This window comes from Triturus cristatus, chromosome 7, assembly GCF_964204655.1.
Source record: "Triturus cristatus chromosome 7, aTriCri1.1, whole genome shotgun sequence".
Lineage (NCBI taxonomy): Eukaryota > Metazoa > Chordata > Amphibia > Caudata > Salamandridae > Triturus > Triturus cristatus.
The window spans coordinates 1,089,377,421-1,089,521,599 of NC_140590.1; positions in this window are offsets into that span (position 1 = coordinate 1,089,377,421).

Sequence of the window (144,179 nt, forward strand, 5' to 3'; positions counted from 1 at the left end):
CACAGACACATGTTGGTTGCAGCAACTGCTGATGCATTTGAGGGAACACCAACAGCAAGCTAATGGGAACACACCACACATACATGACATAGTCACATCGTGCAACGCGGGTACTCACATGTCAGGTGTGGTAACCCATGTAGCGGGCATCAGGGGACAGTTGCGTGTGTTGTTGACTCTGCCATGCCAGTGATGCTTATCTCAAGTGTTCTGTACGACATGCACACATGTCAAATGAGTGAAGGGCATGTCTGGCACATAGTGCACCATCACACATGACATCTGAACACATCTCATCATACATCTATTGCCTTCACAACTCAGGAGCAATGTGCCACATCACAGCCTTTCACACCTGTGCGCCACACATGTAGTACTGCACAGACAATGCCTTGATGTCCAGCCTTGGACAAGTATGTCAGCTCTATTCCTTTCTGTGTGCTGCCTGTCACCACTGTCACATGTGAAAGGCACCGTACATACGCTCTGAGGGCGTGTGTACGTTCCCTATCACTATGGGAGTGCTGCCATAGGCCTACCCATAGTGATAGGGAGCGTACACACGTGTGTACGGTCCGTATCACTCTGGGTACACATACGCGAGCAAACCCATAGTGATAGGGAGCGTACACGCGTGTGTACGGTCCGTATCACTATGGGTACGTATACGCGAGCAAACCCATAGTGATAGGGAGTGTACACGCGTGTGTACGGTCCGTATCACAATGGGTACGCATACGCGAACAAACCCATAGTGATAGGGAGCGTACACGCGTGTGTACGGTCCGTATCACTATGGGTTTGCTCGCGTATGCGTACCCATAGTATTGTATTTAAACTTTATTTCGACACAAAGACATGTCATAAAAGTAATACATAACATCAATAAAAAAAGGAAGAAAAAACAGTTTGACAAAACACAGTATAAAAGCCTACAGAATCAACCATTGGATTTTTAACAAACATAAAATAATAGCCAAGTTTTAAAAACCAATACAAGCCGAAACACATTACTGTAACAACGGTTTCTTTGCAGTTCTTATCCTCCAAGCCCAGCCCAGAAATTTTGCTATACAGCAGGCAAAGAAAGGACGGGCATCTGAGCGCAATATGCGTAAAGCTTCCAAATATGATCTTGTGCCCAGAATCCTACATAAAGGCTTCAACCATCTCAACCTGGGCGCGACATAAGCATGACACTCAAACAACAAATGAGCTATGGACTCAACCCTTGAGTCACAAAAAGGGCAATAGGGTATAGTTTGGAATGGAGGTTTCCAGGTAGAAGTTAAAAATCCTAAGGGAAGTACACCCACCCTAAATTTAAAGTATAATGCTCTATCACCCGGGTTATGGATTGAGTCCAAGTAGGGTTCTCTAAAAGGGAGTTCCTTAACTAGCAGAAACTGGGCAACTGATTTGCAATGATTAGGGTTGCACAATCTCTCGTTATCCACCCAAAACCAATAGGCCTTCTTTAGCATTTGTTTAGAAGGTGCTGTTCTGTTGACCCAAGCATCTCCTAAACCCAACTCATAGAGAAGTCGCTTAACCTCCCTGAGCCAGGTTACCTTATACCAGCCTGATAAGGATAAGATTTCGCTTAGGGCATCTGCATAGCTACTCAATTCAGGGACATTCCATATCCTGGCCCATAATAAAAGGGGACGTAGCCTAGCTTGCTCGCAAATTGGGCGTGTGCCTGCATCTAGCAAGAGGGGAATTGTAGGGGTGCTGTGGGGTAACTTCATAAGATCTTTATGGAAATTATTTTCGAGGTGGGTCAAGATATCAACTCTCTGTGTGCCCCACAATTCCGCACCATACAATGCTGCACTCACCACCCTTGCCCTATAAATGTCTAGTAGTGGCCCAATAGGTTTTAAAAATGAGGCACGTTGTTCTTTGAGCAGGGCCCCTGTGACCCTCTTATGGGTCAGAAACACCTTTTGGTGGTGCGCCTTCCAACTCATATTGACACAGAGTCGAATGCCTAGGTAGTCGAATTCATTGACTCTTTCAAGAGGAACAGAGTCCAAGGTGGGAGGGACAACAGATTTCCTGGGGGGGTTGAGAACAAGGAATTTGGTCTTGCTTATGTTTATAGATGGGCCCTTGATATCACAAAAGGCCTTGAAACTAGAAAGCAACTTTTGGATAACTGCTGGTGATTTGGAGATTAGGAGGGTGTCGTCCGCAAATAGGAGTGTAGGAACTTTCCTACCAGCCAGGGATGGTGCATCTGACGGATGTTGCAGCAGATGCTCCACCACTCCGTTAACATAGAGAGAAAACAGAGTGGGGGCAAGCACACACCCCTGGCGTACGCCCCTATCTACGGAAATACGAGATGTTTTTTCCCCCTGGGTACCCCATCTAATCTGGGCAAAGTTGCTTTCATGAAACTTTATGAGCAAGGCCAACAAATAGGGAGGTATGCCCAACCTATCGAGGACATTCCACAATTGGACTCGTGGGACCAGGTCGAAGGCAGTTCGCAAGTCTATAAAGACTAAATACAAGCTGCCCCCACCCAGCACAACCACTTTCCAATATATCATTAAAAGGCGAAACGTCTGCTCGATGGTACCCATCCCTGTTCTAAAACCTGCCTGGAAATCCGACAAAACCTGGTTTTCTTCCACCCACTGCAAGATCCTGCCTAGTACCAATTTGCCCGCGACCTTTTGTGTAGAGTCGAGCAGGCTAATAGGGCGATAGTTAGCTGGGTCGTCCCGACAGCCTTTTTTAAAAATAGGGACGACCTCAGCGCCCCTCCATGAGTCAGGGAGAGAGCCTCCCAACAAAGCCTCATTCAAAAGAGAGGCAATTAGTCGGCTCCACAATGATGGATATTTCTTCAACAGGTCACCCGGAATTCCATCAGGTCCTGCAGCCTTATTAGGTACGATACAGCTGATTGCCCTTTCAACTTCCTCAGTGCTGAAGGGGCAGTCGTTGAAGGAAATCTCGGCTGGGAAACTGGCGAGATGACCCGTATTAAGAAGGGGTGCCCCACATTGGACAGAGTACAGTTTGGAAAAGTGGGCAAACCAGACATCACCAGGGATATTGCAGGTAAACTGGAGATCAAGAGGTTTGTCCCTAGCTCTCAGCAGATCCCAGAACCCCTTGGAATCTTTCCTGGAGCTTGCCTCCACTAGATCCACCAAAAACTGTATTCATGAGCCTCCTTGGCCTCTGCTACAAATTGTTTGTAGAGTTTCCTCGCCAATCTAATATTGCCTGGATCCTTGTTTTTCACTGCGTACCCATAGTGATACGGACCGTACAAACGCGTGTACGGCCCGTTGCTATGCATTTGGAGTGCCCTAGGGCCCCGGAACGCACCGTACCTGTGTGTGAATATCCACATTACATAGGGGACACATGAGGGACAAGTATAAAGCCATAGATGCATGCTGGTTGCCATGGAGACCGAGTTTAAAATTTAAATGTTTTGCATCAGGTGGCCTGCAAAAGTCGGTTTGAAAGAATCTACTTTGTTGCAATGTGGTTGTTGACTTGACATCATGCTCAGTTGTAAAAAAATGCTAACCCCCTCACTGGGGTAGGTTTAAAGGAATTGGAGGAAACATAGGATGCAAATGTGAGTGACCAATCACTCTGTACTCCTGTGAATGAAACAGGCCAGCAAGGCAGATATAAGGCAGCCAGGTCCCATGAGAGAGCACTTGCCTGCACATCTTTTGATTCCACAACACTGCTGCTGCTCGTGATTCCCGTTACAACAAACAAATGATGGACGGAATGCTGACAATGCAGACATTCTCCCCTAGTCAAGAGATCTGGGTTAAATCCATCGTTCTTTTGCCCACTACACCACCCCAGTTTAGACATGGCCATATGCAAATCAGTCTTGACCCTGTGCCTCATGGGAACAGTCCAGCCCGAACTGCCAAGCCATGTCTTCCCTGGACCGGAATCAAGCATCCTAGGACCGGTTTCTGGCTATCAGCCGTCATCAGCCAGGATAGCTTGACTCCAGTGGCGTAGTGAGCACGGGTCCCACGTCTGGGAATACCCATCCCACTTAGGGGGAAAAGCGTTACAACAAACAAATGATGGACGGAATGCTGACAATGCAGACATTCTCCCCCAGTCAAGAGATCTGGGTTAAATCCATCGTTCTTTTGCCCACTACACCACCCCAGTTTAGACATGGCCATATGCAAATCAGTCTTGACCCTGTGCCTCATGGGAACAGTCCAGCCCGAACTGCCAAGCCATGTCTTCCCTGGACCGGAATCAAGCATCCTAGGACCGGTTTCTGGCTATCAGCCGTCATCAGCCAGGATAGCTTGACTCCAGTGGCGTAGTGAGCACGGGTCCCACGTCTGGGAATACCCATCCCACTTAGGGCGAAAAGCGTTACAACAAACAAATGATGGACGGAATGCTGACAATGCAGACATTCTCCCCCAGTCAAGAGATCTGGGTTAAATCCATCGTTCTTTTGCCCACTACACCACCCCAGTTTAGACATGGCCATATGCAAATCAGTCTTGACCCTGTGCCTCATGGGAACAGTCCAGCCCGAACTGCCAAGCCATGTCTTCCCTGGACCGGAATCAAGCATCCTAGGACCGGTTTCTGGCTATCAGCCGTCATCAGCCAGGATAGCTTGACTCCAGTGGCGTAGTGAGCACGGGTCCCACGTCTGGGAATACCCATCCCACTTAGGGCGAAAAGCGTTACAACAAACAAATGATGGACGGAATGCTGACAATGCAGACATTCTCCCCCAGTCAAGAGATCTGGGTTAAATCCATCGTTCTTTTGCCCACTACACCACCCCAGTTTAGACATGGCCATATGCAAATCAGTCTTTACCCTGTGCCTCATGGGAACAGTCCAGCCCGAACTGCTGGCACCATGTCAAGGTCTGTGGAGAGGGCCCAGCCATTCACCCTGGAGGAGAATCTGGCATTGCTGGATGTGATCCTCCCACAATACCCCATGCTGTATGGGCGATCAGGGTTTCAGGTGAGTGCTGAGTCCACTAGAAAAGATTGTGCCCCTTTTTTGTGACTGTGACTTCTGCCATTGTGTCCAGGTGTGACACACCTGCAATGTACTGTAGAGTGAGTCCCAGGGGGGGGAATGCCTAATGTCTCCCAACCAGAGCATGCTGTGGTGCATGTCTGCTCTCCTCACTTGCATTGTGTTTACTGTGACAATCACTGCATGGTGCATGCCACATTATGCCTGTCTAATCCTCCTGAGAATGTGGTTTCTACAGTCCTCATGTGATTCTGTGGTACCCCCAGTGTGACAGGTGACTGTACCCACAGATGTGTGTTTGTTTATTGTACATGTGCTGAGAGTGTCCACATGATGTGTTTGTGCCCTGGACATCGGTGTGTGTGTGTAAGTCCCCCGTCATGTGTGTGGGTGCATATGTGGAGTGTAGCACCCCAGCTGCATGAGGGATGGATATACACTGCCCATCTGATGTGAGCAGGGAACAGTGATGTGTGTCTGCGGTGATGAGCCAGTCCCACACCTGTTACACCACCCAGTCTAGTGGCACATGTGTAGAGTGAGGTTTGTAGCTGATGTTGGCAATGGCAGGTGAATGTCCTGTGCCTGTGTGTGTCTGTGTACTCTGCTGAGGTGGCGTCCGTGGCCTGTGGCATGTGACTGCTTTGAGGTGCTGCACATAATCCTGGTGTAGCTTGTGATGCACAGTCTGAGTCTGGATCATTTATTGTGTCGTACCCCTCATGCCACCTGTGTACTTTCAATGGCACATAGAGCATTTGGCCTTCCACAGAGAAAAATGTCCCTATGACAAATGTGCAATGATTTGGCTGCATACTATGCCTTGTTGAAACCAGCAAAATTGGTCTAATGTGTGTCTCTGTGACATGTGGCAGGTGTATTGATGTAGTCTCACTTTTTCATCCTCACAGGTAGGCTCCTCTGCCAAGGAGCAGATCTGGAGGAACGCCGTCAGTGCCGTGAGGAGGACGGATGGTCGCAAGCGGCGCCTGGCCCAGGTGAGAAAACGCTGGCAGGATATCCGCTGCTGGACGCGGAGGATCGCACGGGTCCTGCCGGGGGACTCACCTGAGACACATAAGAACCATGGGTGCCGCCGTCTGACCCACATCCACAAGCGTGTGCTGGCAGTGGTCTTCCCTGACATTGACAGGCGCTTACGGGAGAAGCAGCAGCAGGAAGGGGGTAGGTACATGTGTGTTTGTTGTGTGTCACCAGCATTTGTAAGTGCGCAGTTGCATGGATACACTGCCAGGGTTTAAATGTGCAGTGCAGATCCTGTTACCCACAGTATAGCGGTGCTGTCCTTCCTCTCTTCCCCTCCTTGCCATGTGTTCCCTGGTCTGTGTGTAGTCACTCTTTCACAAGGTTATCTAGGCTGGCAGTTCATCCACGTGCCCAATGCTTGCAGTATCATGTGTGGGGGTGCTGTGTAACATGTTTTGGGACCTTGACTGTGCCCTGTCCAGTTCAGTACTTGTGGGGTCCATGTCAGTTGGCACTGATGCTGAGTCCAGACATAGGAGTGTGTCTCTAAAGTGTAATGCCTTACAGCAAGCATGTCCTATTTTGTGGCCTGTGACATGATGTGCATGAGTGTGAGATATGCAGAGTGCAGGGAAGGTGGCCTGTGTTGCAGTCATTACCATTCAGGAACATGGAGTAGTGTGGCCACTACTGTCCCCTGGTGAATCTTTTCCTGTGTTTCATGTGTGTAATCACAAAATGGGGGCAATCTCAGTGTATACAGCATAGGTTGTGCTCTGTGCCATTGTACCCTGGCCCCATTTATATTTACGTTAAGTGTACTACATGTGTCCACTGTACAGGCTGGCCTAATTTTCATTGTTCATACTCACGGGTGCCAGTGCCTGTGTGTCTTGGTACAATTATCAGATGGTGGGCATTTGTAAATGATAAATGTGTACAGGCGCACCAGGGGTATTTTGTGTCCAATCTGGATTTCTTGCAGGCCATGTGTATTTCTCCCAGACTAAGAGATGTAAGTGCTTCCTCTGTGTCAACAAATTGTCTCTTGTAGGGGGTGGTTGGTGCGGGCAAGGCCTACATGTCAACACCAGAAGTCTCCTTGCTAGGTCTGGCCAGTGTGTGATGTTTGTCTGGACATACACTCAAGGTGCAGTGACCCATTCATGTTGGGCATGTGTTTAAGTATTACCTTTGCAGCCTGTGCCTCAAGTTCATGTAGATGGTCCCTGCTCATCCCTTTTTTACGGCAACGATGTGTGGTGCAGATACTGTGCTGCATTGTCCCCAGAGCCTGGCTCCTCTGTCCAAATCCATATCATGTTATTTGCTATTGTGTCATGCTCTCCATAGTTTCTCACTGGCATGGTGGGTCAACCAACTGTGTGTTGCAGGGCCTACATATGTACCTTGTATTGTAGATGTTACTCATCTTTCTTTTCAGGCTATGCACTGTGACCTATGTAGATTTGACTCATGTGACATATGTATACAGGAGTCTGATTAATTCCTGTCTCTTCACCTTGCCCACAGCATCGTCGGGGGACACGGATGGAGACACCGGCACGGACCGTGAGGAGGGACCGAGCACCAGTGCCAGCAGTGACATCTTGGCTGGCACATCGAGTGGAACGGAGGCCCAGGGGAGTGAGCCGGAGGACCTGTCCAGTGCCACCACAGATTATGAAGCTGACGGGTCCGAGGCTGAGCTCTCCGAGGGGGCGGAGGCTGCTCCAACAGCTGAAAGCAGCACAACATCTCTTCCCGCCCCCTCCATTGCCATCACCGGCCTCCCACTTGCTCGTGGCCCTCCCCGGCGTGCTAGGTCACCACGTGTCTCCTTCCTGCCAGGCACCGCACCCCCTGCCCCTGTCTCCACTGCTGCCGCCAATGCCGAGTCTGTGGACATCCTGCGGCAGTTGCAGGTTGGTCAGACTGCGATGCTTAATGTCCTCCATGACCACAGCCGAGTGCTCAACAACATGAAGGCATACATGGAGGGCATTTCAGCATCGCAGGCTGACCAACGCAACTTGCTGAGGTCCATTGACTCGACACTGACTGCAGCAGTGGGTCTCCTGCAGCGCTTCGTCCCACCCCCTACCCCTGCCCCATCCACACTTCCCACTCCCATGCCTGTCCCACGTACACCCAGACGTCAGCATGCACACACCACACCAGACACAGGCACCACACCAGCAGGGAAGGGCAAGCGCACACCTCCTGGCACGCACACACAGGGTGAAGTAGGCACACCCACTGGGTCGGGGGCCAAACGTAAAACACGCAGCCAGAGTGGGAGTCCGCATTCCACAATAACCACTCCCTCCAAAACCACTCCCCTCAGCTCTCCTGGCCAAGATTTGGATACAGGGTCAGTCCTGCCCAGTCTGTCCATCAGCCCCAGTGTGGCACCACCCCGCAAGCAGTGGAGGGAGGACACCGGCAGGGGAGTTGAGTCCCACCCCCTGTCCATACCCTCCCCCAGTGGCGCTGCGACCCATCCCTCTGACCCCCCCTCTTTGGGGCCTGTGGTTCCTTTGGGTGCAGGGGAGACGCTGGGGGACCTTGCTAACGTGTGCAGCGCCATCCTGACCTCCACCTTTGGCGCTGCCCCACCTCCTGTGGTAGAGTCCTCCGTCCCTGCACCCACGACACCTACCCTTGCCCCTCCTGTCCCTGCGGTGCCTGGTCCTTCCCCCCCACATGATGCCCCCCCTGTGGAAGACAAAGGAGTCTGACTGTGCAGGCAAGCTAGGAGACACGCGTCCCAATGTGTCCCCCACCTGGATTGGAACTTTGGATTGCCCTATGGGCATTGTACATTTTGAACTTTCAAAAGACAAACATATTTTTGGATGCTGAATAAAGCAATTAATTTTTCCTTAGCACACTACTGTTTTTCTGGTATTGCTGTTGGTGGACCTGCTCCAGGATTTTGGGTGGTGATAATGTGTTGGGTGTGTGGGAAATGTAGTCTTGTGCTGGTCATAGGGTGGACCCTGGCATCTGTGTGCCATCACAAGCTGTTGGCTAAATTACTTTGTTCATGTAAGCAGTTACTGCATGGTGACATCGTCCCAAGGTGTGTTCCTTCCTCTGTGTAACCTGACATCTTCCCTGCAGGGTGTTTCCAATATGCAGTGCTGAGCTGTGTCTACAATGACATTAGCTGGGTGTGTGACGGACTCATTCAACTTTGCACATGCATGCTGAGCGATGTCTCCACCTGCATAATTCGTGGCATCCTTGGTGGTCACTGTACTTGTGTATGTAGACTGTTGACATGACTTCATGTGGACATGTTCTCTTTTAGGCACTGTGCATGTGTGTACTTCCAGCCTCGCACGCATGTGGTACATGTACTGCAGAGTCTTTGTGCACCTGACTGACATTTGTGGCCATTGGATCTGTGGGTACTCCACCCTTTTTGTTCCATGGGCACTGCTGGGGGTACTCTGCACCCACCCCTCCTATGTCTGGGCACTGCTGGGAGGACTCTGCACCCACCCCTCCTGTGTCTGGGCACTGCTGGGAGGACTCGGCACCCACCCCTCCTGTGTCTGGGCACTGCTGGGAGTGATAGGCACCCACCCCTCCTATGTCTGGGCACTGCTGGGAGGACTCTGCACCCACCCCTCCTATGTCTGGGCACTGCTGGGAGGACTCTGCACCCACCCCTCCTGTGTCTGGGCACTGTTGGGTGTGATAGGAGTGACCTCTGACCCTCTTGGCCGGTCACACCACGCACCGCGCACACTCCCCGTGAGTGAGCCCAGGCTGCCCCGATCCCGCCGCTGCCCGCAACTGTGCTCCTGACCACTGGTGTGGTATCCGCCTCCGTAGCGCAGCGCTGCTCTTCACCTGCTGACTGTCGTTTTCTCCCCTGTTGCCCGCATCGTGACCAGCCACTGTCTCCTGTGATTTCCAGTTTGTTTCCCCGCTGACTGTTGTTTTATCCTCCGTTGACCGTATCGTGCCCAGCCACTGTCTCCTGTTATATTTAGTTTGTTCCCTTGTTGCCCTTACTGTGCCCAGCCATTGTTTATTTGTTGTCCGCTGTTTTCCTCTTGCTGTGCCCCCGCCGCGTTTCCCGCCACCTCCCCGCTCCCCGCCGCTGCTCCCCTGCGGCCCCGCCCCCGTCCACCTGGGACCCTTCCCATTCGCCGCCCCGCTCCCGCCTACCAGCTGCTCCTCCCTTGCTCCGCCCCCCCACTCTCCTCATATGGCAGAGGGGCGAACGCGCAGCGCTGACACGCAGCGAGCGCGCCCTAAGCGCGCCGAAGGTGCACCAAAGGCAAGCCCGTGTGCGCCCGTCCGCGCCTGGCCCGCGCCCAGCACCAGAACCCCTAGCCCCCGCAGACACCAACCCCCCCGCCGGACCTACAACACCACTGAACTCAACGCACTCAACTCCGGCCGGATCCAGGGATGCTACCGAGCCACCCCGAGACGAACCCACGGACCCTTCAGCTGCCACTCCTGCAAGTTCACCTGCATCCGGACCCGCACCGCACCCGCCAAGCCGAGCACCAGCAGCAACCACCTGAAGTGCATCCTGCTCAACACCCGCTCCGTCCACAGACACGCCGTGGAACTCTGGAACCTGCTCGACACCACACCTCCAGACGTCGCCTTCCTCACGGAAACCTGGATGAATGCCTCCTCAGCTCCCGACATCGCCATCGCCATCCCGGACGGATACAAGATCACCCGGAGGGACCGCGGCAACCAGACAGGAGGAGGCATCGCCATCATCCACAGGAACATCATCCGCATCACGACCAACACCGAAGACACCCTGACCACCGCCGAACACCTGCACTTCCAGATCCACACCGACCCCAAGACCACCCTCAGAGGCACCCTCATCTACAGACCCCCGGGACCACGCACACAATTCAGCGAAGACATCGCCGACTTAATCAGCCCGCACGCCCTCCCCTCCGCTGACTACATCCTCCTCGGGGACCTCAACTTCCACCTGGAGAACAACAACGACCGCAACACCACCACCCTGCTGGACAACCTCGCCAACCTCGGTCTCAAGCAGCTGGTGACCACCCCCACCCACTACGCCGGACACACACTTGACCCCGTTTTCTCATCCAGCAAGGACATCGTCTTCAGCCACGCCACCGGACTCCACTGGACGGACCACAGCTGCATCCACTTCAGCTTCAGAAGAACAACTGTCCACCACCACCAGCAACAAGTCGCACGCAGAAGCTGGAACAAGATCACAGCCGACCAGCTCGCCGCATCCCTGAGCCAGCACCCCCCCACCAGCTCTGCGGACCCCAGCCAAGCCGCCGACATCCTCACGAAATGGATCGGCAGCTGCGCAGATGACCTCGCCCCACTGAGGACCCCGCCTAGCAGACCCGGCAGTAAAAAAGCACCTTGGTTCACCGACGAACTCAAGAGCTCCAAGAAGAACTGACGAGCCCTCGAGAGAGCCTGGCGCAGAGACCCAACACCAGACAACATGACCACCCTCAAGCTCGCCACCCGAAAACACCACCAACTGATCCACGCCACCAAGAAAACTGCATTTAAGGAACGACTGGACAACAATGCACACAACAGCAAGGAACTCTTCAACATCGTCAAAGAGCTCTCCAACCCCAACGCCGGAAACAACGACATCAGCCCATCTCAAGACCTCTGCAACTCCCTCGCCTCCTACTTCCACAACAAGATCGCTGACATTCACAACAGCTTCAGCACACAACCAACGCTCCCCACGACTGCATCTACGCCCCCCACCACCACACTCCGCGTCTGGACCCCGATCAGCACCGTCGCGTACAGGTGCTCCTTGTGCGCGTCATCCTGATTTCCCGGCAGTTTTTGGATGCCGGAAAATATTCGCCGTGCGGGAGGACGTCGGTACGAATCGTACTTCCTGGTTCGTGAAACGCAGCCTGAATGCGTCCTGACGTCACGTCGGCGCTTTCCCGGATGACATTTGTCTGTTTATTTCCGTCGGTGGGTTTTTTGTACGATTCGTACGGAAATAGTATTTCCGTGCGAATCGTACTTTGCTATTTGTAATGTATTTTAACCGGGTACGAGTCGGACGGAGAAAACGCTCCGACCGACGGTTCATACCCGGTTTTTCCAGGATTGGAATCGGCCCCTTAGTTGGAGATCACCTAAGCTATTAATCTTTGAAATGTGGGTTAAAAAACAGAATGTTCTACACATCCAATAAACATGGTTTATAATTCCAAGTTCTTTTAAAAGACAAACAATGAAATTCAAAAGCTCGGGAAAGTAAATAGTCGCACACGGTGTGAAGCACCAGCATGAGAAATTATTTGTACTGGAATGTTTCCTGGGGTAGGACAAGTACTTCAGTTTTGAATCACAGATGTTGTGCCTGTCACTGTAGAAAACAATGTCCCACAGACAAATTATCTTCAGGCTTAATACCTTCATGGATTTTTATTACTGCTAAAAACACCCACTCACATGTGTAATTTGGTGAAAATTAGCCAAAGTAATATCATAAAAGGGGAAAACCAGTTATGGGAACAGGGAGGAGGAGTTCTTACAGCAACTTTGGTATAAATGATAAAATTGCAATTATTTTTATAGGAATTAGCCTGCCTTTAAAGCTATTAGTGACAATAGTAGATATCAAATCATGCATTTTAGATTGTATTGGGAGGTTCACATAAAACAGAAGCTAATCAAAAGCTTTATTGAAAATACCAAATCTGATAAAAGCGAAAACAAGAACGAGGCATTTCCTGTCACACTTTCGCATTTTACAGCTCTTTCCAGGAGACATAAAGCTGCCACAAGACAAGAAATTGCATCTAACCATTTCTTTGAAGTTTCAATGGAAAATGTGAAAGCAACATTTTCAGGAGATTTACCTTCTACCTAAGTTAAGTGTGCCGAGTCGAGGGTGAGTATGTATTGATGAATTTAGGCATGTTTGGAATTTCCCTTTTTGTAACCAATTGTTTTGATTTTTGAGCAAATTGTACAAAATGCCAGTTTTTTAGTATAACGTGTACAGAAAGAGATCACATTTTCACAATGGGTCAGAGTAGCATATACAGCAATGAGAGTTGTGACAAGAGATATTAGTTCCTGTTCTTATGTGCAACAAGCAACATATGCAACACAAGTAACTAGAAGGACACAAACAGATTTCAAGAGCTATGTGTCCAAAAGAGCAGATGTCTGTGACACAGGCTAGGAAGCATCCATAGCACCACTCTGCTTGCAGACAGCATATGAGGGCACACCGCTTCAGCATCAAGTCAGGCGAGGGCACCCTACAGTAAAAATGAAATTATTGTCTCAGGGCCATAATAAAAACGGAAAGGGGATGAAAAGAAAAGAGAGGGAAACGAGGAGCAGGGGCAATGAGGAAGGGAAAGTGGATGGGGGGACAGTATGGGGTAAATGTGTGAGCAATCAAACTCCTCCTTTACCTCAGGCCCCTCGCAGACGACCTACAGGTTGTGTGAGAGGCATCCCATTCCAATGCCATGGGAACCCTGCACAACCCTCAGGCCTCCTCCCTGCAGAGTGCCACAGATTCGTCCCTACTCCACTTCAGCATTGCTCTTTATCAATAGAGCATGCCCGGAAGGCAAGTAACCTTGCAGTTCATGGCTATAGTTCTCTTGGTTATAATCAGGGGTAAGTCACTAAACCAAATAGTGATACCTCCCTTCATCCTGTTCCCATGCAGCACCAACAGGGCTGCCTCTATAGTGTGTAGGTCTCCTCTTACTGTGACTGCCAGCAAGGCATCCACCCCAGACAGTAACTGCACCAGCAGGTAGTTCCAACACATATACGCTGTATCCGCAGCATTGGCGCCACATCTATGGTATGCAGACTCACTTCCATATATCTGCCATATTCACGCTTGTGTAAGGTACGCTCTGTGTACAATGCTGTGTTGAATGTATTGGATTCTTGTGTAGCAGGAAAGTCAGTGTGAATACATGAGTACCCTCTCCCACCCTTTCTGCCTGAGTTCGCGGCTGATTTCCCATTACCAGTGCTGCATAATGGATTGCATCAGCTTCTGCAGGGCAGAGGCCATCGCGTGTGTGAAGCATGTAATAAGATGTGTACGACCACCCATCACGTGGATTGCATGTAATAGTGTCTGGGTGTCCTGCTCCATGTCTGTGATATACCAAAGTTGTTGTAGTTCGGCCATCAGCGTACAGTGTGCTAGGAAATGACCCACGGGCAGGCCACAATCTTTGCAGAGTTGCTCCACCCACTCCCTCCCGCGGAGTTCCCTGAATGATCAAATGGATCTAATTCAGATCTCCAGCATGTAAGGTATCAGGGTCTGGGCCAGTCGGAGACTCTTAATGTAGCTGTTGTAGGCAATGGTCAGAAGATATTAGCAATTGGATGCAGTTTACCGGATGTTAGTAGTAACCCATGAATCCCTTGTGCAGCTCAATCCTTTGCAGGAGGGCCAAGTACGACCAGGTGTCAACCAGCCAGCCAGAGTGACAGCCACTGTAACTAAGCTGCCAGATAGCAATATTCAAAATCGGGGGCTCTCAGACTGCCCTTATCAACCGGGAGCTCAAGCTTCTGTAAGGCAACTCATCTGCGTCCCATATTCCAAAGCACCCCAGCATGCCATGTGCAGTCGCAGAGAGGCAATTGCCCTAGTTAGATTATCATCTATTAAGTCTCTTGTGTTGTGGTGATTCTGGTCCCTCCATGAGGCACTGAGTGAAGGCACGCTGGGCTCACAGGGAACATGCTGGTCTTGGCCTAATTCACTCCCAGGCCTCAAGCTCTCCAGAACGCCTTCAGTATTAGCTCTTCAAGCCCTTGCCGGATGTTACGCAAGTAAATGAGGACTTCATCTGTATATAGAAAACCTGCATGCCATTCATCTCCCAGTAGGATACCCCACTTCACCCCACCTAACCGCAGCCGTTGGACAAACGGTTTTACTGCAAATTCAAAGAGGGGGGGCAACAGCCGAATGCCCTTGTGTGTTGCTCAGCTGATCTCAAAGGGGGGAAGAAGAGTTGACCTGTCCTGACCCTGGCAGTGGGGACCATATAAAATATGCGCCCAAATCATGAAAGCGCCGCAAATAGGTGTGCCCAGTCCACTGTAGCAAATGCACATTCAAGTTCTATTACCAATCAAGCAGCAATGGGCCGGCGCGACAGGGTCCGCTCTAGTACTCTGTGGAGTCCATGTATAATGAGAGTGGTTAAGCGATTGGGAATAAAGCCATTCTGATTTTACTGAGAATCTTGTAATCCATGGGTAACATCGTTCAGGGGTGATATGATGTCACCTCAAGCAGATGTTTGTAAGGTTTCAGAAATGAGATTATAAGGGACTCACAGGTGTGGAATTTCCCTTAATTCTCTCCTGTTGACGTATGGATGGCTTAAGAATGGTCCATATATGCAGTGGAAAAGCTTTCTAACATTTTATGGGATAGAGTGTAGAAATTAAAAAAATATAAATGCCTTTTAGTACATACATGAAAAGGCAGGGTATAAGTACGGGTGGTTGATGATTGTGGAGTTGCACTACACGGAATTTCGTGGAGCTGCATGAAAACTCTGTGGAATTCTCTGGAGTTCTGCGAGCAAGCAGAGTTGCTCCACTCACCCACCCCTGCTGCTAATGCCCCATTAAGCCCAGAAAGCATTGTTTTGTGATTCTGTCCCCTTTCCTGTACAATAAACAACCCAAGTGACAGCCTGGGTCTACCCCGGTTCACTGCCAGCAGACATGACAGGGTAACACCACCTACCCTGGATGCATGACTTGTTAAACATATTGATCAAATTGTAAATATGGAGGGCCCATTTTACATTCACAGAGGGCATTAAAATGACCAACAGTAGAAAAATGCAGATTTCACCTTTTCATGGCTATACAACTACTTAGAAATAGTATTTTTTTTTTTCACCCCAAAAATAACATTCTGGCTACCCAATAAGCAGTGGCGGCCGGGACAGGTGAGAATGGTGGACAGAGGGGCAAGGACGGGGTGGTGGGGGTCGGGGATATTGACAAACAATGAAATAAGAAAAAATAAATTTAAAAATAAATAAAACCACTTACCCTGTGCTTGCCGCATCGCTGAGCTGGTGATGCAGCGAGCACAAGGTAAGAGGTTTTATTATTTTTTTATTTAATTTTACTTATCCCGTCGTCTGCTGACTTCCCCGACCCACACCCCACCCTGCCCCCATGCCACCGCCCCACAGCTCTTAACTGTGCCAGCCCCCACTACCAACAAGTGGGACTGTGTGTGCTTCTGTCTAATCCCATGGCAAGTGGACCCTCATTTCCTGGACTTAGCTGCTGTGCTTGCCATTGCTGTTCGCCGGAGCCGCTTCGCGGGTCCTGCTTCACGGAAGGAGCGGCGGAGTGCCTGTGGTTAATGCGGCGGCTGGGGAGGTCAGTGGCAGCAGCAGGGCTGCGAGCGTTACTGCAGGGACTCCATCTCCCAGGAGTCCCTGCCTGGCCAGTAGTTCACACCTGGTCCGCTCTCCCTGCAAGCCATGCCCCCAGCCTACACGTACTTAACTACGCGTACGACCGCGCACGTGGGACGCGCACGGGTCGAAGCACGGGGCGAAGCCCGGGCAAAGGGCGGGCAGTCTGTGGCAGTCCGGAGCTGTCCAGGGCCGGGTCGGGCAATCCCCCTGATGATCTCATTGGTACGTCGAGACGTATAGGGGTGTTTCTACTATTACTATCATTTGGTTACTGTTATAGCCTGTGTTAATGTCCACCCGCTCAGGGAAGAGCCTCAGGAGAGGAGGTGAGGGTGGAGCCAGTTGTATTACAGGCACTATGGACCAGGTCATCACACGGGTGGCCGCTGTCATAGAGAAGGAGATTGTAATGACAGAGCGGCGTCTCTCCCTAGAACTTCCTTTGTCGAAACGGTCCTCTTTGGGTTCTCTGGCATTGGTTACTTCGCCTGTATGTAGTTCAGATCCCCCTGTAATGACATCCCCTCCACCGGAGCTGTTACGGGTTGTATCTTTGAGGGCCAGCATAGATAGGTTGGAGAGTTTGGCAGCCATATCCATTCCCCCTCCTATCGACAGCAGTAGTGCTGACCCATGCTCCAGTGAATTCCCTGTTCTACCAATTTGCACAACTATTCCAACTACCCAAGTTAATATTCCCCAGCCACCTGTGGTACCTTTAGCAGTTTCTACGAATATAACTGATACTAAAAGGAAAAGGAGTGCCAGCCCACGTAAAGGCAGCTTCCCTAAACTTCATAAGAGACTAAGGAAACATGGTGTAAGGGGAATAGGAACTAAAGCGTGTGAGGGGGTGGCAATGAAAAATATTGGGTTGGGAAAGGGGGGGATTCATTCAGGTTTTATGACTGAGGATGCATGCGTAGATCCAACATCAGACTGCCTTTTAGTTCCATCTAATGACTCTGTGACAATTTCACAACTTGAAGATCTGATGAAAACTTTATTGTCCCCGATTGTGGAAAGAGTAAACGAGTTGGTAGAGCGGCTGGATAGATTTGAACAGGCAACTTTGGATAATTTTTTCTCTCTGAAAACCCTTATCAAACTGCATTCTAAAAATAAGGAGGGTGGTCAGGGAGGGGATAGTGGCACCCGGATGCTCGCTGTACCTACACAGGATATATCTACCGCCTCTAATACAGCAAACACTGCAAATTTGTCGGCTGTGGCTAATGTACCTCCTACTCAGGTTACGGATACTTTAGGTGGTATTAGTCAATTGGGCCTAGTACAATCGAGTGTGCCGAAGCCTCTTAATGTCCCGGTACAGAAGCCTATTCGGGCTGAAATGCCGGGTAGGAAGGGACCTTCTAAATATAAGGAAACCTCGAATGGGATTGCTAAGCGCATTGGTCCTGACCAAGCTTACTCGTTCAGAATTTGCACTAACCCCCCCAGAGAAACCCAGCCTAAGGAATCTCTCCTATAAGCGTCTCCTACTTTTCCACCTGTAAATTTGCCCCCCGAGTGCCACCCGTATGTTGCCATACTTACCAACATACCCACCTTGAAGGAAGATCAATATGAATCCTATCAGGCTTTAATAAATAAAACCATGCACTGGTTAAAGTCTAATTGACCTCTTCCTAGAGGTTTAGATGGGTTGATCCTAGGAGTGAGAAGGGTAGGGTGGGTAGGTTATGGCCGTAAGCACCTAGAAGGAGATTGTGTGGTGGTAAACTTTAAAGACACTAGGGTTGCCCAAACTATTTGCAATCTAGAGTAAGCAATAGGAGGGGCAAATATTGGTGTAGTAGACCTAACCTATTTTTACCCTAGGTCCGCAGCAAATTATAATGGTGTACATTCTGGTGGGGGTTGGAGCAACGATCCTATCTATCCCGTGAATCCTGCTATCCCTCATTTACCTCAACCGGCATTTTGGCCCAGGTATTATGTGGGGCCGTCGGGATATTGATCTGACACGTGCCATGGGGTGGTCTGTAGGGACCATTGCCCAGGTGTTGCTCCTGTGCCTAATGTGCCGAATAAAAGCAATGTTTCTTTTCCCTCTCAGTTGAATGAAGCCACTAATTTGCCACAGGACTTTAACTGTAGGGAGTCGGTTGTGGCGGATCCATATATTAAGATTCTTTGCTGGAACATCGCAGGTCTTTCAAGGAAGCTGGGACTTCAGGACTGGAACGGGCTTGTGGAGGGCTACTCCATTTGCATTTTTCAGGAAACATGGTGCAGGGAACCCTGCCACAAGGTAGGTTACTCGACTTATTTTGTTCCTGCTGTCCCCCCAGTTTCAGGGAAGGGACGCCCTTCGGGCGGTCTAAATATGGGTTGATGTTGCTCTTGATTGTCAGGTGGTTCAGCATCCTACCAATTCTCCCGACCTCCTCAATATTAGTTTAAAGGGCGCACGGGGTGGTCTCCTCCTGGACATTTTTAACGTCTATGCCAGAGGCACGAAGGGTGGTATACTATCGGCCACAATATCCTCATTAGAAGGTCTGCTTATGCAGCGCCCTAATAAATCACGTATCTTGGTGGTAGGAGATCTGAATTGCACGTTTGAGCCCTTGGGCCTGGACGATATATTGGGAAGTGGTGAGGAGGACTCCAGGAGGGGTATTCCCGCCTTAGCGCTGCCTCCCATTAAGAGGTGGACCCAAGTGGCAGTACAGATCAACTCACTTAACATGGAATTTGATCTTAGGGCTGTTAATGGGAGGTCAAAGTCTGACCTAGTGGGTGCCCATACTTATAACAGGCCAAATCATACGTCTAGAATAGATTACATTCTTCTTGACGCAAGTTTATGGAGCATCCTGAAGGATATGGAGATCATACCCACCATTGAGAGTGACCATAATCTCCTCTCACTCACTCTCTTTTCCCAGTGGTTAACTGACAAGGGGGGATTATCGTCCCATACAGCATCTATTTCCCACGAAGTTTTCCCATCTAATTGTGGTAGACGGCTGAAGTGGGCAAAGCTTATTTTGTCCGAAGAGAAAGTGGCGAATATAGGGGCACTCCTGGTTGCAGCATTGTGCAAGTCGGAGTCGCTGATCCGATCACCCGAGGAGATTACGCTGACCTTCTGCGACTTAACTAGAGCATTGAGTAACCTATTTATTCTCCCTAGCATGGCTTCCCGTGCTAACAACAGGAAGTTGCTGCCGAAATCGCAGGGTTGGTTTACAAAAAAATGCAGAGTCAAGAAAAAAGCACTGGTAGGGGCTGTTAAATCTAAATCCCAGGTAGCTATCAGGCTTGCAAGGAAAGATTACTCCCAGACTTTAAAGGCAGCAAAAAGAGAGGGAGAGGAGAAGTTCTGGGCGGACCTCTTGGCTGCAAGCCTGGAAAGGAATGCGAGGGGATTTTGGAGTTTGGTAAGATCTAGGGATAGACCTGTTGACACTTTGCTGACATGTAATATCCCAGCTCAGAACTGGTTTAGCCATTTTTTGTCCCTTTACACCCCTGTTGAGGGGGTCCTTAACGACTCCTTTACTCTGATGGTTGAGGCAGTGGACACTGAGGCGTATCCCTTTACCGACAGAGAGGTGGAGCTCGTAATCAAGTCCCTGGTCCCCCTAAAAGCTGCTGGGCCTGATGGGATACCCGGTGACTTGTTACGTGCTAATCCTAAGCAATGGGGGAAGTTGGTTTCCACCCTATTGAATGCAATCATGGGGGGAGCATCTGTACCGGAATCTTGGAAAGGGGCAGAGGTTGTCCCGATATTCAAGAAGGGATGTCGGGACAACCCCGACCAACTATAGGCCCATAAGCCTTATTGATTCATCCCAAAAGGTGGTAGGGAAGGTGATTCTGGGGAGAATCCTCCAATGGGTGGATGACAATAAGATTTTATCTGATTTCCAGGCTGGTTTTCGCTCTGGAACCGGGACTATCGAGCAAGTCTTTAGACTGGCGCTCCTGTATTGGAAGGTGGTGGTGCTGGGCAAGGGCAGTCTTTATTTGGCCTTCATTGACCTCAAGACTGCCTTTGACCTGGTACCTAGGGAGGAACTGTGGAGGGTCTTGCAGGGTTTGGGGGTGCCGTCCTATATCCTATCACTCCTGATAAAACTACATACAGACAATTATGCACAGGTGCGGTGGGGTAAGAATGGGGAGAAAACTGATAGAATTCCCGTAAGTAGGGGTGTCCGCCAGGGATGTGTGTTAGCTTCCACCCTATTCTCGCTTTATGTGAATGGGGTGGTTGAGCATTTGCTACAAGAACCTGCTGATGCACCGTCCCTGGCGGGCACTCGGATCCCTACACTGCTTTTTGCAGATGATACCCTCCTTATTGCAAAGACCCCCCAGGGCCTCCAAAAACTTCTTAATCGCTTCCAGGAGTTTTGTACCCTTAGGGGATTGGTGATCAATGTTGATAAGACCAAATATTTGATCATGATTTCCCCTGGGAAACTGGGGCGCCCTCCCGTGTTGAACTCTGCTTACCTGGAGAGGGTATCAGAGTTTGATTACTTGGGAATCCGCCTTAGCGACTCTATGTGTTGGACTCAGCACATCAATAAGATGCTTCTTAACCACAAAAGGGTGGGTGGTGCCTTGCTCAGGAAACATCGTACTTCCACAAAACAGTTTATTGCCCCAGTTGTGGAGATCTATAAAGCTAGAGCGGTTAGTGCTGCCTTGTATGGGGCAGAGTTGTGGGGCATAGGCAATCTTGACGTGCTTGCAAAATCGGAGAGCAAATTTCTGAAAGATCTGATGGCTCTCCCTTCGAGTACACCCACAGTTCCAGTTTTGCTGGACTTAGGCTGTAGATCAATTGTCGACCAAGCTCGACTACGTCCCTTGCTCTTGTGGGCCCGCTTGTGGAGGGTCCATGAACTAGCCTCCTATGCGGAGGGACTGTCCGAGGTGATGTCTATGGGGGGCTGGTGTAAGATTAAATGGTTGAGGGACGTTAAACATCTTTTGGGGGAGTTGGGCTTAGGTGAAGCTTGGGCTACTCGATCTGCCCCTCCCAAAGCCACTCTAAAGAAATTGTATTGTGATTGGGTTTTGTTTAAACTTACTGTTGATCCACGCCAATGCAAGTCAACTGGAGCCTTTTTGAGGATTAAAGACGTGGTAGCTTACGAACCATATCTCAACATGATTTCTCTTCCTTTTGATAGGGCCCTATATTTTAAATTTAGAGTAGGGATCCTACCTGTAGGTAATTTGATATCCCGGTGGAAATTGTCCCCCAGCCCTCCCCCTTTTGTGCCCTCTGCTTCTCGCGGGTAGAGACTGTGGCACATATTCTTTTTGAATGCCCTGATTATTGTTCCCCCAGGAGGCACTGGCTTAGACCACTTTGTAATAGTTGGCAGGGTATGCTCAGACGTGAGTCCCTTGCTCACTTTGCCACTGGATTCAAGCAAGCCTGGCTGAAGACGGCTGAAATGCCAGAAACCGGTCCTAGGAAGATTGTTTTCGGTCCAGGGAAGGCATGGCTTGGCAGTTCGGGCTGGACTGTTCCCATGAGGCACAGGGTCAGACTGATTTGCATATGGCCATGTCTGAACTGGGGTGGCAGAGTGGGCTAAAGAATGGTGATGGATCAAACCCAGATCTGTTGACTGGGTGTGAGTGTTTGATTGGTTCTGATGCTCCGTCCATCACCACCCCCTTTTGTACCACTTTGTTCGCCATAAGTTGGCAGGGTATGCTCAGACGTGAGTCCCTTGCTCACTTTGCCACTGGATTCAAGCAAGCCTGGCTGAAGACGGCTGAAATGCCAGAAACCGGTCCTAGGAAGCTTGTATTCGGTCCAGGGAAGGCATGGCTTGGCAGTTCGGGCTGGACTGTTCCCATGAGGCACAGGGTCAGACTGATTTGCATATGGCCATGTCTGAACTGGGGTGGCAGAGTGGGCTAAAGAATGGTGATGGATCAAACCCAGATCTGTTGACTGGGTGTGAGTGTTTGATTGGTTCTGATGCTCCGTCCATCACCACCCCCTTTTGTACCACTTTGTTCGCCATAAGTTGTCAGGGTATGCTCAGACGTGAGTCCCTTGCTCACTTTGCCACTGGATTCAAGCAAGCCTGGCTGAAGACGGCTGAAATGCCAGAAACCGGTCCTAGGAAGCTTGGTTGCGGTCCAGGGAAGGCATGGCTTGGCAGTTTGGGCTGGACTGTTCCCATGAGGCACAGGGTCAGACTGATTTGCATATGGCCATGTCTGAACTGGGGTGGCAGAGTGGGCTAAAGAATGGTGATGGATCAAACCCAGATCTGTTGACTGGGTGTGAGTGTTTGATTGGTTCTGATGCTCCGTCCATCACCACCCCCTTTTGTACCACTTTGTTCGCCATAAGTTGGCAGGGTATGCTCAGACGTGAGTCCCTTGCTCACTTTGCCACTGGATTCAAGCAAGCCTGGCTGAAGACGGCTGAAATGCCAGAAACCGGTCCTAGGAAGCTTGTTTTCGGTCCAGGGAAGGCATGGCTTGGCAGTTCGGGCTGGACTGTTCCCATGAGGCACAGGGTCAGACTGATTTGCATATGGCCATGTCTGAACTGGGGTGGCAGAGTGGGCTAAAGAATGGTGATGGATCAAACCCAGATCTGTTGACTGGGTGTGAGTGTTTGATTGGTTCTGATGCTCCGTCCATCACCACCCCCTTTTGTACCACTTAGACCACTTTGTAGACAGTTGGGAACTCGCAATCACACAGTGGCCCTGCGTATTTTATTGTCCGACACATCCACTTTGGTGGTTTGTGCTGTGTCTAAATTTTTTACGTGGTCCTGGTTGATTCGTGCAAAAAGGCTTTCTGTATCAATTTAATTCTGATCTTAACTGCACTAATTGTATTTATTAAGCATTGTTTTTATTGTCTTGTTGGAAAAGTGTTTTCCTTTTTCTGCTGTTTTTTCTTAACTGTTGAATTGCTTTTAAGATATTTTATGTATCGAAATAAAGCCTATCAATCAAACCAACAAGTAAACTATTTTTAACAATGAATTAAAGTACATAATGTCTGTAGTTCTATGCCCACATGGGAAAATTGTGTGCAGTTTTAAATATTAGCAATAATATTTTAAGTACTTATTGCAGTTAACATAATGACATTTGCCGCTATTTTGTTCTTAGTCACCTTACAGACTGCTGGGGCAGATCAATAATACTTCTTTCCTTTAACGCAGGGCATGCACTCTTCCAATGTCCACTTACGGAGATATCTGAGCCTTGCGTAGTATGGGCGAGGCACATGACACGATGCCCTGAAAGGCAGTTCAGATTAGCTTCATCAGCAGATATCCTTACCACCATGTGCATACCTGTCTCTTCAGGCAGCAGTTGGCCAGCTCACAGCGGAAAGGCTTTGAAACGCTACTCCTACGTCAGGCTCCCTGCTAGTGAACCTCTAGGGGACTGGGGTGATGCTCCACTCCTCTCCCCTGGAACCGATGCTTGATATGGGAATGAAAGGGCGATTGTTCATGGTCCTGTGTGAGGAAGGACCCTCAGGTGGTGCGCAAAGCTCCTGTACATTGCTGGCTGATCAGTGTCTCCTCCTGTGCTGAGTATGCTCATGCCCGGGATATTAGTGTTTTATATTTAAGCATGTGCAGCATCAGGCAGGATTTTATTAGTGGTGGGTGCCGGTAAACTTCGCTATACGGCATAGTCAGAGGTTTTGCCAAACTCTGCCTTCCAAGTGGAGTGCAGAGAAACAAATAATCTGTGAACTAGACCAGCGGAGCGAATGCTGCTCACCCTTAGGTACAACCAGCACAGTCCAGGGCCACATGTTTAATTCTTGGTGAAATCTAGATTATGTGACTCCAGATTCCCTGAAGCCTCGGTAACAAATTCCTGAGACCATAAGATACAGAATAACATTTATTTTTTAAGCTGTGCTCACAAGTGCAAATCATATTAATACAAAAAGACACACACCTGCATGAATATGTAAACAGAGAAATGCAATCAAATGACAAATGGAAAAAGAAGAAGAAACAAAGAGAAAGAGAAAGAATGAGATTAAAATAAGCTAATTACCCCATATCTAGCATCGAAGCCCAACTCGATACCAAAAGCGGTTTGACAAAAAGAATGAAAGATACAAGATCCTTATCAAAATTCTTACTATAAGTCAGTTCAAGTAAAGTCCAAAAAACCCAATAATAACCATGTAATTCTGTAAGCACAGTAACTTTCCAAGGTCCACTACAAAATCAAATTAGTAACCAAAAATGTATTAACACTTAAAATTAAAGACAAAACTAGAAAAAACAAAAAGCAAAATGACATATGGCATATGTGATAACACAAGAAAATCCAAGAAAACCACTGAAAAATCACACCAAATGGATGTGTAAGTGCCCAAAACGAAGCAAATGAAAAAGAAGTGCAATAGCAGGAAATAAGCAGATTCACCTTGTTGACCAGTGACTGAAAAGTCTACCATCTACACATGTGATCATATTGTATACCATGTTAAAAAAGAAAAAGAAAAAGATACAAAAGTAAACCAAGCATAATTGTTAATGCTCACTCCAGTGCATAAAATACCTTGCTCAGGGAAAAGATTTTGAATTGTAATATTAGTAGAAGCGAAATTTGAGAGAGTCATCAAAACTAAAATAATAGCGATATAACATGAGTAAAAACAAACATGTGGAACTCCCGCACCTTAAAGCAAATAAATCACAAGTTATCCTCAACAAAACTAAATTGTAATAATTTGCCATTTACCACACCACATCATCAATGACTCAATCAAGCACAAAATAAAAAGAGCTCTCATACACCAACAACAATATGGCCATTACACAATGCACAAGGCGTAATAAAGCACATCTTATAAAGGTCAGCTCAAGACTCACATATGACTGACAAAATGGTGCCCCCCACATCTCCACAGCACTCATTGAAGTTGTGGAATGCACAACAGAACAAACAACAATAAAGTGTGCCTACAAGTCCGCAGAATGTGTAATTACATAAAAACTGATGACAAGCCTAACTAAATATGTAAATGTTAGTATGCAAGTGGTACATGATGAATCTTCCATAATCTGGACTATTTGTAAAGCAAACATAGCCATAATTTGAAAAGAAGCACAATTAAGACGTAACTTATTTAATAACTTTAGTCTGTTATTTGCTATAGATGTATTTTTCGCTTTATTCTATTGTACTGTTGTAATGTTTTCTTATGTAATCCCTTGTTTATCATGGTTCGCAAATATACCATTACAGTTTTACCATGCATACTGTCAAAGAAACGTATAGTCACCAAAATTATCTATGGTTGAGGTTAAATGAATACAAATAAAATATGTTAATGGAAAAAAAAAGACTGGTTGACTAGTTTGATGGAAACTATGGTTTAATGTAACACTGTCCTGCACATTTTGTGGTATGTGTGAAGGAGGCAGGTTTACCTGTTGTCGAAAGGCAATTTAAGGGCCTCAAAATCATGGCATGCAGCACTGCAATTAACCTGGCGTTGAAGGGATCAATTTTTAGTGGACTATTGGAGGATGTCATTATTTTAAATGTTGCATCTTTTTCTCTTGTAAGCTTGCTTTTGGAATGGAAATGTGTGAGATTTAGTCCCTGTGATTACTTGATGCAAGCAGATAAGTGAGTTAGGTTGTAAACCTGTCCATATTTAGCTGCCACTGTTTCGGTGGACAGAACAGCACCACTCATGCCCAACCACTTGCTTTGCAACCACTTTTCCATTGCAATGTAATGTAATTAGGTACTTAATATAAAACCCTATCGGAAATAATGTTGAATTAAAATAATTTATTTCAAATCGTTAATATATATATTACCGATATTTATATATATATATATATATATATTACCTACTGGCGGTCGCCAGTAGGTAGTTATAGTTAGGACCACGTTTCCATAGGAAATCCGCAACATTCTATTTTGAATAATTTTGGCACCGGTCGACGAATTCTCGCAAATTTTTCAAAATAGGTGGGGCGCTACGCTCCGCTCCTACCCTGAAAGTCTCGGGGGGATTCGTCAAGCGGGGGCTGAGATAAAAGGGGGGTCCCAAAACACGTTTTTCCAATGCATTTTTCCATAGGACCTTTAGACAGGGCTACAGCCCGAACGGCTGAACAGAATTTAATGACATTTGGCAGAGAGGTAGTCCCCAGGTCAAGGAAGTGCCTTTTGTAGGTTTGGTGTGAATCTGTTCAGTAGAATATGAGAAAATAGCCTTTAAATCAATATATATATCTGAGCCAGCTTACGGTGCGCTTACGGTACGCTTACCGTACACGTACGGTGGCGTGCGCAAGCGCGATTCTGATTGGCTCTTAGATCCTAGTAAACATTCGAATCGGTCAAAACCAGGAAGCGGCGGCCGCCATTTCGTGTGTTTCACTCAGAAAAAAAAGAGTGATATCTTGAAAAGGGGGCAAGGAGGGGAGTTACAGACCCCCTAACATTTGTAAGGGGGTCAAAGAAGGACAGAAAAGTACAAAGAAAACATTTATTGATTTTAAAAAAAATCGCGGGGTACGCGTACGGTAAGCATCAACGTACGCGTACGGTAAAAAAATAAATAAATAAAAGAAATGAAATGCAGATTTAAGAGTTTAGATATTAGGGGGCTCTAAAAAGAGCTGTTGTGTTTATGAAGTGATTTTTTAGTGGTACCTACTAGTAAGTACCGATGCAGAGTCTAAGGTTCAAGAGGAAGACTCTGTTCCCTTCATCATTGAAGTGCACACCATCTCCTCTATAAATGTCTTGCATGTCATAACGCAAGTTGTTGTGGTAAATGGAACCCATACCATAGTCACGGAGGAAAGCAGAAACAGATTTGTTGACGTGCTTTCTTGCTTTGTCAATCTGCGGACAGAAATGATTGGACCAGTTCCATTTTTGCCTTTGGCATATGTTAGAGAACACAAAGGCAGTTTTAGGGAAAAGTGAAAACAGTTGTGCAAAGGTGTCCTTCATAAGCATTTCCAGACCTACCCCAGTCAAAGTGCCTAGGTCATTGCCACCACAGTGCACTATTATGAGGTCAGGGTGTTGGATTTGCATGAAGGATTTCACCAATGGCATCAATTGGTGCCACTTTAACCCTCTCTGACCAATCCATTTAATGTCTACATTTGGCAAAGCAAGGTCTCTCACCATATCTGTTTTCTCTGCATACTTTTCACTCCAGAAGACATAGCTGTGCCCTACAATCCACACTGTGAACATCTTCAAAGGAGAACTGGATGCACTCAGGAGGTGTAATTCAGTAGAATGGTAAAAAGAAATGAAAGACAGTTTGGAAATGGAGGCATACATATTTTTTTCATAAACAAAAGAACTGATTGGCTGTTTCATACCATTCTAGAATAAAAACTAGGCTGTGTGTGTAAATTAATAGAAGCATGTTTTGTATTGGTACAGAAAAATGTGTTACCAAAGAACAGTACTATGGATTTGCTGTTAGGTTTGAAAAGTCAAGCACTCTTGCTCTGTGGAATTGAAACATTGTTTGGTGAACTTCTGACCTAACTCCACACAGCAGTGTTCCATGAGCTGTTGCTATGGTAGCAGGCAGAAGTCAAGTTGGGGGAAGGGTACTAGGCAGAAGTCAAGTTGGGGGAAGGGTACTTTTGGAAAAGGGTTGGTTTTCAACCAATAGAAATGTGTGATTACATTTGAAAAAAAGGGGGAAGCACTGAGATTTGAAATTAACATGTATATGTGTGGAAAAAGAGAGGGAAAGTTTGCCATTATCTGGTTCTGCTGAGAGGAGAGAGGTGTAAAGAACAGAGATCCTGGCTCTGATAATCTGCTGTTTGAGTGCCACATTTCTTTCACAGCTAACTAATTTTAAAGGTGAGTTTAGAGTTTGAGAGGGGATGTATATGGTAAATTAAGAAATGAATAATAGAAATGGAATTCCTTTTGTTGAAGTTGTGTTTATTATTTTCTGTTTTGGGAGAAATTTAAATGTGAGGACCATGTAAAATAATAAGGGCTATGTTTTCACCATAAATTAAGGTGTACTGGTAAAAATAAAGAATACTTTAAGGTTTTGAGGTTGGACTCAGTAATGCAAATACATTCAGCATCACTAAGGCTGGTTGCCCTTGCTGGAGTGTAGGCAGTCACCCAGGTTACACATGGTGGTGGTCTGAAAAAGCAGTTTGGACATGTGCTTTTTTAAGAATCTGAAAAGTGGATTCATAATGTGTCAGTCTGTAAAAGTGTTTATCACTTGCCAAAAAAAGAGTAGTAAGTGTGCTTTCAAATTGGCAAAGAAATTTCGTTTTGTGACAAATGTGAAAACATGACTCTGTGTGCAAATAGGAATTACAGGCAGAGATTTATTGCGTATTGCTCTGGTGATTTCACAGTTGCATTAGATGGAAAGGGGGAGCCATTTTTTGGTGCAGAAGCAGACTCTTAGCACACACCCAGCTGCTTACCCTGTGGAATCATGCACAGTATTCACAAGCGAGTGGGGTTTGAGGTTTCAGTCAGTAATGCAAATACATACAGCATCACTAAGGCTGGTTGCCCTTGCTGGAGTGTAGGCAGTCACCCAGGTTACACATGGTGGTGGTCTGAAAAAGCAGTTTGGACATGTGCTTTTTTAAGAATCTGAAAAGTGGATTCATAATGTGTCAGTCTGTAAAAGTGTTTATCACTTGCCAAAAAAAAGAGTAGTAAGTGTGCTTTCAAATTGGCAAAGAAATTTCGTTTTGTGACTAATGTGAAAACATGACTCTGTGTGCAAATAGGAATTACAGGCAGAGATTTATTGCGTATTACTCTGGTGATTTCACAGTTGCATTAGATGGAAAGCGGGAGCCATTTTTTGGTGCAGAAGCAGACTCTTAGCACACACCCAGCTGCTTACCCTGTGGAATCATGCAGAGTATTCACAAGCGAGTGGGGTTTGAGGTTTCAGTCAGTAATGCAAATACATACAGCATCACTAAGGCTGCTTGCCCTTGCTGGAGTGTAGGCAATCACCCAGGTTACACATGGTGGTGGTCTGAAAAAGCAGTTTGGACATGTGCTTTTTTAAGAATCTGAAAAGTGGATTCATAATGTGTCAGTCTGTAAAAGTGATTATCACTTGCCAAAAAAAAGAGTAGTAAGTGTGCTTTCAAAATGGCAAAGAAATTTCGTTTTGTGACTAATGTGAAAACATGACTCTGTGTGCAAATAGGAATTACAGGCAGAGATTTATTGCGTATTGCTCTGGTGATTTCACAGTTGCATTAGATGGAAAGGGGGAGCCATTTTTTGGTGCAGAAGCAGACTCTTAGCACACACCCAGCTGCTTACCCTGTGGAATCATGCAGAGTATTCACAAGCGAGTGGGGTTTGAGGTTTCAGTCAGTAATGCAAATACATACAGCATCACTAAGGCTGCTTGCCCTTGCTGGAGTGTAGGCAGTCACCCAGGTTACACATGGTGGTGGTCTGAAAAAGCAGTTTGGACATGTGCTTTTTTAAGAATCTGAAAAGTGGATTCATAATGTGTCAGTCTGTAAAAGTGATTATCACTTGCCAAAAAAAAGAGTAGTAAGTGTGCTTTCAAAATGGCAAAGAAATTTAATTTTGTGACTAATGTGAAAGCATGACTCTGTGTGCACACAGGAATTGTTTTTAAATATTTAATTGGTGAAGGTGTTATTGTGATTTCCAAGTATACGAAAGGGGTTTATAGTATTTTAAGATTTCTAAAGAACATAAAAAATGTAGTAATATATTTAAATAAAATAAAGGATTTTTTTTTTAGTTTTTTTCAGGTATTGCTGAAGAGCAGTGAACAAAATTTAAGATGCCTACAAAATCCAGAGTAAAGAAAGACCACAAAAAAAACCTATATTTGAAGACAACTGGAGGACCTAAGTTAGTGGGAGATGCTCATGTTGGGAAAAAGAAAAAATCTTCTGGTAAGCAGACAAAAAATTTTTTAAAGAACATATTCAAAAAAAGGAAAAATGTACAAAATGTCTGTACTGGAAAGAATGTTTTCAATAAAAAAGGACAGGAAAAAATTGAGAATTTAGTTAATGCAAATATACCTTCTGCAACTAAAAAGATTAACTTAAACAGAAAAACAGCGTTTAAAGAGATACGTAGAAAAATGTTTCAGAGAAGAATTATGTCCAATTTGATAAAGGATGTGAAGAAATATAAGCAAAAGGCTAAGTTTTATAAGAGAAAAAAAGAAATTGAAGCCATTGCAGCAAAGGCATTAGAATTAAAAACTATTCATTTTAAGAGAGGTGTGGCTCACTGGTTAGAGGCGGCAGATCCGCAAGCAGAGAATCGGCCAGGGACCAGGGTTCAATTCCCGACGCGGCAGGGTCGTGGACCAGGGTCAAAAACGGACTCGATAATTCTCGCCTCGGTACCTACTCTAACCAGGAACACACTCGGCAACTCTGGGCATTAGCTTGCCTCATCTCCACAACGGCCCCCCACATTCGCCGGGAATGCCTGGTTTCACCTTGGAGATACCCAGGAGGGACCATCTCACAGGGATAGCCAGGACGGGTTTCCCAGCGGTCTACAGCGCCACAACGCCTCAGGGCAGCAGTGCGCTTTACAAGACACATACATTTACATTTACATTTAATTTTGAATAGGATGCGTACATTAGATAAAATGGTTAATGTACTGAAATCACAAAGCAAAAGGAAAAGAGTAGTGAACAGAACAAACTTTTGTAAAGTGTTTTTAGGAAAATGGATGCATAGTTCAAGTAGTGAACCTTTTTTTAATGAAGAGAGCTATTTTCAAAGTAATAGTTTGCTGCATGCAGTTGACACCAGAGGTCGTGCTTACGAAGTGAAAAATGGTTGCATAATGGAGAAGGAGATAATGGTTCCAAGAGATGAGGTACAAGTGATGGCGGATGAGGCTATGGGGAGACGTCCTAAAGCCCCAGTGTACACTTGGAATTGTAGTAGTATTTGCACTGTGCGTCAGGAATCTATTGATAAATTTCGTGAGTTTCTAAGAGAATATAGTAAAAAAAGTGTAAAACAGAAGATTAAGGTGCTTCAAAGTCTAGATCCATGCAGAGTGAGAGAGAATACTGGTTTGCAGGGTCATTCTCTGGCTTGTCTATCTAGAAAAGTGTGTAATAGTGGTTTCCATCATTTTAGGATGCTGGCTGTTCATCATACTGAAATGAGAAAGTTTGTGAGACGGTTGTATTTTGCTAAAAGTCCAGCAATAAAGTTAGATGAATTGAATAGGGCTCTGTTCCGTGGATCGGTATCAGATGTAGAGAAGGTTGTTGATGAAATTCAGTTTTGTTACTTTGGTCCTGAACAAAACAGTGCAGAAAAGGACACAGTAAATGAGGAAGAAGTGGAAGAGAATGTAGAACCCTCTGTAAGTAAGACATTTAATGATCACATAACAAATTTTGCAATAATCTCTAATGAAAGACCAAATATTACTTGTATTTGTTGCCGCAGAACTTATTATAGAAAACAAACTAGGAATGTTGATCTCTACAGAAAGAGTGAAAATGAAGATAATTATAAGTGGAAGGATTTTGCCACATATATATTTCTTGAAAATTGTTTTCAATTGGGTGAAGATCAGCGTATTTGTAAATACTGTTACAACAAGTTAGAGGAAAATAGAATGCCGACCAGAGCTGTACATAATAATTTAGAATTGGATGCTATTCCTGCTGAACTTTCTGAATTAAATACATATGAGTCTATACTCATTCAATGTGTTCATCCGTTCCAGACCATAGTACGTATGGAGCCCAAAACTGGTAAATTACCTCCTTCAGATTTACTGAGAGGTTTAAAAGGTAGAGTGGTGTATTTGCCCTTGAATTTGAAAAAAAATATGGAAACTATTGATGCGGATACTTTGGAAACTGAACCATTAATTATTCTGGTTAATGGTGTACCTACAAAGAATAAGAAGATTTGGCAGGAGCTGGTAGATGTACGGAAAGTACAAAGAGCAAATTTGTATTTGAAAAGGAATAACAAATGGTATGAATCAATTTATATAGAAGAAGAAGAAGAAGAAGAAGAAGATTTACAAGAAGACACAGAAACACCAACTGGACAAATTGAAAAAGTGGACAAGTCAAAGGAAGAAGAAATTTATGAACATTTTAGCATACATCCTCTTCATTCAAAAGAAGTTATGGGAGACAATATTGATCTGTTTCAGATGAAGAAAGCAAAAGGAACTCCCGTGAGTGTATGGGAGGAGAGCTTGGAAGCTCGATGTTTTCCCCAGCTGTTTCCTAAAGGAAAAGGAGGACGATACGATGAACGTCCGGAACAGATTCCAGCTTCTGAGTATCGGACTACAAGACTATATGCTGAAGATCCCAGATTTCGACAAAGTATTCCTTATTTGTTCCATCTTTTATTTGAAAGCGACTTGTCTGCACTGTCTTATGCAGTAAATCACATTTTAAAAAGTGGAGTACATTTACAAAGTGTGTCTGCTAAGGATTTTATGGAGAAAGTGCAGCACCGAGATGATCATTTGGAAACACAACTGATCAATCTGATGGCTTGTCAGCGTGGGACAAATGAATATCGGTACAGACGCCATGGTGAATTAAAATGCATGTTACGGAATTTAGGAACACCAACATGGTTCGTTACCCTAAGCTGTGCTGAGTACGCTTGGGATGATTTACTGGATTTTCTACGAGAGGCAAATTCAAACATTAAAAACATCGAATACAAGACAGGAGGAGAACTGTGCTCATTGGATCCGGTTAATGTTTGCAGATATTTCAATCATAGATTTGAGGCTATGATGTCGTTCATCTGCAATAAAAAAAATCCACCTCTAGGAGAAGTAGTGGATTGCTTTTGGAGAAAAGAGTACCAGGGAAGAGGTGCTCCTCATATTCATATGCTGTTGTGGATCAAAGAAGCCCCAAAGTTTGGAACAGATGCTGATGAAGCAGCGTTATCTTACATTGAAGAATATGCAACATGTGCTATACCAAAAAACACAGAAGAGAAAAAGTTAAAGGAGCAAGTTTTACGTTTCCAATGTCATCGGTGTGGAAAATACTGTCGACGGAAATACAAGAGCAAAGATAAATACTACACTAAATGTCGATTTGGATTTCCTAGACCTGTTCTTTCAAATGGAAGAGTAAACAGTTTTATGTCATCTGTGAGACATACTATCACAAGAAAATCACCTAAGAATACCTACAACCTTAAAAGAAAAGAAGAATCAAAAAATATAAATGACTACAACCCAGTCATGTTATCCATGTGGAATGCTAACATGGATATACAGTATGTAGCTGACAATTCCATTGCTGTTGCTCGATATGTAACGTCTTACATTACGAAATCAGAAAAAACAGAATTGAAGGAAATGTGGGAAGAGATTTCTCACGAGAAAACTGTCAGTAAGAAGCTGTACAGTTTCAGTTTGAAGATGTTATCGCATCGAGAAATTGGATCCTACGAATGTTCAGATAGGTTATCTTCTGCAAGTCTCTACTCGAAATCAAGAAGAATAATTGGGCAAGTTTAGGCCTTGCAGCAATGAGAAATCGGGTACTGAAATCTGTTGGAGAAATTGAATATTTGGCCGAGAATGACCCAGAAAGTACAGATATTTTGAAATCAAACATGTTGGACACATATTATCCCAAGAGAAGTCATCATCTGGAGAACATGTGTCTCTATGAAGTGCTGCAGAACTACATTTATTCACGGAAAGCCACAGAAGACATCAACAATGGAAAATATAAAGTCATTGGTGAGGAAGGATGTTTGGTGAAGCAAACAAAAGGAAGTTTGATAAATCACAGGAAGCTGAGTTGCGACACTACTGACAAAAAGGAATTTTACTACTTGGCTCTTTTACAGCTGTTTAAACCATGGCGTACAGAGGATGAACTACTGGGAGAATTTCAAAGCTATGAAGATTCTTTTAATGCTTGCAAAGACAGCATACAATGCAGTACATTCTCAGCTTATCTGCAAATGTTAAATGAAGAAATTGAACAGGAAACTACAATTGCAGCAGAAATAGCTAGAGACAGTTCTCAGGACAGCCACAGTTCAGGAACACTCAGTCAAGATCCCCTAGGAAAACCAATCGTTGAAAATGAAGCATCAATAGCCATGAATGAAGTGGAAACAGCTATGAATCAAGCTCAAGAAGAATTTATAGACTTACAAAATTTGGAAAGACAACTGAACAAAGAGCAGCAACAAATTTATGAAGAGATCAGAAACAAAATTGATCACGGATTTCTACATGAAAAAAAAGAGTGCTCATGCACATCATTTCATCCAATCAGGATGTATGTAAGCGGACAAGCTGGAACTGGAAAAAGTTTCCTTATAAAAGTCATCAGAAGCTACCTACTGCAAAAAACGGATTCTACTTTGTCTTGTGTGGTTACTGCTCCAACTGGGTTAGCAGCATATAACATAAAAGGAATCACTTTACATCGTTTGCTAATGTTACCAGTGGAGCATGAGAACAAAATACAATACAACAAGCTAACTGGAGAAGCATGCTTGGAAGTTTCAAGAGTATTGAAGAAGATGCAAGTTCTCATTATTGATGAGGGGAGCATGGTATCAAACTTAATGCTTGCCTTTGTGCATTTAAGAATGCAGCAAATTCTGAAGACAGACTATGACGTGTTATTTGGAGGAAAACACGTCATAGTTTTTGGAGATCTTTTGCAACTTACTCCAGTTAAAGGACAACCAGTGTTTAATACTGTGACACATGAAGACACGAAGAAGTCATTGGGAAGCATCGGTAATACAAATATTTGGTCCTTCTTTGAGTACAAGGAACTTACTACTAATATGAGGCAAGCAAACGATGAAGAATATGGAAGTATTCTGAAAGATATCAGAATTGGACTACTCACTGAAGCTGGCACGAAAGCATTACAGAGTCGACTGCTACATAATTTATTTCCAAAGGAAGAAATAGTTGCAGAGAACATATACAAGAACATTGCAGAAAAGAAAAGTGTCATTTGCTTAATGCCAACTCTACGTGAATGCTCAATATTCAATGAGGAGCTTTTGAAATTGGAAATGGAAGATATCAGGAAATTGGAAGCAGTGGACAAAATTGAGGATGGAAGAATTACTGTCACATTAACAGGCACACTGAAAAATAAATTGGATTCACTAGAGAAGAACATTTCCAAAACAGCTGGATTAGAAAAAAATCTATATGTTTGCATGAACTGTAGAGTATTTTTAAGGAGAAATTTGGATGTTGAAAAAGGTTTAGTTAATGGAGCTATGGGAAGAGTTGTGGGTTTTATTAATTATCAGAAAAAAGATGGAATTGAATGTTTAAAAATAAAATTTGATCAGATAGAAGAAGTAAAAGACATTTGTCGTTGTTCAGTTCATTTCATGCTTGTGAAAGACTTATATGTACGTAGGAAGCAGTTTCCATTTTCTCTAGCATATGCTGTAACTATTCACAAGTCTCAAGGATTGACTGTAGATTGTGCATTTGTGAACATTGGTTCAACTGTGTTCAAAGAAGGTTTGGCATATGTTGCTTTGTCACGAGTGAAAACATTATCAGGATTATTCATGATAGACTTTGATGACTCAAAAGTTAGTGCTGATGCAAATTGTGTAAAGGAGTATAATAGATTAAGAAGAAGCTATGCTCCTCATTTACGTCAGTATCCTGTGTTGGAGAAACGTGTAGTTTCTCGTAAAAGGAGAAATGAGAATATCTGTAATGAAGATGTAGAGAGGAGGAAAAAAAAGAGGAGTGATGTAATTGCAAGCAAAAAGAAAAAGGAAAATGAAGAACAGGTTGTAGGATGTCATTTTGAAAATAGCTCTGGTGTCAACTGCTACGCAAATGTAGTGCTGAATGTTGCATTTTATCTGGAAAGTGTGCAAGAGCAGATAATAGTAAATCAGGGAAAAAGATTCTGTTCTGAGTTGAGTCTCCTTTTTCAAAAGCTGAGTAATGATAAAACTCAAATAGAAAGTGCTACTGAAATTAGAAAACTTTTAGATGTATGTTCAGGACGAACACAGTTTTCTCAAAATGTACAGCAAGACAAACAGGAATTCTTGATGTTTTTTCTTCAGGTACTGGAAGAAGAAGGGGTTCCCATTGAAAATTTATTTGGTCTCTCTTATAAATGGGAACATAGTTGTGAAAACTGTTATAATATATGTGGCTCTAATGTTGATTCTGAAAGGTTTATTTATTTAACATTGCCAGAAAGTAAAACAGTCACTTTTGCTAAATTAGTTAAAGATGTTAATCATAGCATGGAATGCAGTGAGTGTCAATCTGACAAGTTTTCAACGTTAATTTTAAAGGAATACGGACAGTATGTAATTTTAATGATGCAACGCTGTAAAGCTGATGGTTCAAAATTAGATACTTTAATAAAGAAGTTTACAGGACAGCAATTATCAATTTCAGGATAAACTTTTGTAACAGTTGCAATAATTTTCCATGATGGACCTACTGTAACTTCTGGTCATTACACAGTTTATCTTAAATGTGAAAAAGGCTGGACACTGTGTAATGATTCCCAATTGTTTTTTAAGCAACGTTTGCCTTTTGATTTAGCAAATTCCTATCTAATCTTCCTGAAACCTAAATTTTAGAGAGATTTGGCAACATCTGGACAAAACATTTTTACCATTTTATTGGATTACCATTGGAATTTACAAATAAAAAGATTTTACAAATTATCATTTGGCCTAATGGAAAGGTAACCAATTGTAATGTGGAATTTTTCAATTTTTTAATGAAACTTTGGATATCCAAAACTTTAGAAAAAATCGGTAACATCTGCACAATTTAAATTTTGGAATGTTATTGGATTGCCATTGGAAATTTATTCAAAAAAGATTTTTAAAATTACTATTTGGCCATGCGGAAAGGTAAACAGTTCTATTGTGGACTTATTTAATCATTAATAAATCTTTCGGAAACCAAAATGTTACAGAGAATCGGTGAGATCTGTACAATTTAAACTTTAGATTTTTATTGGATTACCATTGGAAATTTAATCAGAAAAGAATTTTAAAATTACTATTTGGCCTAAAGGAAATGGAACCAGATGTATTGGGGAGTTATTTGAGATATATTTTTTTGATTATACTTCTGAAACAAAAATATCAGACGGTATTTTAAAGAAATAAGTATTGATATTAGATGATATTTTTTAAGAATATTATGCATTTCTATAAACTTATGTTTATGCAAAAAGAGATTGTGGGCTTTTTTAAAACAATCTTTGAGATTGTTAATTTTTTTTTTTGCCCGCTGTTAAATGATGAATGAAATTGCTTTCACAATTTATAGTGAAATGCAATATATTCTGAAAACAGCAAAAAAAAGGCAAATATTTTTTTTGAAAAATATGTAAATATGTGTACTGTATTATAAAATGTTTTATTAAATATTAATACTTTTTTCTTTTTTTTCAGATTGAGATAGAAAATTTTCGAAAACTAGAACCATTTGTAAAGCAATTAAAAAATTTTTTTTAAAAAAAAATATTTTTTTGAGTGGGTATGGTAAGTTAAAAATTTCATGGTCCATTTTTTCCACTTCTCCACAATCACATTTTCAGTTTTTCATTGTAGTCTCTCAAGGACCTTGTAATGTGATAATTGATTTTTAGTGTTTTTTTTTTCAAAAAAAAAATTATTACGCGCACCGTACGCGTACGGTAAAAAAAAATCAAAAAAAAGTTTTAAAACATATATAAAAAAAAGTTGAAAGGTAAGGTTGGCTCTTAAAAGAGCCGTTGTGTTCATGCAGGGACAGAGGAAAGAAAGAATGGGAATATTAGACGGTACGACAAATGTGCTGATCTATTTTATTGTTCACTAGGGAAATACTGGTCTCCCTATAACAAATTAGATCATGACAAGTGGCGCACCGTATTTCAACCCTCAGAAACCGAGGGTTAATTTCCAGAGGACGAGAAAAAGGAGATGCTCCCCCCACAGATGAAGGGCTCACCTGACCTGCCGAAGATGGACTCGGCCCTGCAGATGATGGTCCAGGCTGAGCTGCTGTGGATGTGCTTGGTTGACTTACTGAAGGGTTACCTTCAGTATGTCGAGCATGTGTTATTCTGTGTACATCCTTAAGGTGTCTCAACATGGTGTGATTCCCGAAGGAATACTTCTTGTTGGGATTCCCTCTTGAAAGTGCACGCTTACACAGCTTACAAGTCACTAAGGGTGCATTTACCTTTTTCTTGCCCTCTGGAAAAATAAAATACTCCCATATGAAACAGGTCTTTTGTTTCCTCGTTCTCTGCCTCAAGGTAGTGCTGCTAGCCTCACTCTCAGAAGGGCTCTGCTGTTCTGCCATCGTATCACAAAGACAACCCAGCTCCTTCTCCTAAGGGATCACAAGCAGAAATGAGGGGAATGGGTGTGGTGTAGGAGAGTTCTAGAACTGAAAGTTGTAAAAACCAATCAAAAGTCTTGTTTCTTGATCACATGACCTACCGTACGCTTACGGAGCGCTTACGGTGCGCTTACGGCAAAAGTACGCATGCGCGTAAAAAAGACACGCGCACGCGTGCATGCGCACAACAGGCACGCCCCTTCACCTCCGCGTAACGTGCGCGTGCAGCGTACGCGTTACGCGCTGTGCGCGCGTGACGTGCGTATACGCAAATTGCGTAAATAAACGCAAACAGCGTAGAAATCTAACGTAATTAAAGCAACACGAGCGCTTACCATACGCGTACGTTTAAAAAAAAATAAAAAATAAAAAAAAATGGAAAAACAAAAAAAAAAAGTTATACTAATAAATCTTACCTGTTTATTTTATAAAAATGGTAAAAAAAAACATATTGTAGAATTTTTTAAATTTAACCATAGTCTTTAAAAAAGGATAGAAAATTAAAATAAAAATATGTAAAAAAAAAAGAAAAAAAAAAAATAGCATTTTAAAAACCTTGCAAATTCACTGAAAAAACCATGGGTTTCACTCACGTTATAGTTAGGAATTAGCATTTAAAAAACCTTGCAAATTCACTGAAAAAACCATGGGTTTCACACACGTTATAGTTAGGAATTAGCATTTAAAAAACCTTAGAAATTCAATGAAAAAACCAAAGGTTTCACACATGTTATAGTTAGCTGGACATTTCACTCGTAAAAAACCATTGAAATTCCCCCGTTATAGTTAGTTCAGCTAACTATAACTCGCGCGCCCGCAATTCACTACTGATGACGTCACATATTACATCACTCATGACATGGTCACTGACATCACTCATGACATCACTGATGACATCTCAAATGACATCACTGATGACATCACTGATGACATCATCCTTGTGATAGAGTGGCAGACCTCCTCTTCCCCTAATATAACCATTGAAACACACATTCAAAAATAGAAACTAAAATGTTTAAAATAATGAACAAATCAATATTAGTTACAACAACCTATTCAGTAATTCTAAGAACCACATACACATACAGTCATTCACCAACAGTCCTCTACAGTCACTCATACATGTACTCACTCATCATATGTACTCACACACCTATACATCCTGTTACACAACGCCACTCATCCATAGAGTTACTCACACACATAGTCACTCATGCTAATAAAGAATCAAACATCCATTTACTTGCATATACAGTTATACACACACCACCACACTTACTTCTACAGAAACTTACACATACTTAGTCTTTTAAACAATCACTTATAGAAACACATACTTATTCATACAGGAACTCTTCCAAACTCTCACTCTCACATATACTCACTTATATACACCGATAGTCACATATACTAGTTTAAAACATATGTAGTTACTCATAAAGACACTATAGAGACAGTCATTCACTCACTAACACACCCATGCACACACTCATCCAACCATACAGTCCTGCACACATGCTGTATTCAACACATACAAACAGTGAGTCACTCATTCATGCACCTATGCACTAAGTAATACCCCCCACCGAACCATACAGAAACTCAGACACTCATACTGATAAAAAACCAACTAATAACCTATATAGACACTCATGTAGCTACTCACCAACCCATGCAGCCACTTATACACAAAGTAAGAAACTGATACAGATATTTAAATATTTAAAGATTACTCAGTAAGCCATGTATTCACTATGATACACTTAATCAGTCAGTTACACAAATTTTTTTTTTTAAAAATGCATCCATTTAGACACTTATATACCCATTTATTCTTCCATTGACCTTGAGATATACATAAATATAAAAAATATTTAATTTTCAGAAAAACACACAATCACTGGATGATGTCATCAGTGATGTCATCAGTGATGTCATTTGAGATGTCATCAGTGATGTCATGAGTGATGTCAGTGACCATGTCATGAGTGATGTAATATGTGACGTCATCAGTAGTGCATTGCGGGCGCGCGAGTTATAGTTAGCTGAACTAAATATAACGGGGGAATTTCAATGGTTTTTTACGAGTGAAATGTCCAGCTAACTATAACATGTGTGAAACCTTTGGTTTTTTCATTGAATTTCTAAGGTTTTTTAAATGCTAATTCCTAACTATAACGTGTGTGAAACCCATGGTTTTTTCAGTGAATATATATATATATATATACATATATATATATATATATATATATATACTTTAAAACAATTGATAAACTTTTATTTTTAATTGATGTTAAAGGTTTAAAATAGTGTAAAGGATAATAATATATATTAATGATTTAAAATATAAAAAACAAAAATCTATAAGAAATTAAAACATTAAACTATTAAAAAACATTTCAAAATACAATAAATGCAGCAGCAACAGTAGGGAAGGTGTTGGATACTGGAGGGGTAGAAATTACTATTCCCACTCCAAAGAGTGCAACAGTAGGGAAAGTGTTGGATAGCAGAGGGGCAAAAATTACTATTGCTACTCCAGTAAGTGCAACAGTAGGGAAAGTGTTGGATAGCGGAGGGCTAAAAATTACTATTCCCATTCCAAAGAGTGCAACAGTAGGGAAAGTGTTGGATAGCGGAGGGGTAAAAATTGCTATTCCCACTCCACTTAATGCAACAGTAGGATAAGTGTTGGATAGGGGAGTGGTAAAAACTTTTATTCCCACTCCGGTTAGTGCAACAGTAGGGAAAGTGTTGGATAGCGGAGGGGTACAAATTACTATTCCAACTCCAGTGAGTGCAACAGTAGGGAAAGTGTTGAATAGCAGAGGGGTAAAAATTACTATTCCAACTCCAGTGAGTGCAACAGTAGGGAAAGTGTTGGATAGCAGAGGGGTAAAAATTACTATTCCAACTCCATTGTTTGCAACAGTAGGGAAAGTGTTGGATAGCGGAGGGATAAAAGTTACTATTTCCACTCCAGCGAGAGCAACATTAGGGAATGATACATAAATAAATTAGCATTTAAAAAACCGTACAAATTCACTGAAAAAACCATAGGTTTCACACACGTTATAGTTAGGAATTAGCATTTAAAAAACCTTGCAAATTCACTTAAAAAACCATAGGTTTCACACATGTTATAGTTAGGTGGATATTTCACTCGTAAAAAACCAATGAAATTCCCCCGTTATAGTTAGTTCAGATAACTATAACTCGCGCGACCGCCACTCTATCACAAGGATGATGTCATCAGTGATGTCATGAGTGATGCCACTGACCATGTCATGAGTGATGTAATATGTGACGTCATGAGCAGTGGATTGCGGGCGCGCAAGTTATAGTTATCTGAACTAACTATAACGGGGGAATTTCATTGGTTTTTTACGAGTGAAATATCCACCTAACTATAACATGTGTGAAACCTATGGTTTTTTAAGTGAATATATAGATAGATATTGTGGTAGTGCGAACTCCCAACGGGGTGGATGGTCAGTAATAAGCCATTTATACCACGATATAGGTTCTAGGTTATTTAACACGTTTGGATGGGTTGTCACAGTAGAACCGATATAAGTATGAGAGATTCTTCTATCAGATACAGGTATAACCAAAGCAAACAGTCTCTGTCCGAGGGTTCCTTCCTTATGTGCAGTTTGCTATAGCGAGTTGTGTCGCATCCTCGTTTTCAGGATCCTCAGCTTGAGGTACTCGGGGTTTGAAGGGAGGAAAGAAGAAAAAGAAAAAAACAGGTCTAAGTCACTGTTACTCGGGGGTTTTTACGGTGCTACCATCACCAAAGGAACGTGTAGGAAGGGAAGTGCGGCGGTCGGGGAGGGTTCACCCTTTCCTGGTGTTTCACTAGCCTTCACAGCCTCCCCACCGCCCCCACCCGAAAGGTCCCCGGAGAGCCACTTGCCTCGAGCCACGGCCCGTTCTATGGACCGCGGCGTTGGGACCCGGGGCGTTTTCTCCTCCCTGCAGCCCACCGGGTTTGTTCGCCGTAAGGACCTCACTGCTACTTCCGGATTCGCCGTCTCCCGACTCGTCGTTCTCCTCCTCTCCTCCCGCTCGCTGTCCTCCTCCGTTCGTCTCTGCTCCTCCCGTTGCTCCTCGCGTCCGCCGTTCTCCCGCATTCGTCTCTACTCCTCTCGATTGTCCCGCTTCCTCTTCCTTTTTTGGCTCCTCCCCTAAGGTCGGCATGAAGGCTAGACCGTCTCCCGCTTCCTGAGTGGAGCCCAGCGGCACCGTCCTGCTCCACTTCCGGTCTGTCTCGCGCTCCTGCTCACAGATATATATAGATATATATAAATTAAAAAAATAACTCTTCAGTGATTTATTAATAAAAGTGACAAAGGAGGTAACATTGTGCTATGGGACAAAAACGAGTACAACGCGGAGGCTTATCGCCATCTCAACGATCGGGAATGTTATCGCAAAATCCATCAAACTGAGGCCAAGAAAATCAGTAAAAATGATAAAGATGATCCTAATCAATGGAAAATGAAGGCCAAATTCGCAAAGACGAATTTGAATTTTTACACAGTGATTATCTATTAATGTCTACTATGTATTTTATACCAAAAGTGCATAAAGCGGTTAGTCCAGTACCGGGTAGGCCCATAATATCGGCCAGAAAATGTATGTTTGAAAACACATCTAGGTATGTCGATTACTATCTTCAAGAGTTTGTAGCTTCCCTGCCCCCATATATCAAAGATTCTAACGATTTCCTCCAAAAACTAAGCACGCAAATATGGTCGAATGAATTCTTATTTTTAACTTTAGACATCACATCCCTATACACCAGTATACGGCACCAAGATGGCATCAATGCAGTCAAGTTTTGCCTCAAAAAAAGACCAATTGAATTATATTCTCATAGCAAGGTCCTGCTAAGCATGATCAAATGGTGCCTGTACAACAATATTTTTACATTTGATGGGGACATTTTTCAGCAGCAACAAGGAGTAGCTATGGGGCCATGCTTCTCCCCCGTTACGCCTGCCTCCATGTGGGCTGGTGGGAGGAGCATGTCTTATGAAAAGAACATCGCAATGCATGGGAGAAACATGTGGTGAAATGGTGGAGATATAATGATGACATTTTTGTCATCTGGCAGGGGTCATTCAGTGAAGCCGAAGAATTTGTAAATAAATTGAAGGTGAATAACATGAATTTACAGTTCACGGCACACATAGATCAAGTCAGTACTAACTTTCTAGACATCAAAGTACAGGCCTCCGCTGACAAAATAGAAACTAGTCAAACCCACCGCTGGCAACACCTTACTGCATGCAAAGAGTTTTCACCCGGCACATACCATCACCGGCCTTCCATAAGGTGAATGTCTCCGTATTCTTGGAGCTTGCAGTACGGAAGGGGATCTCATGTATCATCAGCAAGCAGCTAAACAGAGATTTTCAGAATGGGGCTATAACTCGCTTAAACTAGATGCAGTCATGAAAAAATCCAACAAAACGGATAGACTAGATTTAATAAAAGGTGCGAAACATCAAGTCAAAGCTAAGCATATGCCTAAACTGAGCAGTGGTGCAGATATCAATACAGACACTACACAGTGTAGGCTAATCACCATATTCAGTAAACAGACCCAAGAGATTAAAGGCATAATTATGAAACAATGGCCTATTGTACTAACTGACAGTACATTATAAATAGTGCTCCCAGATAAACCCACTTTTACTTTTAGAAAAGCATATTCTATGCATAACGATTTGGTTAAAACCAGACTAGAACTGGACAATAAAACCAGTTGGTTGGTTCCGAAAAAAGGTTTTTACAAGTCTAGCACCTGTTATGCTTGTAAATTTTGAATCAATACTTGTACCTACTCAACGCCTTTCGTTTCTTTCTACCATCATAGAGTTAAAAGGGCATTATGCGTGCAGGTCAGAATATGTGGTCTATGTTTTAGAATGTAACTGTGGTTATAAAAATAAAGGAGCACCAAGTCACAAGTACATGTTCGTATCTTGCAACATCTATGGTCCATCGTAATTTCTGATCCAACCTACCCGGTGGCCTGACATTTTAAATCAGAACATGGATATGATCTTAAATGTTTCAAATATTTTGTGATAGATACAGTACCACTAGATAAGAGAGGAGATAACAGAGAGAAAAGGCTATGTCAATTAGAGTCAAAGTATATTATTGAGCTTGACACCAAGTACCCGCTTGACCTTAACACTGGGGAGGATATGCATAATTTCTTATAAAAAAAAATTATATTATTTTTTTATAATCTCAAGCCTCCACCATAACAATATAATGTTATGCCTCCTTTGGGGTACTATTCTTTGCCTGCTATCTTCACATATACATTTTTAATCCAAGTTGCTTAAAATTTAAAATTGATCATTTATAAGCTTTAGATTGGTGGCATGATATGAAAAATGGTTGCCAGTTTCATTAAGGTGTTATGATCGAGCAATGCTTAGATTCCCGTTACAACTTGTCAGAAGATATTTTACTCTATCACTGTATGTTTTGAAGATCGTTTCAATGAGACACAAATAAGTAAGTAAGTAAGTTATTTATTTATTTGTACATGATTAATTAAAATCATTACAAGACAATAAAATCAATTTGAAAAAGCAAAAAAATCATTATACACGGTTTCCTTAGTTCAACAATTTTACTTAATATCGATTAATATTTGTCAACAAACCTCTTGCTTTTGTTGGTCCGCTCCCATCATGCTCTTGTGTCTTTTTCTGCTAATTCAAAAAACTTTTCGACCCAACAGTGTAATTTTATTTTTGTGGGATTAAAACACAGTTTGACAGCCTGCCTACATGTCCGAACGCCATATGATTTAAAGGAGGGACGTAGTAAATTATACCTCAAATCCTTTAGTTTAGGACAAATACACATAACATGGGTGATGTCTTCCTTGTCAGCTTTACACAGGCGGCAATGCTGCGAGCAGTTTTTTCTCACCCAAGGTGCGGCGTGACTGAGATTACGCCAAGGCATAGTTTTAAAAACTTTTCTTTCATCTTTAGGTTAATTCCAGTGTTAAAGTATGCTTGTGGTTGCATTCTTCCGTAGTTGCCAAGCGTAAACCAGCCATGCACTCTTTTACTTAATGCCTCCTTGTCCTTAATAGAGGAGATGATTCGTACTGATATTTTCGTGAATTTTTTGAAAGGCAAGAGGTCTGTTAGAGTGCCCTATAAGTCTGACAGTCCCAGGACTTGGCTGGGGATTTGCGATGTCGAAGCAGCTCTTCCCATAGGTTAGAATTTAAAGATCCAACCTCAGCGCTGCGAATCTTGTGCCAGTTGGTAACATATGCTCTCCACCTTCCTAATGTTTGTTTCAGAAGACCAAATTCTAACCAGATTTGTGCAGGGGAGACGTATCTTGGCAGGTTAAAGATAGCCCTATATGAATTAGCTATAACTGTATCCAGTAATGCGGCATCCTTCCCTTGAAGGGGTTCACTCCCGTATGTGAGAGTCGGCTGTAACTTTGTGCGCAAAACCTGGAGAAGAGGGTTGAGCGTTAGGTCCGGGAGTTTGGCTTTTTAAGGATTTTATCGCCAGATGAGTCACAGTTCCCTTTCCTCGCAAGGACTCCAATTGGGGTTTGAACGAGTTCTTGTGGTCCAAGATTGCTCCCAAATATTTATAGGTGGTTACCAAGTCCAGCCCTTGTCCGTTTATGTGCCAGTTGATTTTCCTTTTTTTCCTGTAGTTCACTGACATAACTTTGGATTTGTTAAAGTTTATGTGAAAGGCATTCCTTTCTGAAAAGGAGTGGGCTACGTTTAGAAGGTGTTGGAGGCCAATCGGTGTCCCGCTTATCAGCACCAAGTCGTCCGAGTATAACAAGTTGGACAGTGAGATTTAACCTAATTTCAGTGCATGACAGAGGCATTTATCGAGTTCCCCCGGTAGATCAGCAAGAAAAAGATTAAATAAGAGTGGTGCTAACACACAACCCTGTTTTAACCCTTTTGTTGTCGGGATAGGGTTAGAGAGGTGTGTACCTGCTCCCAGATTAATCTTAATCCAGGTGCTTGAGTGGAGTAATATCAACACATTCAGAATTTGTTTGGGTATTCCCCAGTTATCCAGTTTCTGCCACAGTTTGTTACGATCCACGTGGTCGAATGCAACAGTGTAATCGATGAAGGAGAAAAAAAAGGGGGGATTTGGTCTCTTTGACTGCATCCATCAACAGGGTCAGTGCCGTGATGTTAGTTGTGGTCCCTTGACCGCGGCAGAAACCAGTTTGATTGACTGCAATTACAGAGTTGTCAGATGCTCATGATGTTAGCTCCTCCAGTACGGTTCCACCAAAATACTTAGCCTCCACATCTATGAGGGCAATATGCCGGTAGTTATTTGGATGTTTTCAGTTGCCATGTTTGTAGATTGGGCTTATTACTGATCCATGCCAGGATTCTGGAAGAGTCAGGGTGTTCTTTATATTTATGAATATTGGTGTTCAGAATTTCGCTTCTGATTTGAATAGCATTGGTGGAATGCCATTTGGTCCGGAGGCACCAGTTGGTCTGCCCCTGGCTATTTGCCTTTTAACGTCGGCTGGTATGGTAGCCGGATATCCACGCTCGCTGAAGAAAGAAGAACTTGTGTCGGGCATTCATTTATCCATTCGAGATGGTAGCATGGCTCCGCTAGAGTCTGCTTCTGGGGTCATGGCCATTATGTTGTAGCTGCCTATTCTTTTCCTCTGAGCTTCCTTTCAGGACTCCTTTGTCCACACCACTTCAAGGCTATCCCCTTTGTCGGTGTTTGTGTTGTTAAAGTGCTTGAAGAGGTATTTTGTCCATGCTTCCTCCGTTATGTTGGAATTTAGGCCAGATGGTCTGGGTTCTTTATTCTTTTGATCATTTGCCATTTTGCTTCGTAAAAAAGTTTTGCCCACAGCTTGTCCTTTTTTTGTTTATTTTTTTCCCATTTCTTCCTTTCTAGCAATTTTTTCACATTCCGTAGAATGATTTGCATGTCATAATTTATTGGATCTTTTCGCATCTGTCTCAGTGTTCGATTTATTATCTGTTTTTACTTTTTCATTTCTGGTGTGAGTTGTGGTTTAGTTAATGCTCCCTTTTCATGATGTACCCTGTTTGATAACCCTTTTAGTAATTTCTCGCTGACGGCTAGGATGAAATTTTGCTATACTTCACACAGTTTTATCGTGGAGCTTGTCACTTGAGTGAAAAGAGTTTTCGCTATGAGGCTTATGGAGCTGATGTTACTGGGATTGCAACGAAGCCTTACAACAAACAAATGATGGACGGAATGCTGACAATGCAGACATTCTCCCCCAGTCAAGAGATCTGGGTTAAATCCATCGTTCTTTTGCCCACTGCGCCACCCCAGTTCAGACATGCCATATGCAAATCAGTCTTGACCCTGTGCCTCATGGGAACAGTCCAGCCCGAACTGCCAAGCCATGTCTTCCCTGGACCGGAATCAAGCATCCTAGGACCGGTTTCTGGCTATCAGCCGTCATCAGCCAGGATAGCTTGACTCCAGTGGCGTAGTGAGCACGGGTCCCACGTCTGGGAATACCCATCCCACTTAGGGCGAAAAGCGTTACAACAAACAAATGATGGACGGAATGCTGACAATGCAGACATTCTCCCCCAGTCAAGAGATCTGGGTTAAATCCATCGTTCTTTTGCCCACTGCGCCACCCCAGTTCAGACATGCCATATGCAAATCAGTCTTGACCCTGTGCCTCATGGGAACAGTCCAGCCTGAACTGCCAAGCCATGTCTTCCCTGGACCGGAATCAAGCATCCTAGGACCGGTTTCTGGCTATCAGCCGTCATCAGCCAGGATAGCTTGACTCCAGTGGCGTAGTGAGCACGGGTCCCACGTCTGGGAATACCCATCCCACTTAGGGCGAAAAGCGTTACAACAAACAAATGATGGACGGAATGCTGACAATGCAGACATTCTCCCCCAGTCAAGAGATCTGGGTTGAATCCATCGTTCTTTTGCCCACTGCGCCACCCCAGTTCAGACATGCCATATGCAAATCAGTCTTGACCCTGTGCCTCATGGGAACAGTCCAGCCCGAACTGCCAAGCCATGTCTTCCCTGGACCGGAATCAAGCATCCTAGGACCGGTTTCTGGCTATCAGCCGTCATCAGCCAGGATAGCTTGACTCCAGTGGCGTAGTGAGCACGGGTCCCACGTCTGGGAATACCCATCCCACTTAGGGCGAAAAGCGTTACAACAAACAAATGATGGACGGAATGCTGACAATGCAGACATTCTCCCCCAGTCAAGAGATCTGGGTTAAATCCATCGTTCTTTTGCCCACTGCGCCACCCCAGTTCAGACATGCCATATGCAAATCAGTCTTGACCCTGTGCCTCATGGGAACAGTCCAGCCCGAACTGCCAAGCCATGTCTTCCCTGGACCGGAATCAAGCATCCTAGGACCGGTTTCTGGCTATCAGCCGTCATCAGCCAGGATAGCTTGACTCCAGTGGCGTAGTGAGCACGGGTCCCACGTCTGGGAATACCCATCCCACTTAGGGTGAAAAGCGTTACAACAAACAAATGATGGACGGAATGCTGACAATGCAGACATTCTCCCCCAGTCAAGAGATCTGGGTTAAATCCATCGTTCTTTTGCCCACTGCGCCACCCCAGTTCAGACATGCCATATGCAAATCAGTCTTGACCCTGTGCCTCATGGGAACAGTCCAGCCCGAACTGCCAAGCCATGTCTTCCCTGGACCGGAATCAAGCATCCTAGGACCGGTTTCTGGCTATCAGCCTTCATCAGCCAGGATAGCTTGACTCCAGTGGCGTAGTGAGCACGGGTCCCACGTCTGGGAATACCCATCCCACTTAGGGCGAAAAGCGTTACAACAAACAAATGATGGACGGAATGCTGACAATGCAGACATTCTCCCCCAGTCAAGAGATCTGGGTTAAATCCATCGTTCTTTTGCCCACTGCGCCACCCCAGTTCAGACATGCCATATGCAAATCAGTCTTGACCCTGTGCCTCATGGGAACAGTCCAGCCCGAACTGCCAAGCCATGTCTTCCCTGGACCGGAATCAAGCATCCTAGGACCGGTTTCTGGCTATCAGCCGTCATCAGCCAGGATAGCTTGACTCCAGTGGCGTAGTGAGCACGGGTCCCACGTCTGGGAATACCCATCCCACTTAGGGCGAAAAGCGTTACAACAAACAAATGATGGACGGAATGCTGACAATGCAGACATTCTCCCCCAGTCAAGAGATCTGGGTTAAATCCATCGTTCTTTTCCCACTGCGCCACCCCAGTTCAGACATGCCATATGCAAATCAGTCTTGACCCTGTGCCTCATGGGAACAGTCCAGCCCGAACAGCCAAGCCATGTCTTCCCAGGACCGGAATCAAGCATCCTAGGACCGGTTTCTGGCTATCAGCCGTCATCAGCCAGGATAGCTTGACTCCAGTGGCGTAGTGAGCACGGGTCCCACGTCTGGGAATACCCATCTCACTTAGGGCGAAAAGCGTTACAACAAACAAATGATGGACGGAATGCTGACAATGCAGACATTCTCCCCCAGTCAAGAGATCTGGGTTAAATCCATCGTTCTTTTGCCCACTGCACCACCCCAGTTCAGACGGGAATGCTCAGACGTGAGTCCCGTGCTCTCCATGCCACTGGAATCAAGCTATCCTGGCTGAAGAGGGGTGAAACCCCGAAACCGGTCCTAGGATGCTTTTTTCTAGTCCAGGGAGGACCTGGCCTGGCAGTTCGGGCTGGACTGTTCCCATTGGGCACAGGGTCAAGACTGATTTGCATATGGTTGGGTCCAAACTGAAATGGCATGGTGAGCAAAAAAACGATGGATTTAGGCCCAGATCTCTGTACTGGGGTGAATGTATGACATTGTTCTGCATTCTGTCCATCAATAGTTCTTTTTGTATATGTCACCCCGTGTGGGACGGGAATGCTCAGACGTGAGTCCCGTGCTCTCCATGCCACTGGAATCAAGCTATCCTGGCTGAAGAGGGGTGAAACCCCGAAACCGGTCCTAGGATGCTTTTTTCTAGTCCAGGGAGGACCTGGCCTGGCAGTTCGGGCTGGACTGTTCCCATTGGGCACAGGGTTAAGACTGATTTGCATATGGCTGGGTCCAAACTGAAATGGCATGGTGAGCAAAAAAACGATGGATTTAGGCCCAGATCTCTGTACTGGGGTGAATGTATGACATTGTTCTGCAATCTGTCCATCAATAGTTCTTTTTGTATATGTCACCCCGTGTGGGACGGGAATGCTCAGACGTGAGTCCCGCGCTCTCCATGCCACTGGAATCAAGCTATTCTGGCTGAAGAGGGGTGAAAGCCCGAAACCGGTCCTAGGATGCTTTTTTCTAGTCCAGGGAGGACCTGGCCTGGCAGTTCGGGCTGGACTGTTCCCATTGGGCACAGGGTCAAGAGTGATTTGCATATGGCTGGGTCCAAACTGAAATGGCATGGTGAGCAAAAAAACGATGGATTTAGGCCCAGATCTCTGTACTGGGGTGAATGTATGACATTGTTCTGCATTCTGTCCATCAATAGTTCTTTTTGTATATGTCACCCCGTGTGGGACGGGAATGCTCAGACGTGAGTCCCGTGCTCTCCATGCCACTGGAATCAAGCTATCCCGGCTGAAGAGGGGTGAAACCCCGAAACCGGTCCTAGGATGCTTTTTTCTAGTCCAGGGAGGACCTGGCCTGGCAGTTCGGGCTGGACTGTTCCCATTGGGCACAGGGTCAAGACTGATTTGCATATGGCTGGGTCCAAACTGAAATGGCATGGTGAGCAAAAAAACGATGGATTTAGGCCCAGATCTCTGTACTGGGGTGAATGTATGACATTGTTCTGCATTCTGTCCATCAATAGTTCTTTTTGTATATGTCACCCCGTGTGGGACGGGAATGCTCAGACGTGAGTCCCGTGCTCTCCATGCCACTGGAATCAAGCTATCCTGGCTGAAGAGGGGTGAAACCCCGAAACCGGTCCTAGGATGCTTTTTTCTAGTCCAGGGAGGACCTGGCCTGGCAGTTCGGGCTGGACTGTTCCCATTGGGCACAGGGTCAAGACTGATTTGCATATGGCTGGGTCCAAACTGAAATGGCATGGTGAGCAAAAAAACGATGGATTTAGGCCCAGATCTCTGTACTGGGGTGAATGTATGACATTGTTCTGCATTCTGTCCATCAATAGTTCTTTTTGTATATGTCACCCCGTGTGGGACGGGAATGCTCAGACGTGAGTCCCGTGCTCTCCATGCCACTGGAATCAAGCTATCCTGGCTGAAGAGGGGTGAAACCCCGAAACCGGTCCTAGGATGCTTTTTTCTAGTCCAGGGAGGACCTGGCCTGGCAGTTCGGGCTGGACTGTTCCCATTGGGCACAGGGTCAAGACTGATTTGCATATGGCTGGGTCCAAACTGAAATGGCATGGTGAGCAAAAAAACGATGGATTTAGGCCCAGATCTCTGTACTGGGGTGAATGTATGACATTGTTCTGCATTCTGTCCATCAATAGTTCTTTTTGTATATGTCACCCCGTGTGGGACGGGAATGCTCAGACGTGAGTCCCGTGCTCTCCATGCCACTGGAATCAAGCTATCCTGGCTGAAGAGGGGTGAAACCCCGAAACCGGTCCTAGGATGCTTTTTTCTAGTCCAGGGAGGACCTGGCCTGGCAGTTCGGGCTGGACTGTTCCCATTGGGCACAGGGTCAAGACTGATTTGCATATGGCTGGGTCCAAACTGAAATGGCATGGTGAGCAAAAAAACGATGGATTTAGGCCCAGATCTCTGTACTGGGGTGAATGTATGACATTGTTCTGCATTCTGTCCATCAATAGTTCTTTTTGTATATGTCACCCCGTGTGGGACGGGAATGCTCAGACGTGAGTCCCGTGCTCTCCATGCCACTGGAATCAAGCTATCCTGGCTGAAGAGGGGTGAAACCCCGAAACCGGTCCTAGGATGCTTTTTTCTAGTCCAGGGAGGACCTGGCCTGGCAGTTCGGGCTGGACTGTTCCCATTGGGCACAGGGTCAAGACTGATTTGCATATGGCTGGGTCCAAACTGAAATGGCATGGTGAGCAAAAAAACGATGGATTTAGGCCCAGATCTCTGTACTGGGGTGAATGTATGACATTGTTCTGCATTCTGTCCATCAATAGTTCTTTTTGTATATTGCAACAAAGCCGCCTTAGGTTTGAGGTCACTTCAATGTCAATACCTGTATATGGTTCAGTCTCAGGAAGTGAATTGACTTTTATTGTAGCTTCTTGAGGCAGGTGGTCACTGAGGTCCCTATTTTGAACGCCGTTACCCTGCCTAGCATGTTTAAAGACATAAATGTGTAGTCCAAATGGGAAGATTGCTTATCTGAATGAAAGATTGCGACCAGTGGATCGTCTTCTGGGTAGCGCCCGTTCAGGGCTCTTAAATTAAGGTGCTCTAATTGCCATAGTACATTTTTTGAGCAATTTGTTGGCTTTTTAATTTTTGCAGAACCCTGCTTGGCACTCCCCATGCGGCGCTAAGTTGTTGATCAAGGCCATCACCTGGATCGGAGCTAATAAGAAACATGTTAAAGTCCCCTGACAGGATGATTACATCAGAATCCTCTTCATCCATTTCTTTTCCCAGGGATTTTATCAATTTGTTGGCAGTTTGTTGCTTACATTGGGGTGGATGTATGTGTTGATTATTATAACTTCTAGCAGTTTGTTATTTAACCGGAGTGAGATCTTTGTCACCTGTATTACGCTTGGAGTTGCTATTTGTGATTCTAGTGTCGTAATCTCGCCTACAGAATAAAGGATCTACGACCAAAGATGGAACTTTTGGTTGCTGAGATACAACAAGATGTGAACCCTTGTGCTCAAATGCCTTATCCTCCCAGGTTTCTTGGAGCAGTAGCAAATAAAATGAGTTTAAATATTGCAGAAAATCTGGGTCATTGCTTTTGCTAGCTAAACCGTTGATATTCCACGTGCATATGCTGATTTGCCCGGTCTTGTCCAAGGGACGATCAAAGTTTCTTCCCCTTTGTCAATTTTTGCGGTCAACTGTGTTGATGGTGCGTTGAATCGACCTCCAGTTTTGTGGAACGACCGGTGAGGCATGACCTGGGTACCTTGGTCTTTGTCCTGTGAAGAAGGTTTGTATGTCTTGGAGGTGCACTCTTGGAGAGGTGCTCCTTGCTACTTTTAATACTGAATTGGTATTTTTTCGGGTGGGTGACCTGACAGGGGGTAAGAAAGGTGTCGGGTAGGGATTTTGATTTTCGAGTCCCAATTTTATCACCCATTGTTTAAACGTTTCCTCTTCCTTCAGGATGTTTTTAACTATCTCAATTGAGTTCCAGGTTGTTTAAGTTGTTTCCGAGCATTGTGGATCGTAGTTTGACAGAAAGGAGGAGATGAGAGGAGCTGATGTTTCCTAAGCTTGTAATTGAATGTAAAAGTCTTAATATGTTCCCCCTGTTCAGTATGTCGTCTCTACCTTGGGACGTGTATTCAGGAGTGAAGAGAATAATGGGCGTACTAGCATGGTGATGTACTACTGTTTGCTTTGTCAGCAGTCCCTCACTTCCAGAATGACCGGCCTGGGAAGAACCGTTTGGGCCAATGACTGGGCAAGTTTGTTGCACGGTTTGTTGCCTATCTCTTTCGGGTTCTCTGGGTCCTCGGGCAAGGGTGAGAGTGAAAGTTGTCTCACATCTGCGGCTTTTGGGCAATAGGTTGTTGCTGATGAGGATGGATATAATTGCAATTCTGTACAAGATCTTGTGACAGTTGGAAGCCTGTTTCTTCCCTTCCTTTTTTTCTTCCTGCGAGTTTTGCAAGAGATCTGGGCGTTAACTAGTACTGGGTCGGCTGCAGTTGCAGAGGTTGGTGATGAGTGGATTTTAGGTTCAGTTTCTGTTTCCTCTGACGGTGATGGTAGGACTTCCCTACCCACCGGGGATCGTTTGCTGGTTGCTGCCTGTTCTGCTGCTAGTTGAGCCACTGGCATTGCTGACGTTACGGGAAGTTCAGTGCTAAATTCTGGGATCTGTAAAACTGTTGATTTTAGATTGGATATCAGGTTCCCTAGCACAGATGGTAAGGTAGATAACTTATCTATGATCAATGCAGAGGGGCATGGAGGTGGTGTCGCTTGGACCATATAGGCCGCTTCACAAATAGCACCAAACTAGTCCATTGATGTTGGTTTTGAATTAGTGGCCTAGGCAGTCTTTTTGTCTGGTATTTTGTCTTTAAATTTCCATTCTCAGAGTATATACCTTTTTAAGGGGGCTCCCTAAGTTAGGCAAAATGTGGCGTTTATAGACGAGTTCTATCTTACAAATCAAAAAATATGTTCTCGTCTCTCTGCCGTCTGAAATAAAGTTTTCATATTTATTACCCAGCAGTTTAGACACATTTAAGCATCAAGCACTTTGCACATATTGTTTGCACATTGTGACTGTATATGAGAGCTATGTTGCTGAATCAAGATAGTTGATAAGGCCATTTGAGGTCTGTAATCTTTGCACTTGCAATATTTGCACAGACATAGTCATTTATTATCAACTATTTATATACAATATGCATTAATATTTATATTTATGTGGCTTTTAAATGTACAAAATATTACTATTTTTAATGAGTTGCTGCAGCATGGTGATTTAAGTATTTGTGCCATGATATTCACGACAATTGATATGCTGTTGTCAACTCATTCACACCATCAAACAGAAAAAACTTAGAAATTCACTTAAAAAACCATAGGTGTGAGATGTCATCAGTGATGTCACTGACCATGTAATGAGTGATGTAATATGTGACGTCATCAGCATGGCCCTGCGGGGACGTGAGTTATAGTTAGCTCTACTAACTCTAACGGTCGGATTTCTCTGGTTTTGTATGAGTGAAATGTCCAACTAACTATAACATCCCTGAAACCTATGGTTTTTTCAGTGAATATATACATACATATGATTAAATGTTTAAACAAATGAAAATACGAAATATTTTTTATTTATTTAAGCATGTTTTGTATTTTAAATGAATGTAAAAATACTTTTTATTTAATAGACATGAATCACTTTTAACTTGTGAGATACATCACTTTAAGCATTTATTGATGCACATCATTTTCTATTTAGGTTGGGCATTTATTTCCTAATTTAAATATGAGGAAATAACTTTAGTTTAATTTAATATAGTTGCATGCATTCACTATTTATTTCATTGCAATTATTAGTGCTGTAGAATGTTGCATGTGCACTCTAAATTCATATTAAATATATAACATTAATCTACATTAAGATTTAACATAAAAAGTATAAATGTTTATTAAACTTGGAAAAGTTTATTACAATTTTTAGGTTAACTATTAATGCAAATCGTTTTATATTTCTTTTAGATAGAGCTCTAAAGAAAAAATTCTATATCACTAATAATTAGATTTTAAAAAAAGCAATATTTGTATTCTCCAATACCAAATAATAAAATTGAAGCATTTAAATATTTGAAAGTATTTTTAGTATACATTAATAAGTATTAAAGGTGAAGCATAAAAGTATTTGAAAGTAATTTTATTATATAATTACTTTTATTTTTACATTATTATAAAATATAAAAAGGCTTTTAAAATATTTTCGTAATTAAATAAAAATATGCATACTTTAAAAAAAATAAATTGTATACATAAATATATATATATGTATTATATATATATATTATCTACTGGCGGTCGCCAGTAAATAGTTATAGTTAGGACCGAGTTTCCATAGGAAATCTCAAAATTCTATTTTGAATAACTTTGGCGCCGGTTGACGAATCCTCGCAAAATTTTCAAAACTAATGGGGCGCTCCGTTCAGCTCCTACCCGGAAAGTCTCGGGGTGATTTGTCAAGCGGGGGCCGAGAAAAAGGGGGGGTCCCAAAACGCGTTTTCCCAATGCATTTTTCCATAGGGACTTTAGTCGCAGCTACAGCCCGAACGGCTGAACAGAATTACGAGAAATTTGGCAGAGAGGTAGCCATAAGGTCCATGAAGTGCCTTTTGCAGGTTTGGTGTAAATCTGTTCAGTATTTCCTGAGAAAATAGCATTTAAATCAATATATGTATCTATATGCGCGCTCCGTGCGCGCACGGGAAGCGCACCCTGCCGTGCGCGAGCGCGAATCTGATTGGCTGTCAGATCTTAGTAAACATTCGAATCGGTAGAAATCAGGAAGCAGCGGCCGCCATTTTGTCTCTCGCATTTTGAGGGGAAGAAAAACAAAGGGGGAGAATGTGTACAAGGGGCAGAGTGGGGAGATATTGACCCACTAGGCATTGTCAGGGGGTCACAGTAGGACCTTGTAGGGCAAAAAAAAAGATTTATATTTTTAAAAAAAAAATCACCGGGTGCGCGCACGGAGCAAGCACTGAGCGCGCACCCGGAAAAAAACTTAAAAAAAAAAGAAATAAAAAACGCATTTGAGTGTTTAGATATTAGGTGGCTCTAAAAAGAGCCCTTGTGTTCATAGAGTGTTTTTTGGTACCTACAAGTAAGTACCGATGCAGAGTCTTAAGTTCAAGAGGAAGACTCTGTTGCCCTCATCTGTGAAATGTACACCATCTCCTCTATAAATGCCTTGCATGTTGTAACGCAAGTTGTTGTGGTATATAGAACCCATACCATAGTCTCTGAGGAAAGCAGAAACAGATTTGTTGACGTGCTTTCTTGCTTTGTCAATCTGTGGACAAAATTGGTTGGACCAGTTCCACTTTTGCCTTTGGCATATATTAGAATATACAAAGGCAGTTTGTGGAAAAAGCGCCATCAATTGCACAAAGGTGTCCTTAACAAGCATTTCCAGACCTACCCCAGTTAAAGTGCCTAGGTCATTTCCACCACAGTGCACAATAATAAGGTTAGGTTGTTGGAGATGAAGAAAAGATTTCACCAATGGCATTAATTGGTGCCACTTTAACCCTCTCTGACCAATCCATTTAATGTCTACATTTGGCAAAGCAAGGTCTCTCACCATACCTCTTTTTTCTGCATACTTTTCACTCCAGAAGACATAGCTGTGACCTACAATCCACACTGTGAACATCTTCCAAGGAGATCTGGATGCACTCAGGAGGTGTCTTTCAGCAGAATGGCAATATGAAATGAAAGACAGTTGAAAAAAGGAGGCATACATATTTTTTTTTAACAAAAAGAACTGATTGGCTGATTCAAACTATTTTACAGTTATAACTAGGCTGTCTGTATACATTTTTAGAAGCATGTTTTGTATTGGTTCAGAAAAATGTGTTTCCACTGAACATTACTTTGGATTTGCTGTGAGGTTTGACAGGTCAAGCACTCTTGCTCTTTGGATTCGAAACATTGTGTGCTGAACTTCTGACCTCTCTGCACACACCAGTGTTCCATGGCCTGTTGCTATGCCAGCAGGTAGAAGTCATGTTGGGGAAAGGGTTCAGTTGGAAAAGGGTTGAAAATGTCAACCAATAAAAATGTGTGATTTCATTTGAAAAAATGTGGGAAGGAATGTGATTTGGAGTTAACATGTATATGTGTGAAAAAAAGAGAGGGAAACTGTGCCATTTACTGGTTCTGGTGAGAGGAGAGAGGTGTTCAGCTCAGAGATTCTGGTCTGATAAACTGCTGTGTGACTGCCACATTTCTTTCTCAACTAACTAATTTTAAAGGTAAGTTTTGAGTTTGAGAGGGGATGTTTGAGGTGATTTTTGATATAAAAAATAGAAATTTGATACTTGTTTTAAAGATGAGTTTTACATTTTGTGTTTTGGGAGATATTGAATTGTTTTCAATATGTAAAATATTATGGAGTATGTCTTCACCATAAGTTAAGGTGTACTGGTAACAATGAGGAATACTGTTTTGTGCCTACCATCAAACCATGAGTCTGTGTGCAGAGAGGAATTGTTGTCAGAGATTTAATTTGTGTTGCTGTTGAAAAGTAAGACTTGCAGTTGAAAGAAAAGGACAGCTTCTTTTTAACTGTGATGGTTAGCATTTAGCAGAAATCACTTTGAAAGAAATGAGAGGCAAATGCCAACATATTTGAAATTAGCATGGTAGATTTTCATTCAACTTTAATAATTAAGAATTACATTTTATGTTGTGGAAGATATGTATCTGTTTTGAACATGTTAGATATTTTGGAGTATGTCTTTCCCATAATTTAAGGTGTGCTGGTACTATCCAGGAACACAGTTTTGTGCGTAAAATCACAGCATGAGTTTGTGTGTATACAGGAATTGTTGTCTGAGATTTAATTTGTGAAGTTGTTGTTCTAAAAGAATTGCAGTCCCAGGAAAGGGGCAGCCTGTGTTTTGTGTCCAAAATCACTGCATGAGTCTGTGTGCATACAGGAATTGTTGTTTGAGATTTAATTTGTGAAGTTGTTGTTCTGAAAGAATTGCAGTCCCAGGAAAGGAGCAGCCGGTGTTTTGTGTCTAAAATCACAGCATGAGTCTGTGTGTATACAGGAATTGTTGTCTGAGATTTAATTTGTGAAGTTGTTGTTCTGAAAGAAATGCAGTCCCAGGAAAGGGGCAGCCTGTGTTTTGTGCATAAAATCACAGCATGAGTCTGTGTGCATACAGGAATTGTTGTCTGAGATTTAATTTGTGAAGTTGTTGTTCTGTAAGAATTGCAGTCCCAGGAAAGGGGCAGCCTGTGTTCTGTGCCTAAAATCACAGCATGAGTCTGTGTGCATACAGGAATTGTTGTGTGAGATTTAATTTGTGAAGTTGTTGTTCTGAAAGAAATGCAGTCCCAGGAAAGGGGCAACCTGTGTTCTGTGCCTAAAATCACAGCATGAGTCTGTGTGCATACAGGAATTGTTGTGTGAGATTTAATTTGTGAAGTTGTTGTTCTGAAAGAATTGCAGTCCCAGGAAAGGGGCAGCCTGTGTTTTGTGCCCAAAATCACAGCATGAGTCTGTGTGCATACAGGAATTGTTGTCTGAGATTTAATTTGTGAAGTTCTTGTTCTGAAAGAAATGCAGTCCCAGGAAAGGGGCAGCCTGTGTTTTGTGTCTAAAATCACAGCATGAGTCTGTGTGCATACAGGAATTGTTGTCTGAGATTTAATTTGTGAAGTTGTTGTTCTGAAAGAAATGCAGTCCCAGGAAAGGGGCAGCCTGTGTTTTGTGTCTAAAATCACAGCATGAGTCTGTGTGCATACAGGAATTGTTGTCTGAGATTTAATTTGTGAAGTTGTTGTTCTGTAAGAATTGCAGTCCCAGGAAAGGGGCAGCCTGTGTTTTGTGCTCAAAATCAAAGCATGAGTCTGTGTGCATACAGGAATTGTTGTCTGAGATTTAATTTGTGAAGTTGTTGTTCTGAAAGAAATGCAGTCCCAGGAAAGGGGCAGCCTGTGTTTTGTGTCTAAAATCACAGCATGAGTCTGTGTGCATACAGGAATTGTTGTCTGAGATTTAATTTGTGAAGTTGTTGTTCTGTAAGAATTGCAGTCCCAGGAAAGGGGCAGCCTGTTTTCTAAACTCAAATTAACCCTTACCACACATGCACTGTTACATACATCCCTGCAGTCTTCATGCAGTTGTGGAAGTCTCCTTGCTCATCTCTCTTGCACCAGACAATACACAGTCTCCAGAAACACTCTCTTGACACACACGCAGTAGCTTCTCCAACACTCCCATGCGTAGTACTCAGCTCTGTGTGTTGTTTCAGATAGTAGTGTGTAACGCAAACACATTCAACGTCACCAAGGCTCATTTCTTTTGCTCTAGTGTAGTCACTCACCCAGGTTGCACATGCTCATGGTATGAAGTAGCTGTTAGGAAATATGCTCTTTTCTGCCTCTGTAAACTATAAGGAAAATGTGTCAGGCTGTAACAGCAATGATCACTTGCTCTACCACAATACTAAATGTGCTTTGAAATTGCCAATCAAATTCTGTTTTCTGCTTAGAATCACGCCATGAGGCTGTGTGCGCACAGGAATTTTGGGCAGAGATTTATTTTGTGTTGCAGTTGTTCTGTGAAACTTGCACTTGCAGGAAAGGGACAGCTTGTTTTCTACAAATGAGGTGGTTAGCACTCAGCAAAAATCACTAAAACACAAATGAGAGGCAAATGCTAAAACATTTGAAACCAACAGGGTAGATTTTCCTTTCTAACTTGCAAATGCACAGGTAGTTGCCACATGATCAACACTCAAATTAATCCTTAGCACACATGTACTGTTATATACATCCCTGCAGTCTTGATGCAGTTCTAGAAGTATCTTTGCTCATCTCTCTTGCACAAGACAATACACAGTGTCCAGAAACACACTCATTACACACACGCAGGAGCTTCTGCAGCACTCCCATGCGTAGTACTCAGCTCTGTGTGGTGTTTCAGATAGCACTGTGTAACGCAAACACATTCAACGTCACCAAGGCTCATTTCTTTTGCTCTAGTGTAGTCACTCACCCAGGTTGTACATGCTCATGGTATGAAGTAGCTGTTAGGAAATGTGCTCTTTTCTGCCTCTGTAAACTATAAGGAAAATGTGTCAGGCTGTAACAGCAATGATCACTTGCTCTACCACAGTAATAAATGTGCTTTGAAATTGCCAAACAAATTCTGTTTCCTGCTTAGAATCACACCATGAGGCTGTGTGCGCACAGGAATTGTGGGCAGAGATTTAATTTGTGTTGCAGTTGTTCTCTAAAACATACACTTGCAGGAAAGGGACAGCTTGTTTTCTTCAAATGTGGTGGTTAGCACTCAGCAGAAATCAGTAAATCGCAAATCAGAGGCAAATGCTAAAACATTTGAAACCAACAGGGTAGATTTTCCTTTCAAACTTGCAAATGCACAGGTAGTTGCCACATGTACAAAACTGAACTTAACCCTTACCACACATGCCCTGCTACATACATCCCAGTAGTTTTCATGCAGTTCTGGAAGTGTCCTTGCTCTTTTCTCTTGCACCAGACAATACACAGTCTCCAGAAACACACTCTTGACACACACGCAGGAGCTTCTCCAGCACTCCCATGCGTAGTACTCAGCTCTGTGTGTTGTTTCAGATAGCAGTGTGTAACGCAAACACATTGAACGTCACCAAGGCTCATTTGCTTTGCTCTAGTGTAGTCACTCACCCTGGTTGCACATGCTCATGGTATGAAGTAGCTGTTAGGAAATGTGCTCTTTTCTGCCTCTGTAAACTATAAGGAAAATGTGTCAGGCTGTAACAGCAATGATCACTTGCTCTACCACAGTAGTAAATGTGCTTTCAAATTGCCAAACAAATTATGTTTCCTGCTTAGAATCACACCATGAGGCTGTGTGCGCACAGGAATTGTGGGCAGAGATTTAATTTGTGTTGCAGTTGTTCTCTAAAACATACACTTGCAGGAAAGGGACAGCTTGTTTTCTTCAAATGTGGTGGTTAGCACTCAGCAGAAATCAGTAAATCGCAAATCAAAGGCAAATGCTAAAACATTTGAAACCAACAGGGTAGATTTTCCTTTCAAACTTGCAAATGCACAGGTAGTTGCCACATGTACAAAACTGAACTTAACCCTTACCACACATGCCCTGCTACATACATCCCAGTAGTTTTCATGCAGTTCTGGAAGTGTCCTTGCTCTTTTCTCTTGCACCAGACAATACACAGTCTCCAGAAACACACTCTTGACACACACGCAGGAGCTTCTCCAGCACTCCCATGCGTAGTACTCAGCTTTGTGTGTTGTTTCAGATAGCAGTGTGTAACGCAAACACATTGAACGTCACCAAGGCTCATTTCCTTTGCTCTAGTGTAGTCACTCACCCTGGTTGCACATGCTCATGGTATGAAGTAGCTGTTAGGAAATGTACTCTTTTCTGCCTCTGTGTCAGGCTATAACAGTAATTGTCACTTGCTCTACCACAGTAGAAAATGTGCATTGAATTTGCCAATCAAATTCTATTTTTTGCCTAGAATCACACCATGAGGCTGTGTGTGCACAGGAATTGTGGGCAGAGATTTAATTTGAGTTGCAGTTGATCTGTGAAACTTGCACTTGCAGGAAAGGGACAGCTTGTTTTGTTAAAATGTGATCGTAAGCACTCTGCAGAAATCAGAAAATCACAAATGAGAGGCAAATGCTAAAACATTTGAAAATATTGAAATGCTTAAAAAAAATTATAATGAATTATAATTACAAAAAGGTTTTTTTTTTTTAAGTTTCTTGCAAGTATTGCTGAGTAACATTGAAAAATTAAAAAAATGCCTTTAAGGACAAGAAAGAGGAAAGAAAAGCAACAACAACTATATCTGGACAAAACTGGAAAAAAAACAGGAGGAAAAGCTTGTGATGGCAAAAAGAAAAAGTCTACTGGTAAGCAAACTAAAGATTTTTTCCGAAATCTCTTCAAAAAAACAAAAAATGGAAAAAATAAAAGTATAACAAACCGTGATTTATGTGCAAAGCAACAACAGAGTGAACAACAAAAACCAAAAGCTAATGTACAATCAGAAATAATTAAAACTGATTTTACACGAAAATTAGATTTTAAAAACATTCGTCGAAAAATGTTTCAGAGAAGAGTGATGTTAAATTTGCTAAAGGATGTGAACAAATATAAGAAGAAAACCAAATTTATTAAGAAATTTTTTTTTATAGAAAATATTGTAAGTAAGGCTTTGGAAATAAAAAGAAAACTTTTTATTTTAATTTTGAATAGGATGCGTAGATTAGATAAATTAGTCAATGCAATGAAGTCACAAAGCAAAAGGAAAAGAGAAGTGAAAAAAAGTAACTTTTGTAAAGTGTTCTTGGGAGAATGGAAGCACAGTTCAAGTACTGAACCATTTTTTAATGAAGAGAGTTATCTTCAAAGTAATAGTTTGTTGCATGCAGTTGACACCAATGGTAGAGCATATGAAGTTAGAGATGGTTGTGTGATGGAAAAGGAGAAAATGGTTCCAAGAAATGAGTAAGAAGTGATGTCTGCTGAGGCTATGGAGAGACGTCCAAAAGCCCCAGTGTACACTTGGAACTGTAGTAGTATTTGTACTGTGCCTCAGGAATCTATTGATAAATTACGTGACTTTCTAAGAGAATATAGTAAAAAGAGTGTAAAACAGAAGATTAAGATACTTCAAAGACTAGATCCATGCAGAGTGAGAGAGAATACTGGTTTGCAAGGACATTCTCTGGCTTGTCTTTCTAGGAAAGTTTGTCAAAGTGTTTTTCACCATTTTAGGATGCTGGCAGTACATCATACTAAAATGAGAAAGTTTGTGAGAACATTGTATTTTGCTAAAAGTCCAGCAGTAAAGTTAAATGAGTTAAATAATGCTCTGTTCCGTGGATCTGTATCAGATGTAGTGAAGGTTACCGATGAGATTCAGTTTTGCTACTTCGGTCCAGAACAAGAAAGTGCAGAAAAGGACACAGTTAATGAGGAAAATGAGGAACAGAATGTAGAACTGACTGTTACTAAAAATTTTGAAGATGAAATGACAACATTTAGTATCATCTCTAATGAAAGACCAAATATTACTTGTATTTGTTGCCACAGAAGCCATTACAAAATACAAACTAGGAATGTTGATCTGTATAAAAAAAGTGAAAATGAAGATAATTATAAGTGGAAGGATTTTGCAACATATATATTTCTGGAAAATTGTTTTGAATTGGGTGAAGATCAGCGTATTTGTAAATACTGTTATAATAAGTTAGAAGAAAATCGAATGCCGACTAGAGCTGTACATAATAATTTAGAATTGGATGCTATTCCTGCTGAACTTTCTGATTTAAATACGTATGAGTCTATACTCATTCAATGTGTCCATCCGTTCCAGACCATAGTACGTATGGAGCCCAAAACTGGAAAATTACCTCCTTCAGATTTACTGAGAGGTTTAAAAGGAAGAGTGGTGTATTTGCCATTGGATTTGAAAAAAAATATGGAAACTATTGATGCAGATACTTTGGAAACTGAACCATTAGTTATTCTGGTTAATGGTGTACCTACAAAGAATAAGAACATTTGGCAGGAGCTGGTAGATGTACGGAAAGTACAAAGAGCAAATTTATATTTGAAAAAGAATAATAAATGGTATGAATCAATTTATATAGATGAAGATGAAGAAGATTTACAAGAAGACACAGAAACACCAACTGGGCAAATTGAAAAAGTGAACAAGTCAAAAGAAGAAGAAATTTATGAACATTTTAGCATACATCCTCTTCATTCAAAAGAAGTTATGGGAGACACTATTGATCTGTTTCAGATGAAGAAAGCAAAAGGAACTCCCGTGAGTGTATGGGAGAAGTGCTTGGAAGCTCGATGTTTTCCCCAGCTGTTTCCTACAGGAAAAGGTGGACGATACGATGAACGCCCAGAACAGATTCCAGCTTCTGAGTATCGGACTACAAGATTATATGCAGAAGACTCAAGATTTCGTCAAAGTATTCCTTATTTGTTCCATCTTTTATTTGAAAGCGACTTGTCTGCACTATCTTATGCAGTAAATCACATTTTAAAAAGTGGAGTACATCTACATAATGTGTCTGCTAAGGATTTTATGGACAAAGTGCAGCACCGAGATGATCATTTGGAAACACAATTGATCAATCTGATGGCTTGTCAGCGTGGGACAAATGAATATTGGTACCGACGCCATGGAGAATTGAAATGAATGTTACGGAATTTAGGAACTCCTACATGGTTCCTTACCCTAAGCTGTGCTGAGTACGCTTGGGCTGATTTAATGGATTTTCTTCGAGAGGCAAATTCAAATATTGAAAACATCCAATACAAGACAGCAGGAGAATTGTGCTCATTGGATCCGGTTAATGTTTGCAGATATTTCAATCATAGATTTGAGGCTATGATGTCCTTCATCTGCAATAAAAAAAATCCACCTCTTGGAGAAGTTTTGGATTTCTTTTGGAGAAAAGAGTACCAAGCCAGAGGTGCTCCTCATATTCATATGCTGTTGTGGATCAAGGATGCCCCAAAATTTGGAACAGATGCAGATGAAGCAGTTCTAAGTTTTATTGAAGAATATGCAACATGTTCTATACCTAAAAGCACACAAGAGAAAAAGTTAAAAGAGCAAGTTCTACGTTTTCAAAATCATCGGTGTGGAAAATACTGTCGGCAAAAGTACAAGAGCAAAGATAAATTCTACACAAAATGTCGATTTGGATTTCCAAGACCTGTCCTTTCAAAAGGAAGGGTGAACAGTTTTATGTCAGCTGTGCGACATACTATTACAAGAAAATCGCCATAAAATACCTATAACCTAAGAAGAAAAGAAGAGTCGAAATACATAAATGACTACAACCCAGTCATTTTATCCATGTGGAATGCTAACATGGATATTCAGTATGTGGCAGACAATTCTATTGCTGTTGCTCGGTATGTCACATCGTACATTACAAAATCTGAGAAAACAGAATTGAAGGAAATGTGGGAGGAGATTTCTCATGAGAAGAACGTCAGTAAGAAGCTATACAGTTTCAGTTTAAAGATGTTATCGCATCGAGAAATTGGATCCAACGAATGCTCAGATAGGTTATCATCTGCAAGTCTTTACTCGAAATCAAGAAGAATAATTTGGGTAAGTTTAGGCCATGCAGCAATGCGAAATCGGGTACTAAAATCTGTTGGAGAAATTGAATATTTGGCCGAGTACGACCCAGAAAGTACAGATATTTTGAAATCAAACATGTTGGACACGTATTACCCAAAAAGAAGTCGTCATCTTGAGAACATGTGTCTCTATGAAGTGCTGCAGATTTACATTTTTTCACGGAAAGCCACAGAAGACATCAATATTGGAAAATATAAAGTTATTGGTGAGGAAGGATGTTTGGTGAAGCAAACAAAAGGAAGTTTGATTAATCATAGAAAGCTGAGTTGTGATACAGCTGAGAAAAAATAATTTTACTACTTGGCACTTTTACAGCTGTTTAAACCATGGCGTTCAGAGGACGAACTACTGGGAGAATTTCACAGCTATGAAGATTCCTTTAATGCATGTAAAGATACGATTGAATGCAATACTTTCACAAATTACGTGCAAATGTTAAATGAAGAAATTGAGCAGGAAAGTACAATTGCAGTTGAAGTAGCTAGAGACAGTTCTCAAGACAGCCAAAGTTCTGAAACACTCAGTCAAGATCCCCTTGGACAACCTATCGTCGAAAATGAAGCTGCAATAGCCATGACTGAAGTGGAAACGGCTATGAATCAAGCACAGGAAGATTCAATAGACTTACTAAATCTGGAGCAACAACTGAATGAAGAACAAAAACAAATTTATGAAGAAGTGACCAAAAAAATTGATCATGGATTACTACATGAAAGTAAAGAGTGCTCATGCACATCATTTGAACCAATCAGGATGTATGTGAGTGGACAAGCTGGAACTGGAAAAAGTTTCTTAATAAAAGTCATCAGAAGCTACCTGCAGCAAAAAACAGGTTCAACTTTGTCTTGTGTTGTTACAGCTCCAACTGGGTTAGCAGCCTATAACATAAAAGGAATTACCTTACATCGCTTGCTAATGTTACCAGTGGAGCATGAGAACAAAATAGAATATCACAAGCTTACAGGAGAAGCATGCTTAGAAGTTTCAAGAGTGTTGAAGAAGATGCAAGTTCTCATTATTGATGAGGTGAGCATGGTATCAAACTTAATGCTTGCCTTTGTGCATTTAAGAATGCAACAAATTCTAAAGAGAGACTATGACGTATTATTTGGAGGAAAACACGTCATAGTTTTTGGGGATCTTTTACAGCTCACTCCAGTTAAAGGACAACCCGTGTTTAATACTGTGACACATGAAGACTCGAAGAAGTCATTAGGAAGCATTGGTAATGCGAATATTTGGTCGTTCTTTGAGTACAAAGAACTCACTACCAATATGAGACAAGCAAACGATGAAGATTATGCAAGTATTCTGAAAGATATCAGAATTGGACTACTCACAGAAGTTGGCAAAAAAGCATTAGAGAGTCGGTTGCTACATAATTTATTTCCAAAGGAAACAATAGTTGCAGAGAAAATATACAAGAACATTGCTGAAAAAAATACTGTAATCTGCTTAATGCCAACACTACGTGAGTGCTCAATATTCAATGAGGAACTTTTGAAATTGGAAAAAGAAGAGATTCTCAAAATGGAAGCAGTGGACAAAATTGAGCATGAAAGAATTACTATTACATTAACAGGCAAACTAAAAAATAAATTGGAATCACTAGAGAACAACATTTCCAAAACAGCTGGATTAGAAAAAAATCTATATGTTTGCATGAATTGTCCAGTGATTTTAAGGAGAAATTTGGATGTAGAAAAAGGTTTAGTGAATGGAGCTATGGGTAATGTTGTGGGTTTTGTAAAGTACCAGAAAAAAGATGGAATTGAATGCTTACAAATCAAAAATTTGATCAGATTGAAGAGGTTAAAGTCATTTGTCGTTGTTCAGTTTGTTTTTTACTAGTGAAAGACTTGTATGTGCGTAGGAAGCAGTTTCCATTTTCTCTAGCATATGCTGTAACCATTCACAAGTCTCAAGGATTGACTGTAGATAGTGCTTTTGTAAACATTGGTTCTACTGTGTTCAAAGAAGGTATGGCATATGTTGCTCTGTCACGAGTAAAAACATTATCTGGTTTATTTATGATAGACTTTGATGACTCAAAAGTTAGTGCTGATACAAACTGTGTAAAGGAGTATAATAGATTAAGAAGAACGTATGCTCCTCATTTAGGTCAGTATCCTGTGATTGAAAAACATTTTGTTTCTCGGAAAAGGAGAATTGAAAATATCTGTAATGTGGATGAACAGAACAAAAAAAAGGACAGTGACGTGATAGCAAGGAAAAAGAAAAAGAACAGTGTTGAAGAGGTTGTTGGTTGCCATTTTGAAAATATCTCTGGTGTCAACTACTACGCAAATGTAGTGCTGAATGTTGTATTTTCTCTAGAAAAGTTGCAAGAACAGATAATAGTAAATCATGGAAAAAGATTGTGTTCTCTACTGAGTCTCCTTTATGAGAAGCTAAGTAATGATAAAACTGAAATAGAAAGTGCTTCTGATGTACGAAATCTTTTAGATGTATGTTCTGGATGTACACAGTTTAAAGATAATGTCCAGCAAGATGCACAGGAATTCTTAATATATTTGCTGAGGGTACTTGAAGATGAAGGAGTAGAAGTAGAAAACTTATTTGGTGTCTCTTATAAATGGGAACATTGCTGTGAAAATTGTATGAACACATGCAGTAGTAATGTTGATTCTGAACGGTTCATATATTTATCATTGCCACAAAGTAAAACAGTGACTTTTAGTAAATTAGTTAAAGATGCCAATCACAACATGAAATGTTCTGAATGTAAATCTGACATGTTCTCCACATTATTTTTACAAAAATACCGTCAGTATGTAATTTTAATGATGCAACGTTGTAGAGCTGATGGTTCAAAATTGGATACTTTAATAAAGAAGTTTATAGGACAGCAATTATCAATTTCTGGAAAAACTTTTGTTACAGTTGCAATAATTTTTCATGAAGGACCTACTGTAACTTCTGGTCATTACACAGTTTATCTTAAATATGAAAAAGGCTGGACACTGTGTAATGATTCCCAATTGATTTTCAAGCAACGTTTGCCTTATGATTTACCCAATTCTTACTTAATTTTTCTGAAACCTAAATTTTAAAAACTATAAACTGTATCTGAAGAAAGCATTTTTTGTAATTTTAAAGGATTATAATTGGACATATCACTTAAAAAGGATTTTGAAATTACTATTTTGCCTAAATGAAAAGTAATTAAAACAATTGTGGACTTCTTTGAGAGATATTATTTGGGCATATGTGCTTTTGCAACAAGGTTTAAAAATGGAATATCTAGAAAATTTACATTGATGTGGAAAGGTATATGTAATACATATGTTATATTTCTATCAAGGTATATTTTAGGGTGGATAGTTTTGGGGCTTTTTTTAAACAATCTTTCAGATTGTTTTTTTTGCCCGCTGTTAAATGATGAATACAATTGTTTTCACTAGTTTAAGTGAAAATTTAAAAATTCTGAAAACAGCAAAATAAGGGAAAAAAATTGCTTTGGAAAATATGTAAAAAAAAATGTAGTGCTATATAAAATGTATGATTGAATATTAATACTTTTTTCTTTTTTTAACAGAACTTGAAAAAAAAAAAATTCTGTTTCCTTGCAAATTAGAAAAAATATTTTTTAATAAAAAAGTTAATTTAATTGTCAGGTAAGTTAAAAATATTTGTATTTCTTAATCCTTCCTTTTCATGCTTCCATTTCTTCACCTCTCTTTGTCACGGAGTCCCTAAAGGTTCATTAAAATAAAAAATAATAAAAAAAAAAATTAAAAAATTAAAAATCCAGGGGTGCACGCTGCGTGCACGCACCCCCCAAAAAAAAATTAAAAAATAAATTCCCCCCAAAAATGTTTTTAAGTTTAGTTTATAGGTGGCTCTTAAAAGAGCCCTTGAGTTAATGTAGGGAAACAGGAAGAGAAAAACGAAAAAAAGAAAAATCATCTATGGCCAGTGCACTGATGCGCATCAAATTTCCCCTGAAGGAGAACAAGACTGGTCTCTCCCACAGCAATAAGATCACCACAATCATTGTACCGCATGGACAACCTCGCCAAACAAGGTGGACCAACAAGAGGTGTAGGAATAGGTGAAGGCACCATCGCAGATGAAGTGCTAGCCTGAGCTGCCAAAGATGTGCTCGGCTGAGCTGCTGCAGTCGTCGGCTGAGCAGGTGGAGGATTTGCTCCAGAAGCTCGACGAAAAGTTACTGGATGCATTGCCTCAAAATGCCTAGTCATTGTGTGTATGCTAAAAGAATACTTCTTATTAGCATTCCCACGTGATAAGACTTTTTGACACAATTTACAAGTAACTAAAGGTGCATTTACCTTTTTCTGTCCCTCAGGGAAAGTAAAAAACTGCCATATAAAATGGTCTTTCTGCTTCCTGTTCCTCTGTCTCTCAAGAGTGTCCTGTTCACTCTCTGAAGAGGGTTGCTGCTCAGCCATTGTCTCTCAACAACAGATTAGCTCCTTCTCCAAGGGAATCAGAACTAATAATGAGGAAAGTGGGAGTGGTGTTGGAAGAATCTAGAACTGAAAGTACTTCAAACCAATCAAAAGTGATGATTCTTGATCACATGACTTGCCATGAGGGGATTGGGTGTGGTGTTGAAACAATTAGAAACTGAAACTAATGAAAACCAATTAAAAGTGTTGTTCTATTAATCACATAACCCGAGGTGCGCGCACTGATCAAGCTCCGAGCGCGCACGGTGCAACTACGCATGCCCGAACGAAAAAGTGTGCATGCGCATAAATATTACGCGCGTACGTATCGCGTATACAACACGAACGCGCATGCGCGAACGACGCGACGTAAACCTCGCGCATGCGCACAAAAAGCGCGCGAACTCCGCACGCATGCGCGAGCGTAGCGCGCGAACTCTGCGCGCATGCGCGAACGTAGCATACATACTAGGTGCGCGCTCTCAGCGCGCACTATAATGTACGTATGCGTACGGAAATAACGTACGCATGCGTACGTGAATAACGTATGCAACGTACTGGGTGCGCGCTTGGAGCGCGCACCCCAAACATTTTCAAATAAAAAAAAAAAAACACACATAAGCTAAAAAAAGATAATAATTATGTTTCTCTACTTTAAAAATTATCAAAATATTTAAAAAAAAAGACACAAAATAGAAGGATAAAATACAACAAAAAATATATATATAGATAACTTATTGTAAAATAAAAATAAAATAAAAAAAAAACATTCATAACTTAGCATTTAAAAAACCTTTGAAATTCACTGAAAAAACCATAGGTTTCACAGACGTTATAGTTAGGAATTAGCATTTAAAAAACCTTGCAAATTCACTGAAAAAACCATAGGTTTCACACATGTTATAGTTAGCTGGACATTTGACTCGTAGAAAACCAATGAAATTCCCCCGTTATAGTTAGTTCAGCTAACTATAACTCGCGCGCCCGCAATCCACTGCTGATGACGTCACATATTACATCACTCATGACATGGTCAGTGACATCACTCATGACATCACTGATGACATCTCAAATGACATCACTGATGACGTCATCAAAGACAAAAATTTACACATCTTCTCACACCCTAATATAACCTTTGATACACCAATTCAAAATTTAGAGTTCCATTGTCAAAACCATTCAAATCTCTACTTAATAACTGTAAGGTCTACATACACCTCCACTCATTCACCTATACAGTCACTCATACTTACAGTCACTCCATACAAGGCTAGCACATGCTTTTAAACATCTATATAGTCAGTCACACACCATCAATCATCCATAGAGGTACTTTCACACCTAGTCAGTCATGCAAATAATCACACTCCCATTTACTTACCTATGCGGTTATACACACTCAAGTTAACTTACTCATAAAAATAGTACCACATTCTTACGCTCTGATAGAATCATAGATAAAAGCACAAACTCATCAATACAGTCACTCACACAATCACACACTCTCACATCTACCCACTTATACACTCTTACACGCATACATACTGCCTTTCACATATCTAGTTAGTCACAAATGTACCACTGAAATATACATTCAATCACTTACACATCCACCCATACATACACTCACTCAACCATACAGTCCATCACAGATCCACTCTTAAAACCATGAACCCACAGAATCACCCACTCACACATCTAGTCACAGAATCACACACACCCTACCCACACAAACACTCAGACACCCGTACAGATACTCAAGCAACCAATCAATAACCCTTATACACACTCATATAGCTATTCACAAAACCATGCAACCATTTACACACCAACACACAGACACATACAGAGATTCACAGTTTAGTAACTAGTATGCAGTAAGATACATTTAATGACTCACTTATAGAGTCAATTAAGCACCTCGTAATTTATCCATTCACTCACTTTTTCAACCACTTATTGTTCAACAGAGCTTTCCCTATATATATTAAAAATATTTAAAGTATTCAGAAACACATAGTCAATTGATGACGTCATCAGTGATGTCATTTGAGATGTCATCAGTGATGTCATGAGTGAAGCCACTGACCATGTCATGAGTGATGTAATATGTGACGTCATGAGCAGTGGATTGCGGGCGTGCGAGTTATAGTTATCTGAACTAACTATAACGGGGGAATTTCATTGGATTTTTACTAGTGAAATGTCCACCTAACTATAACATGTGTGAAACCTATGGTTTTTTAAGTGAAATATATATATATATATATAGAGATATATATATATATATATATATATATATATATATATACACACACATACATATTACCTACTGGCAGTCGCCAGTAGGTAGTTCTAGTTAGGACCTATTTTCCATAGGAAATCCCCAACATTCTATTTGGAATAACGTTGGCGCCGATTGACGAATCTTCGCGCAATTTTCTAAACTTTTGGCCAGCTCCGATCCGCTCCTATCCTGAAAATTTCACGGTGTTTCGTCAAGCGGGGGCCGAGAAAAAAGGGGGGTCCCAAAACATGTTTTCCCCATGCATTTTCCCATAGGACCTGTTGACGCAGCTACAGCCCGAACTGCTGAACGGAATTATACCAAATTTGGCAAAGAGGTAGTCCTCAGTTCAGACTCGTGCCTTTTGCTTAAATGGTGTAAATCCGTTCAGTAGATCCTGGGAAAATCAAAATCAAAATCACATATATATCTGGGCGGAGCCTAACCACACATCTCATCGTGAGAGCTGATTGGCTGTCAGTACTTCATCCAAGAAGTGTTGGCAGCCATCTTGGGACCAATATACATGATAGCACCTCATTAAAAAGCATTGCAGTTAATAGAACGTTTTAAGACTTTAGTTACATTATAAATCATTTGTTGATGGTACCATACTCATTTTAGGAATTGTGGTGTGTTCTAAGGTGATTTTATCATGTGAAAAAGCCTTCTGCTGTGATATCATGAATCATGTTTGACAGAAAACTATTTTCTCATGCTTTTCCCACAGAGGTTTGGAAGGTGATCTATAAGCTAAACAGAGAGCATATTTTCTGTAAATTCACATTCTCTTTCTCAGTCATGTGAGAATGAAGTCTGACATTCTCAGTAAAACATGTACATCCAACAAGGGCAGAGTCTGTCAGTTGATTCCTTTGTGTTCTACTGCAGCTTCCCAGAGTGTTCTAAAGAACAACTAGAGCGCTAACAGTCCTACTTATGACAAACGTATAGCACACCTGAAGCCATCTTGATTGGAATAAAGTGGTAACTCTTAAAACATTTAATTTAAAAAGGAACACAATGAGGGGGTTCATTTTGCCATAGAAAGCATGATTAGTGCTGCAGAAAAATTAGGGCACATTTTGGGTGACTTCTCAAATCCTCTTCTATTTCATTAAAAATTCTGACATGCAGACTGAATCATGCACTTTCAAAACCAGCAGCAGACTTCCCTGGTGAGCAGTAGCTTTACTACAGTGATCTAATAAGCAACTAGAGTGCTAACATTCTGAATTTATGGCAAATGTGTGACACATCTGAATGCCTTCTTGATGGAACCAAAGTAACAAAACTGAAAGTATTTCCTACTGAGGAAACTGCAGTAAATGAGGAAATTAGGAAACTTCATAACAAATAAATCTCCCAAGATGGCCACCAGAGACAAAGAGGCCAAATGTAGCCCAAATATCACCCAGATGTAGCCCAAGTATAGCCCAATGACAGAATGTCCCAGAGTGTTCTTAAGAACAACTAGAGGCGCTTACTGTCTTACTTATGACAAAAGTATGGCACACCTTAAGCCATCTTGATTGGAATAAACTGGTAACACTTAAAACATTTAATTTAAAAAGGAACACAATGAGGGGGTTCATTTTGCCATAGAAAGTATGATTAGTGCTGAAGAAAGAAAAATTAGGGCACATTTTGAGTGACTTCTCAAATCCTCTTCTATTTCGTTAAAAAATTCTGATATGCAGACTGAAACATGCACTTTGAATACCAGCAGCAGACTTCCCTGGTGAGCAGTAGCTTTACTACAGTGATCTAATGAGCAACTAGAGTGTTAACATTGAGAATTTATTGCAAATGTGTGACACATCTGAATGCCTTCTTGATGGAACCAAAATAAAAAACTGAAAGCATTTCCTACTGAGGAGACTGCAGTAAATGAGGAAATTAGGAAACTTCATAACAAATAAATCTCCCAAGATGGCCACCAGAGACAGAAGAGCCCAAATGCAGCACAAATATCACCCAGATGTAGCCCACATGTAGCCCAAGGACAGAAGTGTGCAAAACACTTATTTTTTTTATGTATTTGCAGTTTTATATAGTGCAGATTGTCAGGTATTGGAGTGCTTTACATGAGCATTGGTTACATCACACAAGATCAAATTCATTTTGATTTTAGACATAGGGAGATTAAGTGATTTGACCAGAATAACAGAATATTGAGCTGAAGCAGAAACTCCAACCTGGTTCCCCAGTTGCAAAGTCTGCAGCTCTGGAAGTAACACCACATCCTCTCCCCTAAGTGCAACATTTAATCAAGTTTTCAACTGGATAAAAAAAAATTAAGATTACAAATAATTTAAAAGTTCTTTGTCGCTATTTGAAAACTCAGAAAATATGTCCTCATTTTCGTTTTTTAGGGCACTAACCATAATTTTGATGCAAATAAGACCCTCTCATATATAATTTTTAAAGGAAATGCTCTAGGTATTACAGTTTTGATTACATCAAGATGACGTCAGGTGTTCCACACTTTTGTAATAAATATAGAATGTTATCAATCTAGTTGTTCATTGGGATACTGTTGAGAGGCAGAGGCCAGGGTCACAGACTCTGAAAATTGAAGGCAGGTAGGAGAGTGCTGAGGCAACAATTTGACCACACTGAGCAGGCAGGAAGTGCAGTGGCAGCTCAACAGACTATGGAGGGCAGTGGAAAGGGGGGCAGGGGCAACAAACCAACAATACAGGACTGGCAAGAGAGGCTGTGGCAATATAAAAGAGCATTGTGGGCAGAAGGATGAGGCAGTGGTAGTAGAACCATGCATGCCAACAGACCTTTTTCAGCCAGGAAACGTCCAATGTTTTTAAGCTCAAATGGGCTTTATTTGATCTGTCTCCTGTCTACAATCTTTTTTTCAATGTAACTCAAAGGGGAAAATCGATACCCCAGTTTTTTTCAAAATCTCCCTCTTACCAAGTTCAAAATGTTCGCAAGTATGGTACATTGGATCATGGTAGGCAGGAGGAATTGGGGTAGGGACATGGACTCGGATAACAGAGGACAGGAGGGACATGGAGAGGTGCACCAAACTGACCCTAGAGGGCAGGCATCAGGGATTGCAGCAGCACAATACACCACACAGGGCATGCAGGACGGGAGTGCAGCACAGCAATCCATTGAAAGCAATAGGGAGGGGACAGGACCATGCACATGGACAACAGAGAACAGACGGGAACGAGGCAATAGTAGCTAGCTGACCATAATGGACAGACAGGAGAGAAAGCTGCAGTATAACAGACCATAAAGAGCAGGAGGGACGGATCAGGGGCATTACAATGGAACAGACAAGTTATCAAAAAATGGGGGGAAGTAGAGGTTAAAGGCTAGGTTCACCCTCCAACAGTACATATATCATAAACAACCTGAGTTATCAGGTAATGGAACCTAGCCTAAGAGAGAGAGAGGTGTCAGAAATCTATTAGATTCTGAGATTCACCAAAAAGAGAGAAAGAAAAAGATTTTTTCTTTCTTGAGTCCCCTCACTCACCAGGGTTTCCCCACGGTGACATGCTTCATCATTGGGGTCCTCTCAGTCCTCTACGGGCTGAGGCGTGCTGCGACTTGCGGATTACGTTGGAGCACTAAAAAGAACAAATTATGTGTAGTGCAGGAAAGTGTAGTGGAGTGGGGTATAGTGAATGTTTAAAATAATTAGTTAGTGGTCCAAATAATTTTATTCTTGCTCCTAGCTAATAGGATTAAAAACGGGGTAATATGCTAAAGGCCCTAACTATAATGGGATAGGTGTACCTAGCATATAGTCAACTAGTTTCGAGCTTCCCCCAGCTCTTCGTCAGGACTACACCGGGACCAGCCCAGTGTGAATAACCACTCCTAGTCGACCTGATTAAGGTGCAAAAGTGAGACGCTGCGACTTATAGGCATGCGTTATGAATAATGCATACGTAAATAAACGTCAGGTAATATCTGTAGGGTACATAAAACACATATATTAAAGGAACAAAAGATCATTGGCATTGTTGTCCATTCAATTGTGATCACACTACACACATAAGTGTTGGTAAAGTCTCCACTCTTTGGTGCCGCTATGTGGTTCAAAGGAAGACGTTAAATAAAGAAAGGACACTCTCCATGCAAGCGCTGTGCTGAGAAGTGAATTAAAATGCAAAAAAACCTCATGCGTCTGACACAGGACACAACATAAAACACGCACAAGACTAACTGTTGCAAGACATTACATACATTTTAAGAAGCAACAATGTGCCTCATGGTCACGGAGGGGGTGTGGAGATCTCGTACACCTAGAAGAATGGTAAATTGGATCGTTATTAGCGTGGAGCTCCGTGTCTCTGGCAGACCCTTTTAGGAAAAAATGGGAGAAAGTATGAATCGATCTCCGGAGTTAAATGGGCCGGGCTGATCTTCTGAAGTGTCCCCACTTACTTGTACGTGGACACCCACACTCTTGTACACCTGTTGGAGCCAAACCTCTCGGACCGCATACTGAAGTGTCCCGAGCGAGGGGCCGGTTATCAATGGGTGTTTCCGCGTAGAGAAAGAGGAAGGACTCTCAGTAGGAAGTCCTTTCCGTAGTGGCCATCTTGGATTGGGGGTACTTTGTGTTAGTGTACCGACGATCGAATGGCCAAATTTTCAATGAAGGGGTAATATACTAAGAAAAACTGTAAAAATATATATATGTGAGGAAATACTGATCGAATAGAGCACCCTAATATGCCTCATTTGGTGTACGCTGCAGAGGCTCGAAGAGCGTAGTATGGACGGTGCGGCCATGTTGGACAGGGCCACATCAGGCTTGTGAATATTGATGAAACGAGTGGTAACATCACCTAAATATTGTTTATAACACAATATACAGAATAATATATTGAGTTTTGCCAGTAGGAGAAAAAAAGATTTATCATGAAAAAATAATTTGTCATGAAAAAATCGTCATAGTGTGTAGAACTATGCCGGTTGAAGCCAAAAGACACGAATTTTCACGATACATTGAGAAATGGTGATTGAAAAAGAGATAATTAAAAGACTGGAGGCCCGATGAGACTCAGTAAGGATAAAAAACCTCAAAATGACCTCAAAATAACCCTTGGCCATGACAGGATTTTTTGGCTGTGGCCGGTGCATCTACCTTTGCTTTACACAAATTTTCCCCAAGGTATATCGTCATTTAGTCCTTCGGTGTCAGACCGTAATTTGAACACCCAACGTTGTTCTTTTTCATGCAGTTTTCTTTCAATGTTAGGGTGGTTTTTTACATGTTCAAGAATGACCCAGCTGAGGTAGTTTGGTGTGTGTTGTGTTTCTAGAAAATGGGTGGTCATGTTTGTGTTGTTACGTTTGCACCTAAAATTGCTCCGGTGTTCGATTATTCTTGTGTTTGCTTTCCTTGTGGTCATCCCCACATAATGGAGATTGCAAATGCAGGTGATAAGATATACCACGCCTGTCGTATTGCAATTGGTAAATGATCGAAGATCCCATGTTATACCATTGTTGTAGGTTACTTTTTTGGTAGCTGTGGTTAAATGACAGACACTGCAGTTGCTACATGGGTAATGGCCCTCAGGTAATGGATGGAGCAGACTTAAAGGGCCGTCGGTCTTGGTAGGGTTGGGACGGGTGTGTACCAGATAGTTCCTCAAATTTTTGGCTTTCCTATGACTGAACATCGGTTTTTGTAAATTCAGACCTCCACTATTCAAAATACGCCAATGTTTTTTTATTATTTTTGTGACTTGGTCTGATGCGATATTGAAAGTGGTGATACAGATTTGTCTTCTATGGTCTTTGTCAGTGTCCTCTGGTTTGTGTTCAAGTAGTGCTTCTCTGCTGTTAATGGAAGCTCTTTTTTGTTCTTTGGACACTAGATGTTGTGGGTATTGTCGTTGTATTAGTTTCTGTGATAGATCCTTTGCTTGGATGTTGTAATCTTGTCTCATGGTGCAATTGCGTCTCAGGTGCAAAAATTGCCCAAAGGGGAGATTATCTTTCAAACTTCTGGGATGGAAACTGTCATACACTAGTAGACAGTTTCTTGCTGTGGGCTTAAAATGAGTGGTGGTGATCAAGAGACCTTCGTGTGCTGTTATGTTGAGGTCAAGAAAAACCAGATTGGACCTACTCATAGTACAGGTGAATTTCAGAAAAGGATCTTGTTGATTAAGCCAAACAAGGAAAACCTCTGCCTCTGCTTCGCTACCTTCCCAAATCAAAAACACATCATCTATGTATCTTTTCCATAGTTTAATAAGGTCGGTATGCGGATTGTCTTGGTAGAGAATCTTTTGTTTCTCCAGGTGGTGTACATAGAGCCCTGCTACGCTCGGCGCAAAGGTGCTTCCCATGCTGGTACCGTGCTTTTGTTGGTATAGAGAGTCATTGAATTGGAAGAAATTCTCTGTCAGAGCTAGACGACAACATTCAAGAACCACGTGTCTGGGTGTATGGTATCCCCAATTATTCTGAAAAAGTACTTCCTCCAGAATGTCCAAAGTATCCTTGTGTGGTAAACTGGTGTAGAGACTCTCTACATCCAAACCGATCAATATATTGGTTGTGGGGTTGAATTCAAGATTCTGGATCAAACAGAGGACTGCTCTAGTGTCCTGAAGATACGTCTCAGTGGCTTGGACCAACGGTAGTAAGAATGCGTCCGCAAACTTAGACAAAGGTTCCACAATTGAACCTATCCCTGATACTATTGGTCTACCTGGCGGTGCCACCATTGATTTGTGTATTTTTGGGATTGTGTAAAAATAAGGGATTATGGGTTTTTTGTTCTCCAAAAAATCCGCTTCTTTCTAACTTATCCAATCATTTGTGAAAGATTCTTCAACCAGGCTCGCGATCTCTATCCGCAGGCATTCTGTGGGGTCATTCTGTATTTCTAAATATTTTCTTTCATCTGCCAGCAGGCGTAGGCATTCTTTTTGGTAATCGTGTGTATTTTGTAGAACTATCGCTCCACCTTTATCTGCTGGTTTTATCGTGAGATTTTTTTCATTTGATAGTTGGTGGATGGCCTCTTGTTCAATTTTGCTGGTGTTATGAAATACCCGCATTGTTCTAGGGTCTATTTCTGTGACTTCTTTCAATACTGCTTTCTCAAAAGCTAGTAGTTCAATGGGAAGGTTGTTAGATGGAGGAGTGAAGCTAGATTTTTTATGGAGTCCAGTATCCGTAATGGTGTTAATATTTGGTTCCTTATCTTTGAAGAAAATTTCCAATTTTATCCTGCGAATAAACTCTTTCAATTCGCAAACCAGCCTGAATTTATCCAAATTAGCTGTTGGAACAAAACCTAATCCTTTTTCCAACACAGTTTTTTGGATAGGTGTGAGAGTGAGATTGGACAGGTTGTCTACTAGGCTTGGTTGCTGCTCATTGAAGGCATGTTCGGTGGGCCCATGCTCCATGTGTGGCTTCTTGCGTTTTCCAGGGGCTGAGCCCATTGTACCTGTTGGTCTCGTCTGCAACCTACAACAATGGTATGACATGGGATATTCGATCATTTACCAATTGCAATACGACAGGCGTGGTATATCTTATCACCTGCATTTGCAATCTCCATTATGTGGGGATGACGACAAGGAAAGCAAACACAAGAATAATCGAACACCGGAGCAATTTTAGGTGCAAACGTAACAACACAAAAATTACCACCCATTTTCTAGAAAAACAACACACACCAAACGACCACAGCTGGGTCATTCTTGAACATGTAAAAAACCACCCTAACATTGAAAGAAAACTGCATGAAAAAGAACAACGTTGGGTGTTCAAATTACGGTCTGACACCGAAGGACTAAATGACGATATACCTTGGGGACAATTTGTGTAAAGCAAAGGTAGATGCACCGGCCACAGCCAAAAAATCCTGTCACGGCCAAGGGTTATTTTGAGGTCATTTTGAGGTTTTTTATTCTTACTGAATCTCATCGGGCCTCCAGTCTTTTAACTATCTGTTTTTCAATCACCATTTTTCAATGTATCGTGAAAATTCATGTCTTTTGGCTTCAACCGGCATAGTTCTACACACTATGACGATTTTTTCATGACAAATTATTTTTTCATGATAAATCTTTTTTTCTCCTACTGGCAAAACTCAATATATTATTCTGTATATTGTGTTATAAACAATATTTAGGTGATGTTACCACTCGTTTCATCAATATTCACAAGTCCTGATTTGGCCCTGTCCAACATGGCCGCACCGTCCATACTACACTCTTCGAGCCTCTGCAGCGTACACCCAATGAGGCATATTAGGGTGCTCTATTCGATCAGTATTTCCTCACATATATTATTTTTACAGTTTTTTCAGTATATTACCCCTTCATTGAAAATTTGCCCATTCGATCGTCGGTACACTAACACAAAGTACCCCCAATCCAAGATGGCCACTACGGAAAGGACTTCCTACTGAGAGTCCTTCCTCTTTCTCTACGCGGAAACACCCATTGATAACCGGTCCCTCGCTCGGGACACTTCAGTATGCGGTCCGAGAGGTTTGGCTCCAACAGGTGTACAAGAGTGTGGGTGTCCACGTACAAGTAAGTGGGGACACTTGGGAAGATCAGCCCGGCCCATTTAACTCCGGAGATCGATTCATATTTTCTTCCGTTTTTTCCTAAAAGGGTGTGCCAGAGACACGGAGCTCCACACCAATAACGATCCAATTTACCATTCTTCTAGGTGTACGAGATATCCACACCCCCTCCGTGACCATGAGGCACATTGTTGCTTCTTAAAATGTATGTAATGTCTTGCAACAGTTAGTCTTGTGTGTGTTTTATGTTGTGTCCTGTGTCAGACGCATGAGGTTTTTTTTGCATTTTAATTCACTTCTTAGTACAGCGCTTGCATGGAGAGTGTCCTTTCTTTATTTAACATCTTCCTTTGAACCACATAGCGGCACCAAAGAGTGGAGACTTTACCAACACTTGAGTGTAGTGTGATCACAATTGAATTGACAACAATGTCAATGATCTTTTGTTCCTTTAATATATGTGTTTTAGGTACCCTACAGATATTACCTGACCTTTATTTACGTATGTATTATTCATAACGCATGCCTATAAGTCGCAGCGTCTCACTTTTGCACCTTAATCAGGTCGACTAGGAGTGGTTATTTACACTGGGCTGGTCCCGGTGTAGTCCTGAGGAAGGGCTGGGGGAACCTCGAAACTAGTTGACTATATGCTAGGTACACCTATCCCATTATAGTTAGGGCCTGTAGCATATTACCCCGTTTTTAATCCTATTATCTAGGAGCAAGAATAAAGTTATTTGGCCCACTAGCTAATGTTTTTAAACATTCACTATACCCCACTCCACTACACTTTCCTGCACTACACATAATTCGTACTTTTTAGTGCTCCTACGTAATCCGCAAGTCGCAGCACGCCTCAGCCCATAGAGGACTGAGAGGACCCCAATGATGAAGCATGTCACCGTGGGGAAACCCTGGTGAGTGAGGGGACTCAAGAAAGAAACAATATTTTTCTTTCTCTCTTTTTGGTGAATCTCATAATCTAATAGATTTCTGACACCTCTCTCTCTCTTAGGCTAGGTTCCTTTACCTGATAACTCAGGTTGTTTATGATATAATGGAACAGACAAGCCAGTAGGGAGGGAATAGGGGTCTGCACATGGAAACAGAGGGCTGGGGGCATGGGGGCATGGGGGCAGGGCAAAAGCAGAGAGATGACCATGGAGGTCAGGCAGGATGTCCACTAGAAACAAGACACACCATCGAGAGCAACAATGAGACTATGATGGCTTACACACAGACCATGGATGGAAGGTGGGAGGGGGTCAGGGGCAGCTAGCTGACCACACAGGGAAGGTGGGAGGGGCCGTGGCAGCACAGAAGACCATGCATGGCCAGCGGGAGGGTTAGTGGCAGCACAATGGCTATGATGGGCAAGAAGGAGGCGGCAGGGGCATGCACAAAGGACCATGGAGGATAGAAGGGAGGGTCAGGACCTAGGCACAGACAAGAGAGTTCAGTGGCCTCACAACAGACCGCACGGGGCAGGCAGGAGGAGCAGTTGCAGCACAACAGACCAGGGAGGGCAGAAGGGTGTGGCAGTAAAATAGACCATGTAGGACAGGAGGAAGAGGATAGGGGCATGGCATGTGGACAGGCAGGGTGGAGGTGGCAGGGACAGGTTACAGTCATCTGACAATGCTATGCAGGTGGGAGGGGAGTGGCAGCTCAACAGAACACTCAGAGTAGATAGGAGTGGCAGGTCCATGGAACATGGTGGGCAAAAAGGATGGAGCAGGGGCATGCACAAAGACATCGGAGGGCAGGGGGAAGGAAAATAGGGGCAGCAAGCTAAGCACAGAGGCTAAGCAGGAGGTCAATGATGGGCCATAGAATTGGGCAATGGAGGACAGGAGGAGTGGACTGGTACATCATGCTAAATGGAGGGCAGTGGCAGCACATCAGACCATGCATGGCAGGAGGGAGAAGGCTAGTCCATGGATTCAGACAACAGAAGATAGGGAGGAGGTTGATGGGGCAGCAAGCTAACTGTTCAGAGAAGGTGGGTAGTAGGAACTTTATTGTTTTTAAAATGTGTGTCTGTGCGAACTACTTAAAATATGAACAAGTATGCAGCATAGCCTCACTTTTATTCAGGAAGAAGAGGACGTTTGTGACTGTGACTCCGGGCTCACTTGGCAGGAACACCCCCTGACCCTCCATCCCCCATCGCAGAATGTAATGCCCGTGAAAAGGGTAGGTGGACGCAGTGTTATATAGAACATAGTCCTGAGAGCACAATTGAAAATGGTATAAACGATGCACCAAAAAGTGTGATATAAATGAACCGGGGTGTGAATTATAATATGCAATACATTGTGCGCAATGACAGATTCATTGGAGAACGCGAGATAGCATAGGCACTAGCGCGCGCTATGCGATATGCGCCTTGGAGTGTAATATGCACAGGGCAGTGTTGTGTAACCTAACTAGTCTCTAAAGTTGTAATATAAAATATGTGCTGGGGAGTGTAACGTTGCATATGCACTGTGACAAAGATATGGATCCCAGATTTATAATATGTATGTATGGCATAGCGCTGTGCGTTATAACATAGGCATCGAGGAAGGCACGTTAGATGGGCCAATATAACCCATGCGAAGGCAAGTGTGGCATGACATATTCACGGGGTGGTGTTACAGTGCACATGGGCTAGAGAGTGTCATAGCATACGCACTAGCTGGTGGAATACAACACAGAGGTGTGTGGCACTTGGTGGGCACTGGTGCGTGTAACACAGCACTGGGCTCAGCCAGGAGCACACTGTGACTCTCAAGTGAGGTTCGTCTCCTTTCCAGAGAGTAAAATAAAAAGTACCACACATCTGGCGGTGGATGTGTGTTTTATTAACCATGAGGGGGGTTTCTTGCATAGTTTGCTCGAATTTTTGTCGAATCCCCTTTGAATGGCTTGGTGTGCGTGTGTATTAATTGTGCCTGTCAATAGCTACCCATGTTTGTATAAATAAACGACAAGGGTGTCTACTTGGAGAGTACCCACCGGCGGGGGCGCCGGGATTAGGCACGGTAGGGCGTCAGACACGTCAGAGCTTCACTAGCGGTGTAAATACATTCCACGTGGATTCATTGTATGCATAGTCGCCTTTTTAATGAATATCACGCATGTCATGGTGATAGGTACATACGGTGTGTCCAGCATGTCCTAGGTGTTTCTATAAATATATAGTTTTTTTTAAATAATAAAAAACAAAGGCCGGCCCCGGGGGATGGGGTCCCCGGGGCCATAATTGGCCTGAGGAGGGGGGCAACGCAGCCCCCCTCCTAAAGAATAGAAAAAAAAAAAAAAAAGGCCATGACCCGGGGGTTGGGGTCCCCGGGGCCAATTAAGGGCTTGGGAGGGCCAAATAAATTTTTTTCAACAAAAAAAATTGGGGTGCAGGCCCTGGGGGATAATGTCCCCAGGGCCAATAAATTAGAAAAAGAAGGGGGGCTACACAGCCCTCCTTCTTAAAAAAATAAAATAAATAAAAGACCAGCATCGCACCGGAGGCCACGCCCCCTCCTTGCAGCACTCTGCAAACGCGCCCCCTGGCCAGTTGTAAGTTGGGGAATTAATTACCCTTCAATACTGTGGGTCCCTGAGGGCCAACTCGCCCAACAGGTATCTCCAGTATGCGCCAGGGAGCTGCGTTGCAGACAGGTGTTCTGAGGCCACGCCCCTTTTTACATCTCTATGCAACGCAGCTCTGTGGCGCTTACTGGAGGTATCTAGTAGGCTAGTTTGACCCTAGGGACCCTTAGGATTCAAGGGGACTTAATCTCTCAACTTAGAACGGCCACAGGGCTCGTTTACACAGTGGTGAAGGTAGGGGATGGGGCCTGAGGTGACGTGTGCAAACACGCCCTGTGGCGCGTTTTAAGTTGGGGAAATAATTCCCTTTCAATCCTGAGGGACCCTAGGGGCCAATTAGCCCAGCAGGTGCTTCCAGTAAGTGCCACTGCTCTGCAATGCAGAGAGGTGGTGCAGGCCGTGCCCCTTTTTACACCTCTCTTTAATGGCGCTTACTGGATGTACCTAGTGGGCTATTTTGCCCCTAGGGAGTCTCAGGATTCAAGGGGACTTAATCTCCCAACTTAAAAAACGACCACAGGGCGTGTTTACACAGTGGGGAAGGGAGGGAATGGGGCCTGAGGTGACGTGTGCAAACATGCCCCATGGCGCATTTTAAATTGGGGAAATAATTCCCCTTCAATCCTGAGGGACCCTGGGGGCTAACTAGCCCACCAGGTGCTTCCAGTAAGTACCACTGAGCTGCGTTGCAGAGAGGTGGTCCAGGCCGTGCCACTTTTTACACCTCTCTGCAATGCAGTTCTGTGGTGCTTACTGGAGGTACCTAGTGGGCTAGTTGGTCCCTAGGGACCCTCAGGATTCAAAAGAACTTAATCTCCCAACTAAAAACAGCCACAGGGCATGTTTACACAGTGGTGAAGGGAGGGGACGGGGCCTGAGTTAACATGTGCAAACAAGCCCTGTGGTGCGTTTTAAGTTGGGGAAATAATTCCCCTTCAATCCTGAGGGACACTGGGGGCCAACAAGCCCACCAGGTGCTTCCAGTAAGCGCCACTGCGCTGCGTTGCAGAGAGGTGGTCTAGGCCGTGCCCCTTTATACATCTCTCTGCAATGCAGCTCTGTGGTGCTTACTGGAGGTACCCAGTGTTCTAGTTGGACCCTAGGGTCCATCAGGATTCAAGGGGACTTAATCTCCCAACTTAAAACGGCCACAGGGCGTGTTTACACAGTGGGGAAGGGAGGGGAAGGGGCCTGAGGTGATGTGTGCAAACACGCCCTGTGGCGCGTTTTAAGAGGTAGTTTTAATCCCCTGCCCTACTATATACTAGGGGCTTACAGAGATGGTCATGCTAATCACAGGGGGACCCCAATGCATAGTGTTCCCTAGTGTATATAGGTGTTTTCACTGTATTCGGAGTGTCTTTTAACATAGCACTGGCTCTAGGACTGGTTAGTCAGACTCAGTTACCACCAGTATCCGTCTGTAAAAGTTGAGGGTCCAGGATGATTTTGCAACAAGGCTTCTTTCTGCTCTTCTGTTTGTTCTTTCTGCACGTTATCCTTCTTCCTGCACTTTTCTTCGTCTTTGAGGACTTCTGTTGCTCCTTTCTGCATTTCTTTTTTTTCTTTCTGTGCGTTTTTTCTTTTTTCTTCACATGTCCTATCTCTGTAGGTATAGTTAGAAATTAGCATTTAAAAAAACCTTTGAAATTCACTGAAAAAAACATAGATTTCAGGCAAGTTATAGTTAGAAATTCACTGCAAAAAACCATAGGTTTCAGGGGCGTTATAGTTAGTTGGACTTTTCACTCGTACAAACCCATTGAAATTCCCCTGTTGTAGTTAGTTCAGCTAACTATGACTCACGTGCCCGCAATGCACTGCTGATGACGTCACATATTACATCACTCATGACATGGTCAGTGACATCACTAATGACATCGCTGATGACATCTCAAATGACATCACTGATGACATCACTGATGACATCATCCTTGTGATAGAGTGGCAGACCTCCTCTCACCCTAATATAACCTTTGATACACACATTCAAAAATAGAAACTAAAAATTTCAAAACAATGGACATACCAATACCAGTTACAACAACCTATTCAGTAATTCTAAGATCCACATACACATCCACTCATTCACCAACAGTCCTATACAGTCACTCATACATGTACTCACTCATCATATGTACTCATACACCTATACATCCTGTTACACAAGGCCACTCATCCATAGAGATACTCACACACATAGTCACTCATGCTAATAAAGAATCGAACATCCATTTACTTGCATATACAGTTATACACACACCACCAAACTTACTTCTACAGAAACTTACACATACTTAGTCTTTTAAACAATCACCTATATAAACATATACTTATTCATACAGGAACTCTTGCAATCTCTCACTCTCACATATACTCACTTATATACACCAATAGTCACATATACTAGTTTACAACATATGTAGTAACTCATAAAGACACTATTGAGACAGTCATTCACTCACTAATACACCCATGCACACACTCATCCACCCATACAGTCCTGCACACATGCTGCCTTCAACACATACAAACAGTGAGTCACTCATTCATGCACCTATGCACTACGTAATACCCCCCACGGAACCATACAGACACTCATACTGATACTCTTCTTTCTTTCAAAGCTTTATTCGATTTCAGTATAAAAATCATAAAAGCACATTAAAATTTAATACATACAATAAAACTCAATAATACAGATCAAAATGCATAACAATTTAAGTGGTTCATACTGGGACTAACTCTAAAATTTGGTATTAAATAGCATTAATTCTGCACTTCAGCTTGCGTTGGTACAACAGCATAGTAGAGTGATCTTCTTTACAGTTCGAATCAGATTTAAATTTAAGCCATGGAAGATCTGCATCTAATTGTAAATTTTAAAAACTTAGATACAGCACTTATGGTCATTTCATCTTGTAGTAAGAGCAACTTGAATAAGGCGGGTCTACACTGTCTCAAACCCCAGATCTTTAACAGAGGTATTAAATATCTCTTCCTCCCCCATGCGTAAAATTTACAGAATAAGACACAATGGATTGTTGATTGCGTGGAAAGGTCATCGCACGGGCATTTGATTAAGTTTTTCGACCAATCATTAGTGGCTGGAAAGGTTAACAGCTGAAAATAGCTACCAGTTCTCAGCCGAGCTAATAACATTCTATTATAGCTGGATTGCTTGGGAGATAAATAGAGCTGCAAGCCAGGTCCATGCAGCAATGAATAATGTTGGATAACAGATGCCTTAATCCCCTCCACAGCCCAGCGTTGATTTTCCAGGAAAGCGAGGCAACATTCTTTTAGTGCTTTTCTGGAAATTAAAGATAAAGTGGAGGGTGTGTTGAAACATTCTGGGTGACCTAAGTTTGTTAAAAATTCCTTAACATAGGAAAGCCACTGGATATTTTTGGCTCCCTCATGTTTGATGCAGTCCGTAATAATCGCCCTGTTAAAATCAGTTGCCATGGAGGACCATATCTTTTGCCATAACAGCACCGGACTTACCCTAATTAGGTCTGATATGTAAACCAAAGCAAGTTCCTTGTGGCAAACATGGGTGGAGGTAGATTTGGGGACAGCTAACAAATAGCGCAGGAAAGAGTTTTCCTTTGTTTGAATTCCCTGACAGTCTGCAACCCCCCAAATACCGGCCCCGTAAGTTGCAGTTGACACACATTTGGCCTTGTAGATGTCGATCAAAATACGAACAGGCCTGCCCCCCAGTTTGTTAGCGAACTGTTTCACTGCGCCTATTGCACGTGCGAATGCTAAGTTCCTAGAACTAACAGCTGTGGTCCAGGTACCTCTTTTATTAAAAACAATCCCTAAGTATGAGAAAGTACTGGTTAATCCTATTTTAGACTGTTCTAAAGAAGTATTACAAAAAATCTTATGTTTTGATGAGCAGCACATGGTAAAGGTTTTCCCGATGGGCTCTTGCCATTATGACCGCATCATCTGCATACAATAAAATGGGCACCGCGGAGCCATCAATTTGGGGATAATTTACACCTAATTTAATTAAATAATCTGCCACACTATTAATATACAAATTAAAAAGAAATGGTGCCTGAATGCAACACTGACGAACAACTTTCATTATTGGGAATTTATTTGTGCATTCACCTTTCTTTCCATAACGCACCATTGCCCCTGCCCCTCTATACAACTCTTTAAGAAAATTAAGAATATTTAAATCAATGCCGAGCCCTGTTAAAGTATCCCACATGACATCATGGCTCAAACAATCAAAAGCTGAGCTAAGGTCTATAAACCTCATAAATAAATTGCCCTTTTTTGCCACCGTGTATTTGCCAATTAACATAGCCAGATTTAGTCCTTGTTCGACGGTACCTAATCCTGACTTGAATCCATACTGGAATTTGGAGAGGACACCTTCATCCTTGGCCCATGTTTGCAGCCTATATAATATAATTCTACCTGCCACTTTCATCAAGGAGTCAAGTAGTGAAATGGGCCTATAACATTTGGGGTCGTTTCGATCTCCCTTCTTAAATATGGGCACTACTATCGCTTCCTGCCACGTTGGTGGAAATCCTTTATTGTTGCAACTATTAAGCACGTTCGTCAGGAGCGGTGCCCATAAGGAGAAATTATCCTTGTAAATGTCTATTGGAATTCCATCTGGTCCTGGAGCTTTGCTGTTAGAGCTCTCTACTATTGCTAATTCCACCTCTGAAATGGAGAAAAAAATCCCCAAAAGAGACGAATCAGAAGGGACAGGCTCTTTAACAGTCGACGGGCCAGGGCTAGGGTTTTCTGCACTAGCCAGATCGTCTTTCTTGTATAGCTCAGTGAAGTGACTGACCCATACAGGCTCCTCTATGGCGATTTCTACCAGGTCAGATTTCCTTTCAACAAAAAAGGGGGCATTTACCGCTCTCCAGAAGGCAGTGTTATCTCTCAGAGAACACGCCTTTAGTAGAGCACCCCACGCAGCCTCCTTCAACTCTTTTCTCCGTTTATGTAGGGTAGATTTATAAGCTGTTCTAGCAGATCTTATATCTTGCTGGTTTTTGGGTACTTTTTTTAGGGTCTGTTTTAAGTAAGAGTGCACTTTGCTGCACTCCAAATTAAACCAGCCCTCAGCCCTGTGTCTCTCACCTTCCCGTAATGTTCCTGTCAGTTTGCTGCCAATTTGTACTGTGATCTTCTGGAATGCTGCGATAACCGCGGTTGGATTAGGATTTTCCTCAAGACACGTCATGAAGTTGTTAAACTGCCCCGCTACTAGACTCTGCAGGAAGTTTATAGGGTCGACCTTACTCCATTTTATTGCATAGCCATTGGTTCTAGCCAACGATATGCCGTGACAATATAAGTTTTCAGCTGCATTAGACACTTGTCTACAGCTCAAACCGGTATCAAAGGTTGAACTAATCGGAAAGTGATCGCTAAGTGCAATGTCCTCTGTTTTAAACGACAGGACACTGCGGTGGTAACTTGTGGTAACCAGCGTATAATCTATGACAGACCGCAGGCCCCGCCCATTAAAGGTGGGATGAAAATTAACCTGGGGGTTACAAAACTCGTTCGCAAATCCTAAGTCCCACTCATATATTAAATTATTAAACAAATTTCCCAGCATGGAATGCTCAAAATGTGTACAAGGATCACCCAGATGTCGTTACAACGCACACTTTTACAACGCATGCACTTACAACGCATTTTTTACAACGCACAATCCATTACAACGCATGACATTACAACGCATGACACTACAACGCATTTTTAAAAACTACCTTTACAACGCATTCCATTACAACGCATACTACCATTACAACGCATACCATTACAACGCATAATATTAAATTGCATTTAAGGTAAGTATTAGATAGTATAGGGGTAAAAATTACTTTTCTAACTCCAGGGGGTGCAACAGTAGGGTAAGTGTTGGATAGTATAGGGGTAAAAATTACTATTCTAACTCCAGGGGGTGCAACAGTAGGGAAAGTGTTGGATAGTATAGGGGTTAAAATTACTATTCTAACTCCAGGGGGTGCAACAGTAGGGTAAGTGTTGGATAGTATAGGGGTTAAAATTACTATTCTAACTCCAGGGGGTGCAACAGTAGGGTAAGTGTTGGATAGTATAGGGGTAAAAATTACTATTCTAACTCCAGGGGGTGCAACAGTAGGGTAAGTGTTGGATAGTATAGGGGTACAAATTACTATTCTAACTCCAGGGGGTGCAACAGTAGGGTAAGTGTTGGATAGTATAGGGGTAAAAATTACTATTCTAACTCCAGGGGGTGCAACAGTAGGGTAAGTGTTGGATAGTATAGGGGTAAAAATTACTATTCTAACTCCAGGGGGTGCAACAGTAGGGTAAGTGTTGGATAGTATAGGGGTAAAAATTACTATTCTAACTCCAGGGGGTACAACAGTAGAGTAAGTGTTGGATAGTATAGGGGTAAAAATTACTATTCTAACTCCAGGGGGTACAACAGTAGGGTAAGTGTTGGATAGTATAGGGGTAAAAATTACTATTGTAACTCCAGGGGGTGCAACAGTAGGGTAAGGTTTGGATAGTGTAGTGTAATATTATGCGTTGTAATGGTATGCGTTGTAATGGTAGTATGCGTTGTAATGGAATGCGTTGTAAAGGTAGTTTTTAAAAATGCGTTGTAGTGTCATGCGTTGTAATGTCATGCGTTGTAATGGATTGTGTGTTGTAAAAAATGCGTTGTAAGTGTAGTGCGTTGTAAAAGTTGCGTTGTAAAGGTTGTTCCCCCAGATTGACCATTCCACATATTCCTGAATTACTGTGGGGACATAAATGGCAATTAAAGTCACCCGTCACTATAATGCACCTTTCATTTTGCGTGGAACCTGTCCCGCAACATAAAGAGTTATTTAATTCTTCCAAGACCCTTTTTTGGTCATCCTTTGGAATGTTAATATACAAATTAACAAGGGTGATATGCTGATTTCCTCCCACCTTAAAGGAGAGTACCTGATAATAGTTGTGCCTCCCGGTGGTCTGACACTTAATGGTCAAATTGGCAGTATTTGAAATGTAGGTGCAAAGCCCGCCAGAGCATCTGCCCCTCCTGGTCTGCAGCGCTGTAGAAAAGTAAGTACGGTACCCGGCTAGATGTATTTCGAACTGTTCCCAGCACTCCTGAAGGCAAATTACATCGAAATTGTCAATGAAAGCCAAGAAGATGGGGTCCTTTACCTTATTTATCAAGCCCGCTATGTTCCAGGATAGGAGGGCCAACCTCCCTCTTTGATCGTCTGGTAAGGTCCCTGGGTCTGATTCAGTAGCAGCACGGTTACCAATTTCCAGGGATGCAGATACAACACTATCTCCAACACCCCCCACTGCTGTACTTAGGGATCTTTGTTGAGCTAGCACTCTTTCTTCGCCGCCACCAGTATGATTAATCACTACGGACTCTAATCTATCTGGCCCCTTTACCAATGGACAAAAAGTGGTACTGGCCACAGCTACGTCTTTATCCCTATTCTCAGGGGTAATTTTTAAATTGCTGTAAGCCGACTCATTAGTTCTCCTATTAGGCTTACTAAACCCCTCCCAACAACCATGCAGGGCCCCGGTGATCGGTGACCATCAATCAACCATCTCCAGGCAACTATACCTGTTGGCAGTCGGGATTGCTCTCCAATTATCCCGGAATATTATGTCCCTAACAGGGTGTCCTCTCCACTCCCCCCTGTCTCCTCCCCTCTCTTGGTGGCCTACTCTGCGCCAGTTCCTATCATAGTCTGGGCCAAAACGACTCCTGGGAGGATAAAAAAAGGAAAGTCGTTTTGTTTCAATGCCTTCATTTATGCCCTGCATACCCCATGAACATATATGGTCGACGTACGTGGATCCTCAAAATTGACCAGAACACAGTCACCCTAGGTTGTTTTCCTCCCGTGCCCCACCCAGGGCACCCTACGCAATGTTGGACCTTGTTCTTTAATGACCAACTAGGTTCCTCAGTGAAATCAGCGAACTCTGGGACCCCGGTCATAACCACCACAAAAGGGCTTGCTTCTGGGGGGAGATTAACAGCTAGTTTACCCAGTGGAGCTCCCCAGTTACAATCCCTGTTGGGGTCCAGTCCGGAGGCCTTAGATGTATTATCCTCCTGTCTAGTGTGCACAATAGGGGTTTTAGGATTGTCTACAGTTTTCTTCTCTGGGGGCATAGGGATCTTCGTTTTTGCGTTTACCCCAAGTGCAGGTGTATTTTTCGCTGGCAAGCCCACTAATTTGTTGTTGTTTGACTTACTGCCCCCTGCCTTTGGTACCCCAGGATTAGAAGGATTCTTGGAGAGAGCAGTCAGTTCAACTAACTGCTTTTCTATGCACGTTAGTCTGGTCTCTATTGGGGAGAGATACATTTTGAAATGCTCCCCCATTCTTTCTAAGAGTTGGCTATCGGCCTCATCATCATTACTATTTCCAATTAGACTGACTGATGCCTCTACACTTCCTGAACCCAAAACCACATTAATTGCATCTATATGCATAGGGTCACACCCTCTCTTTGTTTGTAGTTCTGATCCCTCCCCATGCCTTTTTGATAACTCGCATATCCCCTTGTCCACTGGCGCTTTTATTTTCTTTGTTTTTTTAGATGTTTTCAATATAGCGCCCTCTCTCCTTCCCCTCAACTGCCTAATACTTGTATCATCTGGCGTGGGGTTCATCACTAATTCAGGGGTCCTTTCTTATGCCGAACTCAATTGTGAATCGGATAGGAGTTCTGACACTGACAAATCTACCACATTTTGCAAGCTATGCACGTCTGCGTGGACTTCTATGGGACCTGATTCTTTAATATGCTCAGGGGTTCTAGCTGTCACGAAATGCCCCAAGGACAATCGTTTAGCCAATGCTAGATCTCGGGACACTCTTCGTTCCATGATGGCAATCCCTTGATCTATGACTGAGTTTGCCCTAACGATAAAATTATCTAATGGGCCTTTTATCTGAGCTCCTCCCATGGCCGTTTTGCTCCTGCTTCCTTGTGTGGACATAATGGTGAAATAAGCACGCACAATCACTAGGCAACTCTTTTTTGAAATAAATTACAAGGAATGAACACATACGTATAATTCACACAGTAGCAGGAGTTGAAGGGAGGGCCTGGCCCGGCCTTAGTCGGACTTTAACGGGCTTAAACGGGCCCGCCCTTGGCCCGGGCTTCGCCCGGCGGACGCCTGCGCGCGTTCCGCGTGCACGGGGAAGGCGGAGACTAAATAGGGAAAGATGAAGGCGGGAAGAGGGCCAGCTGTGCCGTATCAGGAGCCGTTGGGCAGTCTGGTCCTCGCAGTCCCGCTGGCAGGAAACAGGTCGTAGTCCAGCCCAAGATCGGAGAGACGTCCAAGCAGGTAATCCCGATGATTTATGCAGTCCCAAAGCTCAGGGTCAAAGCGGCAAAAAGGCCCTTCTCCAGTAGCCAAGCACGAGCGGCACCCGTGGAGCGGGGGCCGCAAGAAGTCTTATCCTTGCCGGTGGTAGAAGCGTGAAGAGGACCAGCTGCGGCGTATCAGGAGCCGCTGGGCAGTCTGGTCCTCGCAGTCCCGCTGGCAGGAAACAGGTCGTAGTCCAGCCCAAGATCGGAGAGATGTCCAAGCAGGTAAACCCGATGATTTATGCAGTCCCAAAGCTCAGGGTCAAAGCGGCAAAAAGGCACTTCTCCAGTAGCCAAGCACGAGCGGCACCCGCGGAGCGGGGGCCGCAAGAGGTCTTATCCTTGCCGGTGGAAGAAGCGGGAAGAGGGCCAGCTGCGGCGTAACAGGAGCCGCTGGGCAGTCCGGTCCTCGCAGTCCCGCTGGCAGGAAACAGGTCGTAGTCCAGCCCAAGATCGGAGAGACGTCCAAGCAGGTGATCCCGATGATTTATGCAGTCCCAAAGCTCAGGGTCAAAGCGGCAAAAAGGCACTTCTCCAGTAGCCAAGCACGAGCGGCTCCCGCGGAGCGGGGGCCGCAAGAGGTCTTATCCTTGCCGGTGGTAGAAGCGGGAAGAGGGCCTGCTGCGGCGTATCAGGAGCCGCTGGGCAGTCTGGTCCTCGCAGTCCCGCTGGCAGGAAACAGGTCGTAGTCCAGCCCAAGATCGGAGAGACGTCCAAGCAGGTAATCCCGATGATTTATGCAGTCCCAAAGCTCAGGGTCAAAGCGGCAAAAAGGCACTTCTCCAGTAGCCAAGCACGAGCGGCACTGATACTCAAAAAAACAACTAATAATCTATATAGACACTCATGTAGCTACTCACCAACCCATGCAGCCACTTATACACAAAGTGAGAGACTGATACAGATATTTACATATTTAAACATTGCTCACTAAGCCATGTATTCACTAAGATGCACTTAATCAGTCAGTTATACAATCAATTTTTCAAAAACAAATCATCCATTTAGACACTTATATACCCATTTATTCTTCCATCGACCTTGAGATATACATTTATAAAACATATATAATTTTCAGAAAAACACACATTCACTGGATGTTGTCATCAGTGATGTCATTTGAGATGTCATGAGTGATGTCATGAGTGATGTCACTGACCATGTCATGAGTGATGTAATATGTGACGTCATCAGCAGTGCATTGCGGGCGCACGAGTTATAGATAGCTGAACTAACTATAAAAGGGGAATTTCAATGGTTTTGTACGAGTGAAAGGTCCAGCTAACTATAACGCCCCTGAAACCTATGTTTTTTTCAGTGAATTTCTAAGGTTTTTTAAATGCGAATTCCTAACTATAACGTGCCTGAAACCTATGGTTTTTTCAGTGAATATATATATATATATATATATATATATATATATATATTAAAATGTAGATTTAAATTATTATTATTTCCCTTGGGTTTACAATTATGTCCCTGCATTTGTTTTTTTCTATTGAATGGTTTTGCAGGAGGTGGCCTTGTGTAGTTCTCGACTTATTACTGTCCTTTTCTTCAGTATTAGTTGACACTCATAAGTTCAGATCTTCCCTCTTTTCAGGGGTTGAGATGTCTAAGTCTACACCTTTGAGTAACATTACATTGGATTTTGTTAGTAGCGAAAGTTGTAAATTATTCAAAAAGTGTAAGAATGGTTAAAGATACACATGTAAATTACTCACAAGTGCAATTTACCTTTGTGAAGTCCTCCCAATGTGTTTTTTTGTGTCATGCCTGTCATGACAATGCTTGATAGGTTCGCAGCCTTGACAGGATCAGTTGAACATTCTGCCAGAATGGTAGTTGTTATAGTGCTTCTGACCAGTTTGGGAGTTTGACATTTTTTACACTTATTGAGGGATTGCAGTCACCCCTGCACTCTGCTATGAATATCTATTTGACCTTGGGAGATTGAGTCAGTTTTTGTTTATCGTGCAGTTGTTAAAAGTCTTTTAGAAGTTGGTTGAATTTAAGCTCTAGATCTTTTCCTTTCCCATTTCTTGTTTAGCCATCCAACTGGTGGTGCGTTCTTTGTATTATGAGGCTTCATTGAATGTTGTTGGCTTAATTGCTTGTGGATGATGGTTTGGTTGGATCTGGGTTGTAGTTTGTTGGAATTACTGGTAAAGAGTGGCTATCATTTCAGCTTTGGATCATGTTTTAGCCCTTAAAGTTCTTTAATTCAAACTCTGATTTTCTATTTGTTTGGTTTATATCTTTCCTGATAATTGTTTTTTAATGTATGGGAAAATATTTTCCTTGCCAGCTTTGACTACTTCCTCTTGCAATGTTGCCACATCTCCCTCGAGAGTCTCTCTTCTGAGACTCGGTTCACAAATACCGCTCTCCTTTATGGTGTTCAGTGCAAGGCAGTGCTGGATTTCTTTCCTCAGGATTGGTGTCCTTGACACTTGGGCCTTTTGGAGGACCCTCTATCATGTGCCTGTTGAGGCCTTTGTATGGTTCAGTGCCTGAGGAGAAACATTATTCATCAAGACATTAATGATAATGTCAGATGGACTCAGCAGGGGCACTTTTGTCCTCTGAGTATTTAGTGCCCCTTGCTGAGTAGTGAGGTCCAAAAGGATTGTGCTCTGTGTAGGGAGCTTGTGATTTTCTGTTGAAACTGCAATCTTTTTTGTTTGTGTTGTCTTTGCTAGAGAGGTAGATGCAAATTTACATGAGTTAACTGGGTTGCTTGTGGCTTTGTTGACGTTAGAGTTCTTACTAAATGTTTCTACCATTGATAGCAGAATAACTGAATTGTTTACAAGCTTAGTAATTATCGGTAAACATGGGCATAGTGCAGTGACTATTTTAGCCTCCTCTTGTGTATGAAATACACATGCATTATTTTTTTGCAGTTCTCCATTTATGACTGCCAATGTGGTTTCCACTTTTAGTGTAGTGTTTAGTTGTTTTTCCAAAATAAGGGTTTGTATACAAAGTGTATCACGTTTAATGCCACAGAGAACTCATACAAATTTGCTGATTCATTTTAAACTTTGTCAATTCTATAATAATATTGTTTTCTTCTGATGTTTCTAGAAAATCAAAAATATTAGATTCTAGAATGTCCTCATCTGTTGGCTGATATGCACCTGGGTCAACAGTGAACCAATATGGTGATGTGAGTATGGACCACACTGTCATCATGTTAAAACATACCCTTAATAAATATTGGGAGCCCAGCAAATATATCAAGAACCTTGGTATAGGGACTTAATGATAAATGTATTCTAAAAAGAAGAAACAATAGCGTTAAGGCGAGAATACAAAGAAGACAAATGGATAAGGTCTGTACCTATGCGGGATGTCTGGATTTCCTCGACGGATATACAGGTGGCACTTGATCCCAAGATGCCAATGTTGAGTTTGAATACTGCTTGAACAGACGGATATGTCTAAAAGAACAGGAAAAGAGAACATAGCAAAAAGTAATCAATTAGGGTAAGTACCATATGTTGGAAGAAACCATCTCAATATGTGTAAGTGACCACATGATATATGATGAGATTCCAAGAGAACAGTACAAGATCTATATGGCACTAGAGTCCTAGTAGCCAGAGTAGAGAAATTCCATGTGGTTACACTTAATTAATTTGTTCTGAAAAGGAAAATTTTGTAAATTTGCGTAAAAAAGTATTTGTTTCTTTTTATAATTATTTACTTCTTCACACGAATAAGTGACCATATGTATGGCACTTATTTACCTAAGTCTTGGTTGTTATTAAATTCCTGCCAGGACATATGTTTGGTTCCGATAAGTGGAGTCAAGAAACAAACTGGAGTGCGGATGTCACACTGCAACAAGGAAAGACCCACGGATAAAAATACTATATCCAATACAGTAGAGCAAAACATGGCATAAGTTCATGAAGAGCGAGTCATGGTAACAAAGCAAAATATAAGAAAAAGTTGATCTCAAAATTCTGCTGTTCTACTAAGAAATGATGACTGAAACCTTCAGGTTTAACTGATGGGGGAAAACATGTGTCCAAAGGGTAACTATACTTTACCTCAAATTCAAAGAAGGCATGGTGCTTCGGTGAATACTAATAGGAAGTGCTCGTCGCGTGAAATAGCGAAATGTACATACTCAATCCCCAAAGGAATTGTCCTATAAATTAGTATACAGTGTCATTTCTAAAGCAACAGAGTGGATTATAGCCAACAAATATTCATCTCTTCAAGGTAAGCTGAGCAGTCGAAATCGGAGGATGTGGCTAATGTGACCCATGCACGTTGCCATAGCGTTTCCTGATTCACCAAGCTCCGCCCATGAGGGAGGCTGCTTGGTGATGGCCGCTAGCCTTGTCCCCACGAGCTACGATTAGACCTCGAGCCCCTGCTCTCACTTTGCCTCTCAAGACCTGCAGCCATCCCTTACCGCCACCCCTCACTGTCCCTCACTGTCACTGTCCCTCACTGCAGTGCTCGATCTCGCTAGCTGCCTCAGCACCCGCCTCTGCTGGGTCGGGCTGGGTGCACGCGCGGGAGACACAGAGAAATGCTGAGACGGGAGAAAGAACCCTGCAGCTGCTTATACCAGCTGAAGAGGCCGCCGATACAGGGGAAGAGAGTCACTGCTGCTGCGGGGAGCCACGGCTATAGTGAGCTGGCACTGAACTCAGGACGCGGTATACGGACTCTGAAATAGTATCTGCTATAGCATCTGAAAAAAGAGAGAGGGAGAGTGAGCTGAGTGCACTGAGACAACACTGCCAAAAGACACCAGTGCTACGGTTAGTACCTTGGGGAAAGCGGTGAATGCGGTGGCCCAGCGCAATGACCGGGAGGAACTAGGCATTTAGCCTAAATCCCTCACATTAAGAAGAGCAATTGAAGGCTTTCCCCAGTCTTTTCAGACAATTCCAGGCACTTTCAGCCAATCCTTAGGACATTACAGTGTAGCGCAGTGCTCCTACTGCTACGTACATGCTATATATGCTACATAGATTCTCTGCCTATTGCTGAGGGACCTTTTTAGGTCTCTCTCTTAGCTCAACTGACATTCTGTGCCCTCCATCCACTAGGCACCCAGATATTCTGTAACCGCTTTGTCAATAACTAAGTGAGTGTTGGAAAAAGAGAACAATAAGAATATGTCAGTAGTTTCAAAGGCAACGAAGATGTGCAAGAAACAGTCTAAAGCTGGGGCATGAAAAGAGTTTCTAAAATCTGATCAAACAACTCTAACACCCGTCCTAGCGTCTAAGGGTGTCAGAAGAGGGAAAAGAAATACTCAGCAGAAAATGGATTTAAAAGTCAGATGCTGGCATTGGCTGAGAAAAGTAAGCAGGCTGGTCAAAACGTCTCAGACAAATCCCTGGAAGAGGAAGAAGATGAGGAGACTCTATCTGACCTCTCAGATGATTTGAGTATGTTGGCTGTGGTTGGTGGAGAAGGAGAGGGTGACAGAGAAGGGGATACACCGATTCTGGAGAGGGAAGATGACAATTCGGTGAACTCTAAGCAGTATCCCCTGTTCAGCAGACCCCTTGCGACACGGGGCAAATCCACTAGTACTCCACATGTAAACAGGGACGAGGAAAGAGTGAGAGAGCATACAGATCAAGGAGACCTACAGGACATGCAAGGCCAGAGAACACTACTCGCTCCTGCCAACGCCCTGTCAGCCCAGGCAATACACCCACAGCCGCAACTGAAATCATATTCAGTGCCAGATCCTGTAGAAACAAACACAACTGCCCTCGGAGGAGTACTACTGGCCAGCCAGCCTCCAAGCCAAGAGGCCCAAATACTTTTTCAGATGCCGCAAAAGGAACATGGGAAAGGGGCACCCGCAGATAAGTTAGATTCCGCATCTGAATTACAATTAATACCAGGCTCAGTACAAGAAAAGGAAACAGACCCCACCGTGGTGAGAGCTGATGGAAATCTCGGGAAAAAAGGAGCACAAGACGATATCTCAGTACAAGAAATGCAGGTAACCATCTTGCAAGAATTAAGAGACATGAAGGTGTCACAAGCACTTGAAATATCACAGCTGCATGATAGACTTACAAAGATGTAGGAAAATCTAGGCAACCTACCCAGAAGGGTTACAGAGGTGGAGGCCCGTATTTCAGCCATGGAAGATAACATCATTTCCATGCAAAAGGATCTCCAGGTCCTGAATAAAAACAAGTGTCAGATGGAATCAAAGCTACAAGACCTAGAGAATTAGAACAGGAGATCTAATCTACGCCTTGTGGGCATATCACCAGAGCCCATAGGGTACCGGCACACAGACCTGCAAATCTCAAGTACCCACAAACAATTTTAATACATTTTTCAGATTACTGAGTAAAGGAGCACATCTTAAATGCAGCCATATCAAGGAGATCATTTACCATCGACGAAATTAAAAACTTCAAAATGTTCTCTGATATGTCAGCAGCTTCTACCCACAGACGAAAAGACTTTATTAAAAAGATTGATTCTTTTAAGGCAAAAGGGGCACAGGCAATGATCGTGCAACAATCAAAATTAAAAGTCCTAGCCAAAGGAATTTTTTTTATTTTTACGGACATATCAGAAGCAGATAGAAAAAGAGAGTTCATAGACGTAGGAAAAAAAATCTTTTTTAGCAGGATACGTAATGTTGCTATGGAAAGATGGTTTGTGACATACTGCAGCAGCAAAGCTTATGGTATATTGTACATTGAATATTGCACTTTAATGCACTTTAATGTATATTTTTTATACTGGAGTATCTTGGTTTAATGTCTGCGCGATTTGCACCTTAAATATTCTTTGCACAATTGATATCTGTACTGTAGTATACTGACCTAGCAACTGGCCTAGCAACTGTGCGATTTGCACGTTATTGCTAATTTGCACAATTGTCATAATATATATGGCAGTGTATTGGGTTAATATTTGCGCAATTTGCACATTTGAAATGACTTGTCTTCCAGAGCAGAACTTAGCTCGTTATTGTCCTATAAGAAAGAAAGGAATCAACAATTTAAGCTGCTGCTAATATGCACATTTGCATACATTGCACAATTTGCACTTTAGAAATGCACTTTTACACAGAGCACAAGATGCATCTTAGTTGGTATTGGCTGTGGCAGTGGCCTATGGGCAAAACAAGCAATAATCTCCCGTTTTTAAATATACCATGAATAGGAATAAATTGACAATTTTGTCTCTGAATGCTAATGGGTTGAATAATAGACGCAAAAAGTGTGCAATAGAGAGTTGGTTAAAAGGTCACCACCCAGATGTGATCTTTATACAAGAGACACATCACCGAGCCCTAACAGATACTAGTAAAATGTTTAAAAATTGGGTGGGTTTTTATTGCTCATCCATGTCAGGGACAGCTCAGAGGGGTGTGAGCATTTTCATAGGCAAGCATGTCCAATTTCATGTTGAAGCATCAAATTCAGATACGAGCGGTAGATGGACATTCTTGCATGGTAAAATAAACCAGACGAATATGATATTTGCTAACATTTATGCACCAGTCATAGATGACCCACTCCCTATTTTACAACTAAAGCAAGCATTGGCAGGCATACCTGGTCAGATTATATGGGGAGGTAATTTAAATTTTTTGCAAAACTCCGCAGTTGATTCAACCAAAAAAGACCGAAGACAAAATAAACCACAAGTTGCTATCGCTTTGCTGAGTTGTAAGACAGATTTAGACATACTTGATAGTTGGCGTTTTAACAACCCGCTGAGACACGAATACTCCTGTCATTTGGCAAAATATGATTCGTCATCAAGGCTGGACTTCTTTTTAACTTCGCATAATCTCGAAATTAGTAACTATGAACACTTAGCAAATGCCTTCTCAGATCATGCCCTTATTAAAATGGAAACAATTTTAGGAAAGATAGATGAAGAAGTATCAAGATGGTGGTATTTTAACAAACTTAATTTAGCAGATAAGCAATGGTGTACAGAAATAGGGAAGGAGATAAGTGTCTTTTTTAATATAAACAAGGACTCTGCCCCAATTAACATAGTATGGGATGCTTTTAAGGCTACATTGAGAGGCATAATCACCTCAAAAGAGATACCAAAACAGAAGGCCAATAGGGAGGAGAGAATGGCATTAGAAACTGGACTGGCCTATGCGAATCAAGAATATTTTAGAAATAGGACTCCAGCTAATGGGCAAGAAGTACTTAATGCTAAAACTAAAATGAGGGAATTCTACTATGAATTAGGGGATATGGCAAGCAGGCTATATCTTCAGACAAGCTATGAAGATAGTGAGTATACGGGAAGATTGTTAGCTTGGCAAGCAAAAGAGAACCAAGTCCGTAATAGAGTCGACTGTATTCAGGATAAAGTAAATAAAGCTTGCGTAAAGACTATGCCACTAATAGGCGAAGTGTTCCTTAAACACTATAATGACATTTATCAGACATCGCATCAGGTTGCCTTAGAAATGAATAAAGAATTGTTACAGGAATTGCAAATCCCAACGTTAGGAAATAATATTAAAGAGCTGTTGTTAACCGAATTTACGAAGGAAGAACTAGCTGTAGTTATCAGCTCCCGCCCTAACTGTAAAGCTACCGGAGAGGATGGTATGCCCGCGGAATTTTTTAAAGCATTTTCCACAACACTTTGCCCCGGATTTTTAAGACTTGCAAACTATCTACCACAAGGGTGGGACCCTCCAGCATCTTTTCGTACTGCAGTGGTGGTCAGTATTTTAAAAAAAGATAAAGATAGTGAAAATGTGAATTCTTATAGGCCAATAAGCCTCTTAAATACTGATTATAAAATTTTCACTAAACTGCTTGCCAGTAGATTAAATAAGATGGTGGGATCACTTATTGGGACAGATCAGTGCAGGTTTGTAGCAGGAAGACAGCTTTATACGAACACAATTTTTTTAATCGAGGCACTGGATTTTTTTAATGTCAATAAGATTGAGGGACAGATCTGGTTTTCAGATGCCAAAAAAGCATTTGATCTTGTCTCGTGGAATTGTCTTTTTGAGATTTTGGAAAGGTTCGGTTTCCCAAATGAGTTTATTTTTTTATTAAAACATCATTATATGAATTCCCAGGCACAAATTGTAATCAACTCTCTTAATATAGGGACATGCCAAATAAATAGAGGCACTAGGCAAGGCTGGCCCCTCTTCCCAATTTTATTTGTTCTATTTATAGAGCCATTAGCAATCGCAATTAGGGAGAAAAGAGCCCATACGGTCCCTGTTAAAGGAATGACGAACATAAAACTTTACGCCGACGAAATTGTTCTTTTTTTTAACTCAAAGATACCCACTCAGGCGGAAGTTATGAGAGTCTTTGCAGACTTTCAAAAAATAGGAGGGTATAAAATCAATAAGACCAAAACAGAAATCATATTATGCAACTGTGATGTGAATTCTCTTCTATCAGAATTCAGACAGACATACAACACCCGTCCAAAGAGGTATTTAGGGATATATGTAACAGAGAGCCAGAAGAAGTGCTCATGTTTGAAGATCAAGTCCTGCGTGAAATAGATCAACTTAATACTAAACATATTAAATTTAGATCTAATTTCTCCAAACAGGAACAACTGGCCCTAAAGGAACTGTCCTGCAATCCCCTTACTATTATTAAACCAGCAGATAACGGTGGTGGGATAGTGATATGAGACACTGAAAAGTATGACAAGGAAATTATACGTCAATTAAATAATATGGAACATTATCGTCCAATTACAGAGAACCCCACAGCAAGACCGAGGGCACAGATATTACATCTCACAACAGAGGCTATGGAGTTAGGATTTCTCAGTAAAAAAAGAATATGAATATCTGAATTATACTGATCAAAAGATCCCGAATATATATGTACTTCCCAAAGTGCACAAAAATGTATCCCAACCTCCTGGAAGACCGATTATTGACGCCTGTGGATCCATTTTGGAGCCATTGGCGAAATACATCGATGTTTTTTTAAAGCCCTTCATAATACATACAAGGGCGTATATTCGAGATACAATGGATCTCATTTCCAAGATAGAACTTTCGATGTTTGATGGATCCCAACAACTGTTGGTGTCCTTCGACATCGAGAGTCTATATACAAATTTACCTCAAGATGAAGCACTGATGGTCATGACCTTGGTGCTCGACCAGAGACCAAGGCCCCACCATGTCCCGACAGATTTTTTGATCTCTTTAGCTCGTATTTGTTTGAAAAACAACTTTTTTGCCTTTAAAAATGATTTGTTCCTGCAGGTTAAAAGGTGTAGGGATGGGCTGATGTTTTGCCCCTGAAATTGACAATTTAGTAATGAATTACTTTGAAATGAAATATATCTTCCATGAAGTGACCCCATTCAAAGATCATATTCTAGAGTGGGTTCGCTTCATTGATGATGTGTTCATGATTTGGAAGGGGACACAAGATGAATTAGATCAATTTCATCTCTGGTTGAATGCCCGCACAAAGGATTTGAAATTTACTATGACTTCCAGTAATAAACAAATTAATTTCTTGGATGTGTGGATCTTGGAGAAGGATGGCAGGTTGGAGGTTGACTTATATACTAAGTCGACCGATCGAAATACCCTTCTAGAGTACACGTCAGGACATCAGTGGAATCTCAAGGACAATTTGCCCTATGGGCAGTTTTTGAGAGTGCGCCGAAATTGCACTGATAAAAGTGATTACTTCAATAATGCAAAGATTCTCCAGAAAAAACTGATCAGCAGAGGATACCCTAGGAAATTGGAAAGGGCAGGACTCAAAAGAGCCTGGTATACCCCTAGGGAAAGTTTACTCATTCCTAAAAATAAACAAGAGTCGGAGCAATTGATATGTGTACTCACTTTTAAACCCAAGGCGAATAAGGTAAAACAAATTATTTTGAAGAATTTGAGGTTAATAGAACATCTGAACATACCTAAGCCATTGATCGCCTTCCGTAGAGGGAGAAACTTGAGAAATTATTTGGTGAAGGCAACACGTCAGTCCCCCCCACCAACTAACGTGAGAGGAATGTCAGGCTTACCAGCCATAATAGGGCATTTTCGGTGCAATGGGTGCGCTGCTTGCCCTCAGACTCAAGACTCTAAATATGTAGAAATTAACAATAGACAACATGCTCAGTTGTGTTTTCCCAACTGTAACACTAAAAATGTAGTGTATTCAGTTACATGCCCGTGTACAAAAACGTATATTGGCCAGACAACACAAGCTATCAAGATGCAGATTTTACAACATAAATCACGCATATGTTGTAAGACCATCGGGGCTCCTATGCTCCAACGTTATTTGGAAATGAACCATGATGAGAGTGATTTAAAATGGTCTGTCCTCTTGGTGGTGAAAGTGCATAATAAAATAACTATGCAAAATCAGTTGAACCGCCTAGAGGCGCGTATGATAGAAAGATATCAGACCTCTAGACTGGGACTAAATGATCGTGATGATATATAAACTTCTTTATTCGGTTTTTACAAATTGTAAAACCATAAAAGATACATTTCAGGAAAAAACAAATACACATGCACATTAAAACAAAAAATCATGATAGGAAATAAAATTTACAGAAGTGCAAAGTCAAATATTTTTGAAGAAAATATTCTCATAATATCGGTACCGTATCTAGAAGTGCGTCTAACATACATTTTACAGATTTTTCCTATGCTTTATAATACATTTTAAGAAGTTAAGGACGCGATAACAAACCAGTTCGGATTCTAGCAGCTGGAGACGTTGCATAGCTGGACGACACTGTCTAAGTCCCCATTGCTTTAACAAAGGTAGTAGCCAAACCCTCCTATGTAGATGATGGAATTTACAAAACAGAATTGTGTGTAAATTAGATTGTATTGATTCCTCATCACAAGGACAAATAGGGAGAGTTGGTTCCCAGTTTTTTCTCTCCGGGAAGGATACTAATCTGTGAAAAAGATCTAATCTGAATCTTGTCAGTAACATTCTATCATAGGTACTGATCTGTAATGTTAGATAAGGCTGGATAAAAAACGTGAGCTGAATCATATTGGCATGGAGGACCGAAGATTTTGTCGACACGGATGTCAACCTCAGTGACTCTAAGTGGGTCAGAGCCAATTGTTTCAATGATCTCTTAGATACTTCGATAATGTTTTTAGGTTCAAGATAATATTTCTCCAATCCAAGATCATTGAGGAAATTTCTGATATACCGAAGCCATTTGATTTTTAAGGATTGGTCGAGGATCATTGAATCTGCCACAATTTCCTGGGTTAAAATGTTTTTATCAGAAGACCAGATGCGCCGCCAAAGCATTAGTGGTTGAATCCTTAGTAGGTCCTCTAAGTAAGGAATTCCAAGTTCCAAGTGGGAGGCGTAGATTGAAGTGCTACGCGGTGTTGCTAAGAGGAATCTAAGGAAAGTGTTTTCGGCCACCTGTAGGGCACTAACATCTACATGTCCCCAGACTCCCGCCCCATAGAGTGCGATCGCCTGACACTTGGCTATATAGATTTTTTATAATTCCACTGGGGGCCTTCTCCCTAGTCTCTGGGAAAAACTCATCAAGGAAATTATGGCTCTTTTGAAAAGGTGGCATCTGGCCTCTACTGCTGGTCTCCAGTTAAGTCTTTCGTCAATCATGATACCCAGGTAGCAGTACTGAGTAGTTACCTCAAGTTTTTGATCTTTGAGGTTGATGTTCTTTAACCGTTTTTTCCCGCTACCTGCTACCATGACGAACGTCTTTTTAACATTTACTTGTAGGTCCAGTTCACCCATAAAGTCGACATATCTATTCAGAGACCTCTGCAGTTCTCGCAGCGTACGTGCCAAAATGACAGCATCGTCTGCATAAAGCAGAGCCAGAATCAGGCGCTGTTTTACTCGTGGAAGATCCTGGGCCCCTCTCAACATCTCTCCCTCCAGTCCATTTGTGTACAGGGGGAAGAGGAAGGGGGCCAGGACACATCCCTGTGTGACTCCACGCTCTACTGCAAAAGGTGCTGTAAGCTCCCCCCTCATACCAAATCGCACCCTTGCTGATGCGTTTGAATATAACTCTCTTAAAAAGTCTAAGAGTGGGGGGTCCACTCCCATATTGGCCAAGATCATCCAAAGTTTTGCGTGTGAAACGCAATCGAAAGCAGCGGACAGGTCCACATAGACCATGTAAACCGTGTCCTTCTTTGCTTGGAGATATTTGCCCACTATCAAACTGAGATTAAGGGCCTGCTCTACCGTTCCAAAACCCTCCCGAAATCCAAATTGGAGATCTGAGATAATATCTCCCTCCTCAGCCCAAAGCCGGAGTCGTTCAAGCACGACTCTGCCAATGACCTTTCCTAAAGAATCTAATAGAGAAATCGGACGGTAGCATTTCACGTCCTGACGGTCGCCCTTTTTAAAAATTGGGACCATGATCGATTTTGTCCAAGATTTTAATAGACCCAGCTTCACAGCTGCCGTACATACTCTAGTAAGGATGGGGGACCAGAGATCTAGATTGAATTTAAAAAGGTCCACTGGGACCCCATCTGGGCCTGGGGCTTTCCCACTTTTACTTGCTTCCAGGGCCACTATAATTTCAGAAATGTCGAAGTACAGAGGGATTGGATATACGGCTATTGGAAGTGAGGATTGTGTCCCTAGCGATGTTGCTGTGTTTTTAAAAATCTTAGAAAAATGGGACACCCAGACATCTTCTTCTATTGCCACTTCTATCTTTGGACCGTCTTTATCCAGTAAAAGAGGGGTTTTTACAGTTCGCCAAAAAGCGACACTGTTTTTGGAAACAGCACTGGAATGTAAATCATTCCATAATTTCTCTTTTAATTCTTTAATTCTTTGCTTACGTGCCCTTCGATATTGACATCTCAAAGATTGGATCTGCTCCCGGTCTCTATCGGTTTTATTTAGCGCCTCCTTTAACTTAGTTAGCGCCGTGGTGCAATTGTGGTTAAACCACCCTTTAGTAGTTGGATTTGAGTTATTTAAAGTTACTGTGAGAAGTCCCTTAATTTTCTCTAATATTTGCGAGAAATTATTTAGGACTTCTGCGTCTGATGCTCCTAAATCCAAACACTTAATTATGTTTACGTATGCCTCCTTTACCAATTTTCCTGTGGTTTCTTCTGGATTTATCGACCCCCATTTTAATGTATAACCATTTGGCCTTCCTAACTCTATGTTGTTTTGTGCGAGGGTCTTTGCTATGGCAGCGGCGGAAGATGGAAGATCAGTTACATAAAAATCCATCCTAAGAGCAGAATGATCACTGAGATCATTTGTCAGGACCTCAAAGAACCTAGCTCGGGGCAACAGTCCTGTTGACAAGAGGATGTAATCTACTGTCGTTTTGTAGCCTCGACCCACATATGTTGGTTGCAAGGAGTTTGAGCCTGGACTTGGCTCGTTAGCGATTACAAGTTCCAGGTCTAATAAGACATTATTCATTGCGGTCCCCCCCCTGCTATGAGAAAAGTGCATAAGGGGAATATCATTTTCATCCACAATCCCACAACGATTTTTCCCGACATATGGGCATGGGTGTAGATTCAGATCTCCTCCCCATAAGAGGTGTACTATCCCTTTTCCTGTCCTTAGGTTATGGGTTAACTTTTCTTTGATATTGGAGAGAAGAATCAATAATTTTTCCTCCTCTAGATTATTATAAAGATTGAGCAAGAGGATCGACTCTTTATTTTTTAACACAAGGGAAAATAGCTGAAAATTTGGGTCTGACGCTACTACAAATACTTTCAGGAAATTGACTGTGTTTGCAATGTATGTGATCAACCCTCCCTTGGGTCTGCCTACACCAGTACCCAGAGCAGGGATAAAAAATGTTTTATAGCCCGGAAGATGAAGCTCGGTCATGGACCATGTCTCCTGAAGGCATATAATTTTTCCCGACTCCAAGAAGGTTGCAGCCGTCCCATCCTCAATTTTAGATCGAAGGCCCGCTACGTTACAGAAGAGGATAGGTAGGGGCTGCGATTCCATATTAATCGGCGCTTCATTTACTACGCCAATCATTTTTTCTTTGGGCGCTCGATAACATATCTTGGTGTTAGTTGTTTCTAGGTTGGTCACGGGTTCATTTATTGGACTAATTGTTTTTTCCTTGAACATTGGATGACATGACTTAGAACTAGTCGTTTCTGTCGTCACTAATGGTCAGTCGACCGTTTCAAGGACACTATACCTATTTGCCGTCGGGACACTGGACCAAACGTCCCTTTGGGGTGGCTCTCTATATGCCATACAAATGCCCCGTTCATCCCGTCCACCACCCCAATGTCGAGGCCCCGATAGGTGCCAGGGACCATCATAGTCATGATAGCGGGGACCCGCTACTTGCCATTGGTTGGGTTGTTTCCCGTGGCGTAAAGCTACTGCTTCCCATGGGCAGGCAGAATTATTAGGAATCCCTTTATAGAGGCCGAAAGGATAAAAAAAGGAGAGTCTCCTAGTTCCTATTTCTTCATTTGTATTCGAGAACTCCCAGGAGCAAATATAATGTACCACGCTGGGATCTTCGAATGTAACCAAAATGCAGTCCCCTGGTATTGTTTTTCTGCTATTTCCCACCCAGGGAGTCCTACGTACCATCAGAATTCTACAAGTCCAACTTGCTGGAACAGGGCAATTTGTATTTAGCCAGTATTGGACCTTGTTTTTCAGTGACCACGTAGGTTCTGCGTTTGGATCCTCTATTTCGGGGACACCTGTCATTACGACTACAAAAGGACTTGCTTCTGGCGGCAGATCAACAGCCAGACTAATTTCAGAAGGTTTCCTTGAGTCACCTCTATTGGTATCAGGCGCCACGGTTTTTGGGGCAGATTTTTTTGGGGACAAGGTTTTTGTGTTAGGCAGCAGTTTTTTGGGTGCCCTAATTATCGGGACTGGGGTTTTTTCTATCGAGGCATTACCCTGGGGCAAAGTTATACTAGGATTTAGGGTAGATTCCACTGCTCTGTTGGTGTTTCGTACTTTAGAAAATTGTGACTTAGATGTTACTTTTAAAGGTAAAATTTCAGGAAATTTATTTTGTCTATGTGCTGGCTTTTGAGGGGGCATCTTGGCTCCTTCCCTACTTTGATCCCCATAAGCTTGCTTAAATTTCATAATTTCGATCAAGTTCGATAGCTGATACTCTATCTGTGTTAGTCTTGATTCGAGTGGAGCAAGGGAAGATTTTAGCAGGGCTGTGATATTACTAATCAGTTGTTGGTTTTCGATATCCCTTATTGTTTTGCTTGATGGTAAGTGCATAGGGGCTTCCTCGCTGATAAGTTCTAAAATATCATGTGAGGACTGATTTGTTGTTATAAGATCAGTTAGCTGTGCTGCACTAGGAGGTGCAATCTCTTCCCCACTGAGCTGATCAGTAATTTCTCGAGAGCTAGGATTTTTTAAATTGTTCTTTTGTTTTCGTATAACGCCCTCCTTCCTCCCTCTTGATTGTCTCAGATCATCCGGTGTTAATTGGGGAATCAACTCTGGTGTCCTCTCTAAATCTAGACTTAGCTGAAAGTCAGATAGTTGGGAAGCCGATAGGTCAACATTGTTTGGTAGGCTGCGCCTACCCTCGCAAAGCGACCTACGCCCAGTAATGCTGGACGTTTCCGGAGTTTTCGCATCCCTTAGGTTACCTATAGACGATCTCTTAGCCAAAGCTAAGTCCAAAGACACCCTGCCTTCTATTAGACTGATACTTTGGTCAATAAATGTATTAGCCTTGACTATAAAATCGTCCATAGGACCTGAAAGCATACCCCCACCCCCCTTGACTTTAGTTTTTTTTCCTCTGGTTAGTACCATATCTCCTAGAGGCCAATGGAAATAGGTAGGAACTTTAGTGCACGAATTTATCAGATATATTCAGTCTTTAAAAACATATATATGCAGTGGAATAACATAAAATTACGTGTAATAATACGTACACAGTTCTCAGAGATTTACGAGCGTTAGGGGGATGGCCCGGTCCGGTCTCTTCCGTTCTCTAACGGCCTCAAACGGCCTGCCCTTTGCCCGGGCTTCGTCCTGTGCGTGTCCCGCTTGCGCACGGAAACAGGGCTGAGCTTTGAGGACTGTGGGAGGGAGGGGAGGGGCCGGGAAGAGGAGACAGCTGCGATCACCGCCAAGCAGCCTGGTCCTCGCAGTCCCAGAATGGTATGCTCAAAGATAAAAGTTAAAACATCCCCCAATCAGCAAAGCGTCCTCGGAGGGGTCCTCGGTGAGCCACGGTCAAGCAACCAAGTTCAGGAAAGATGTAAGCAGTCCAAAAGCCTGCGAGCGGCTCCCGCGAAGCGGGGGCCGCGAGGCGTTAAGAGGCTGCGGAGGGAGGGGCCGGGAAGAGGAGACAGCTGCGATCACCGCCAAGCAGCCTGGTCCTCGCAGTCCCGGAATGGTATGCTCAAAGATAAAAGTTAAAACATCCCCCAATCAGCAAAGCGTCCTCGGAGGGGTCCTCGGTGAGCCACGGTCAAGCAACCAAGTTCAGGAAAGATGTAAGCAGTCACAAGCCTGCGAGCGGCACCCCGTGATCGTGATGAGATTTGGGCATTAATTTGAGGGTGTGTATATTATAGCATCCTCGTGTATTGTATATAGGACATTTAAGGAGGGAATGAGAGTGAATTTGATGACCTGAGGATATGCTGCACTGGATGAATTCCTTAAATGCTTATAGTGGTATATGCTTTAGTTATCCAGCATCATGTTTGTCATGAAGTGTACTGTTTTGTATATTTGTAATTTTGATACTATGTATATGATATAAATGTTTTAATATGTTTGTGCTACTTCACCCTCTTTGCTTGGAGATATTTGCTCACTATCAAACTGAGATTAAGGGCCTGCTCTACCGTTCCAAAACCCTCCCGAAATCCAAATTGGAGATCTGAGATAATATCTCCCTCCTCAGCCCAAAGCCGGAGTCGTTCAAGCACGACTCTGCCAATGACCTTTCCTAAAGAATCTAATAGAGAAATCGGACGGTAGCATTTCACGTCCTGACGGTCGCCCTTTTTAAAAATTGGGACCATGATCGATTTTGTCCAAGATTTTAATAGACCCAGCTTCACAGCTGCCGTACATACTCTAGTAAGGATGGGGGACCAGAGATCTAGATTGAATTTAAAAAGGTCCACTGGGACCCCATCTGGGCCTGGGGCTTTCCCACTTTTACTTGCTTCCAGGGCCACTATAATTTCAGAAATGTCGAAGTACAGAGGGATTGGATATACGGCTATTGGAAGTGAGGATTGTGTCCCTAGCGATGTTGCTGTGTTTTTAAAAATCTTAGAAAAATGGGACACCCAGACATCTTCTTCTATTGCCACTTCTATCTTTGGACCGTCTTTATCCAGTAAAAAAGGGGTTTTTACAGTTCGCCAAAAAGCGACACTGTTTTTGAAACGGCACTGGAATGTAAATCATTCCATAATTTCTCTTTTAATTCTTTAATTCTTTGCTTATGTGCCCTTCGATATTGACATCTCAAAGATTGGATCTGCTCCCGGTCTCTATCGGTTTTATTTAGCGCCTCCTTTAACTTAGTTAGCGCCGTGGTGCAATTGTGGTTAAACCACCCTTTAGTAGTTGGATTTGAGTTATTTAAAGTTACTGTGAGAAGTCCCTTAATTTTCTCTAATATTTGCGAGAAATTATTTAGGACTTCTGCGTCTGATGCTCCTAAATCCAAACACTTAATTATGTTTACGTATGCCTCCTTTACCAATTTTCCTGTGGTTTCTTCTGGATTTATCGACCCCCATTTTAATGTATAACCATTTGGCCTTCCTAACTCTATGTTGTTTTGTGCGAGGGTCTTTGCTATGGCAGCGGCGGAAGATGGAAGATCAGTTACAAAAAAATCCATCCTAAGAGCAGAATGATCACTGAGATCATTTGTCAGGACCTCAAAGAACCTAGCTCGGGGCAACAGTCCTGTTGACAAGAGGATGTAATCTACTGTCGTTTTGTAGCCTCGACCCACATATGTTGGTTGCAAGGAGTTTGAGCCTGGACTTGGCTCGTTAGCGATTACAAGTTCCAGGTCTAATAAGACATTATTCATTGCGGTCCCCCCCCTGCTATGAGAAAAGTGCATAAGGGGAATATCATTTTCATCCACAATCCCACAACGATTTTTCCCGACATATGGGCATGGGTGTAGATTCAGATCTCCTCCCCATAAGAGGTGTACTATCCCTTTTCCTGTCCTTAGGTTATGGGTTAACTTTTCTTTGATATTGGAGAGAAGAATCAATAATTTTTCCTCCTCTAGATTATTATAAAGATTGAGCAAGAGGATCGACTCTTTATTTTTTAACTCAAGGGAAAATAGCTGAAAATTTGGGTCTGACGCTACTACAAATACTTTCAGGAAATTGACTGTGTTTGCAATGTATGTGATCAACCCTCCCTTGGGTCTGCCTACACCAGTACCCAGAGCAGGGATGAAAAATGTTTTATAGCCCGGAAGATGAAGCTCGGTCATGGACCATGTCTCCTGAAGGCATATAATTTTTCCCGACTCCAAGAAGGTTGCAGCCGTCCCATCCTCAATTTTAGATCGAAGGCCCGCTACGGTACAGAAGAGGATAGGTAGGGGCTGCGATTCCATACTAATCGGCGCTTCATTTACTACGCCAATCATTTTTTCTTTGGGCGCTCGATAACATATCTTGGTGTTAGTTGTTTCTAGGTTGGTCACGGGTTCATTTATTGGACTAATTGTTTTTTCCTTGAACATTGGATGACATGACTTAGAACTAGTCGTTTCTGTCGTCACTAATGGTCAGTCGACCGTTTCAAGGACACTATACCTATTTGCCGTCGGGACACTGGACCAAACGTCCCTTTGGGGTGGCTCTCTATATGCCATACAAATGCCCCGTTCATCCCGTCCACCACCCCAATGTCGAGGCCCCGATAGGTGCCAGGGACCATCATAGTCATGATAGCGGGGACCCGCTACTTGCCATTGGTTGGGTTGTTTCCCGTGGCGTAAAGCTACTGCTTCCCATGGGCAGGCAGAATTATTAGGAATCCCTTTATAGAGGCCGAAAGGATAAAAAAAGGAGAGTCTCCTAGTTCCTATTTCTTCATTTGTATTCGAGAACTCCCAGGAGCAAATATAATGTACCACACTGGGATCTTCGAATGTAACCAAAATGCAGTCCCCTGGTATTGTTTTTCTGCTATTTCCCACCCAGGGAGTCCTACGTACCATCAGAATTCTACAAGTCCAACTTGCTGGAACAGGGCGATTTGTATTTAGCCAGTATTGGACCTTGTTTTTCAGTGACCACGTAGGTTCTGCGTTTGGATCCTCTATTTCGGGGACACCTGTCATTACGACTACAAAAGGACTTGCTTCTGGCGGCAGATCAACAGCCAGACTAATTTCAGAAGGTTTCCTTGAGTCACCTCTATTGGTATCAGGCGCCACGGTTTTTGGGGCAGATTTTTTTGGGGACAAGGTTTTTGTGTTAGGCAGCAGTTTTTTGGGTGCCCTAATTATCGGGACTGGGGTTTTTTCTATCGAAGCATTACCCTGGGGCAAAGTTATACTAGGATTTAGGGTAGATTCCACTGCTCTGTTGGTGTTTCGTACTTTAGAAAATTGTGACTTAGATGTTACTTTTAAAGGTAAAATTTCAGGAACTTTATTTTGTCTATGTGCTGGCTTTTGAGGGGGCATCTTGGCTCCTTCCCTACTTTGATCCCCATAAGCTTGCTTAAATTTCATAATTTCGATCAAGTTCGATAGCTGATACTCTATCTGTGTTAGTCTTGATTCGAGTGGAGCAAGGGAAGATTTTAGCAGGGCTGTGATATTACTAATCAGTTGTTGGTTTTCGATATCCTTTATTGTTTTGCTTGATGGTAAGTGCATAGGGGCTTCCCCGCTGATAAGTTCTAAAATATCATGTGAGGACTGATTTGTTGTTATAAGATCAGTTAGCTGTGCTGCACTAGGAGGTGCAATCTCTTCCCCACTGAGCTGATCAGTAATTTCTCGAGAGCTAGGATTTTTTAAATTGTTCTTTTGTTTTCGTATAACGCCCTCCTTCCTCCCTCTTGATTGTCTCAGATCATCCGGTGTTAATTGGGGAATCAACTCTGGTGTCCTCTCTAAATCTAGACTTAGCTGAAAGTCAGATAGTTGGGAAGCCGATAGGTCAACATTGTTTGGTAGGCTGCGCCTACCCTCGCAAAGCGACCTACGCCCAGTAATGCTGGACGTTTCCGGAGTTTTCGCATCCCTTAGGTTACCTATAGACGATCTCTTAGCCAAAGCTAAGTCCAAAGACACCCTGCCTTCTATTAGACTGATACTTTGGTCAATAAATGTATTAGCCTTGACTATAAAATCGTCCATAGGACCTGAAAGCATACCCCCACCCCCCTTGACTTTAGTTTTTTTTCCTCTGGTTAGTACCATATCTCCTAGAGGCCAATGGAAATAGGTAGGAACTTTAGTGCACGAATTTATCAGATATATTCAGTCTTTAAAAACATATATATGCAGTGGTAATAACATAAAATTACATGTAATAATACGTACACAGTTCTCAGAGATTTACGAGCGTTAGGGGGATGGCCCGGTCTGGTCTCTTCCGTTCTCTAACGGCCTCAAACGGCCTGCCCTTTGCCCGGGCTTCGTCCTGCACGTGTCCCGCTTGCGCGCGGAAACAGGGCTGAGCTTTGAGGACTGTGGGAGGGAGGGGAGGGGCCGGGAAGAGGAGACAGCTGCGATCACCGCCAAGCAGCCTGGTCCTCGCAGTCCCGGAATGGTATGCTCAAAGATAAAAGTTAAAACATCCCCCAATCAGCAAAGCGTCCTCGGAGGGGTCCTCGGTGAGCCACGGTCAAGCAACCAAGTTCAGGAAAGATGTAAGCAGTCACAAGCCTGCGAGCGGCTCCCGCGAAGCGGGGGCCGCGAGGCGTTAAGAGGCTGCGGAGGGAGGGGCCGGGAAGAGGAGACAGCTGCGATCACCGCCAAGCTGCCTGGTCCTCGCAGTCCTGGAATGGTATGCTCAAAGATAAAAGTTAAAACATCCCCCAATCAGCAAAGCATCCTCGGAGGGGTCCTCGGTGAGCCACGGTCAAGCAACCAAGTTCAGGAAAGATGTAAGCAGTCACAAGCCTGCGAGCGGCACCCCGTGATCGTGATGAGATTTGGGCATTAATTTGAGGGTGTGTATATTATAGCATCCTCGTGTATTGTATATAGGACATTTAAGGAGGGAATGAGAGTGAATTTGATGACCTGAGGATATGCTGCACTGGATGAATTCCTTAAATGCTTATAGTGGTATATGCTTTAGTTATCCAGCATCATGTTTGTCATGAAGTGTACTGTTTTGTATATTTGTAATTTTGATACTATGTATATGATATAAATGTTTTAATATGTTTGTGCTACTTCACCCTCGGCGTGTTTAGAGTCGGCTGATTGCTTTGGTCTGCCTGGACACCTTCCCAGAGATGTAGGTTTATTGATTTTTTCAGTTTTTTAAGAGAACGCTGTGTGCGGCGGCTGAATGAAGCTCTCGCTTGCAATAATTAGAGCTGCGGCACGTGTGATTATTATATATTTTTTGTATGCTTTATTGTTTGGATAATTTTATTTATTGTATTGGTTTGAATGATCGGCGACACACGTAGATAGATACCCGGTACCATTTTTATGTCCATGATTTAGAAACGTGGCCGCATACGTCCTGCATAGGACGTTCCTTATGACGCTCGAGTTAGACAGTGGCGGTTACGGGTGCAGCTTTAGAAGGAGAGGAAGGGAAAGAGAGGTGATAGACTCCCCAAAGACCGACCGTAAATTAAGTAAGGTCTGATTGAGTGCAGGCTGATACGTGTTTTCAGTTCCATTCGGGAGCTTATGTTAGGACTTTGGCTGTATTGCGCTGGGGGGCTCATTAGTTTTTTATGTGTCTCCCTTACGTAGGTGTTGGCGACTATTTCTCCGGATATATGCAACATTAAACGGCGCATAAGTAATTGTATTTCTGAGGAAAAGATCTCCAGCGTTCGCGCTAGGAGGTAAGCGCCTAGGAAATCACCTTGTCAGATTAGTTCTTGTTAAGAAGAGAGTTTTCTGATAAGAGAATTGTCGGTTCCTTCATGAGTGATCCATTCCGATTTTGTAGGCGCTGTGTGACCTACTTTCTGAGGACGTGTTGGATCGCCTCATACGTTGTATTTTGTGGTTAGGTCATTTATTAAAGAAATGTAAGATTGATTGTGGTTAGTTTCTCTGCCACATGATATTATTGTTTATGGTTTAAGGGTCTTTTTAGTCATTTTTTTATTATTATCTTTCTTATATATATGTATATATATATATATATATATATTTTTTTTTTTTTGTTTTTTGCACTTTTTATCACCTGCTCGGTGTATAAGAGAGGGTAGACGCCTTGGTTGGAGGACCCTCTCAGTACATAATACTTATTGGTCCTGAGTAGTCTATCTCTTTTTGGAGTAAGGAACAGGACGGGCACTCGTGTTTTGCGCACCCCTGGTGAAGGTTGTTTCGGAATGATCCATTCTTTAATCGCTTGCTCTTCACATGTTTGAGGACTGAAGTAATTTTTGGTATTTTGTTGTTTTATTCCTGTGTAGTAATGTATTGACCCTGTCCTAAGGATGCCTAAGGAGTATTAAGGCTGAAACGTGGTCACATAGACACTGTTATGGAGGAGTCAACGGAATTATAGTGTTTGTTTTGAACTTCAGGGTGTCATACTAAAATGAGTGGTACTATTTGATTAGTTGTTTGTGTGCCATCCGGACTACCTCTGAGTGGTCCTTTCAGAATTGTAAGGAGGACACTATTGAAATTAATTTTTTGTAGGGTTAGTGTATTATACATTTATGTCTTCATGGTTTTTTATATAAATGTTGTGATATGTCATTTTCATAATCATCTGTGGAGAGGATAATTAAATGGGCTCTACTCAGAATTTATTGTGTATTTTTTCCTATATACTTTTCTTTATTGTATAAAACCATGTGCAATTTAGACTTCTGTTTTTTAAGCAGATAGACACTTTGTTTTACTCTTTTCACTTAGCACTTTATATTATCCTGTCGCAGAAGGAGGATTATCTCTTCCGAATATTAGAAACTATTATTATGCGACATTTGCACATCATGGTTTTAGATTTTTTTTTTTTAAATCCTCAAGAGGCAGACAATTTTTTTATGAAAAAGATTCTAAGGGAATACAATATCATTGACCCTACAAGAGTGACTAAATACCCTAAGAAAGTACGTTATAAGATCTTACAATGGTTATTCAAACAAAAAACCCAGCTTTTAACACACTACGATATTTTAAGAATTAATAATTCAACAAGGCTTTCAAATAGATATACAGGGGAAGTAGGTATTTTCAAGAATAATATACTAAGATTGTGGGAACATAATGGGTATGACCAGATCCAGGATTTTATTAAGGGGAATTGCTGGAAAACCTGGGAGGAGATTGAAATGGGGCTTCATCATTCAAACACAATTTTGAAGTGGTCTTTTACTAGATTACAATCGGTATTGGAAAAGCTAAATACGGAAAATTTGCGTTATAAAACTAACATTAGTGAAGCCCTTAGCTGCCCCAAACAACGGAAGATCAGTAACTGGATTCAAATCTTTGACGAGAATAAATCTCTTTTATTATATGAAAAAATTAGGGATAGATGGAAGAAAAAGGAAGATGTACAGATTTTTAAATCAACCTGGAACAACCTGGAACAATTAAAATAAGTTTAATGCAGTTATATTCATAGGGGCGAATTTTAACCCCTTCGATGATCATGACGGAGCGGTTCCGTCATGAGCATCGGTTGGGCTGTGCTTATGACGGAACAGCTCCGTCATGAGCACAGACCCTGGGGGAAGTGCTGGCGCTCCCCCCGGGGGATCGATTTTGGCACCACTTGGGGGGATGGCAGCAGAAGAGTTTCCGCTGCCACCCCCGAGCCCACCCACGCTTCCCCATGACATCAGCATGCACAGCGTGTGCCGACGTCATCAGGAAGTGCTGGACGTGCTGGAAATCATTTCTTTCCCGCGCGTCCAGCGAAGGAGGTACGTGTTTTGCCTCTGGTGGGGGGGGGCAATTTAGGATGCCTTGAGGCATTGGGGGAGAGGAAAGAGTCTTTCCTCTCCCCTGATGTCTCAATGCGGGGCATTCCTGCTTCACGATCGGGCACAGCGTCGGGATTTATTACTTTTGCACTAGGGATTTATTACTTTTGCAAGGGAGCAAATTTCTGTCTGCTGTTTTCTGCCCCACCTGAGGGGCAGATTGGCCTGGCAGACAACCTCACCCGATCCCTTGGGCAATATCACCCCCTATTTTTCTCAGCCCTATTTGAAGGCCCATCTGGCCGATTGACCATTTGGGTAGTAACATAGCATGCTATAATGTTAATTGCTTCATTTTTTGTGAATTGCAATTGCAATGCTTTATTTTTCCTTTTTTGTTCTAGGTGAAGGCTTTTGCTCTTTAGACTGTTCCAGGTTGCGGTTTCGTTACTGGTGGTTCTGCTGTGTAGTTGCATGTGTTTGGTAAGAGAATTTTATTTGTACCATGTAAATGAGTTTCATTTCTCTGCATGAATTTGTTTTTTGCAAATGGTGTAATAATAGCAGTATGTTTGGCTTCTGTTTTTTGAGTGTCAAAAACTTTTTGCATTTGTGCTCGATGTGTATTTTGTTGTCTTGTGAGTAATTTGTTTTGTTTTGGGCCTCCCACATAAGTGAGGCACCATTTTTATTGGGAGACCTGGGGGAACACTGGGTGGTGGGAAATTTGTGTGAGCCCGGTGATGCCACAACTTTCCCACAGAAAAATGAGTGAAAAAAGTGATTTTTCCAGCTAAAATTGAGGTTTGCATGGGATTCTGGGTAAGGAAACGTTGGGGGATCCACGCAAGCCATACCTCCGTGGAAGCCCCCGGGTGTCTAGTTTTCAGAAATGTGTGGGTTTGTTAGGTTTCCCTAGATGGCCACCGAGCACGGGGCCAAAAACCCAGGTAACCCCCTCTTGCAAATCAGGTGGTTTTGAGATAGGCAATTTTGATGACGCCTCACTACGTTTTGGACCCCTGTCGCGGGTACTTGGGCCTCCCACACAAGTGAGGCACCATTTTTATCAGGAGACCTGGGGGAACACTGGTTGGTGGGAAATTTGTGTGAGCCCGGTGATGCCACAACTTTCCCACACAAAAATGTGTGAAAAAGGTGATTTGTTCAGCTAAAATTGAGGTTTGCAGGGGATTCTAGGTAAGGAAACTTTGGGGGATCCATGCAAGCCATACCTCCCTGGAAGCCCCCGGGTGTCTAGTTTTCAGAAATGTGTGGGTTTGGTACGTTTCCCTAGGTGCCGGCAGAGCTGGGGTTCACAAACTACAGCTAGGCACTTTGCCAAAAAAGGGTCATTTTTCACTGCGAAATTGAGGTGTGACCACGTTGCGTTTTTCGCCGTTTCCTGTCGCGGGCACTAGCCAACACATACAAGTGAGGTACCATTTTTCTCGTAAGACTTTGGGGAACGGGGGGTGGGTGGAAATTTGTGGATCCACGCAGATTCCAGAACTTTCCACCACAGAAATGTGGGGAAAATGTTTTTTTTTCACAATTCTTTAGGTTTGCAAGGGATTCTGGGTAACAGAACCTGGTGGAAGGCAGTCAAGTCACCATATCCTGGATTCCCCTGGGTGTCTAGTTTTAAAAAATGTGTAAGTTTGGTGGGTTTCACCATGGGCCGGCAGTGCTAGGGTTAAAAAACTACAGCTAAGCACTTTGCCAAAAAAGGGTCATTTTTCACTGCGAAATTGAGGTGTGTCCACGCTGCATTTGTCACTGTTTCCTATCGCGGGCACTAGGCCGACCCACACAAGTGAGGTGCCCTTTTTCTCAGAAGACTTTGGCGAACTTTCCACCACAGTAATGTGGGGAATATGTGTTTTTTTTGACATTTTTAAGTTTTGCAAGGGATTCTGGGTAATATAACCTGGTGGGAGGCAGGTCAAGTCACCCGATCCTGGATTCCCCTGGGTGTCTAGTTTTAAAAATGTATAAGTTTGCAAGGATTCCCTAGGTGCCGGCAGAGCTAGGGTTCAAAAACTATAGCTAGGCACTTTGCCAAAAAAGGGTCATTTTTCACTGCGAAATTGAGGTGTGACCACGTTGAGTTTTGCGCGTTTCCTGTCGCGGGCTCTAGGCCGACCCATACAAGTGAGGTATAATTTTTCTCAGAAGACTTTGAGGAATGCAGGGTGGGTGGAAATGTGTGGATCCACGCAGATTCCAGAACTTTCCACCACAGAAATTTGGGGAAAATGTGTTTTTTTTCACAGTTTTTTAGGTTTGCAAGGGATTCTGGGTAACAGAACCTAGTGGGAGGCAGCTAAGTCGCCCCATCCAAGATTCCCCTGGGTGTCTAGTTTTCAAAAATGTATAGGTTTGCTGGGTTTCCCTAGGTCCCGGCAGACCTATGGTTCAAAAACGACAGCTAGGCACTTTGCCAATAAATGGTCATTTTTCACTGCGAAATTGAGGTGTGACCACATTGCGTTTTGCGCCGTTTCCTGTCGCGGGCACTAGGCCGACCCACACAAGTGAGGTACTATTTTTCTCGGAAGACTTTGGGGAACGCGGGGTGTATGGAAAATTGTGGATCCATGCAGGTTCCAGAACTTTCCACCACAGAAATGTGGGGAAAATATGTTTCTTTGTCAATTTTTAGGTTTGCAAGGAATTCTTGGTAACAGAACCTGGTGGAAAGCAGTCAAGTCACCCCATCCTGGATTCCCCTGGGTGTCTAGTTTTCAAAAATCTATAGGTTTGCTATGTTTCCCAAGGTGCCGGCAGAGCTAGTGTTAAAAAACTACAGCTAGACACTTCGCAAAAAAAGGGTAAATTTTCATTGTGAAAATGTGGTGTGTTCACGTTGGGTTTTGAGCCATTTATTTTCGTGGGCACTGTGCTTACCCACACAAGTGAGGTACCATTTTTATCGGGAGACTTAGGGTAATTCAGATTTGTAAAGCAACTGTTATTACCTATTGATTTTTGATGCATTTCTGCCATCCAAATGAAAGACATTGTGTAAAAAAGAAGTCATTTTGAAAAATGACCGATAATTCTCATGCTATTATGAGTATTCCCAATTTCGAAAATGTGTAAATATGTACTGTTTCTAAACTCTATAATTTGTTACCATTTCAGAAATACCTAGGTGTCTTTCATACCGATTTTTCCATGTATACGTTTTCCCCCATTAATTGCTATATACCCGGAATATAATAAAAAACCATTGCAAATTGCTGCTCAGTTTTTGACTCTGGGTTCGTCGGCTTCTCGGTGAACCTACAAGTCCTATATATCCCCACAACCAGGAAGGTCCAGAGGATGTAACGGTATATTGCTTTCAAAGAGCTGTCATAATTAGAAGAAGTTACAGGTGAAAACGTTGACACAAAAGTCTGTATTTTCAACTACTTTTAATTTTTGCCTACATTTAGGTGCCGATTCCGATCCTGGAGAAAATTTCCCCGTACGAATCGTATCCGGATTTTTTTCCATACGAATCGTACAAGTCCCGTACAAACTGGCAAGTACGATTCGTATGGGAAAAAGTCCATACGAATCACATTGGGTAAATTCCCCCACACGTCCTCGGTTTCGAAAACGTGTCCGACACGTCCCCGGACGATTTTCCGTACAAATGAGAAAACTGAAGTCCGAGCGCGCAAGTACGATCCGTACCGGCCTGACCATGTCTCATCCGGTAGGAAAACACACCGTACGGACCGAACTCCCATAGCAACCATGGAGACATGTGCCCGCATACGCGCCGACCCCCCCAGCCCCCGTACGTATGCGCCGACCCCCCCCGCCCCCGTATGTACGGACCGTACCCCCACCCAGCCCCCGTATGTACAGACCATACCCCCACCCAGCCCCCGTATGTACGGACCGTACCCATACCTGTGTATGTATGGTGGTGTACGTATGGTCCGTACCCCCACCTGTGTATGTACGGTGGTGTTCGTACTGTCCGTACCCCCACCTGTGTATGTACGGTGGTGTACGTACGGTCTGTACCCCCAGCTGTGTATGTACGGCGCGAACCCCCAGCGGGGGTACACCACCGTACATACACAGGTGGGGGTACGGACCGTACGTACACCACCGTACATACACAGGTGGGGGTACGGACCGTACGTACACCACCGTACATACACAGGTGGGGGTACAGTCCGTACGTACACCACCGTACATACACAGGTGGGGGTACGGACCGTACATACACCACCGTACATACACAGGTGGGGGTACGGTCTGTACATACGGGGGCTGGGGGGGTTCGGCGCGTACGTACGGGGGCTGGGGTGTTCGGCGTGTACGTACGGGGGCTGGGGGGGGTTCGGCACATACTTACGAGGGCTGGGGGGGGGTACGGCACGTACCTGGCCCCCAAATCTGGTCGTTTCGCGGCGTACTTCGCTTTCCCGGCACTTTTTGGGTGCTGGAAAAATATTGCCATCTGGACTGCTGTGGGCACGAATCGTACTTCCTGGTTCGTGAAACGCTGGCTGCATGCGTCCCGACGTCACGTCGGTGCTTTCCCGGATCACATTTGTCTGTATATTTTCGTCGGTTGGCGTTTTGTACGATTCGTACGGAAATACTATTTCCGTGCGAATCGTACTTCCATGTTTGGATATTGTTGCAACCGGGTAAGCGTCGAACGGAGAAAATGCTCCGTCCGACGGTTCGTACCCGGTTTCTCCAGGATCGGAATCGGCACCCTAACTGTTAGTTTCTGTAATGAAACCTTGATGGATCTACACAAATGACCCCTTGCTGAATTCAGAATTTTATCTACATTCCAAAAATGTATATCTGTCCAGGATCCATTATTGCTTTCACACCCATTTCTACCATTAACTGGAAGGAGGTCGAAAGCACACAAAATAGCAAAAACAGGCTATGTCCCAGAAAAATGCCAAAACTGTGTAAAAAATTTTGGTTTTCTGACAAAAGTCTGTCATTCTCTAAAAGCTGGGAAGATGGTGATTTCAACCCCAGAAACCCTTTTTTGATACCATTTGCAGAGAAAAACCCAGACGCTTTAATTTGCAGCCCTTTTTACCATTTTTCCCCAAAAAAACACAATTTTGCTGTATTTTGGCTAATTTCTGGGACCCCTCCAGGGGAATCCACAAACCCTGGGTACCTTTATAATCCCTATGATGTTGGAAGAAAAGGACACAAAGTTGGCGTAGATTACTTATGTGGTCAAAACGTTGCAGGGGCCTACCCCAAAGAGCCCAAAAAATGCTTAGCACAGGGGGGGAAAGGCCGAGCAGCGAAGGGGTTAAACGTATGAAATACTATTGGAAATGGCTGATTTATAGAACACCATCTTTTCTGCATAAAATACACCTGAAAATAGAAGATAAATGCTTTTGCTGTACAGACAAAGGCACTTGGACGCATATCATTTGGGAGTGCCCACAAATTCAACATTTTTGGGAAGAGATCGAGAAATATCTTAGATTTACAATAGACCCCCAAATCTCACTTGATATATCCATTGCAGTTTTGGGTTGCTCACCTGTTATCTCCGCACATGAGGAATGTTTGTTTATTGCAGCGTTAATAGCAAGATCTCTAATCCTGCAACTCTGGAAAACAGAGAAGGTACCTACTTTCAATGCATGGAGAGCAAAATTGTCGCAAATACAAGAGCTGGAAAAGAAATATGCAATAAGATCTGGAGCAGTAAGAAAGTATGAGAAATATTGGAGTGTGTTTGAAAGATATTACGTATGTACCTATCCTTAAATAGCACTCTGCACTTTATTTTTAATGTGCTCTGTATCTGTACTCTAGTAGTATCTGGGATAAAAAAGATAGAATATACATGTACGTATATATCTCAATTTAGCACTTTGCACTTTAAATTAATATGATCCTTTTTCTGTATCATAGGAATATTGTGATTGCACTGCTGAGCACCTTTGAAATTGAGTATTTAAACTGTGTTTTTTAACACTTTAACACTTTTGAACTATGCCAACCGTTTTATCCTCAATGCTTTTTGAATATGTGTTTAAACATGATATTATTACATGCTTGTAACATTTATGACTATGTACTCTCAATAAAAATATAGTTTTTAAAAAAAAAAGGTAAGCCGAGCAGTCTAATGGCTCCTTAAAGCAAACGTAATGAAATCGGGTGGCCAGATGGAGTACTTACTTAACGGGCAACGGCAGTCCTCATCGTTATTCCGGGGCATGTAAATGTGCTGATTCTGATTGCGCATCTTGAAGACCTCCAGGTGGTGAGTCACAATGCTGATGCGTACCTTACATATGATGCAACGGCTAGATTCTACCGATGTCAAATCATGGGGGTATGGGAGTGTTGAAGGTGGATTCAGATGCCCAATGACATCCCGCCAAAAAACAACTAGAACGTAAACTTATAACATTTGATAACAACCCGAATTAAAGTATACCTCGAGATAGAGTGAGGAACTCTTATAAACTAAAATACACTCAACAAAATATTGAAAAACATAGTAAATATAAAAGTGAATGTGGAAAATAAATGTATATTATCCAACTAGTAATAAAATACATAAGTTCAACTGTTCCTATCTTTCTCCTGTATACAAAATATCAAGATAGAATTATGAGGATGAAAGAGAGGGGAGGAGGATGCACTATACTGCGCTGCCCTATCTATACCTTGCTTTTTGTTTTGGTTTGTATGTCCCCCAGATCGCTCTTTTTGTCATATTATATATGGACTGTGCCCCCATTAGCACTAAGGACATGAGAAAAAAGGTATATCCTGTTATCCCTCATGTTGGCCATTTTGAAGATGTCTACATTGTATATGGTGGCCCTTTATTGTAAGCATTTTTGGATTTATTAGAGGGGTCCAGTTTGAATATGAATAATATGGTGGTACAGGGGATGGCAGGCAGTCAACTAATTGTATATATCACTTGTCGATAGGCATGGCTGGTGATTCATACCCAACTGCTTTGGTCGTTAATTACTCAAAAGCTGATCCTGGTCTCCTCGTTTTGATAGCTCATGTTTTTGCTGGTTCACAAGGTCCTATGCTTTTGCTCTTGTGGGTACTTGTAACAAATGACCTCTAACTAAGACCTTGATTGAAAATCAATGGTGCAATTAGAGAGTCAATCGCAAATTCCTGCTTAAGTAACCAGCAAGGAGCCAAGGCCCCTGCCATTCTGCTCAACCCTCCATGCAACAAGCCGAACTGGCAGTGCCTTCTCACTGCTGCAGTGCATTGTCACAACACTTCATACCACAACCCAGGTTCCCGCTTATCATTGCGAGTTGGGGCATACTCCTCTCCTGGTCTGCACAGTGGGCAGGAGCCTGCTGGATCTCTCAGCACCAGTAAGTGATGTATCCCTGGGACACAAGCGACAGCGAAGCCATGAATGCAATGGTTCACATGTTTCAGGAACCATGGTGAGCCATGGTAAGCAAGGTGACCTTCGGCCATGCATCCAGGTTGCTCAGCTGCTAAAGAAGTTCTTGGGAACTGAAGAGTATTTTGCTCGCTTAGCTACTCAGCAAAAGAATAAGCTGACTATGAACATCACAGAAAGCTCCCACTGTTTTCACAACACCATCCCTCCTACCCTAAATATATTGTTGAAAGAACATCTAGCTGTCAAAGTAACTTCTTCCTTACTGCTACATGGATGCATATTAGCATCTGTAATTCCCAATTTATTATGGTACTTTATACATTATACATTATTTTTATTAATTAATGATGATCTCTATCATGGATTTTCCACTCAATCTTTCTTCCTTTAGTTTCATGTTGGAGATGCATTTTGCTGGTTCATCTCCTCCTCTCAAAAAAAATACTGTATGAGATGCTGCAGGACGAGCTACACTCTCTCCCTTTCTGGAATTCACTGCGAGAAAAACGGTAAGGTAGACTGTGCAAGGAGTCCTTAGACACAGAGTGGCTTGAGCTGCTGGAAACATATAACAATGGCCTCTGCAAAGCCTGGCTAAAGTTTAGTTTCTTAAAATTGCTACATGATTGTCATTGGTCCCCACATCAGCTCAAAGCAGCTTACATGAATTCCAGAGTGCCATTCTGGTGTTGTGATTACTGGGATTGCAACATTTTACATTTGATATACTCTTGCACTTCACTACAGACATTTTGGCAACAGGTCCTAGGTACAATAAATGATTGCAACGGCCTCACTCTGTGACCCTCCCTGGTACTGATCTACTGATAGGTTGTCTTGTGCCTTTGTATCAAACCCACATTTTTAAAGGAATTATGTCTCTTGTGAACTCAAGGGTATCCACTCCCTCTTAATCTCTCAGATAAATTGACCACTTGGTAATTTCTTCCTTCTTCTTTTTTCTTCTCTCTGTTTCTTGTTCTCTTCTTTTCTCCTCTCCTTTCCTTTTGTGCTTCCATGTGTCTATCTTCATTTGCCAATCAGACTTAGGTCTTTTTGGAAATATGATTTGATTTGTTTAATTATATATCTTGTTGACACTGTATACTCCTTTTATGGAGGTTATACTGTGATTCATTACAGATTAGTGGGATATTTTTGTTTTTTGTAATCCGCGAATGTTGAGACTGTCCATTTTGTATGATGATTTGGAAAAAAAAAAATGAAATGTTTGAAAAAAAGTTATCTTTTTTAAGAAAGTTTCAGTGAGAGATGACAGTAATCCTTTGACTGCAAGCAACTCTCACTGATACTCTTTTCATGATTTAGAAACACATCGTTTACCATCTCAACTTGGTAGTCTGTTATTATTTAACATTTTGCAACCAGATCACTGTCCGAAAATACAATATATCAGGGTCAGAATTGATTTTTCATAGTGATGCCAAAAACATACCCTATCCAAATAGAAATTTGGAAACCATTTCTAAAACCTTTTCTGAATTGTTAATTGTGCAAGTACATTTGAAAACGAGTTTTAGTATTCGCAAACCCACTTAGTTAAGGATGAGGGTTTGAAAAGGCTAAAACCTTTTGTACACAAGGCCTTTGGCATTTAAAAACCACCTTGGGTTGGGCATGAAGAGATTAAATTTACAAGAAGACAGGAACATTAATTTGCTGAATTCCACAAACATGGCCTTGCAAACCTCCCTGAATCTCACAATTTGAAAAAATACTCAAAAATAATTGGAGGGTGAAGGAGCTTGTGTTCCTATTGTCTGATTTGGTTCCAATAACTTGGATTCCGATTTGTGGATGCAGAGCCCCCTGACTGGATGGCTACAACAGCTTGAAAATTTTTTGCAGGTACCATTATGTGATATGGAGACTTGGTTTGTGCATCCTGAAAAATAAAAGTAAAAGCCGTATAAGGGGTAAGGGTGAGCACATCCAGACGGTCGAGTCCATGTATCCCAAATGAACTCTCTCCATATTTAGATGATAAAAACTCTGATTTTGTAGCTGGCTTTGTAGAAGCCAATCACATATATTTGGCTCCCTATAAAGAATCCCAAGTTCTGCGGGTCCTGGTTGAGGACTGCCAACCCAGTGCAAGCTTCAGGGGCATGGGATCAAGAACCCAGCGAAAATAAAAAAGACAAAGCCTGACCTACAGTAGTGCTCTCCAGGTAACCATGCTTCCATTTTTTAATGCAAAGGGGCGTGTTTGTGCCAATGAAATGAGAGCTAAATGAAGAATTGCCCATCTTGCATAATTCTATTTAATCTAGCAGAATTTTTAGTTAATTTTGCATGATTATGATACATGGAAAAACGCAAATTACACCCACCACTTGTGATCAAACATATCATGCTCTGATTGAATGATTTACTGGAGTTGGGGACACCTACTATATGATGTCCCCAAAAAATAGACCATCGAGCTTCTGAGGCCAGTGCTTAATCACTGTCTCCATCTTTTCCTTTTCAATGCTGGATCATTTGTATGGCTTGATATCTGCTGTTTCCTCCATTTGTAGCCCTGTATTGTAGTTAACAATGACTGCCATACCCACTCCTTCTAGATTAGACATCCTCTCTCCATCCTTCTCCCTATCTTTAGCATTGGTGTTGAGTTCTATCTCCACTTGCAATGCCCATGGTAATATGCTTAATTGTTATTTTATTGTCTTGCTTTCTAGTTCTATATCAACTCTTAATGTTGGGCCTTTGATATTGGCATTATCTGGTGGTTCATGATATTTTTTTAAATGGCATGGTATCACTAATACTATAAAGAATACTGATTGGGACGGTTGTGCCCTGGGTGGAAATAGTGCTTACTCATATCGGTGTATATATTGTTACTATATTATGGTATATGGTGCCCAGGGAGGGGGTAATCACCCAACACCCCATGATTCTGATCCATGGATCTGTAGAATAATTCATATCAAGCCCTGGCACACATATAGACAGTGTTTAAAGTAGATAACTTATGGTAAGGAAACAAGCATGGCATATATGAGTAGTTTTTAGGTCTCGCCTGACCCAGCGCATGCGCTGGTCTGGCGAGACTTATTGAGAGGGCTCCAAAAAGTGCCACCAGGCCAGCCTAGAGCCACAGTGCATGTGCGCGGGCGCCGCGCTTGACCGCGATTACTTTCACTTTCCCATGTATCGCATTTGATTTAACATCGCACATTCGGAATGCTGTAATGTCAAGGTTTTTTTTTAAACATGGAGACGTCGTATTTGGCAGGGACAATTCCTTCAAATAATATGCAATGAGTCTGAGATGCTTTCTCATGTTGATCGGTGAATGTTTTTAATTTGTATGAACATGTATTCTCTAAATCCAATTACAGGGTATGTGTGTTTTTCTTAACGAAGTTCACACAATAGAGTTCAACATTCCTGAAAAAAACCAAGGGTGCATAATGCTGGCTCTGAGCAGAGCAGATCGTCGGTTCTTTTGAGCTGGAGACGGCTACAGTTCAAACATTTAACTCGGAATTTCTCCGACTTAATGCACGAACTTTAAACAAGTTGGAAACCGTGAGCAGAGATTGCCTCTCCCTGTTTCCTACTTGGCCTGTCTAAAGTGCATGCATCAACTCGGAGAAATGGCGAGTCATAGTTTTGAATTATAGAGCGAAAATAACAAGTGAGTGATTCTGCGCGGGGCCATCATGATATGCCCTCGCGTGCCATGTTATGAACTGCTGGCCTGGCTTGGCACACAGCGAAGCACCTGCTTGTTTGTAGTAGGACTGACGACCATAGATATAACTCTGAATTTCTTAAAATGAATGCATGAACTTCAGAAATTGCATCTCTTAAACAGGGAAAGGCAATCAGTGCTCACTGTTTCACACTTGTGCTGTCTGGAGTTCGTGCATAACCTTGCGGAAATTCAGAGTTCCAAGCATGAGCTTTGGACATTACAAACGCATAGAATCAGTAACTTGACTGAATGGTATATGCCCTGGGTTGTTACAAAAAAAGGATGCTCCTGGGCAAAGGTGTTTGTACATTTCTCAAAGAAATTCACTTAAGGAAAAGAGCTGCTACTTATTTGAATTACAATCTAATTTGGCATTAGGGTCAGGGCTATTAGCTTTTGCAAGATTTTGTTAAGAAATGTGCATATTGTTTACACATGCGCACATTTCTTGATATACCATAGAGGTCATATTATGAAATGGTGCAATGCAACTGTTTTGGAGACAGTGCACTGTCTAAAGTGCAAGCCTTAAATAGGAAATTCTCTCTCTGAGCTGTAGATAACACTGCTTAGAGCCAGGGAGCAGTACCCACTTCTTGCTCTTTCCAAGCTCTGCAGTTCATGCACTAACTCAAATGTCTCCAAGGTAAATATATGCCTTTTAGACTATGCAATATCTTAAGTGTTGCACAGATCTGGTCTGAAAGAATGAAAGTGTTCATAACATGACTCATGCTATTACTGTAACTGTGCTTTGAGGATAAGTCGTGACATTGACACTACGTTTCAGGCCACTACTTCCTGTTAATTGGCACATGCTTGATGCACGGACTAGTGCTTGGGCTATGTCCAGGGTCTGCATAAGGAAATTTCTCACCCTAAATGACTTGATAGTTTGCGCCACCCTCTCTTGCTACAATGGCTACATTTCCTTCTCAATCACATCCATGTCTACCTGTGGTGAAGAGGGGTTAAACAGATGCAGTGTCCTAACAATTATCAATCTGAGTCAACAGTAGTCCTGAAGTCGATTGAAGAATACCTTCTTTGTCTTAGGTACAGTTTTTAGGTATCATTGTGTAACAAACGTGAAAAATACACCCCAAGGGCCCTGTGACTGTTCTGGCTCCGCAGAGTGTGCCATGCTTTTTACACCTCTGTAAAATAGGACAAAATGTGTTCATCTGAAGGGGCAGCTCGAAACACACATGGAATGCCTGCATTTTCTACCGACTGTTCATTATATGCAAGGCTAAGATTGGTCAACTTGTACCAAGCATCCCTGTCTCGGATGATCTAACAAGCGTGCCTCATTTGTTTTTTGGCTTTTACGTATTTCCTAGGGACAACTTTATCTGTCTCGCCAGCCACTTATTTTCATAAATCATAAAAAATCATACTTAAAATAGCCACTAATACATACAGGGCCTTTCAGTCAGCCCTCTTCATTCATTGGTCTGTTCAAGTGCCATTCACAAATGTAATGCCCTCCTCACAGCATTCGACAGGATGCAAATGGTCAGCCCACTTCTTCCATTGGCTTTTCCTCCACTGTGAGAGTGACAGGCATTTGCCTTGGCTGTGGGACTTGTTTCTGAACAGCACGCCTGCAGCCTACCGAACAAAAGCTAAGAATGAGAAGTTGAATAAACTGTGCTTACTGTGGACAAAAATAAAACAAGCATTGGCATAGCCAATAGGTCTCGTCTTTGGGACCTTATAAGTGTTTAGTTATCCAGCACAATATCCTTGGTGCAACAACATCAAGTGTTGCATGGCTAAACACTTATGAGGTCCCAAAGGCGAGATCTGTTGGCTATGCCAATGCTTGTTATGTTTTCTTGTTGAGGATCCAGCCAACACGTGTTTCGTCGATCAGGACAAGAGACCCTCGACTTCCTCAGGGCTAGAAGACATATATAAAAACAGAGTATAAGCCAATACATATGGGCACAATCGATACATTCTTACAGTGTGAGTTAAATGCGGTCCCAACTGTGCACGTAATATTAATAAGCATCAGAAACAGATCTATATAAATGCACCAATCATTTCTCTGCGAAGGTGGCTATATGTGTATCAAAAGCCTTACAATGCCCCGCACATAGATCCATGGTGTTAGATAATGTCTGACGTGGTGAGCAAATCAACATTCACATCAGGAAGAAAATGGACAGAGTGGAACACGTTTTCATGGACGTGGTGGGAGAACAGGAAGATTTGTGGTAAATGCACATAGAATTTATGCTAAAGGTGTGGTCTTGTATAATGTGAATACTGGGTGCAGGCCCAGGCCTACCTTTTTGTATATGGGAAAATCATTTGAGCCTAGAATATATGTAAAGGATATATAAGTTCCTGTCCTGTTATCTAATACTTTTAATAAAGAAAGCAAACCGGTAGTGCCATCCATTAGGTAAGGAACATACCTTCTGGCTGGTTATAATAATATGGCTGGGAAAGTTTCTCGAGGAGTAGTAGCTTCAGTCCTAGCAATTTCTGTGAATTGAATTTGGAATAGTAATGTTAGACCAAATTTTAAAGGCAGATAATGCACCATAAGGGTCAGTACAAATGTTAATAGGTGAGGTGGCGTCGGTTACATATCATATATTACAGAGATGTGAATATGGTGTTTAAACTTGGTGCTAAGGCAACGTCGATTATCTATCTCGGCTAACCCACGTTCGGTGATGATTAGATACGGGGCACTAGGTAAAGTGCATAGTTATTTCAAACGGCGGGGCAAAACTTATCGTTAGGTGTTTCCCTAAAGGAAAAAGAAAAACAAGCAATTTTAATTTCAACGCGGGCGTGGGCAGCCAGATGGAGCACTAAAAAGTACACTAAGGTGATCTTATGAGTGGCTAGACGCTTGAGGTGGATACGGTGGAGTTACTGTTTGATGTTTCATGTTAACGAAACAATATTGTTTGGCATTGTGATTATGCGCGGGGACGCCACCAGAGTGAAAACTTAGAGGTGAGCTAAGGCGTTATTAGCAGTGATGACAAAGTGCCGGCAAGTGCATTAAGGATCTCTGACACTTACCCAACACACACGATTCAGGGTTGTGTCCGTGCGTCAATATTAGACTGCATATTTAGGCAGCCAGCAATGCGCTGTAACTAATGAGAGTAATCTTTTTTGAGTATCAGCAGTATATCGAGGTCCGTCATCAAACTACTAAGTCCGCAATTCTAAATACCTGTGTGTGGCAGCGTCCTAGTTGCATCCAACCTCGGCACCTCAGTATCTCCCTTGTGAGTGTCGACACCCGGAAGCGCTAAACTTTAAGTAACCCAAATAGCTATCACACGTGCTGCGGAGAATGTATATGTAGATAATAGCCGCCATATTGGGTGAGTGGCTGTGCCTATACTCCGATGGATGCTTATGGGAATGTGTCTTCTAGCGCTAACAAAATGGGCATATATCAAGAAAGTGTCCCATAGGTGTCATAAAAATATTAGTAAGTTCACATATCTGCCTTAAAACAATATTTATCTTATATCCGTATTATATTGCATAGGTCACAGGAAAGTGTCCCATGGTTGTCACTAGCATATTGGTCGGTTTACAAATCTACCTGCAAGCAGTTTGGCTTTGTCCTAGGTAAAAATCAATAGCCTGGGCCCATGGCATTCATGATGAAAACGGGAGAGTAAACCCACGAAGAATATCAATATGCAAAAGGGGATGTAGGTAAAAATGAAGAGGCGGAGGGGGCTGGGAAGCAAAGGGGGGTAGAGGAGGACGCATCTCCTATGGTATAGCATGTGACGATGGAAATATTGTTGAGCTTCACGTAACACCTTATCAAAACATATGTCAACATGTAGTGAAGACTGACACGTAAAGTCTTGTAATCCAAATTTATTGTGGAAGAAAAGAAGAAAATGAAGTCGCAGCTTCCAAGTACCGATCCCCTCCGAGACTGCCGGTAAGCTTGTCAACCGTATTCCCTTAACGTACATCTATTTTAAATAACAACTCATGTACTCCGCTACTCGCATGCACAGCGCATGCCAAACACCTTTGAACCTAAACATTCTACCCGTTCCTCGTGAAGACCAGGAAGGCTTCACGAGGAACGAACACCAACACTACACATCCCCCCCTTTTCCTAAAAATAATTAGTTACAGATATAATCTTGCAGAATACGTGGAGGTCTGATTATTCTTTTCCCGAGGACCTTCTTGTTGTGAATGCAGTCCATGGAACTTGCTGACTTTTGCAGAGGCTTGCTAGTGGCTGTTTTGATGTCATTTGTGCACTGTCGATAATCCTTACGAAGACAATTACTCAGAATGTCATTAACAGGTTGTTTACACAATGCAACTCTTTTGAGATTCCAACATTTCCCATCCTCCAAAACAACAGCGTTTTTTTTTAATTTGAGATATGCGTTGTGGATCAAAAAATCTGCTGTTGTTTTTTGGAACAAAACCAGGTTTTTTAATCCTAACCCATTGACCAATGGCCAACTTAACATCTTGTGTATTATGTTTTTTGTCGTACAACTTTTTGTAATCATTGTGCTTTTGATATATATTATCCATGACCTCAGCAGAAGACCAATTGACATCCCCAACAACTTTAATCCAACTTGGGACCCATTTGGACCCTGGTTTCCTACCTCTCATGAGTTCAAAAGGGGAAAATTTGGTAGAATCAGAAATTGAAACTCTGTAGGACCAAAGAGTTTTCAATACTTGGATCTCCCATGGAATATTGTTTTTAAAAGCTAATTGAATAGCCCCCTTTAATACTCTGCTGTACCTTTCAATTAAACCATTTCCACTTGGATTGTATAAGGAAGTGGTTTTGTGGCTAATACCGCATTTGGATAAATACAAATTCATACATTCAGAAGTGAATTGTACTCCATTATCGCTGATAATTAAAGCTGGAGTCCCTTCACTAAGAAAAACTTCGTCAAAAAATGTTATAACTGTGTTAGTTTCCAAACATTTTATAATCTTTATTACTGGCCATTTTGAAAACATATCCATCATGGAAACGATGTATTTCCCTGAACTTCCGATGGGATCCATGATGTCTACTGCAACATTCTGCCAAGGATACTCTGGACATATGAAGTTACTCATAGGGGGTCTTAAGGTTTTAAGTGATTTGTCAGCAGAAGTACATAATTCACAATTTCTTACTACTCTTTCCACTTGAATATCTAAACCTGGCCACCAAAACCTGTTTTTGATGATAGACTTGGTTTTGCAAATTCCAAGATGTCCCTCATGACATAAAGTTACAATTTTGTTTCTGAGGCTAACCGGTGCCACCAATTTGTCACCTCTGATCAAATTTCCATCCAAACTAGCTAGTTCACTTCTGACTTCCCAAAAAGCTTTTAATTCCTTAATTTCAACTTTGCGTGGCCAACCTGAATTCACATATTCTAGAACTTTTTTCAAATTGTCATCTTTATCAAAAGCTTCAAACCATTCTGATCTTTGAATTGAACCAACACCATGGTCCCATAACCATGCTACCTGTACTTCTTCCATAAGGTCATCTTGATTTTCTACTAGTTGCGTGGAAAACCTAGACAAAAAATCAGCAATGGCATTGTCCTTACCAGGAATATAAATCACCTTGTAAATGTAGTCCAAAAGTCTAATTGAAATCCTTGCTAATCTGGCACTAACATTAATCATACCCACATTAGACAAAACTTTAACCAGAGGTTTATGATCACATTTGATTACTACTTCCTTGCCCCAAATAAAACTTCTAAAATGCTCCAAAGACCAAGCGCAAGCAAGTGCCTCACGTTCAATGACAGCATATTTGCATTCTGCTGGAGACAAGGTTCTTGAAGCATATGCTATAATGTGTTCTTTTCCATTCTCATCAAATTGTGAAAAGACTGCACCTAGCCCAGTGGCACTAGCATCCGTAGTAATGATGTTTCTTCCACATGCATCAAAACCTTGAAGGGCAGGAGCTTGGGCAATAGCCTTTTTTATATCATCAAACTCTTTTTGGCAAAAATTACACCACAAAAATTCTGTTTTGTTTTTAAGAAGTTGCCTAATGTGAAAGGTTCTATTAGAAACATTTTTGACAAATTTAGCAAAAAATTCTACCATTCCCAGGAAGGACTTAACGTCATCTTTATTCTTTGGGTTGGGAGCCTTAGGAATGGAAGAAACCAGTTTGGACTTGGGGCGAATTCCTATTGCACTAATTTCATGTCCCAGATAGTTTACACTAGAGGCTGCAAATTTACACTTTGAATACTCCACAGTCAAACCATATTTGTTCAGTAGAGAAAATACATTGATAAGTTTACTTTCGTGGTCAATTTTATCCTTTCCCATCACTAGAATGTCATCTTGAAAAATAAGGACATAATCTAAATGCCCAAAAATATTATGCATAAGACGCTGGAACACAGCAGCCGCTGAGGCCAACCCAAAAGGCATCCTTGTGTACCTGAAACACCCTATATGAGATATAAAAGCTGTGAGATCTTTACACATGTCTGAGAGGGGAATCTGGTGATACGCTTGGGACAGGTCTATGGTTGAAAAGACTTGCATACCTCTAGTTTTGGAAATCATCTCATTGATCTTCGGCAGGGGAAATTGATCAACTAAAATATTAGCATTTAAATGGCGCAAATCAATACAAAGCCTAATTTTTCCATTGGCCTTCCTGGCTGCGACCAATGGAGAAATCCATTGAGAACTCTCAATTGGCTCTATGACACCATCCTTAGTCAATCTATTCAATTCATTAGTTACTTCATCCCTGACTGCGAAAGGAATATTTCTTAATTTATGTATCTTAGCAACAGCATCTGGTTTCAGTTTGATGCAATGTTCAAATCCCACAATCTTGCCTAAATTTCCTGAAAACACATTAGGAAAATCTTTACATAAATTCTTCCCCACGGAATCACCTTCATCAACAACCAGGACTTGTTCAATGCCGTTTGGATCTAAAATTATACTAAGTTTCTTTTGGTCTTTCCATCCCAGGACGGATGGGCCTTTTTTAGAAACATACATTTTACAAAGGGCACTTCTATTTTTGAATCTGAATAGAAGTTTCCTAAAACCTAATAAATCAATGGGATCACCATTAAAACTCTCCGGTGCTATGTCAGGTACTAATAAATCCGAACCAATTTTACAAATGAATTTATCAACCCATACAGATTCATTAATGATTGTGAAAGGAGAGCCAGAATCTGCGGCAATGTGAATTTTCACTCCTCCCATAAGCATTTCACACATTGGTTTGTTTGAATATTTGGCACTTGAAATATTTAGTACAATTCTACTCTCTGTTGATGGTATATCCTTTTCATCCTCATCACTGTCATCATCATTAGAATTACATTCTCTTCCTTCAACACATTTGACTTTGCTAGATTTGTTATCATGACATACTTTGCTAAAATGACCCACCCTTCCGCAATTTGAACAACGGCTTTTTATAGCGGGACATTTTTTGTCGTTGGCCAAGTGGTATTTACTGTCACACCTGTAACATCGCAAATCTTTTTTATTAGAAGTAGCTTCTTTTTCATAACTGGGTTTATTGGTAAGATTGCTTTTAGTTTTATTGGATAAAATTCTGGCCACTGTTTCTTTGGAAGGGGTTTCTTGTAGAGAACTTTTGAGTGCTTTTGCACACCTTCCAGACAGTTCACCTTTACGAGCTATAGCTAAAACATCATTAAGGGGATTGTCACCATTAACCCAAAGTCTATCTTGAATGGAAGGACCAAATGAGTGCATAACAATTTGGTCTCTAATTAATTCCTCTTCAATCCCCCCAAACCTACAATCTATAGCTAATTTTTGAAGGGTAATAGCATAATCATCAATGGATTCATCCTTATTTTGTTTCCTCTGAAAACATTTGAAACGTGTAACCCCAATGCACACCTTAGGAGAGAAATAACTGTCTAAATGTTTAATGTCTTGGGTAAAAACATTCTCATCACCACTGGAAGCATCCTTATTAAGTTTGTTGTAAATCCTTAACCCTTCAGGACCAAGACTATGCATTAATAAACCTTTTTTTCTATCACTAGACAATTTGTTGGCATGGTCAATAGTGAAAAGGTAATTAACAGAATATTCTTTCCATTGTATCCAAGGAACAGGTGGATCGCCTGAAATGCATAAAAACTCTTTAGGTGGATTTACAGTAATATTAGTTTGTGGCGTAGACATTGTAAATATAAAAATTAGTTTAAAAATGTTCCAGAATTAATTATAATATTTAAATATTGTATGAGTCACACGAATAATGCTGTGTGAATCAGCGAGGAAAGTCACATCAGAAAGGTTGAGAGGTCTGCGTAGATAGTTTATGAAGTTGTGAATAAAACACAGGATCTCACCTTCGTCTTGAAAAGTTCCTTGGTCTCGCTATGCACCCAAAAACGCTGTACAAATGCAGCTAATTGCACAGACTACAGACAAGCACTTAGCTCTGATCCGCTTAACAAGCGTTAAATGATTCACGGAGTAACGAGTTAAATAAAGCGTTGTGCTCTTGTCTTTCTGGCAATGTCGGCCGGCATCCGATAGGAAGAAAATTGTATACAGCGATTGGATAATGCCTTAATAAGAGACCAATCGGAAAGTCGGATACTCAGGGAGAGGTTGAGGGCGAAAGTTAAGCCAATCACGTTCCTCGTAGCGAAGAATATCCAAAACGAAATGTGAGAAAAATTCAGGAAACGAGTGAGTAGAGATGCAGGTTCTCATCCAGTAAATCGTCGCCAAATATACGTGTAGTGAAGACTGACACGTAAAGTCTTGTAATCCAAATTTATTGTGGAAGAAAAGAAGAAAATGAAGTCGCAGCTTCCAAGTACCGATCCCCTCCGAGACTGCCGGTAAGCTTGTCAACCGTATTCCCTTAACGTACATCTATTTTAAATAACATCTCATGTACTCCGCTACTCGCATGCACAGCGCATGCCAAACACCTTTGAACCTAAACATTCTACCCGTTCCTCGTGAAGACCAGGAAGGCTTCACGAGGAACGAACACCAACACTACACAACATCATTGCGGTTTCTCATATAAAAATGCTTTTTTCTTGTGCTACATTTCTGAACAGTCTAATACATTCAATATCTATTCTAATTATCTATCTTGGATGTTCAGTGTTACATATATGTTCTAATCCCATGTCCATACAGTGCTTACAATTATTAAATGACATATATACCCATATTTTCGTTATGTCAAATCATGTTATTCTATCAAAAATTATTGCAGTAAGTACATTACAGTTGTATTAGAGAAGATGTTATGGTACCTTTCCATACAGACTATTGTCCAGTTCTAAGATCATAATGGAAAAGTGCATATCTGATGTTAGTATTATACCGTCAGTCTAAAGTTAATGAGTGCATGCCAAAAGGGCCTCCCATCAACATGGGCGAAATCAGTCATCGTCCCTATTTTTAAAAAGGGGGACAGAGGCGACCCGAGCTGCTATCGACCAATTTCTCTCATAGACTCCTCAGTGAAAGTCTTGGGGAGGGTTGTTCTCGCCCAACTAAACGGTTGGCTAGAGGAATCTGGAAAACTCTCTATGGTCCAGTATGGATTTAGGAAAGGGATGGGTACCATAGACCAATGTTTAAACCTACAAGTCTTAATTGGTAAATACACGGTGGCCAAAAAAGGAACCCTGTTGGTTGCCTTTATGGACTTGTCCTCGGCCTTTGACCGTGTAAATAGATCAAAACTATGGCCTATGCTCCTAGAACTTGGTGTTGATAAAGAGATCGTTCATTTTTTAGCGGACCTACATAGAGAGTTAATAGCCACAGTTCGTTATGACCAAAAGGGAAATTGCACCAAAGATATACCCATATCTGATGGGGTCAGGCAGGGGTGCATTTTGGCACCTCTCCTTTTCACTTTATATATAAACGATTTGGACAACACCCTTGTCGCCTCATGTAAAGATATCCCCCGTGCAGGGAAATATTCGGTCCCTGCCCTTTTATATGCTGACGATGCTGCCTTAACCGCCAGAACGGGGGTGGGCCTTCAGCTACTGTTAAATTCTTTCGCTGATTTCATGAAGGATTTGGACTTATCTGTCAATTTTGCTAAATCACACGTCATGGTCATTGGCTTTAAATCTGCCAAATCTAAAACCTTTTTATGTGGGGGTCATCAATTATCGAGGGTCTCTTCTTTTCCTTATCTGGGTGTCCTTTTTGATGATCGAGATTCCGGGGTAACCCAAATACAGGCAAAAAAGATTGTGTTTTCAAGAGCTACAGTAGGAGTCCTGGACTTTGCGAGAAAACTGGGAGCCAGACCATTGAAGGCCCTTATCCAGGTGTACAAGACTAAGTGTCTCTCTATAGCCTTGTACGGAGCTGAGGTCTGGGGCATTAACAACGCTAAAAGCATTCAGACTGTTGAGGATATATATCGAAAAAATCTCCTCTCAGTACCGATTTGTACCGCTAATTATATTGTCCATCAGGAACTAGGTATTGGTTATCTTGAAGACAGCATTGCCCTGGCCCCGATGCTGAAATGGATTAGCATCTGGCTTAACCCGGATTTACACTTGAACCACACCATTTTGAGAGATTGTCTCTCGCTCGATCATGGTTTGTATATACCCTGGTTGAAATACATTTGGACCCTGGCCAAAAATCTCGGGAGACCAGAGCTGTATCTTTCTCCCGAGACCCTGGTAAAAGGCGACATCAATTGGTGCAAAGAAAGTTATAGTTGCATATCCACTTTGGCAAGGGAAGAGAAGGAGTTGGTTAAGGGTTCCGTTAGGAGCCACCAGCTCTGTAAAACAACACCTCTTATGGAACCTTATCTCGGATATGTAACAAATCCAAATCACCGTTTTCTTTTAACCAGATTTAGATTGAACCAACTATACTCATTGATCGTAGCTAAGAAAGACTGGAAAAGGGCGTTGGACCCTGGCCCTTGTTCCTGTGATAACTTTTCCCCCCAGGACATTATACAACTTTTTTTCTTCTGTGAGCACTTTATTGACATTAGGAAACGTTTTTTAATCCCAATTTTAAAAGATAAAGGCTTTGTTCAAGTGAGACCTGCTTTTCTGTACTTACAGCTTTTAAATAATGTCTGGGAAACCTTCAACATTGCAAGTTTTTTAACTGTGGTAATTCGTACCTTGAAGAAATGAACTGTACCCTTTTTAATGTTGGTATTTTATTAATAATGAAATCTCTGTTTTTAATATGTATTTATTGTAGTATGCTTTTATGGTTTGCACTAAAACCGAATAAAGACTTTATGACTGACTGAGTCCTAGGTCAGGGTCAGATATTCAGTCACCCAGTCAGACATTATCTAACACCATGGATCTATGTGCGGGACATTGTAAGGCTTTTGATACACATATAGCCACTTCCGTGGCGAAATGATTGGTGCACTTATATAAATCTGATTCTGATGCTTATTAATATTACGTGCACAGTTGGGATCACATTTAACTCACACAGTAAGAATGTATCAAGTGTGCCCATATGTATTGGCTTATACTCTGTTTTTCTATATGTCTTCCAGCCCTGAGGAAGTCGCGGGTCTCTTGTCCCGATCGACAAAACACGTGTTGGCTGGAGCCTCAACAAGAAAGCATAAAACCTACTCATATATGCCATGCTTGTTTCCTTACTATAAGTCATCTTCTTTAAACACTGTCTGTATGTGTGCCAGGGCTTGATATGAATCACTAATACTATGTTTGTACTTTGCCTGGTACACATTGGTTTCCCTGTTTTTTTAAGTTCCCTTATACTCCTATTGTTTGTACTGTTATCAGTGTTTAAACTACAATAAAAGACTTCTTACAAATTGTGATAGTAATAAAACTCCTGGATGTTAACAGAGGACGACATTAGATGGTTACCCATTGTATATTATCTATCAATATATATTTATATGATAGTTTCTGAGTTGTCCGTATTAATTTATACTAAAAGGTTAATTTAAAAAATAAATATTACTTTTATTGAAGCTCGTTCACCATGGAATGAGAATCATCAGTCGCAAGACAAATGAAAAAAAAAAGAAATCAGTATTAGGACTGTATAAGAGATGGATTTTTTGATTTCCAGTAGAGCTAGATGGCCATAGACGAGAAATCTGAAAAAAAACTAAGAGTAAAGAAACAATAATAATTATGGAATATTGTTTTGAACTGGAATTGATGTTGGAATATTACATCTTTGACCAGCTATTTAAATAAAATATGTTTCAAAGTTTTATTTTTCTTAATAACAAATGAGAAAATAATGCATCCCTTTATGTTGTGAAAGAAAGCTATCTGAAAAGAGCGATCCACTACCAAAAGTACATGCATGTTACTTCTTACAAAGAAATCGTGACTTGGCCAACTCAATTAAATGTATTGCTGCTGAATACTACAATTCCCGACGATTCAAAAGAATTGGAAACAAAATAATTCAATTATCAGGAGGTAATCTCCATCTAAAACCGACATAAGTTTCTTACATTTAATAGACCGTCATGATTATAAAACAGGGCAGATAGATACAATTGCAGATTGTTAGGACTGTGTATAAAATTAATGCAGATTAGTTATAAACATTTGGTAAATGAAGCTATGGTTAGAAGACAGTCTTGTTACCCAATGGGTGCAAGGGTGGATTGATTATAATATAACTAAATAATCAAGGTCATTTAAATTAGCATTTATTGTGGCAGATTCTATTTGCGCTTAAAGTGGAGATCCCCCTGTCGAACTTCTTGTATACTCTGCATGAGAAATTGGGGGCCAGTTTATGAATTGGCCGTGTAGGGGAAACAATTGAGTTTTTTTTCTCTATCCGGCAAGGTGCACCATGAGTGTATTTGAGCTCTTTCACTCTTTATCATTTACATTAATGAGTTAAACAGCCATTTGTCTGTAGCCACCAGAGACCTGCTGAAAATAGCTAATGTATTTGTCCCAGAGTTGGTTTATGCAGACAACGCTGTTTAAATAACACACACACCAGGCGCCCTGCGGATTTTCAATAAATAGTCTGTTGCTGTCTTGGGGAATTTAGACATGTAAACTGATTTTGGGGCATCTCATA